Source organism: Hakea prostrata, chromosome 6, assembly GCF_041222555.1.
Source record: "Hakea prostrata isolate BN-2017 chromosome 6, UWA_Hpros_2, whole genome shotgun sequence".
Lineage (NCBI taxonomy): Eukaryota > Viridiplantae > Streptophyta > Magnoliopsida > Proteales > Proteaceae > Hakea > Hakea prostrata.
Window position 1 is genome coordinate 31,629,229 of NC_142605.1, and position 120,515 is coordinate 31,749,743.

The 120,515-nt window shown below is 37.4% G+C and overlaps 2 protein-coding genes across 3 annotated transcripts; one reads left to right on the forward strand and one right to left on the reverse strand.

Annotated features, from left to right (window-relative positions):
- The first annotated feature begins 4,601 nt into the window (after positions 1–4,601).
- On the forward strand, positions 4,602–41,163 carry LOC149013388 (putative cyclic nucleotide-gated ion channel 20, chloroplastic). Of its 2 annotated transcripts, XM_089159555.1 has the most exons (13): positions 4,602–5,092; positions 11,674–12,180; positions 12,799–12,984; positions 13,879–13,977; positions 20,933–21,070; positions 22,170–22,412; positions 25,880–26,161; positions 27,363–27,508; positions 31,959–32,036; positions 36,873–37,002; positions 39,134–39,380; positions 39,899–40,058; positions 40,820–41,163. In XM_089159555.1, the coding sequence occupies exons 2-13, from the start codon at positions 11,689–11,691 to the stop codon at positions 40,929–40,931; spliced, it is 2,313 nt and encodes a 770-aa protein (XP_089015681.1). In that variant the 5' UTR covers positions 4,602–5,092; positions 11,674–11,688; the 3' UTR covers positions 40,932–41,163. The 2 variants fall into 2 exon arrangements, with proteins under 2 accessions (XP_089015681.1, XP_089015682.1); XM_089159556.1 differs by lacking the exon at positions 13,879–13,977.
- A 16,093-nt stretch (positions 41,164–57,256) lies between these two features.
- Positions 57,257–64,223, reverse strand: LOC149013389 (UTP--glucose-1-phosphate uridylyltransferase-like). Its single transcript, XM_089158583.1, has 21 exons — positions 64,082–64,223; positions 63,906–63,953; positions 63,725–63,816; positions 63,509–63,599; positions 62,598–62,658; positions 62,413–62,490; positions 62,267–62,317; positions 62,097–62,170; positions 60,861–60,933; positions 60,669–60,726; positions 60,448–60,494; positions 60,307–60,372; positions 59,338–59,370; positions 59,066–59,118; positions 58,757–58,832; positions 58,625–58,681; positions 58,444–58,527; positions 58,261–58,359; positions 57,939–58,043; positions 57,750–57,821; positions 57,257–57,628 (listed from the first exon to the last, which is right to left on the reverse strand). Exons 1-21 carry the CDS (start codon positions 64,162–64,164, stop codon positions 57,602–57,604), a joined length of 1,428 nt encoding a protein of 475 aa, XP_089014709.1. The 5' UTR covers positions 64,165–64,223; the 3' UTR covers positions 57,257–57,601.
- Positions 64,224–120,515: the final 56,292 nt, after the last annotated feature.

Consider the following 120,515-nt stretch of genomic DNA (forward strand, 5'->3'; position numbering starts at 1 on the left):
CATTCAACTCTGTCATCTTCCTCTTGGTGACCAAGCTTTCATCCTCAGTTGCTACTCTAGTGGCTGCTATTTCATCTTCTCCTTATTCCAAACCCTGAATCCTAAACTTTACAATTCGAATGTTAAACTTTCCAAGTGACAATCTTAATCCTAAACTTTTCAAAGTACAAATCATAATCCTAAACTTCAAATGCTAAACCTTAACTTTGAGGGGGAGTGTCAAAAAAGTAAAAACTATCATCAAATGCTAAACCTAAGCTTTTTTTTTTTTTCTCTTCCTTTGGTAGAATGCTAAACTCTAATCCATGACTACTAAGTGCTGATCCAAATTTCTACCAAAGCCAAAATCCTAAATCTCAATTCCACCTTGAACTCAAAATCTAAATCCTAAATCCTTAACTCAAAACCCTAACACTAAATTCAAAATCCTAAATCTTGAACTCAAAATCCTAAAACCTATTATCTACTAGTCCGAACAATATTGCTTCGTTTGAGCAGCTTCCTGGTTTATTTTGCCTCATCCTATGGTCGTGAGTCGCCTCCATCATCTTCAATCCAAGTTGAACATTCACAATCTTCATGCTCCACCTCAAGGGGGAGTATTATGATATTATCTTGCATATCTTGATTCTTGCAGTTTTGGTAGTTTGTTTATTGTATTTTGTTTAATCTATGTGTATATTTTATTATAATTCTCTAATATAAATGGATCTTATTGTAATCTTCTATTATAGGTATTTCTTTTATTGAAATTTTCTGTTCTATGTAGAATGTTGTAATCTTCTATTATAGGTAGATTATTTTCCTTATGGAAAAAGTCTATCTCTCATTCTTGTATTTATACATACGAGTCTCTCATTAATAAACACATACCAATATTCAGCCAATTCTAAACTTAACAGTTGAGTCTCTCACTCTTCCGAACAACTAAGTCTTCCAAATTAGAGGGGTTGATTTAGGTGATTTAGGAAGAGTCAAGGCTTTATTTTGTAAAATTTTAAAAATGTTAAACCTTTAAATGTTAGGAAAAAAGAAAAAAGAAAATTGTATTTACATAAGGACCTGTGCATCTTCTATTACAACCGTTAGATTCATTATTGTACGCGTTGCGAAATCCTAATGACTTGTTGGCTGCAGCCGTTGCTCCAAATAAAAATTCAAGAAAACTCTTGCCTTGCAAATAGAAGGATTTGCAATAAAAGTTGGGGTTTGGGTCCAGACTCCAGACTTTCAAGAGACGAAGTCGGATGCACCACTAGCAAACAAGTCCGCAGCATAATTCCTAGATTTGTCAAGATGCATAAAACGAATAGACACAAAGAATCTTGAAAAAGAGAGATGACATTGATAGGATCTTGTGTCTCACCTAATCGATTGAAGAAATATCAACATTTAGGCAATAAATTAAAGGCAAGCAATCGGATAGAACTGTGATATGCTAAACATCAATTTCTTTTGTTTTGTTTTTTGTTTTTTTTTGTGTTCAATTGGGGCTTTATTAAGTCGGGGATGTGATATTAATATGTCTGAGTAAGAATCGAACTTACGACCACTTCACTAAGAGGTGTTGGTTTCAACCACTAGAACAGTTATGTGTTTGCAATTTCTTTTGCTTTTAATAAGACATCCTGACATGCTTTACTTCCATTGAAGAGGATAAGAATCCAAGGCTCCACAAGCACTCGGCTATGCAAAACCATTCTCCAAGTTCCCTAAATGACCAACTTGGGACCTACTTCATGAGAATCCCTATTCCAAGCCCCATCAATATTGATATAGAAATACTCAGGTAGGTTCAATTGAATGCAGTGGCGAGGCAACATTAGGGCGGGGGTGAGGCCAATCGCCAACACCCCCAACCACCAAATTTCTTAAAATTTCTCTTTTCCTTTACGACTTGAATTTCTCCTATACTCCTTCCACATGTGAAAATATCAGCACTTTCGCCCTTTCCTTTCTCTTTTTGAAATTTCTCTCATTTGCTTCTTGAAATTTTGAAATTTCTCCTTTGACCCTCTTTTCATGTTTGAAATATTAATACCAGCCTACCGGACCTCTTAATTGGAAAAAATTTTTAATTGCAAAGATAAAGGTAGAAAGTTCATTGTGTTATGTGTGAAATATTGATAATATGCCCCTCCTTATGTTAAATTATGGCTCCGCTCTTGATTGAATGGAGTTCAAATGAGAAAGGGGTGGTGGAAGTGAGGCACTGGACTGTAGTTTGAAGTAAATGCTCCCATCAATTGTCTAATGTGCAGCCATAAGTGTTGAGGACGGATTAGGGAAGAGATGCCTTCAAAACAAAGGCAATTGTGGGAGTCCCACACCTGCGACACTATTGCTGTTCCATATATAATCTAGGTCTTGGGGATGCTATTTACTTATTTCAAATGTAGAATAGAAAATGTTGTTTGATGTCGTATGTCAATTGTCAAATTTCATAGTATAATCGGTGAATTACATCTTAGGCGTCAAATATCATGAAAATATGGTGCTTAATCTTTGAAAATTAATATAGTTGTCTTTTTAATTATTTTTAACTTACATTATCACTTAAACCTCATCTTTTAACTCCACATTCCAAATTTGGGCCCTATGCCTAGATGTGGGTAGGGCATAGCACAAGGGGAAGGATAGGGTTGCGCTACTTTAGGGGGCGATGGTGATGGAATCCGGATCATCTCCCCGTCGGGGGAGCACTCTTCCTGACCACTTTAATTTTTTTTTTAATTTTTTTCAAAAAGTGTTTTTCACCGTGGGCCCCACTGATCTTTGTGGTCAAGAAGTGTCGGGGAGCACTGTCGGGGTCGATGATCCGGACTCATGGTGATGGGGGTAATACTAGAAGGAATCAAAGGTGATGGAATTAGTTCAAGCATGAGACTCGTTCAGGGAGATGGGGGTTCTGAGGGTGGTTGTCCCTCTCTGAGATTTGGGTTTTTCTCAAATCAGGGTCGATAATTCTGAAACTTAACAACACTTCTCTCTTTTACCCAAAAAAAAAAAAACAAAGGTGATGGTTATGAGGGATTATGTCATTTAAAATTATGACTGAGATTTTTTTTTTCTTTTCCAAAACCTGAAATTTAGATTAAACTCTCCAAGGTGATCACCCTTAAAACTTGAAAAATTGTCATCTACTGCCACTGCTTCATGTGCAACCTCCATAGAAAGTGTTTAATTATTGGGAGGGCACCTCCAGTACTCACTTTCCAGGAATGAAAACCTAAATGGCATCAACAATTCATTGAAAGAAGCACTATGCTTAAATATTTGACTGGTTGTTGATGACGTTAATATATTTTTCACTCATCTTAGGTGGTTTATTTTTTCTTTTCATGAAAATTTTGAGTTGTCTGCTTTTTCTTATATTTCTGAAAAGATGAACTTTGTTGATATTATAGCCCAAGAATTCCCAGTTCCTTCTTTTCCTTTGGTTATACCATTTGTGTTGCATTTCTTCTTTCGGTGAAAATATTAGATGTTGTGCTTTCCTTTCACATTTGTCAAAAATTGAACAAGTTGATTTGTAGCTCAAGAATACCAAGTTCTTCCCTTTTCTTTAATTGTGCCATTTCAGGAAATCTCTTCTCTATTTACCATAAAAATCTAGGATGATTTTTCCATTAAAAATTTATCATTCATTGGTATCTTTATTGGAGGAAAGTATTTGTTATTTCATTGGTATCTTTATTGGAGGAAAGTATTTGTTATTTAAAGGGATAAATTTTTCGCTTTTTTTTTGGTAAAATAAATTTGTTCTTTTGAAACAAGTAATTTTCATATAATGAGGATGACGGTAACACTTAATATACCATCAGGCAAAATCGAACTCACGACCTTTTCAATAAGAAATGTTGATCTTACTAACCGAGCAATCTTGTGATGATAAGAGGAATGAATTTATTACACTAACAATGTGTGAGAAATAATAAACAACAATCATGAGGGGTCGTTCAGTTGGTAAAAGATCAACGCTTTCTATGTGGGAGGTCAAAGTTCAAATCCCCTCGGTATGAGAGAAAAGTCTCACCTATATTAAATATATATAAGCTTTCCTGATGACCCCTTGAGGTTTGGTCTATGTCATTTTTAGTCAAAAAAACTAAGACTTTGCATCTGTCTCCTTTATAATATGGAAAAAATCAATTTAAAGACAGATTATCACTTTTATGATTAATTTGCCTTTATTATTTTTACTTTAAAATTTTTACATATATACCCCCACCTGCCATGAAATTCGTGACTCCTCAAATAGGGTTTAGACTAATGGGTACTTGGGTCATTTTAACATATAAGGGTATTTTGGTCATTTTGAAAAAGAAAGTAATTAATATTTCTATCCTCGCTTAATAAAGCGCCTCTTTGTAATAAAAAAAAATTATTAATTGGTTGTGGACCGATTACCGGGTACACGCAAAGTCAAATCCGGTTAAACTTGATCAGGCGGTCACAATTTCTTTGATTAGTAACAACTCCGATCCACCTACTCCACAAATGAACGGCCAAGATTTAGAATCAGTGGGGTTGTGATTGATTTGCCGTTTTAATACGAAACTGATGGAAACAAGGAGCAGCACAGGAACTTACAACGAAAGAGAAAGAGAAAGAGAAAGCGAAAGAGAAAGCGCAAGCGTAAGAGAAGACGACAGCTCTCGTGTAAAAGAAATCGCCTTTCTTTCTTTTTCTCTGAACGCAAAGCATTCCACACCTATCAATGAATGCACTAAGGAGAAGGACTTTTCTCCTTTCCTCTTGCGACTATACACATCAAGTCCTTTGCCTTAAGAGCAATGGCTCCACTGCGCAAAAGGACATTTATCTTTTCTGGGCTTTCAGTAAAATTCCAAGAAGCTCTCTTCGGTCTTTCTTCGGGGTCTTCGAGTCTTGGTCTTCTCCCTTCCTACAGTGTTTCAGAAAACATAGTGTCTCCCATCTCTTACGCTCAACAAATTACTTGAGAACCTCTCTGTTTCTAATTCTATCTATCCAGTCTTTTGAACTGATTTCAAAGCCTGCATTGCTCTGGGAAACTGGTTCTGCTGGTGGGAAACACCCAAGAGATTAAAGGGTTTTTAGCTGTTGTCAGGTTCGTTTTGCTGCTTAATTTTCATTATTTGTGGCTTTGGTTTTATTATTTGTGCTAGCTGTTGAGGTTCAAGCGTCAACTGTCAAGTAATGTACTTCACTGTGAATAAGTCTCTGTGAGAGTGAGAAATGGAACCTTCAACTTCTCAAAGGGAATATAGAAGCAGTTATTGCTCGAAAGAGGAACTAGGTTTTGATTTTGAACATTTCCATGCCTTCTATGTTCAGGGAGTTATATTTCTTTTAAGTTATGCTATAAAACCTAAATAAATAGTCAGTTGGGTCCTGATTTATAATTTTGTGGTGTTGATGTACTTCTGGTATAGTCCGGGAATTGGGTTCCTTGGTGTAACGGTGAACTTTTATTGTTCTGGATTGAATTTTCAACTACCCTGAACGTTAGTAGTGTGTACGAGTTCCAAATCAATTTGCTAGAACTGCTTATGCATACTTTGAAGAGAACTTCTACAACAGTGTGAGCTGTGCAGAGTTTAACAGGGAGAGGGATGTTTTTATTCTGTTACCAGGTTCTTATATTGACCAGTCGTATTATTGTTTCTCTACATTTCTTATCTGTATGTATAGTCTTCTATGATCTAGTTGAGCCATACTCTGTTCCCCCCCCCCCCTCTTGTGTCTTTGTGATGGGAAGATAACTATGAATCATTTTCTGAAATAGTAATTGCGATGATTTTACAGAATGAGTGATTCCTCCATGTTTATTTACTGCATATACGATACATTGTTTGGTCTTCTATGATCTAGTTGAGCCATACTCTGTTTTTCCCTCTCTTCTGTGACTTTGTGATGGGAAGATAACTATGAACCATTTGCTGAAATATTAATTGCGATTATTTTACAGAATGAGTGATTCCTCCATGTTTATTAACTGCATATACGATACATTGAGATTGGCTTAATCATCAATGCATGTTTGAGCAACTTACTCGGTACAAGAATTACCCAAATGAACGATTTGCATGACAGGGATTGCAACTGATGAACTAAACTTCAGCTTATTAACAAATGAACTTCTAAAATATCTGATACTCTAGGAGGACATTATTCTAACAGTCCATTTTGGCTATCACATCAAGTTCATTTTCCACCTTACAAAATGTTAGATGGCTTCACAATCTCCCAAATACCCAAAGATGTGGTCATGAGTAAACAGTAAAATCTGAATACATGGAAAAGGCTGCAAGTATCATAGCAAGGAGAGTACTTCTAGCACAAGAATCAACAAACAGAAACACAAGGATAGATAATTAATGAGTGAATCTAAAACATAATCTTTAATCTCCAAAGAAGACAGGCCCACACTTCATGTATACTAGGTTGCACAAATACTTGAGGCATACAAATTCTTGAGAAACAAAGGGGACATATTCCTAAACAATGCATAAGTGAGCTTGGAACTGGACAAATCAAATCACATTTTGACAGAATTTGTAGTTAGTCACTTGAATGTCAAAGACTTGCTGTATTAAACCTATGACAGAACTATTTGACTATAGTAGTTCTTGGATCATCTAACTGAATGTGCCACCATTTGCTTAAACTACATAGTAATCCAGCAAATCAGTACATAAATAGATCACTATAAGAGTAAGTTTTTAATTACAGAATTCATTGTTACATTATTATGCATTATTACATTTTTATTAGGTATGGATTTCATGGACAAGTCATCATCATCCTTTGTAATCCCCCAGTTTTCCTAGACCTAGTGGGACCCTTAACATTGTAGTCTAGGCTGTCTAGCTGGGCATGTACAGGTTGTCTTTAAACCTTCAGTTAAATATTAATTTAGATAACATGTGGAAGCTTGCACTAATGGGGTTAATGGGAGAACTTTTCATTTACTTGGATCAGAGATGTCTCACTAACAACAACAATCATTATTGTGGACAAAGACCCTTTATGTTTGTTATCATAAACCCCATTATGTATATTCCTAGTGACACTGTTGGCATTTACAAAATTGCTTTAGACCTTTATATTATATGACCTTTACTTAAGTTCGTAGAACTTCTTTTAAGAACTTATTTATAACAAAAAGAGTGAGGCACTAGAGGTCACTCAATCTTACTTGCAATAAGGACCCTTTAACCTTCACTTGAATGTCTGTATCTGAAACAGTCAAAGAAGTTTAATGACCCTTTCAGCTTAGTAAGTGAACTATTCCCTAATCTAAGGAAACAGTAGTAAGGAACATCTTAAAGAGATTCAGCTGAAATCAAGGTTCAACACATGGAAAGAATATACATATAATTATATCCGGAGGCATTCCTTTATATTTGTTTATAAATTCTTCCTTCCTTTTCTCACTTTCAGATCCTCATTGTAACTTTTTCTGTCCAAAACAAGTGTGTTTCATGAAGTTTCTATACCGTTTCATACTATTCTTTCATTCTCCATAATGAACATTGCCCTCCCATTGATCTCCTTTCTGCATGAGTTTTTTCTTTTTTCTTGGTTTATGCCAAAATGGATCCCATCACATAAATATTCCCTTCTTGTATCAGAATGAATGGCTGTCGTACTAAGAAGGGTTGAAACCCTTAAGTTCGTCTATCACCACTTTCTTTATGAATAGCCCTTCAGGGTTCCCATATGTCGACTCAAGCCATAATGTATACCATCTAAGAATATGCCCTCAACGTATCGAAATGTATCGCATAATACAAAAGACTGAGATTCTTTTGCCCTTTATTGGGGTTGGTTTTCCTTTCCATTACGCTTTACGTCCTACTTCGAGATGGTGCTACATCATCTAGACCAATATTTGGCTTTTAATCTCTCTAGTGCAATTTATGAGGTTATCATTAAGTCTCAAGTTGTCTTATTTCCTTTTACAATCTCCTATAATGCCTATCAGTCATACAAGTGATGCATCCATAGTTACTTTCATCTCATAAGTATACATATGTTATTTCTATTCCATAAACTTACCATGCCACTTCCATTTCATAGGTATACCCATGTCTTTTCCATCTCATACACATAACCATGACATTTCCATTTCATGTGTTCATACTTTGTCCAACTTTAACTAGTTCACTCCCTTACCTTTTTAGCTTATCGGGATAGTACATGAGACATTTATTAACTCTCAAGAATATTTAGCATTCTTTTACTTTCTTTACATTTTTTATAGGACATTTCATTCATCCTTATAAATATAACTATGTCATAAACATAATTATTTTCATTCATCTCTCGTAAATTTTGTCATAACATTTCCATATTTGAAGCATAACCATACCACTCCATTTCACACACATAAACATGTCATTCCTATTTCATAATAACATCCATGTCATTCCATTTCATATTTATATAAACATGCCATTCCTATTTCATAAGCACAGCCATGTCATTCCATTTCATATACGTAAACATGTCATTCTTATTTCAAAAGCACGGCCATGTCATTCCATTTCATATACAAACCTTGTCATTTCATTCATAAGCATGACAACATCACATCATTTTCATATAGTAAACATAATCATATTATTGCAATCTTATAGACTTGACCATTTCTTAACACTTCGATTTTATAAGTAGAATCATATCATCATTTCCTTTCATATATTCACACATGTTTACTTTGAATTAATCCTCATAATGCATAGTCAGGCATCATATTAAGCATTTTGAACATATAGAACACGGATAAGGTTTCACTTACCTTATGTAAGTATTCTTGTCTAATCCACTGAGTAATCTCCTCTAATCACCATGACTTTGACTCGTAGTACTAAATTTTGTGAAATTTGGAAAATTTTCAAGCTGGCCAAAACAAAATGCCAGTCAAAAAGAAGCTTGCAATAGTTTGCCAAAATTTCGGTCAAGAATTTTGTTGAGATCTCGTTGGTGAAATTTTGAAAATTCAAAGTGGTTGTACCGAATAGGATTTATGACTATAGATATGGATATGGATATGGTGGTTCATTGTTGATTCCAATAGCATGTTTGTATATGGGTATGGTGATGGATCATGTGCATCATTTGTGGACTCCATCTTTGGGTATCCATCATGCCCATCATAGCCAGTTAAGCTAGTCCCGCAATTGGGCTATAGTCCATGACCATACGACACATTACCTAGGGTACGATATCTACTTTATGTTGATGATGCTACCTACAGAAAGGGTAGTGACAGATTACATGGATAACTTTATCCATACCATGTTATGGGTTGCTCATGTCTAGTATTCAGAGTACTCCTCCATGCCTTAATGACGGATGTAGCCCAACATAGCAACTTTTATTAGATTAGACTAGGTCTCATTCATTGTCTATAAAATGTTATTGTGGTCTTCTGATATCCTATATGATGTGTCTTATTCATTCATTCATTTATTGTAACTTTTTTTTTTGGTAAGAATTGTAACTTTTAATTGAGTACTGAGTTTTACATTTCTAATTGTATATTATATTCTACTTGTTCTTGTATTTGTTGTTGCATTTTAATGAAAATTTTAGTGTTCTGTTGCATTCTATCTATATTTACATTTGCAAAAATGCATGTTCCGTACTTCTAGTTTCTCCTGCATATGGCAGTTCATGTTCCGTTAAAACACACTACTTTGGGTTAGGCTGTAGGAAAAAATAACACTCCCATAAAGGCTGTATGTTGAAAACTAGGCCAATAAAAAAACCTAAAACTCACCGAAATTGGGCATCAAAATATGGTACAAGTTTGTATCATATTTTGCTGCAATTTCGGTCATTTTGACCTGGTCAAAATGGCGAAACAAAACGAAATTTAGTTCTATGCTTTGACCTAACCGGCAATGTGCAATTTATTATTCTTGTTATTCAACTTTTTTAATCCATAACAAAACCTTTCTTCTATAACCTTTTTACACCTGTACATTGACCAAAAACAGGGTTTTTGGGGCCTTGTAACCAAAACCAGCAGGTTACCAAGCAGCTGGCCACTTACTTGGTCTACAACTCTAGTAGAGCATAAGCACGCAGCAACGTGCGCCAGGCTGCTCATCACCTTGCAACCTAAATCCAGCTCGGTTCTTAGGGATTTTTTGGGAAGAAATCCTTGAAATCTTATTCTCAAGTTCATATATAAATTGAACTTGGGTTCGAATTTGACCCCTAGGGTCCTTTAAAGTGGAATTCAAAAGCAAGTTTATGTACAAAACATTCAATCAAGAATTCTTTAGGTTCTCTTCTTAAAGAACATATTTGGCATGCATCAACATAGCTGTTTATCAATTCATGAAAGTAATCCTATCATGATGTCTTGAAAACATTCACAAGTTAACTCCTCTAACCATTTATTGAATTCAGTCCTTACCTTGAAGTTAAGCTCAAGACTTGTGAAGTATCCGTTCCAACACCTCAGTCCTTATATCCTTCAAGTCCAGCTTGTAGAGGAAGGTTACTCTTAGGGGTTGTATGGCAATGATTCTGTGCCAAATTTCCCAATTTGGCATATAATGCATTTATTATGCTTTTGTGCCGAATTGGGCAAATTTGGCACAAAATCTGTACTGAAATCTTGTATGGTTGGACACAGATATGCATGTTTCTCTAGCAAAATTGACACATAATCTTGTATGGTATGTACAAAATCAGGGTACAAATGGACACATTTTATTTATTTATTCAATTATTTTAATTTTTAATAAAATAATTAAAAAAGGTAAATACACATTAGTTGATGCAAAGTTGCTCACATAAAATCAGGTGAGATTATAATGTTTCAAGTGATTAGTGGCAGACTGGCATTCTCGTTGTTGTTGCCAATTGATTTGCAATTGCCTTCCTTTGCTCCTCCATTTGTCTTGTTTCATTTTGGGTGTTTTCAGGGGGAACATAAGGGTCCGATGTGACTTCTTCAGGTATCTAATGAGGGTCTTCGTACTTTTGAAACTTTTTGTCAGCAACTTGCTCATCTCGGATGTAGTTATGAATTGCACATCAAGCAATGACAATTTTGGCTTGAGTATGTAATGTAAACCCATGACGCATTTTAGCCAAAATTGGAAACCTACTCTTTAGGCGCCCAAAACACCTTTCTATGATATTCCTTACCGAAGAGTGCTTGTGGTTGAAAAGTTCAACTACAGTCCTTGGCGCTCAACCTCTCCCCCTGAAATCTTGCAATGTTACCTATTACCCTTGAATGGTGTCATGAATACAGTCATAGTCGGATATCCAGAGTCAACCATATAATACTTTCCTACAAAAGTTAAAAACCCAGATTTTGCATTACTTTAATTTGTGCATCATGCTAGCATGGATCTCATGTGACTGGAACGGAGAGAAGTATAAGTTGAAGCCACTCATGTGAGGCCTTACCAATTTGTGTGAGGCTTATATATGCATGGTATCTGTAAGTTACAGTCTTTTATAATCCAACGAGGTTCCTTGTGTGAGGTGTCTGGTAAGTGGTTGCTTTACTGTTAGTTACGCACTTGGATGCTGATTTTCTAATTATTTTTTTCATTAAAGTTCTGTATATGATGCCTTAAATACATTATTCTTAATTCTCGCTTATTGATGTCATGGTTTTTCAGAAATTTTAATCTTTTTTTTTTTTTTTGGTAGTTTGACGTGTCAGAAATGGATGGTAGCGAGAAAGATGATGTGCCTATTCTATCAGATACTCATTCTCAAAATACGGATCTTGAATTAAAGAGGTTTACAGCCAGAAGTCGAAGTGTGTCTATGTCTACACCAATGAGCTCCACAGATCGTTATGACTCTTATGGAAGTGGAAATATTTTTGGAAATCACACTGGTCCTTTGAGGAGTGAAAGAAGAACCCCTTTCGTACAGATGAGTGGTCCATTGTATATTGGTAGGGACAGTGAGAATCTCACCAAGTCTATGGATGCAAGATTGGGCAGTACTTCACTTATGGTAGAAACATTATCTTCTAGTAGGATGGATAGAAAAGATTGGCCAGGTGACAACTTTACCCCGAATGAGCATTTATTGAAGTCTGGGCCTTTGGGTGTATGCAATGATCCCTACTGCACAACTTGTCCAACATATTGTAATTACAGAACCAAACAGAAGGACTCAAGAGCTTCTGGCTTATTTGGCTACAAGGTGCTTTTCTTCTTACCTTGGCATGGCTTCAGTTTTGAATTTTCTGATCTCTATGAGATGAGATGAGACAGATATGTGTGTTGGTGTCCCCCACAACCCTAAAAACTCAGCAAATGGGTTTATCTCCATGGTGCACAATTGGGAGGCTTGATCCTTTACCTTTGTTAGGACCCTGTCACTCAGCAAGCATCCATGGGATGAGCAACTTATGCAGGGGTGGAATATCTTATTTTTCCTATTTAAAGTAATTGCATTTTGAGTTTTAAGTTTTAAATCACTTTGAAATTAGAAACTGCTGACTTCTTGGGTTATGTTTTGAAGTCTTAAATAAGATATTATGGTATTCCACTGTTGCTTTTTGAACTTTTGACTAGAATTTGTAGGATCAAGTGAGATACCTTTATTCATCCAATAAAAAGAGTGAACTTGGTGCCGAAGGCTTCTACACAGGCAGAGTCCCGGGGGGGGGGGATATTCCTGCACAGCCTTACCCCGGCAAATTTTGTTGGGGGGGGGGCTGTTCCAAACTTCCAATGACTTGACTTTTTTTCATCCAATAATTTAAGTTAATTCATACTGCCTAGATGATTCATCACAGCATTGAAATTCATGACGCAGAATGATCTTTATGGGGATGCTAAAGGTTGGGCATGGAGGTTCTTCTCCTCTATATATTCATACGTTCCTGTAGTGATGAATCCTCATGCGAAAGTCGTGCAGCGATGGAATAAATTTTTTCTCATTTCCTGCTTGCTTGCAATTTTTGTGGACCCTTTGTTTTTCTTCGTGCTGACAGTGCAGGAGGTATGGTCTTGTTTCTTTCTCTTACTTGTCCTCTCGTCTTCCTTTCTTCTTCTTGTCTTGTTTTCTTCTTTTTCTTCTACTTGTTGGTTACTTGACTCTGATTGTGTAACCCATAGCTCTGGCAGAAAACTGATTGTCAGTTGAGGGCCTGAGGCGGTTACCAAACAAGGTTGGTTTTTATAGGTTAGCATCCTTGTTTTGTTGCTGCTGAATGAGTTTGTAGGCGATGGTTTTTGGTCGGCTTTCTTTAGTGTGAGTGTGTGCGTGGCTTGCAGGTTTCTTTCCCTTCACTCCCTCAACTTAATCAGTTGCTGGTGGGAATTGCAGTGGTGGAAGCTGAAAATTATGAAAGCAACAAGGGTTGTATATTTGAAGATGCACTGATTGCTTATCTTTCCTGCATTTCCCTGTATGGCTGCATATGGAATATTGATAGAAAATGGGGTAGATTTGAAGCTAACAAGAAAAGGAAGGATTTTTTATATTTTCCAGTGATCTTTTTATGCTTGTTTAGCTGTATAGACAGTTACAGTTGGTGTGCATTCATCTTCTAGGATCTTTTTTTTGGGGGGGGGGGGGGGGGGGGGTTCTCCAAAATGAAACATTAACTTGAATGGTGGAATTGTTTCATTACGCTGTATACATGTATGTAGTAATACTAACACCAAAGAGTTGCAATCTTGCTTCTTGTTGGAGCTTTTTCCCCTCTTCTCCTTTTGTCTTGTGTGAATATATATATTGCATGTATTTGTTTTTGTTATCTGTCCATGCCTTAAGTTCAGTGTTCATTGAGTCGAAAAAAGTTTTATTCATTTTCAATTTTATTGCTGTGCATCTCTTAAATTTTATGGCATTATTTCTACAATACCTGCTCTCACATTTCCTTTGAAACAGGACTACAAATGCATAGTTCTTAACTTTTATTGGGCTACAACATTTGTTGTTCTCAGAAGCATGACAGATTTTGTTTACTTTTTAAACATGCTTCTTCAGGTAAGCTCAATTCTGAACTTAAGCAGTTTTTGGCTGCTTAGGTTTGTTTATTTTTCCAAGCAATGCCATTGCTAATACTTGAAGAGTTTTCGTTGATAAGATTTATTTGCAAATTCATCTACTTCCTGAGAACAATTCTTGTAGTCCATTGAAAGTGTTCAGTTTTCCTGGGTAAGGGTGAAACTTGAAAGTCCGGTTTGCTGTGCTAAATCCCCTACCCAGATTTGCTTTCCTTCCCTCTTAAAATGTAAGCTTTCTACGTCAAAGAAGAAAATATGTAGAGATTAGGCAACCTTAGAGAACCCTATCTAGCCACGTCTAGAAGGATGGGTTGAGGTCTCTGAAATAAGGATAGGCTCTGCAAACAGCAGCATAAACTAGAAACTAGACATTGTGGTGAAGCTCTGTAGTACACCTTCTTATCCATATCTGACTGCACCAAGGTTGTAAGGTCTGCATTAAATCATGTGGAAGCAGTCTGCAGTCTGTTGTCCAAGGCAGTTAGAGGCCAGTCAAATCATTTAGTCTGCAGGTTGATTTTGTACTTTTTTTTTTGGTTTTGGGAAGGGGGGGGGGTAGCTGAGTTTTTGTATGAAAGAGGAAAGTACAGAGGAGGCATCCTCCTAGTACCCCCAAGTGAAAGGGCTTAAGAGAATCCAGCCAAGAAGGGCATTCTCTCCTAACCAGTATCCTGAATTGGGAAAGCAAGCCCAATTACAGTCTCTATTAAACCTGTGCTTCTCATCCTTCTATATAGTCCATCCAGCTCTTTTGGGAAGTCCATAGGGTCCAACCACACTTGCTGCTTTGGCTGAACCCCTGTCATGTAATCTGCTGGTTGGTTTTGCTCTCTCTACACATTCCTAAACTCCTCTTTTGGCAAAGCTGCCCCTTGCAACACTTCCCTTTAGGCTGCGTTTGTTTGATGGAATAAAAGTTGGGTGGGAAAATTCTTGAAAAAAGTGTAGATTTCTTACTTTTTCCTTAAATCCCAAAATTGTAGATTGTTTGGTTGCTTGGGGGTGGGAAAGTGAGAGACAAGCTTCCTTGAATCAAGGAAACTTGTCTGGTGATGTGGCAGCCCAACTTTCCCACCCCAAGCCATTTTAAAACCCCACAAATTTGGTGGGATTTTGTGGAAAAGTAAAAAATGGGACCCACCACCACCACTTTTCCACAAAACCCTTTCATTTCCTTTTCTTTCCTTTCCTTCTCCCTCACCCCACTACACATGGGGCGCACATTTTTTTTTTCCACCCCACCTTTGCAAACAAACGCAGCCTTAGTGGTTTGAGACTTCAAAGGCCCCATGGTTCCAGATCTCGCGCTTGAGGGAGATCTCGCGTTTGAGAAAAAGTGAGATCTTGCTTGAGATCTAGTAATTTTTAGGGCCCAACTCGAGTGAACTGGAGGGCCCATCTTGGGGGGTTTTAAGGGTTAGGTTGGGCTCGAAGTTGGTATTTTGTCTATTTTAGGCATTCTAGACACATTGGTGGCCTTAGATTTTGGAAAAAATAACCCTATGTATCTAACTCAACCCTAAGTTTGAAACCTAAATGCTGCAGGAGTGAACATGCAATGTTGTAAATCATGAAATAGGGGAACCATTAGGACACATAAATGAAAAGAAGTGATAATATACATCAAATAACTTAAAATGTTTAGAATGCTGTCCATATGAGTACAATACAACATCATCATTCTTGACTCTTGAGAATAGAGTAGTACAACCATCATAAGTTCATAAAAGACCTACTCCACTTGAAGTTGAACAGATGTTTAATCCACACTCAAAGACCTACTCTAGAACATAGTTATTTAAAAAAAATAAAATTTGGGGGAAAATTTCACCTTAGTTGAAGAACTCCTTCAAGTAGCCTTGATTGATCTTGTTTTCTTGATGTGGATGTGCTAACCGAAGATCTGGCAAGAATCAGGGGAAAAATCCGGCCAAAATCTAACTTGGGTAGCTCATTGGCAAGATGGGAGGCGACAGGAGCGAGACAAGGTCGAGACGAGACTAAATCTCGACCTATCTTGCCAAACATGAATTTACTCCTTGCTATGTTGCCTTTTACAGAGGTTCAATATATTACTCTTATGGGTTTAAGCACTCAATGAACTAGCTATCTTACCATTGACCATGTCCATTGCCAATCGTGAACTGTACCTGTTAAAATGAATGCCAAGAAATCCTGAACAAGAATAGAAACAAATCAAAGGAACACGGAGATATAATGTGGCTCACACTTGGTGTGCTACGTCAACGGGTGAACAAGAAGAACTTTCACTATGTAGGAAAAAGATTATGATGGAGATCTCAAACCCAGTCGTCGTAACGGCGTTACAACAACTCTCACCCAAAACCTAGGAGGCTAGGACGGAACCCCCAAATCTCACAATGACCTAACAAGAGAAAATAGGATACATATTTATAGATTTTAATCAGGTAAAAGGGTAGACCCATTGGTTTAGGTCATACCGTATAGTGGGGGCTACGCCCCCACACCCCCATCATAAACCAAGATCAAAGATAGGCTTAGCCCAAGCCCTTTGTTTCCATCGTAGACCTCACAAATCGAGTCATTTGTGGGGTTGCCCACCAAAATATGTCAATGCAGGTCCATCTTCAAAGTTGGGTACAAGGACTCGGGTTTCACGTAACAGCACCTGATTGAAATTTCCATGACTTATACAATATACTTATACCTATCTCTTTGACACTTGGTGCTCGATATGAAGGTTTAACATATGGTAGGTTTAGGATTTATCGTGGTATAGTATATGTGCTTTTTCTTTATTGTACCTTTAGTTTCAGTTTTAAGTTGGTTGGCTATGTCTTTCATGTTTGGTCTTGGGTTTTTCTGCTGCATCTTTACCTTCTCTGGCTTTCCTTTTTTTCTTTTTTCTTCTTTTTGTTTTTTTGTGTGGGAAGCTGATTTTCAATCCAGAAATAAACATGAGGAGGATTATAAATAGCAATGAAAGAAATGGCTTTTTCAGAATGGCAGAATGTTGCCTACTCAGTTAATTGGTAGTATGAAATTGGTTTATGAGAAATTAATGCATGCAAAATCCAAAGTAAGTCTAAGGTTCTTCCCTCATTCTTAAAGATGGTATCAAGGCATCCTTTCAGCTTGATTCTTTTTTCTTTTTATTTTGGGGGGGTGGGGGGTGGGGTGGGGTTTGTGTGGTTTAAGGATTCTTTTCTTGTTCAATGTCATTCCTTCCAGTCATTGATTGCGTATGGGAAAATGGGTACTCAATGTTTCTACCAAAAGTATTAAAAAATTTTACTCAAATGTGATCATACCCATGGGAACAAAATCTTCCTTTCCCTGGTTACCAGGATGAAGCTGTGAGGGAGTTGAAAAAAACTATCATGTTTCAATGGCTTTGACAGCTTCTGACTAGTTTTGACAATATGCTGAAAATTTCAGTAGTTTCAATGAATAAATTATTGCAAGTTTTGACCAATCAACCAACCCAGTTTTGGTAGTTTCACAAGTCTCTAAGTTTTTTGACTAATTTTGGCCAGCCCATCACATCTCGAGTTTTACCTCAAAGAAATACCAAATTTCAGCTTCTGGCTTGTCGAAACCTGGTTAGGCAGTGAAATCCATATCCTTGATCCTACCTAAGCCTAATAATTTGCTTCATATGCTAATAAATGTCTTTATGTCAGATGCACATGATCTTCTCTTCCTCAAAACTGTATGCAAAATGGAATCACGCCTATTTCATTGTCATCGTCCACTTTATATGTCAGCTGTTCCTAGTCCTGAAAATTTGCTTTCCCTTCCTCTTGCTTATTATCTTGTTACTGATGCCCAAGCTTGTATCACTTGTCGCTGAGATGAATCCATTGTTAACAAAATTAAGGTAACAATATGTTGTTTTAGTCATGCAGCTTCTTAGCTTGAAAATAAGTAATTAATAATTTAGTTAATGATTTCACCAGTTATTTCCTTAAACTGTTCTTGAGTCGGGAAATCTACGTGATGCCCTCTCTCTCCTCAGTCTAGATCCCAAGAGAATGGATTTGAGTGGTGACTTGTCCCAGGGAAATGTGTCTATGATATCGCCAGCAGTTTTCCCTTGGCACCATGATCAACCATGTTAGGATGTCGTCCAACTTCTATGGATGTTCCTCTGACTCTCAATCCTTTTCATAATATTTGGGAGTCCATCTTTTTTTATGTTAGCTCTTAGCTATCCATGTCATCCCCCATAGTTTAATAGACTCCCCAGGCAACAGCGCAATGCTTGTATCCTGGGGTTTGCCCGTCTTCTTACTGCATCCCTCTGTCTGTTCCTCTTGACGGCTGGGTGCTGCTTTGTTTACTTTGGTTGTTGCTTAGTTTTTTCCCTGCCCCTTTTGGGGTTCCTTTGGTATTGAATTCTTTACACCCCTTTCAATAGAAATAAGTAAAAGCATTTTTAGGGTGTTAACCCTTCTAGACTATTTATTTATTTCCAATTGCTGTTCTTTCTAGTACTTGCTCCACATTTCCCTTTGTTAATTTTATATTCTACTAAAAATAGGGATAAATGGCTTAGATATGGATCAGATGGGTTCAGGATATTCTTTGCTTGATGCAGATATCCCTAAAAGCAATATTGATGCTAATTGAATTTGTTTTTTTTGTCTGTTTACATCTCTGATTTTGTAATCCAAACCTTTCCTTCCCTTCCCCTACCCCAAAAAAAAAAAAAAAAAAAAAAAAAAAAAAGAAAGAAAGAAAGAAAGAAAGAAAGAAAGAAAGAAAAAAGAAAAAAATGGAAGAAGGCATACACCCCTCAAAGACATGCCTACTATAACACATGGTACCACCATAGTTGTCACGGCGACGAGGCGATGCAAGGCAGTTTAGGCTAATTGAAGCGATGAGTCGACGAGGCGCCCTCTGAGGCGCTTTTAAGGCGGTTGAGGCTTTTTAAGTGAAATTTTTAGTGTACATCTCATTCACTCTAAATCTATCATATCTTATATAATAAAAAAACTAATATCAGACTACCTCAAGTCATCCAACATACTACAAACCACACATAATAGGTCCTAAATAAAAAGTCGCAAGAAGAAAGGAAGAGAAGAAGTTGCTTGTCACTGGCCACTGCTTGCCGGAGTGTCGCTGCGGGAATGGAAGAGAATAAGAGAGGAAGAGAGAAAGAGCTTAGGGATTAGAGTGAGAGTGAGAGTGTGAGACTTGAGTCAAGAACTTATTCTCTTTCAATTTTGTTTGTTTTATTTTTATTTTAACATTTGATCACATGTAGCGTCATTATACATATGCATATAGCTTCAAACAATAGATACTTTACAATCGGAATCTAATAAGTATTTCAATATATGCCTTCAATTAGGCATCTTTCTCGTGATTTAAAAAAGAAAGAAAAAAAACGGACGCCTTATTGCCTAAAAATAAGGCGACGCCAATTTGAGGCGCTCCGAAGGAGCCCAGACGCCGAGGCGACGATTAAGCGACACTGAGGCGACGCCTTGACAACTATGGGTACCACTGAAGGTCCTCAAAATTTCACGGTCGTAAAGTTTCAGTTAATGGTTATTGTGAAATGACCTTTATACTTTCGCTCATTATGGGTATAGTCAAAATTACGATCTTGTCCTTCAAAAAATTTATTTAAAAAGCCTGATTTTTGCAACTTCTCCTTTCTTCTCTTTTGGGCTCTGGCAGAAACAAAGGTGAGAGCTCAAGTTCATAAAAAAAGAGAAGTCTCAGTTTATGGAGATTCAGGGATTCTTTCCATCTGTTTGAGCTTTCTTTTTTAATCTTTCTTGTCACATTCATCCTCTTCCACAGCCTCATGGAATGCATTGTCAAATACTTCCCAACTTTCTATTCCTGAAATCCTTTCTGCATTTATACTGTTGAAACTTTACTCAATTAAATAATGAGAGAGAATGGTTTAGGTGATTTATAGCGGAGGATTTTGATCCACTTTGTACTTTTAAAAGGATTAGAAAGTATACGAAGTAAAAAATTTGCCAAATTACAACTTTGAATAGGAACATAAAGGCTTTCTCCCATGTTAGATGGATACCTATTTGGTTTATGGGGTTTTTGTTTCCTCCCAGAGAATAAATAAAAATTTGGACACCCTAAAATAGATATGGACCAGAATTTGGATTTTTGGATATTCATTTACATCCCAAAATGAAGATAAGAGATTGATGTGAAATGATGGGTGATTATTCTTCTTGACATACACTATGGAGGTATTACCATAGTATGACGTCTAACTTCAGAAGGCCATTTCATCCAGACCAAATTTCCAAGATACCACTGTATCATTATTTTTTTTTTCCTACGAGTTTTGCTTGGCCATTAGGGGTGTTCAATGCCAGAACTACCCACATGTTGATTAAATAGTGCTTTTTTTTTTTAACTGAAATCTTCGAAATTTCTAAATGAGATGGTGACCAATATTTCTAAAATAGTGCATTCCCTCCCCCCCCCCCCACCCCACAATTTTGATGTACCATCTAGTTTTGGCTCAACCAAAATGTTCCAAGAATTTCGAGATTCCAGTGAAATTTTGTTGAGATATGGAGCTTTTGGAATAATAAATTTACTTCCAATTATGTTTTTAGTTTGTTGTTGCATATATCATCATCAAAATTATTAGTGAATTGAACATTTGTGTTGGTTCATCCTTTCTTTTCTCTTTTGTATATATTTTTTTAATCCATGGTTTTGTTGAGATCTTTTACTGCTGTTTCCTTTGGACTGCCAATTTTTTAAATTAAATGGTATGGACTGATATTCGTTTGGAAGTTATATATTGTGCTTGAAGCCTTGAAGTGTTTGTGTGATGCTATGTTTTAAGTGATGTGTCAATATAATTCTATAGTAGAATATCTTGTTTCGCTAGCATTAGTTAAAGCTTTTCTGATTTACAAGCTTAACTGGCATCTACCATTTCTGTTTTGCAGTTTAGGCTAGCTTATGTTGCTCCGGAATCTAGAGTGGTGGGTTCTGGAGATTTAGTTGACCATCCAAAGAAAATTGCTAAACATTACCTTTGGACATACTTTCTAATTGATCTGTTTGTTGTGCTACCTCTTCCTCAGGTAATACTTCTCTCTTTTTCAATGTGATTCAGGATTTCCCTCCTGTAATCTGTAGGTGATCTCTTTATATACTGATGAAAGCTACTTGTGCAAAATTTAGAGCCACAATACTTTGCTAGAACTTGATGTGCAAATCCAAGTGAACCTTGTCAGCTGCACCATACACTAGATTTTTTTTTCTGCCTCTTTTTTGGTTTTTTTTTTTTTGTTTTTTGTTTTTTGTTTTTGCAAGAGGGTGTAAAGAACCATTTATTATTTTGAGAAGTTGTATATTGGTACCCATTGAGTGCGAGAGTAATATCAATATATCATAACACATCTTTTTATTTTTTCTTATTGCGACTAAGCTGGATCTAGGCAGTGTGTCCTATAGTGGGGAACTAACTGAATGAGGGTTGTGAAGTATTGTCTCTTGCTGACTGGCTGCTGTCATAACAACTGGTCTTTGCAAATGAATTGCATGGAGCAAAATGGTGGGGGTTGTTTTGTAAATAGAAGTGCCTGAAGTAGATAGTGTCAATGGTTATGAAGGGGAATTCAAGCCTGGTTTTAGAAGGAGTAGTTCTTCCATTCCCTGAAGCCTGTAGTAAAATCACGATTGCTGTTTCCTTCTTCCCTTTCTTGGGGTGGTAATGATATTTTTATTCACCCAAATAATAGAAAAGAAAATTATTGATTAATAATGGTGTTGTTGAATTTCTCTTTGATCCTTGGCAAAAGACATGAGGTGAAGATGCAACAACAGCAACAAGATGCAATAACTGCAGCAACATAGCCTTAACCTGATTAAATGGGGTTGGCCAGGCGAAGATGCTAAAAGCTTAAATATTATTAATGTGTGCTGTATTAATAATTTTATCTACAGGCATTTTGGAACATTTGTATGTGTAGTTCTTCCTGAGCATTCACATATTTTGTGCAAATGTTTTTCTGGGATGAATAATAAATATATGACAAACCCGAACATTGGGAAAAGAGAGGGGGTGAGCGAAGAGATCATGATTTTGTGCAAAACTGTTGTATATTCTCAGAATGCTACGTACAAATCCTTTTTTTAATATCTAATTGATACTTTATTTTCGTTAATGTCCTTGTGCAGATCATGATATTGTGGGTCTTGCCTAAATACCTGGGGTCAGCAAACTATGCAAAGAATCTCTTAAGAGCCTCAGTTCTTCTTCAGTACATACCCAGGTTTTTTAGGTTTTTGCCGCTGGCTTCTGGTCAGTCTTCAACTGGCTTCATATTTGAATCAGCATGGGCAAACTTTGTACTTAATCTTCTCATGTTTGTATTGGCTGGGCATGTTGTTGGGTCATGCTGGTACCTCTTGGGATTACAGGTGAATGAAAGTTCTTTTATATTGTCAGCTACTTGCTCTTTTTATTATTGTTGTTATTTTTACTATTATTATTGTTATAATATTTTATATCTTTTCTATGCAAGAGAAAGATTCAGCAAAATAATGACTTGTCTCAAGAGAGCACAACCATGTTCTATTTATTATTAGTACTCTTTTTATTATTGTAGCCACTGCTGCAGTTTAGAAGGTCAGATCAGCCAGGGTGATGAGGAGAAGAAGGAAGGAGGAGGAGAAGAGAATGAGGAGAACAGAGGAGAGAGTTTGCCTGAACCTTTCCTCCCCACACAGCTTCATTAGTAGTCAAGCAATCCATTCTCAGTAGGATTACTTTCCCAAACTGAGTTGAAAAAGAAAGTAAATATTACATTGAATCTACCCAAAAAGGGAACTATACCTAGCAATAGATTGCAATAAAGTTACTTGTGTACCAAGCAACAAGGGGGTAAAACACCAAAAAGCTCCCACATTACCGGACCATTATTAGAGTGTTCATGGCACAAGAGTACCCCTATGGTATCTTTGGTTGTGTACCTAGTACAATAGCAACAACAACAAACCTTGTCCCAACTAAATGGCTCAGCTGCATAGATCCTTGACTTTCAATCAGCTTTGCTTGAGCCATATTGGATACAAGGCCTAAATTGATCCAGTCAACTATACGTAATAGCTGGAGCATGCCGGCAGGTGCCCCCGAGGGCCAAGGATTCCCAACAGCTCTTCATTATGAGCTGTCCGCCTTTGCGACTTACTAACCTTCGTACATCACTTCTGTCCGGGAGCTATGCATTTCCTTTCTTTCTACACCTCCTAAGGTTATCTTAGGTCTACCCTTAGTTCTTCTAATTCCTGCGATTTGATTAAATCACTTTTTTGCACAGGGGCATTTAAAGCCCCCATGGAATGGGGCTGTGCCACCTCAGTTGACTTTCTCGAAGCTTATCATTTTCTAGAGCTACTCCCAGACCGCTTCTATCCATTTAGCTACCCCATTTAGTTGGAAAAGGCTTGTTTTTTTGTTGTTGCTGTTGTACTGCCAGATCAGCTCTAGTATGATCATTTCTTTCCTTGCCAAGTACAATCATTGTAATGTCTTCTCATGTTTTTCTTTCATAAAAGGGAGAGTCGGGAAACTAATGACTCATGTCTCAAAAGAGCAAATACATGTTCCATTAGAATAAGGGAAAGAAGATAATTTAAGCAGACCTAGAACTGTACAAAACTCTAAATAGCTTTAATTCTCACTTGACAACACTCCCCAAAGTTGGTGCATAGATGTCATACACGCCGAACTTGAACAAAATGAAATGGAAAACCTTATTTCCAAGCCCTTTGGTGAAATTATTAGCCAAGGATCATCAAACTGCACAAATAAAATATGACTACCCCTTGATCATCTTCTCCTTGACGAAAAGACTGCCTATTTCCACATGCTTTGACCTGTTATGCTGAATTAGGTTGTGGGCAAAGACTAGTATAGAAGTGATGTAGGACAACCCTAGCTTAGGGTATTCTACAAGACAAAGGATCCTAAATCGTGAAGAAAAGGGGTTTGCACAGCACACATTTGATTCCACACTTGGAGAACTGTACGAAATTAAATTCCAGCAAAGAAGAATATAACTAACATGCAAAATTAAACTTAAGGCTAGAGAAGAAAAAACCAGACTTACTGATTCAATCCACAAATTAGGCTAGGGGTTGGGGCATTACATTCAAAGAAAGAAAGAGACATTCCATTAAGCAATAATATGATATACTTTTATTCAATATAAGTGCGAATACATCCAATGTAGAGAGACAATGAAAGCTCATACTCCTAAACCCAAACCAACTAATTAACCCAGCACCAAAGAGGATTTAAAAGGCAGGAAATAAACAAACCAGCAGTCTAAGAGGCAATGGAGAAGATAAGGGAGAATTCTGGCAGAGAAGGTACTTCTGTAGGGTGGGAAAAAGAAGAGAAAAAAAGGACTGAACAGAAACTGACGACATAGCTGCCGTGAGGTTGTATAGAAGAAAGGGAACAAGAAAATTATTCAGCAAATAACAAAGGTTGCCGAAGAGTTTGAAAGGAGAAATAAATCATGAGTTAAAAAGGGGGGAAATATTCAGCAGAAAACAGAGCAGTCGTGGGGAAGGGGAAGAAGAAAAAAAATATCCATGACACAAAATATGGCTTCTTTGGAGAAAATAAGAGTAGATCTTTGTAGAGGAAAGAAAGAGAAATTTTTGTGATGTGAAATAGGGGTGAAAGGAGGGAAGAAGCTTACCTAGAGAGGAGGAGGAAGAAGGCTCCATGTGAGAGAGAACTAGAATTTCTGCCAGGAGAGAGAAAGGGCTGTAATCGTGCTTCTTTTTTTTTTTTTCTTTTTTCTTTCATTAATTGTCCTTATTTGTGGGTGGTTAAATATTTAAAAGAAAAGAAATAAAAGAAATTACCAAAAATACCCCAATGACACAAAGAAATAAAAATAAAATCTGATAATTCTAAATTGTGGAAAGAAAATTCGTAGACTACCATTACAAAATATCCCACTAGCACAAATACTAATATATGAAAAAAAGGTGGTATGCGGACCATAGTCCTAAGGGTCTAGATGATACTCTCTAGTAGCCGAACCACATGGAAAGGTTCCGCCGCCTCCGCCTTTGTAGTAACGAGTGGTGGGCGGTCGTGTTGTGCGTCCCCATCAAGAAGATTTGCTGTCATAATATAATATCATGGGTGAGAATTGAGTTGTGGCCAAAACTAAGGTCTTGTAGAAGACCCTTGAGCCATAACAACTCACTTGTACCTTCTCCCGTGGCATTGAACTTCGCTTTGGCAGTAGAATGAGCAAGCAAAACTTGCTTCTTGCTAACTAGGTCACAATGTTTCCTCCAAAAAAGGAACAATAGCCAGCTGTAGGCCTATGCCTGATTAGGATGTGTAAATTCCTCTATATGTGGGTGTTGAGAAGGAGAAATCTGTCCCTCTCAAGCTACTACTAGGCTGCTAGCATTATAGTTGAGTGGGACACAATCTGTCTCCTAGTCTTTGTAGGACTCCCTATTTGAATGTATTTTTGATTAGTTTAATTTCCTATTGTATTTTAGATTAGTTTCCTAATTAGTCTAGGTTAGTTTTTCTATTCCTACTTGTTCTTGTATTTCTTTTCCTACTTAGAGTAGGACATGCTCAGATTCTAACTGTAAATACCCCATTGGGGCCTATGAATAAACACAAATCTTTGACTAATTATCTCTCATACTTACAACATTGTATCAGAGCCTTAGGCTCAAATTTTCTTGCTTGGTTTTGCTATGTATACAATGTAATAGCTTTATGTTTTTCTTATATTTGATAAACTCTTTTATCCTTTTGTTGATGGATAAACAATTTTTTTTCCCACATGCACTTGGACTTCCTTTGTTCCTTTGTTTTATCATTTCAACTTTCTTCTCAGAGAGTTAATCAATGTCTACGAAATGCCTGCAACGACTCGGTTCTGGTGAATTGTACTAAATTTATAGATTGCGGGCACAAGGAGAATATTGATGAGTTTATCAGTGATGCAAATAAAAGCTTAAATGAGTCATGGATATCCTGGAAGCAAAATGTGAATGCTACTGATTGTTTTATCAAAGATGGTCACTTCAGTTATGGTATTTACATCCAAGCTGTTAATCTCACCACAGAGCCTGGCATTGTTACAAGATATGTATATTCCTTATTTTGGGGTTTCCAGGTATTGTTATTATACCTCACACACTTCATTTATGTTTATTTACATCTATTCAGTATCCTGGACTAGGTACCCATTTTCATTACTTGTTGGTAGACTTCAATTAGCTAAGGTCCTAATATATGCTGTGTCTGAAAGAATTAGGAATGACATTGTATGAAGACCAGACTTTCTTTGGTGTCTGGTTAGACTTTGTTCTGATTCATGAACAAGTCCAAAAACAGATATTTTTATTGGTTGTTACTTGTTTTTAAAAACAATAACTAGAAATGTTATCAAATTGAAATTGTTGTCTGCATCAGTATGAAATATCCCCAACTCCCCCCCCCCCCAACCAAAAAAATATAAAAAAGACTGAAAAAAAAAATCCAATTTGTAGTTCAATTTCTGAGAATAGGTTCTAATCATTTCGACGGAAAGAGCAAGGTGGTGCTGCATAGTGATAGTGAAATGATTTAAAGGGTAGTGTTTTATTTTAACATAAAATTACATCCTTACTCATCAAGTTAACCTGTGCTCATTAGGAAGCAACAGACAAGAGTGAAATCAGAACGGGTGAACCTGGTACTAAAGGCTTGCGCACAATCAGAGTCCCCAGGGGTGGGGGGGGGGGGGTTGCAGTTCTCCAACACAGTCTTACCCCAACAATTTTTGTTGGGAGGCTGTTCCTATGCCTTGACCACAGGGCTACAATTGTGCTTCACCAACCATTGCACAAGAGTTTAAACAAATGAAGTAGAAACTCTGAAACAGCTCCTTGGCTATTTCATAATTTCCATTGGTACAATAATCAAACCAAATAGTTTCCAAAATAGAAATCAACCAGTAAAATCGAATCACAGGTCATGCCAAATCAAGCCAAAGCGGTTCTATCTAAACCTGTAAGAGATTTTGGTAGTTATTTTCATTCATGATTCAACAATGAGACCATAGAAAGGGAGTGAACTTGGTGCCTTAGCCTTCCGCAAAGAGTCGGGGAGTCAATTCATACAGTTGTGTTGTTCTAACTGTAAGAATTGATTGTTAATCAGATCCATGCAAAAATTCTAAATTAGGTAAGTGGGAAACTTGTTTTTCTTTTTCTTTAGTTTATGCATATCTGATGCAGCATATATATATATATATATATATATATATATATATATATATATATATATATATATATTTGTTTCTTGTAGGCTTAAATGTGTCTGTTGTTGTGTAGCAAATCAGTACTTTGGCCGGAAATCAAGTTCCTAGTTATTTTGTTTGGGAAGTTCTTTTCGCCATGGGAATCATTGGCCTTGGCTTGCTGCTGTTTGCTTTACTGATTGGAAATATGCAAAACTTTCTCCAGGCTCTTGGACAGAGGTATATTGTTTTTAATACTGCTACTTAATACTGAATATTGTAACTCTCTATAAAGGAGTATTTTGAGTCACTACAAGATCTTGAAATATTCAGGACCTAATCATTGTAAACATATTGCAATGATTTGATGTAATCCTGCATGTTTAATTGAAGCACATTTCTTGATGCTAAAATGTTAGCTATTTTAGTTTTTCTCAGATTAGCGAAGACTTTAGGAAACAGTTGTAGCTTGAGGTCAAGGTATCAAAACAGCTGCTCAGCAAAAATTATTGGGGTAAGGTCGCAAGGTATCAAAACAGCCGCTCAGCAAAAATTATTGGGGTAAGGTCGCATAGGAAAAATGCTCCCCCACTGCTAATTAGCGAAGACTTAAGGAAACAGTTGTAGCTTGAGGTCAAGGTATCAAAACAGCCTCTAAGCAAAAATTATTAGGGTAAGGTCGCATAGGAAAAATGCTCCTCCAGACTGCTTGTGTGGAAGCTTTTGGCAACAGATTTGCCCTTTTCCCCCCCCAATTAGCCAAGACTTTAAGAAATTCCTCCCTAGACTCTGTTTGTGCACTGCTTGTGCAGAAGCCTTTGGCTCCAAGGTCACCCTGTTTTTTAATATTAGCGGAGACAAATTGTCTCCAGAGTATGGAAACAATTAGTTGTCAGTATAGCATATTGAAACAGAATCTTTTGGTTAAGGATATGATTGTTTCAAGTTATTTATTTTACAGGGCAGTTCTCTAAGAGTCGATTAACATTCACTCTTACAGCTTTCTTTAAATGGAACATTGTCCTTGCTAATATTATGACTTGACAAAACAACTCTAAAGGATTTTTGTATCAGCGGTCTTGTATCTCCGTCTCATATCTCCTTAGTCCTCCGCTTAATAGTTAGATTGATTATGAGATAGTATAAGTATATATACTATATGTGCAGATGCATGATAATAGGTCCAAAATTTAATGGTATGGGATACACAGAGGAATGAGGAAGGCTTGTTATACCCCTGGATTTTCTTTTCAGAAAACCAAACAAGAGCCAAGAGTTAGCAGCCCTAGAAGAAGAAAGGTCTCTTTCAAATACCCAACTTTTCAATATTAATAGGGTTTATTTGCCTCATAGATGAAAGAGAAAAACTGAAGGGAGTAGAGGAAAAATGTGGTGTTTATAGCCCTATAATATACTTACTGTCTTCCAATTAAAAATACTATTTCTTGGCTATATTTGGCCTACCGGCTCTTGCCTCATAGATGAAAGAGAAAAACTGAAGGGAGTATAGGAAAAATGTGGTGTTAATGGCCCTATAATATACTGTCTTCCAATTAAAATTACTATTTCTTGGCTATATTTGGCCTACCAGCACTAGAAAGATGGATAATAGACTGGGGGAAAGAATTGGAAGAGAGGGTGAACAGGAAAAAGCAATGGTGTCAGTGACGCTCTGACACCCCCTCCCTGCCCCCCAACGCACACATGCTTGGTTCTCCATATCTGGTAATTCTATGGTTCTCACTCCCCTAGCCCTGACCAGTTGATTCCTTCCGTCACAACCCAGATCCATTACAGAAGAGGGTCCAACAATCACAGGCGATGATCAAATGACCACTAAAGCCAGAGAAATATCCAAACTAAATCATGTAGCTCAAGTCTCAAATGTTAACTGTTCAAATAATAACCAGAGCTCCCATTGGTGGCAGTGTAATGTCTGTCCATACTAAAATCTCAAATTCCAATCTATTAGAGTTGCACCTCAAATTACTTCATATAACATTTATTACTCCATATAACATTTATCTAAGTAATAAAATAACAAATAATGAACAGAAAGCCAACTCTTCAAGTCTCCCTCGAACTCTACGCCAAACTTTCTCTCTACCTCAATCTTCCATGATGTAAGAAAATGGGTGAACTGGACGGACCACTACAGCAAAATTTAATAATCACAACACAGAAGCAACAACTAAACAATCACTACAGAATATAATAATTACAACACCAAAGTAACAACTAAACAATCACAATCAAACAAAACAAGACTTTAATTAGTTTTCAAATAACCCTATTAATTATAACCACTCGTTATCACTCTATCCAACATTGATGAGTTTAGGCTGCCACTGCCCATAACATGAGAAAAACATGGCTTACTACAATCACTCTCTATTCTCACCCACTCTCTGACTACATATACTCTTTGTTCCCCAAATTTCTAGTGAAATATATACATAATTGGCATTCACTCTACAAAAGTTGATGTTTCCTCAGCCCCATGGAATGTTCAATATCTGTGTCGGCTATGACTCCTCACTGACCAAAATCTATGACACTTTCTAACTCTTTAAACAATCACGTGTTAAATATATGTCAACCTTCATGCCAAAGCATCCAAACAATAACCACTACCCCATTATGAATCAGGAAAACAATGTTTAACATCACTAAATCACCATATACTAGCAACTTTCAACAAAAATAAGCTTAATGAACAGAAATTGAATCAGTCATATCTCTATTGTTTTCTTTTATTTCTTGGTCCAATGTTCCATACAACTTTGGACTTCAGGTTCCACTGTTCTCTATACAATTGGTTGCTTGTTATTCTCTTCATTTCCTCATATGATTGTTCCCAATTGCAGTAAATGATCCTTGTGTTGAGAAAGCTCAAACTGAAGTAAATCCTGGTTTGTTGGTCATATTCTGTTTCACTACATATTTCAAAATGTACCTGATTGTAGAACTCGAACCAGTGATTGTTTCCATCCAAACCTTGGGATATCAGATGCAAACCCAGAGAGGAATTCAGTTCTCATTTGGAGTCATTCTGGTCAAATCTGTAAAATTGTGATTTCAAAACTTTATTTCATATATAACTTTTATTCTGACCCAAAATTTTTCTTTTTCTCTCTTTTTTTTTTTGTCATATTTTGGTGGGATGTTAAAGCGCTACCCTAAGGGAAGTTCCCATCTGAATCCGCAAACATCTGGCCTATGGATTTAAAATCATTTTAGCTTCACTAGTTTCTGGAAGTTCTTTCCTGAATTTCAATTTACTTTTAGACTACTCAAACCTTCTACCTCATCTTTTGTTGGGCATTAGTGATGGTCTTGGACGATTGATTTCTAGAGTTTGACCTTCATTTGAAAGGGTTGACTTTTAGGTAAAATGATTGACTTTTGAGTACTTTAAAGGGGGAGAAAATACTTCAATTGTTTGGAGCAGATAATTGATAAGGGAAGTCTATGTTTGGGTCATGAAAATCTCCGTTCTTTAGAATCTGGCTATTCAAATGGCTTCATCGCCATGAAGGATCTTTTCAAAGCTAGAAAACTTAATTGTTGAATCATTTGGTAGATTTCTAGTGGTTAACAGGTAGGCCATAGGTGTGGTCAATTATGGAGTTGCTCAAGTGGTTTCCCTCTGGGTTTTTGGTTGCCTGTTTTTTTTTTTTTTTTGGGGGGGGGGGGTGTGCAGTGGGATAGGTCTGGTTGGGGAAGCCTAGGCGATACAATGCAGTAGTGTTTTCATGATTGGAGTGGCATGCCATAATTTTGGTGTAACAAGGGCTGGTTTCTCCACAAATATTCACATCAAACCTCAATGCGGAAGTCACATGAAATAGTTGTGTAGGTCTTGCATTCTTGAACTTAACCAAAATCTACAAAGATTTGAACATTATTTATGTGAAAAACAGAATTGAAAGTGAAAATAGAGAGCATACTTGATACCATCCTAGGTTTTAAGCCTGATTTGGAATGATTTATATGTCAAAAATTGTTTGGTTTGCTTTTTGCACCTTATTTCAGTGAAATAGAAAGTCTGATATAGGTGATGAGCTGTTTCAGAATTTCTGTTTCATTTGATTTTTAGTCTTGGTTTTCAGTGAGCAGATGGTTAATCTGATGGAAAAGTTGTAACTTTGTGTAAAGATAAAAACACCCTTTTCTCTTAATGGTTTCACAATCACCACCAAACCACCGCAATCACCTCCGACCACCACCTCCCCTTCCCTAGGAAATTTTTAGACATTGAATTATCGAATGGATTTTTTATTCTTAAAACATCTTTTGGATAGGATAGGAACAATTTCAAATTTGTTGACCAGAAAACTATTTGTTGAATATCTAATAAAATCAGTTTGCAATTGAAAATTGTAATCATACAAAATGTAGCCGTATATTTGTGCATAAATTGTCAATCTGTTGCCAAAATGGTATTTTTAGTTCAACAAATAAAAAGGGGGGGGGGAATGAAGCAGATCTTAGTATACATTTGTTTTCTCTTGTGCAGAATCAAACAGTAGGTTGCAGCGAAATTCCTTTTATCATCTTCTTCTTCTACTTTTATTTGTGTGTGTGTGTGTGTGTGTTGTGTCGTGTTGTGTCGTGTTGGGGGGGGGGATGTCTAATTTCTTGATGGTGGAAATTGATTGCTATCGTTATCACTCATTTGCTACTGTAGAAAATTAGAGATGCAACTAAGGCGTCGTGATGTTGAGCGGTGGATGAGTCATCGGCGCTTACCTGTGGAACTAAGAAGGTAAATTGCCTGTAAAACTTTTTTCTTTTCTTTATCTAATCATGCATGTATTTTGTCTGTTTCTTTTATTTATTGTTTCTAATGAGTCCTTTGTTTAGCTTTGAAATTCTATATCTTGTGTTGACCAAGTGATGCAGATCCAGCACCACATTAGCTTTTATTTTTCGTAGAAATAGGCCTAGGGTTGGGTCATCTAGGTATTAAGCCTTCATTGGATGGGTTTCCCTTGTAATCAGCCTACTTAATGGGTCTAAATAATGGCACATGAGTTGAATATGAAGTCCACATACTTTTTTAGTAGCTTTAGTTTTCGGTAGTGTTGGCAATTATGTAATTCTGCCAATATCAAGTCAAGGGTATTGATTTGTTGTTTTAAAGTGTGCAAGTCAATGCCCTCTGGGATCCCTAGGTGTTATAAGTTCTAGAGTTTTAATTCTTTCAGATGTTTTTTTCCTATTTCTATTATGAGTGTAAGATTGGTAGCTATCTATTTCTAAGACTCAAGTCAGATCCTACAATAGCTGAGGCTTTAGCCTTCAAATCTCTATTCAGCTTCTCCACAGGCTCCTCCCCTCCCCCTCTCTTCTCCAGAAAAAAAAACAAGGTAATCTTGATTCCTAACCTTTTTTCCCCCTTACTCTTTAGACTTCCTTGGAAACCCAAAATTAGCCATCAGATTTGAGTCATTTAACCCAAACTCTAATTTTCATCCCCATACACCACCCATACCTTCAAACCAAGTTACAATCCATTCCCATTATCCTAAGAACCCCCCTCCCCCCAAACCAAAAGAGAGTAAAAAAAAGAACAAAAGAACAAAAGAATTTTATTTTTTATTTTCGTACTCTTTATAGCAAAATATACTTCCAAGTTAACCATTCATGACCAATCAAACTTTTTTTTTTTGGATAAGTTAAATTCTATTAGTAATGAAAGATTCATTACAAAAATTGGCATTCCTAATAACCTTCCTCTTGGGAGATGGAAAGGAATCCAATCACAGAGGGCATACCCTCCTAACATTATCCCATAAGAAACCTGATACCCCTTACTAATAAATCTGCAATTCAGCATCATTCCAAATGGTACCCCTTGGTTCCAAAAGAAACTCCATAGAATTCCAATTCAAATCCGAGTCTGGCACTTGAACTCTAGTCATAAAATCAGCTGGCTGATTTTTCTCCCTCCATACGTGCATGATTTCTTTATGACTCGACAAGGTTAAAAGGTTTAATATTTTTCCTTTTATTCCTTGTATCTTCCATGGACCTTGGCAGCTCCATAGAATATCTAATCATTGATTACATGCCATTATTATTTATTAACCCTAACCCATTTGGCATTACCCCTTAAAACCCATCCCATCCACCAAGATTGAGCCTACCTAAACCTAACCTTTTTTGTCCCATAGTTGGCTCTTATCAAGATCTTGGAGGAACTAGCTCCTAGTTGATCATCTATCAATTTAGGACTGCATTGACTACATGGTCTGAGAACTCACAGGATCTCGTTGAGATCGAGATTCACACGTATCTTGTTTTTTCACAAACTCAAGACGAGGTCTAGCGAGAAACTTGAGAAATACAAAATCTTGACTGGGATCTTGGTTGAGTCAAGATCTCGGTTTGAATGCAATCTCAATCGAACCTACATTATATAATATACATAACTCGATTGAGATCAAGTCATCTCCATTTGACTCAATAAGATCTTGTCTCTGTCGCAATTATGGTCTCCTTCCTTGCTGGAAAAGTGATTTTTGCCTGAATTTCGCTGGATTCTTGGTCAGAACATCTCGTAATTTTCATCAACAACCCTCCTATGGTATCTACAACAAAGATTCAAGTGTTTTCAAGCAAATCTTAAAGAAAGTATGAGGTCATCCCAAATTTGATTACTTTGAAAAACTATGTTATATAGTACTTCCTTGGATGTGGATTAAATATACATTGAACAACTTAGCTCGATCTAGACTTTCATGGAAACAAAATCTTTTTCTATTATCAATTTTCTTTTGAATCTTCTGAATTTCAAAATATATTTATGAAAAACAAGTTAAAATACTTTCGACACTAATTTACTGTTTGAGTTTAAGCCTTAACGTATTAATTTATATCAAGTCATGTTTGTATATTTTATGTATTCTAATTCTGCATCTTCGTTTCTTCAATGCATCGTTTCAAACATAGGGTTGAGTTGGAACTCACATTTACACTTATTTTCTTATAAATCTATAAGAAAATTTCAGTTTGTACCAATATCGAAACCAAAGAGAGCCCTAAAACCCACAAGATGGGCCACTGAGTTGGCTTGAGTTGGTCTTGAAATTTTACACCATCTTGATGAGATCTCGATTGAAATCTCGGTTTTCTAACAACTGAGATGGCCATCAAGATTGAGTTCTCAAACCATGATCATGGTTCAAGTTTTAATTGAGATGGGTCGAAATTTTGGTTCCCTAGGAAACTGAGATGAGACCATGGATTATTATAAAAGTCCCCTTTTTGACAGGTTTCCACAATATCTCAAAAATCTCTGTAGTATTTACCAGTATTTTAAATATTTCTGTTGTTTCGAGCCTTCCGCACCAATAAATGCCAAATTATGATCAATTCCAATCAACCCAATTTCAGTTTTGACTAGTTTCAATTAGTTTCAATGGTTAAGACCAGTTTTGACCAGCCCATTATATGTCGAGTTTTAACCCAAAAATTCTCTAGTTTCGACCTGTATCAGGCATATCTCGGTTTTCGGCCAGCCGAAACCAGCCTCTAATTTCTTATTAGTGTGCATCCAACCAGGTAAGAGCCAAACACCTTCTGCTTTCTGTTCTTAATTGCTTATGCATGTATATGATTTTATCAGTCACTTTCAAAGTTAACTAATATTTTGGGTCATAGAATATTCTATTTTTTTTAAAGAATTACATAATTTAATTTTTCCTAGGCTAATGCAATTTATTCTTTGGATTTTCATTTAATCCATGTGAATCTAATTTGCTTTTTTTTTTTATTTTTCTATTTCACAAGGCACCGAAACAACCTCTTAGTAAAAATTGTTGGGGTAAGACTGCATAGGAAAATTGCTCCCTTGGTCTCTGCCAAGGAAAAAATTTCGATCGATATGGTAATTTTGACCGTGAAAAAGGTCAAAATTTCGACCGAAACTGGATACTTTTTATCTGACTCTTGAAAAGTCAATTTTGAGCCTCAAATGCACTCAAATTGATTTGAATTTTTGCATACTACCTATTTCAAGCATAATAAACACTATAGAACTACTAGTTTACTAAAAAACTACTGAAAATGTAACATCCAAGGATCCAACATTCCAAGTATGTAGTACATGAATCAGAGAATAAGCGGGAATGTTATTACTTACAAGTTAGTGAGTTACAAGTCTATTCTATTCAAGACACCATCATAGCAATATGGTGTCTCAACTCTCATATACATTCATTTGAAGCTTATACATGTACTATACAAATACATTTTTAGCAATATACATAATTTAGTAAATACTTTTTAATAACAGAAAAATAAAAAAATAGTAGGAAGAATCAAAAAATAATTTTGATACTACAAATTCATAGGTCAACACTCTAAAGTAAACATACATAATTTTGGAAGCAATCTAACATGATTTAAGACACAAATGAAATAAAAAAAAAAATGAGGAAGTTGGTTACTCACCTTGCAAGATTTGAGAAAATGCACAAATGGAGAAGCAAATCAAGTGTTTGAAGGAAATGGAATACTAGAAATTAGGTGTAGAAGGGGATGAAAGCAAGAAAAATCAGCAAAAATTTTCAAAGGAAGTCGAAATGCAAAGGGCGATATCGCTCGGTAGGTCGAAATAGCGTCGATAGGTCGAAAAGTGGCTCGGTTTGAATACTTTATGTTCCTACTACTACATTTCGTTTCGAATTCAAAAAATGCAAACATATCGATCGATATTTTGACCATATCGATCGATTTTTGTTCCATGGTCTCTGCTTGTGCGGAAGCCTTTGGCACCAGGTTCGCCTTTTAGGATATCTTATATCTGACCTGATATTTGGATAGTTACTCAAATACAGATACATATAATGTATCATGGATTTAATTGGATATCTGGACATATTTTTTGGATGAAGATATAGGGATAGTTAATCAAGTCATATATGGATATACCTGTATCTGAGTCATTTACAGCCCTGCTTCCATCTCCATTTAGCTTCCCTCATTAATTGCATTCGTACTTGTTCTAGCAAGTAATACTCTCCATTGCCACTTAATATTGTCAACATTCTCCATGGTAGTAACTTCAGACAGAAACCTCATTGGAAACAAGAAAATAAAGGAAAGTGAATCTTGTTGAGGTGTCAACACAATACATGACCTCATAACCCAAGGTCCCAAATGAATAAAGGCTCCCTCATGACCTTAAATGTCCACTCATGGGGTGGTTCTTTTGGGAATCAGATTTTGTGAACTTGTTTCAAATAATCACCTTGAAGGAGCCGCAAACAATTATATTTCATCTTGCAGACTGTTACTCGGAAGAGATAGCCTAGCTCCTGCTGCAGTCATACACATGTACAATGTATGATATGTATAGTTCTCAATTAATTTTTTCAAAATTGTGATGGTTCATCTTTGTCTGTCCATCTCTGTTGTTTTATCCATACTCTACTAGACATTTAAAATAAGAAAATCTACATCATTCTTGTTTTTCTGATTGAAATTCAATCCCCAAATGGTATAACAAATATCATCTTCCTGTGTACTTATATTGGGTTACATGAGATATAAATTTGTCGTTTATTCTAATGTGTGTACTTGTTATGGGATGTAGGCAAGTGAGACAATCAGAACGGTTTAATTGGGCTGCCACCCAGGGGGTAAATGAAGAAGCCTTATTGCAAAATCTGCCAGAGCACTTACAAAGAGAAATACGTCACCATCTTTTTAAATTTCTCAAAAAGGTGAGAATTGTTCTATTTTAAGTTACACATAGATCCTGGTTAGGTTAAACAAAAGTTTTCTTGGGGGTCTGGTTTGGTTGCAGGCCACCTAGGATTGGCATCCTGCACCACTTAGAAATCTGCCATATGGCAGCTCAATTAGGGCCCAGATCATGTAGACAAGTAGGCAAGATCTCCTGCTCACATATCAAATCACCGCCCTAGCATAGCTTTGAAAAATCATGACAATGGGGGAGTGCACAGGGTGCTAGTAACCTGTATGGACATATAAAGGTGCATGCCAGTTTATAGGGAATATTTAATTGCCTAGGCTTAAAGTTGGACCTTTGTGCAATGGTAAGGTAGCTCCATTGCTATAGGTCACAGGTTCAAGTTAGGAAATGCCTCTCCGTGAAGCAGGGTAAGGCTGCATACGTTATGATCCTCTGTAGACCTTCAGTGGCAGGAGTCCCATCCACTAGGCACATCCATTCTTCATTTGTTTGATTCACTTTGATCTAAAATTCGATATGTAGCTGGTTGCTTAATTTAGACCCTGTCCTCACTATCCAACATTGGGGTAGCCACATCATTATCCTTATGTCAACAATGGGATGTACCACAGAAATTCCTTTCAAACTGGGTCGCTCTAAGTTGTCATTGCCTTTCTGCTGGGGGCGGGGGTGCTGGAGAATTTAGATGGTTTTAAATGGAATTATCTCATGGTTGTCAAAGTGGATATTTAGGGTCATAGGCAACAATCACCTTTATTTATTGACCACTTTGCTTTTTTTATACCAAATATCATTTAGGTACTTAAGATATCGTGCATAAGTAAGCAAATACTCCTTATTTGGATCCAGGAACAATACTTAAAATATAAGATTCCAAAAAGATAATTAGTCAATACATTTTCAAGAACAAAAACTGGATTTTTAGCAGTAGTAAATGAAAATCACTATTTTCTAATGTTGGGGTTTTCCTCAAATCTAATTACTCCATAAATATTAGTATTATAAATCATTGTTAAAAATGAATACAGTATTTATTCTTATATATATATATATATATATATATATATATATAATTTCATTCAGGGCTATTGGGACAGCTTCCACACACATCAAATAAGGTTTGAGTTGTTTTGTTTTGAACATAACTCCTTCAATGTAATTAGATTTAAGTAAATCTTGGATTTGTCAGAAAGTTAATTTTATGTTATATGTAAAACAAAAAATTCTAATATAAAAAATAAAATTATTTAACTAGTTAACCTTCTCATAGTACAAAATCATCTTTCATAGTTGAGAGCACTTAAATTATTTATAGATAAGAATAACGTAAACCAAATGAAAGACTAGGTATGCCAGTACAATGATCAATCCAATAACAGAAAAAACCAAATGTGTTTGCCTCTTAAAAATTTCTGATAGTTTGCTTTTTCAGTTCTGTTGTCATCTAGTCCTATGTTGATTTTTTGATGACTTGATGTGGTTTGATATTGATTTTTTATGATATATGGTACATATTATATAGCATACTAAATACTGTTAGGAGAAAAGGAAATAAAAAACAACACTCAGGTGTCCTGATCTCCGGGACAATGCCTATGCAGGCACCTTGTAGCCTAAGCACTTAGGTGTCCAGGTGGCTTGTCACCTTGACAACTATCCTCATCAATCTTAGCCAAGATTCCAGGTAGCCAACCCAAAAATTAGTGATTATGAAGGTATCCAACGTCTCAGAGTTTTCTGATGTGGAATTATTCACTTACCTGACGTTTGCTCCTCTTCTGGGTACATGTGCCATGTGTGGCCCCTCTTTTGGGAGGTCTAAATATTTAGCATGGGGTCTCACACAATGTTGAAGTGGTTGGCTAAAAAGTTATGAGCAAATAGGAAGCAAAAGCTGAGAGGCTTGACTGATATATGAAGGCATCCGAGGTCCCAAGGTTTATTCTTAACTTCTTATTTGCCTGAGAACAGAACTGCTCCAAAGTGGCAAAAGGTCTAAAATCTGACAGCTGCATTTCTCTCTTTCTTTTATCATTTAATGCTGATACTAATATGTTCTGATTATCACCATAATTTACCATTTCCCTATCAATTTATGTCTGTTGGTGCTAAATGGCTTGAATAATACCGATTTGTAGGTCCGTATTTTTGCCTTGATGGATGACCATGTCTTAGATGCCATTCGCTTGAGACTACGGCAGAAGACATACATAGAAGGAAGCAAAATCTTAAATTGCGGAGATCCAATTGAGATGATGGTCTTCATTGTGCGAGGGAAAATGGATAGTGTAGGAGAAGATCAAAATAAAGTTGATTTGTCAGTTGGGGATGTTTGTGGTGAGGAGCTTCTCACATGGTGTCTTGAAAACTCTTCAGAGAACAAAGGTAAAAATCCTTACTAAAACTGGTAAGCAAAGAAGTGAAGATTTAAAAGAAGGGTCTTCAAACCAGTTAGTGGATGGAACTCTGTCATATTTACATTTTTCTGGCTGAAAATATTTGTATGGGGATGGACTTTGTCTCTCATATAGATGGCAAGAAATACTGCGATGGAGAACTCAATCATGTTGATCCATTTGCATCTGTAGACAGATGAGAGTGGTGCTATCTTTGAACCCCCATTATCTTGTATGATCAACAGTTCTTTTTTGGACTAGAAAAAGAACATGATGCAAGTAAAAGGTTTGGGTCGATCATGTAAAATTAGCGAGGGTCCCAAAATCTGACCATTTTAATGCCCTTGCACAAGCAGAAACTCGGTATTGTGCTGCTTCTTCCTAGGAATCTAGGATAGGTTGTTTTTTCCCATCCACTTCTGGTCTGTATTTGGTTATGCAACATCATCATTATTGAATTGATGTACTGTTTTGATATCAGATATGTTGAACTATATTCATTTACAGATGGACGGAAACTCAAAATGCCAGGACGACTACTTTCAAACAGGAGTGTGAGTTGCTTAACTAACGTGGAAGCATTTTCACTCCGAGCTTCTGATCTGGAAGAAGTCACCTTACTTTTTGCTAGATTCTTGCGAAATCCACGTGTTCAAGGAGCCATAAGGTCATTAATTCACTTAACTTTGTTCTCTTCACCAGAAGGACAAAAACTAGTCGTAGTTATGCACTGTATGTCGGATAGGCCTTTGCATGCTGATGGTTTTCCATTTAACACCATGCTACAGATTACTGGCAATCATATGAAAGCTAGTTCTTACATTCGAATTTTTATTATTTTTTAATGAAAAATCAAATCAAGTAATGGGCATGAGCCTGTTCTTCTTAAAACTCTATTCGCAAACATGGATCATCAGAACCTGGCAAGTTCATAGACTCATGGCATGTTAGCCAGCTTTAGCCAAAATAAAAATTCAACAGTAGATGCATTTTATTTCTTTCTTCACTGCATTGTTGCCTCATAAATGTTGTTTCTTTGTGGGCTTCGAATATGGCTAGCGTGTTCAATGATATTATTGTTTAGTAAACATGCGGTACTGTGGTACATGCTATTAAAAGAACTAAGATGGCACCATGTTGGATACTCAAGATAGGGAGTGTTCATTTTGTTGTTGTTTATTTGTCTTTATGAAATTTGTAATAACTTTGACTGCTACTTGTGTGGGACAAGTATTGTTTTTGAGAGATTATTTGACAATTAGATGCAAGAGAAGCCCACTATTTCTGGATGCCTATGGTTGTTTGAAATTTGTAAATTCCTGTTATTATTTGCACCTAATAACATTTTTGCTCGAGCAAAAAGGTAACAAACTAGTTTGGTGATATTAGTCTGCCTGACAATTTGATCTTATGTTCAATTCTTGACAGATATGAGTCACCCTATTGGAGGGCATTTGCAGCAACTGGAATCCAAGTAGCTTGGAGATACAGAAAGAGACGTTTAAATCGGCAACGTGCCTCCTGTGCTCGGCAAACATAGGCTTCAAGTATGACAGTAAAGTTTATTTTTCTTGGACATGTTCTTCTATGCATTGATGCAAATATAGCTTATTCATAACTACAGTGTGTTTTGGCGTAAATATGTTGGGCTTTTTTTCTCTGATCATCCGGGTGAAGAATGTCCAAATCAAATGGATGTATACTATATCAACATTGTGGGTTTGTAAAGAAAAAAACAGTATGTTAGCTTGTGCATTATTATTTTGATTTTTTTTTTGTAAAAATTGTATCTACCACCAGGGCTGAATGTATTAATTTGGGACTTGATCTTGACACCTTGGAATTAATCAAAACCGTTAAAAGGTTCAAATCAATAAGCCAGATTTGGACTGACACCTCTAACAAAGGCCCGTAGGAGTAAACACACAAACATCAAAGGGTCATGAGCAGTAGTAGCAACAATGCTGACTGCCGGTGGAAGCACCACTTCTGTTGTTGATCAGACATTCAGACCGACTGTTGATAGCTATGCAATTCGATTAATTACCATATATAAAAGGAAATAGATGGCATTTGCTGGCTCTGATGGAGATAAACATAAATGAGAAACTTATGTATAGAATATGGCTCAGTATTGTCAGTTTTTGTTCAATACTTTCTCCCTGTACTTCTTTTTCAAGAAAAATTAAGAAGACTAGTGAGTGGAGGGTTTGTGGCAAACTGTGGGTTGGTTTTGGAAAAATTTCTTGTCATTTCTAGGTTTGTCAATGAATGAATGATTCAACATCATGTCCTTGCACAAGCTAGGCCATCTAAGATATTCTGGAACCAATCATATAAAATTTCTCATGGGACTTATTCTACATTAGAGTCAAATAATTTGATTATTTTGAGGAGAGTTTTGGACATCTTGTACAAAGGATATGATCCAACTGTTGCCATATGATAGAATTAAGGATCCCAGTCCCCATGGAATGCCTCTTTGACGTTTCCTGAGCGTTGAACTTCCCTAGACATGATCACCCCATTTGTTAGTTTTTTATGGCAAAGAACAAAGTTACCACTTTCGTGGCTGCTGAAATGCAACCCATTCAGACCCTCTCAAATAATTTTCAGCATGTCTTTGAATCACGTAGGATAATCCTTACAAACTTCCATACTCTGGTTCTCTTCTCCATGGACAAGTTCACACGCACATAGAAGCCAGGGTTAGAGATGGAAGCCAAGCTATAACAAATCAATCCAACAGTTCAGTCATTCTCACACTCTAGAGCTGATCACCGATCTCCAATCTCCCTCCATGTGCAATGTGCAAGATCCAACCCTCCGGGTTGATCTACATCTGAAAATCTGCAGCTTCATTCTCCAACTCTTCATGTTCTCAGAAGCACCACCTCATCAATCACCCATCAGATCCCAACCACCCACTTGCTCTCCTTCCTTTCCCAGCCTACCCAGATGGAACCTTCACCTGCAACTGCTAAGGCCTCAAAGGTAATGTCTTCTGTTATCATTGCAGGGCTTGCAACATTGACGTACATCCTGCAGTTCACACCTTATTTTATGGATTTTTTTTTCTTTTTTCCGGCAAATTATTCTATCGGCTTTGACTTTTTATTCCTTGCAAACATCGACAATGAAATTGTTTATCCACATCATAGAAGTTTTATAAGAAACCGAAAAAAAAAAAATTTTAATCGAGGGAAGAATTTGGGAACCTTCCAACCCAATCAACATGAGAGAAGTATTTTTTTTATTTTTTATTTTTTTATAGTCGGCAAGTTTATATTAGGGGGAATATTAGTAATATAAGTGCCTCTGGATAAGTGCGAGCCTAGGACTTCCCCATGAAAGGTTGGGTTTTAACTGTTAAACTAATCCACCATTGGCAGAAAATACTAATAAGAAATATATGTTTGATTCACGATAACATAGTGTACGGTTTTTTTGACTTTTGGGGCCTCAGATTTCATATGATATAACGTTTAAAATTTCAGTAGGCTTTAATTTGGTGCCTCAGCCGGCAACGCCTTTATATTCCAACCTCCGGTGCAAACAAAGACAGAGACAGAAACACAGAGAGAGAGATGGCACCACCAAGGTGCTCCATTCAACACTTCAGTCATCCTCACCCTCTAGAGCTCATGAATCTCCAGCAGCAGCAACGACAACCCTACTCCATTAATCTGCCTCCATGTGCTATGTGCAAGCTTCAGCCCTCTGAATTGATCTACATCTGCAAAACCTGCAACTTCATCCTCCATTCTGCATGTTCTGAAAGACCTCAGATCATTAACCACCCATCAGATTCCAACCACCCACTCACTCTCCTTCCTTTCCCAGAATACCCAGATGGAACCTTCACCTGTGACGCCTGTGGCCTCCAAGATAATGGCTTCTGCTATCATTGCCGAGCTTGCACCCTTGACTTGCATATCGACTGTGCTTCCATGCCCATATCACTCAACCATAAAGCCGATTCCCACCCTCTTACACTCACTTATTTTCGCCAGCATCAATTTTGTACATGTGATGTGTGTTCCGGGAGAATCACGATGAACCAGTGGTCTTATAGTTGCCGTGCCTGCGATTTCGATGCCCATGTGAGTTGTGCTGCTAACCCAGATGCTCAGGCTAATTACCCAAACACTGGATTGCGGGCAGCAGGTAGAGTTGAAACAGAACTTTCTGCAACTGCTAATCGTATCAACCAAATGGTGAAGATGGATACTCTTAAACGTATTCAAGAAATGTCTATTAGAGCTTCCGAGGGAGCTAAATATTTAACAGGTGATGAGAAATGGGTTTGGAAACACTATAGATGAGATATATTTGTTGGAATTGTAGCAGTACTGATTAGCTGTGTTCTTGAATTTTCTATGGTATGTGTGTGTGTTTTTCTTTGGCTGGAGAAAATTTCCATGCTATGTACATCTTCAAATTAAAATAAACAACCATCTGTATCAAAATTTGTTTAAAAAAAAAATGAAAATCTAACTAGCTTAGCTCAGTTGGTAAAAGGTCAATGCTTTCATGCAGGAGGTTAGAGTTTGAATTCTCTCAGGACTAGGTGACGCCTTCCCTATATTAAACTGGTCCGAATGAACTTTAGATTCCCCTCCCCTCCCCTCCCCTCCCCCTAAAAAATAAAACAGGAAACTCTAATTGAGGCATCTCTGACCAAATGATCAGATAAACATAAGGGGGTTTGGTTGGCGGTTTAAAAAAATACTGTTGCTTTCTTGATGATAGGTGTCAGAAGAATAGTCTGGAACTCTGGATCAACTTGCTCAGATGAACCTCAACCTGAAAAACTTCATATAAACTTGAGCAGTTGAGCCAATTTATATTTTGTTATAAAGGAAAGCATATTTGCAAAAACAAAAGGGACATGTGATTGCCTCCTTTAAGTATGGTTTCTTATTGCTACACGGAAATGATTCAAATTCAAATGAGGATGGGATAACAAACTCAAAATAGGTGAATGAATACTCAAGCCAGGGTGAGAGACTTGACAGTGGTAATGGTGTTAATGTGATATCTGAAGGCTTTGTAAAAGAGGCTTTTACTTCAAAATCAAGAAGCATACTCTACCTTATATAGTCTGAACAAATGCAATTTCATCCTTTGAGGTCAAAAGATTGTCCTCTTGCCTCTAAACCTGCTAGAAGAAATTAAGAAGAAACAAGCCCTCAGAGCCCTCAGAATGACTAGTATGATACAGCAGCTCTTGGTTGTTCCACCCAAATTAAGAATTTGAAGGTTTCCAACAGGAAAAAAAAATCTGATATTATTAATCCTGGTCTCCAAGGCTGAGATTCCCCAACTAGAACTTGAACTATCGCCACCATTGAGAGATATCCAGCATGCATGCTATTGATCTAGTTCCAGGATTATTGCTCCCTAATATTAGATGAGCATGAAGAATTATAGAGCCAGGTATATGTCCCTACTAGAGAAGGGGTTTAACTCTAAGCCTCCTATTGTCCTCCAATTGATTTCTCCTTCCAATGACTGCCTTAATTTCAATAGCAACTACAATTTTAGCAATGAACTTGTTGATAAGGTCATAAGGTTGCACAAGGCTATAATTAAGCCTAAAGTTTGACATCATAGAAACACCTTTTTTCTTAGGAATGAGTCAGAAAAAAGTGTGATTGACCCCTTAGATCTGGCTCCGGTTGAAGAAGAAACTTCAAACTACCTTGAATACAATCATAACTAATGATATTCCAAATATTCCAAGTGGCAAACTAATGATAAATTTATTTTTAAAAAAAAAAAAAAAAAAAAAAATTTGCTTTATTCGTTGTTCAGTGATACAAAGAATAAATCAAGGTGTGCAATGCCTTTTCTCCCGGGACGATTCACATCCTCTGTAATTCATTTCCTTGCAATTCTTTGTAATTTCCTATTAAGATTGTGCCATGTGGCATTAGCTAATCCAACGGCCACCCAATTCTAAATCCATCCGTACATTCCTCTCTCCTCTCTCTTCCCAAATTAAAATAACCCTAAATCCTCTGCAATTTTTCTGTCTCTCAGTGTCTCATTCATGGGAAATTTTGGAACAGTTGCTCTTCACCGTCTCTCTCACTATCGGCTGTCGATCTCTCCTCTTCTTCACGAAATTTAGAATAACCTCGAATTACAGTGATTATCATCCTCTGCAAGGCTCATGGCTCTCTCCACTCTCTACACAAAATTCAGAGAAATCTCTGCAAGTGAATTTGATAATATGTTTTGAACATTGGTAGTGGTTTAAAATTGAGAAGTAATTATTGTTTGATAATATGTCGTTGATGATTTGTTATTTGATAATACGTGGATGAAAAGGAATTGCGAAGAGGTTATGAGGTTCTTGATGTTTCTTTGGGTCGCCTTAGATGACTGGTGGGAAATTGAGAAAAAGAATCGCAAAGGGTGATGATGGCGATGATGGTATAGAGGGAGAGAAGATTGTGTTGGTTGTAAACAAGGGGAAGAGGAGATGGCGTCGGTGGCAAGTGGTGGTGGTTCAATCTCTACCATGGTAATTCCAAACTTGAAAATTATCCCATAATTACTTTGCTGAAACAGGAGAAACAGCAGACAAGAAATACATTCAAGTTGCAAGTTTCCAAGACAGAAGATGATAACTTAGGTTTTGCCCTGAGGTCGTGAATTAAAATCTCAAATCAATCATCGGAAACCGCGAGTTCTAACACACTCTTCCTAACACTTCAATGTTGTATTTAACAATGAGGGAAAGCAGAATTCAACACAAAGGTGGAAATATGGGATAGAAGGTGAGAGAGACGATGAAGAAGAGTTGTTCCAGAATTTCGCACGGAGGAGACACTAATTGACGAAAAAATCGCAGAGGATTCATGGCTTTTTTAATTTGGGGAAGAGAGAGGAGAGAGAAATATATGGATGGATTTAGAATTGAGTGGCCGTTGGATTAGCTAATGCCACACGGATTCACATCCTCTGTAATTCCTTTCCCTACAATTCCCTGTAATACTCTCATAGGATAGTGCCATGTGGCATTTAAGTAATCCAATGGTTACCCAACAAATTAGAGTTTAAATAAAATTCAAATTTATTGGGTAACCATTGGATTACTTAAATGCCACATGGCACAATCCTATGAGAGAATTCAAGGGAATTGTAGGGAAAGGAATTACAGAGGATGTGAATCCAATGTGACACGGCACAATTTTAATAGAAAATTACAGGGAATTGCAGGGAAAGGAATTACTGAGAAAGTGATCATGTGAATCCTTCCACTCAAGAGATTGATCATGTAGTTGCTATTTTCTTTTTTCCTAGTTCACACCTTTTTTTTTTATAAATTATTTTATGAGAGTTTACTTTTCATTCCAAGAATCATTGAACGCAGTAATCGTTTTTCTACATTATAGGCATTTTATAAGAAACAGAAAAAAAAAATGTTTTTTCAATTGTGAGAAGAATTTGTAACCTTCCAACCTAATTTTGTAACCTTCCAACCGAATGAAAACGTCAGACAAATATTTTTTTAATCTTCCAACCGAATCAAAATGTCAGACAAATATTTTTGTGGGAAGTTCACAGTGTCACCACAGAATTAATTAAGGTGAACTCCATAAGTTATTCATTTAATCAGGTCCTTAATAGAGTGAAAACATATTAAAGACATTCTTACTGTTAAGAAATTACAATCAAGTACTAATGTAAACAAGATACATATTTCTAAAGAAAAAGAATAATCTTGACAAAAAATTTCATACGACTTGTGTCTCTTTCTATGGTTTATGACTTCTTGCTCTTCGAATAGTAAAACATCACGAAGTTAGGATAATTTTTTTGAGTGTAAGTATAGGATATTTTTTTTGAGTGTATCAATAAAGACATGAGAAACACAACGTAGAGAATTCTTTTTTTTTGTTGGTAGTACCTCATTCATTAAAGAAAGAAAAGTACAGACACACAGCTGCATTAAAAGCACAAGGTTCACACCGAACCAAGGAGTGGAAAGCGACAAAACTGTCATACATGCAATAGACAGGGTCATCCTGAGTAAGGGATGGGTCAAGCCCAATATACCCTTAAAAATAATGCTGCAACAAATACAGCACCAAAATAATGCTGCAACGTAGAGAATTCGAGTTATAAAAAAGGTGTTGGCCAAGAAACGGAAACAGGTTAAACTGTCAAACACGGCACTGACAAGGCTATCTCACCCTGGTTCCATATGATCGACATGTTATGGTGAGAAACATGCTAGAAATTTTTTACACATTTATGACGCAGCAGTGAAGCAATATTATTTACAATTTTAATACATTTCCAGGTAATTGCAATTGACGTAGGCTATTTTGGTGCCTTTATATTTCCAACCTGCGCGCGGTTCTCTTCTCCATAACCCACTTCCATCCCAATACGAGAGAGACAGAGAGAGATAGCACAACCAAGGTGCAACCAATCCATTCAACATTTCAGTCATTCTCATCCTCTAGAGCTCATGAATCTCCAACAGCAGCAACAACAAAATCTGCCTCCATGTGCTATGTGCAAGCTTCAGCCCTCCCAACTGATCTATATCTGCAAAATGTGCAACTTCATCCTCCACTCTGCATGCTTTAAAATACCTCAGGTCATTAACCACCCATCAGATTCCAACCACCCATTCACTCTCCTTCCTTTCCCAGCATACCCAGGTGGAGCCTTCTTGTGTGATGCCTGTGGGCTCAAAGACAATGGCTTCAGCTATCATTGCAGAGCGTGCACCCTTGACTTGCATATCGACTGTGCTTCCATGCCTATATCACTCAACCATAGAGCCCATTCCCACCCTCTTACACTCACTTATTTAATTCCGAATGGATTTGTTGGCACATGTAATATGTGTTCCGAGAGAATCATGATGAAACGGTGGTTTTATAGTTGCCGTCCTTGCAATTTCGATGCCCATGTGAGTTGTGCTGCTGACCCAAATGCTCTGGATAAATACCTGAATACTGGATTGCGGGCAGCAGATACAGTTGCAACACAAATTGGTGTTGCTAACCCAGATGCTCGGGTTAATCGCCGTGCAAGACATTTAAGCACAGCTGCTAATATTCTCAGCATATTCTCGAGCCTTTCCCAGGTGCAATGGAATAACTTTACATGAGATATATTTGTTGGAATTGTATCAGTACCGCTTGGTTGTGTTCTTGAAATTTCTATCATGTGGCTTTTCGTTTCGGAGAAAATCTTTCTTCTTGCGTTCTTCTTCAAATTAAAATATTTAACCATGAGAAAAGCGAAAATGTAATTCTATATATTTTAGGTTTTGGAATTATATCAGTATTGTTTGGCTGTGTCCTTGAAATTTCTATGGTGTGGTTTTTTGTTTTGGGGAAAATTTATTTGTTGTGTTTATCTTCAAATTAAAATAAAGGATAAATTACACATAGACTCCGTTTGTAATCAATTACATCTACTATTCTTGGATAAAAATTAATTACAAATATCCCTTTAATGCTTCAGCAAAACTGTCCATTTACAACTTTCAATTCTTAACAGTAAAGGGCATCTGTAGTTGATTAGAAATACATGGGATCCACTTATAATTTGCCCTAAAATAAATATTCATTTGCATCAAAATTCGTGTAAGAAAAAAGCAAAATTGTAATTTTATATTTTTGAGGTTTTGTATGAGAGTTGGATTTTCCATCCACAATGGTAAAAGGTTGTTTCATCTTCACATTCTTCTATCGCACGTTAAGAAGTGATCCCACCTTTGGCTAAATGATCAAATAAACATAATAGTTTGATTGGCTGTTTTAAAAAATATTTTTGCTTTTTAAAAGGTAAGTTGGTCTAGATCAACTTAATGTACAAATGTCCAAATGAACTTCAGATCCAAAAAAAACTTCATGTACACTTGAGCGAATTAATAGGAAAACGCACATGCAAAAACAAATGGGACATGCTACATGTAAAGTATTCAACTTCATTGAGAATAAGATGCAAAATTAATTGGATTATTGAAAAAGCATTCATGTGATGTTAGGCACCAAGGTAAATTTATTGGCAAGATGGTAACTGAATGGTTGTGAGATTAGTTTGGCTGAGTGTTCATGGAAATCTTACTATTAATTTTGGTAGGATTAAATCTAGATCGTCCATCATAAGCGGTTCAGATTTAATTCAATAAATTTAATAATATAATTTATCTCGCGGCCGTTCACTAACATTTATGCAAAAATTAATCCAACTTTAATTTATCTCACCGCCTCAAATCCATATTTTGTAAATTCTTATGGAAGGATACTTCTAGTGTGGGATCCTACCGAATTTCCTAGCAAGAGGTATGTAAGCCTATTAAAGAAGGCGGGTTGGGATTATGTAGGCTTGAACTTTGGAACAGAACTGCCCTTCTTCGCCATACTTGGTGTTTGGCTTCTAAAGCTCCAACAAATTGGTGTGTGTATGTTAGCAAGAGGTGGTTTAGTTTTCGTTGCTTTCTATATCGTCTTTGGATAGAGAGGAATAATCGCATTTTTCAGGGGAAGTCGGAGACTCACACTGATGTTTTAAACCGTATTATTTATGATATGAGGTTGAGATTCCTTGGGACAGAAATTACAGTCATAGATAATGAGTGCAATCAGTCTCTGTTTCATCGTTGGAAGATCAAGGTGTAATATAGGATTTCAAGACCACATGCTCTAACTCGGAATAACCCACCTGCAGAATGGGTTTTTCTCAATTGTGACGGCTCTGTCATGGGGAATCAAGGAGGATATGGGATTCTTGCGAGAAATGAGATGGGTGAAGTTATCTTCGCTGCTGCTGGTAGATGTTTGGAAACAAATGTTCTTTGCATGGAGCTCACGGCCATTCGTCGAGGACTAGTACTAGCTTTGGAACATTCTATCCAGAGAGTCAAATTCGTTCTGATTCATCGAGTGCTATTGCGATGATTTTGGGTTATCATACCATGGTATGCAACAGAGGATGTCTGTGACATCCGAGACTCATTGAGACGAGTTATGCCAATATGGGCTTCATCATGTTGTCCGTGAGCTTAATGCTGGAGTAGATTTTTTGGCTGATCTTTACCCATCTGTACATGAAATTTCTTTCTCTCCTCATTCTTTACTTGAAGCGTTGTCTCGTATTATAAAAGATGACATTGAAGGGAAGACTTATTTCATACTGTAACTTTTTCTTTTCTTTCTAATACATAGCTACCTTTTACCCAAAAAAAAAAAATCACTTTAAACTAAATCAAAGTTCTAGCCATAAGTATGTTCTCGTGTGATCTAGAAGGTTTAATTCGGTCCTGAAATCAAGTTGATCTAGTTTTAGCTAGGAAGTTTTCAAGCCATATTATTGATGACTGATGAGCATCTTTATAGTTTCTCTCTTGGCTGTCAAATCTATGAACCTTGCTTTAACTGTTCGGTGAGATTTACAACCGTCAGATCATACGTCTTTGTCGAAATTTTGATTTCGACTGCATGTTTTACAACGGTCAAAATCCAAATTTCGACTGAAATTTCGATCCAACGGTCAATTTCTTCTCACTAAACTAAAGCAATTACTTAAATCCACATATCATTTACTTGGGAAAGTTTTTTTTTTTTTTTTTTTGGGTTAAAAAACGAAAGTTGACTCTTGCAACCACGGAAAACTATGATTGGCATGTGGTAACCTTCATGGATGATTCAATCAAAATAATCCACAGGCCACCATTATCGAGATGAGGAGGTCAAAGTTGACCCTCTAATTGAGTAAGTGTTGGAATAGATGAAGAGAAAAAGAAATGCCACTAATCATTGTTTGGGATCTAAAACAAATCAAAATTAAGCCATTGGGTTGGTATGAAAAACTATTTTAATTACATCTACTACAACAAGAATTAAAACTAAGCAAGACATTTGGCATAACTAATTCGATTAAATATTGTGCTCTCTTGATTTCAATGTATTAGGACTTTTGCTGGTTGATGATGTATATCTACATGTTGCAATCAAATTTGATCCTCCGAGGGGACTGTGGTTGAACCCTAATTGGTCGGGTGAGGATTTATTACAGAGAAAGAAGGGGAGAGTAAGTCGTAAGTGGGGTCAGATAGTTGCCTCCAACAATTAAGTTGGATTCAATTACAACACCATTCCAATGGTAGGATTTTATAGCTTCAAGTTGCATAACGGTTGATATTTCCAATTGGAATTTGGCAGCCTTGGCGAAGCAAATTTGGCTCATATGCATGAATTCGCTATCTCTGTGGCAAACCTTTGTTCGACATAGATGGTTGAAGAAGAACACTATTTGGTCCCTTCATCTACCGAGTCGATGTTCTTTCTCTCTTCAGGTCATATTGAAGGTTAGATCTCTGATTATTCATAAGATTCGATACTTAGTGCATGAGGGATCCACCATATCAACTTGGTTTGATCCATGGTTGGAATCGGTTCCACTTTATAGCCCTGAGTTGTTGGTGTCTACTGCGGTTGGCAGGGAGCTTCATTCTCGCGTTTCAAACTTGATAGGTGATCATGAAATGTGGAATGGAGAGGTAAATGATCCTGTGATTCGTGACAAGTGACCTGAAATTTCTAAGACGCCCATATTTCGTCGTTTGGAGGGGGATAAGCCAGTGTGGACAGCGAGTTCTTCAAGCGATTTCACTATTAGTTCAGCTTATAGTATGCTTCGTCAAGCAAGTGAAGAAGTGGGTTGGTATAATGTGATTTGGTCTTCTAAAAATCCAAAACGGTTCGCTTTTGTTGCTTGGCTAGCTTGCCTTGAGCGCCTTCCTACCAAGGACCGATTAATCTCATGGGGTAAGAATATTGACCCAACTTGCTCATTATGCCAATCGGTAGGAGAATCGCATGCTCATATCTTCTTCTCCTGTCCTTTCTCGTTTGGTGTTTGGAGCCGTCTCATGATCCTTCATGGGCTCAAGGATCCTAGTCCTCTCTCGTGGGCAGACGCCTTGCAATGGTGCATTGAGCATTTCAGGGGATCCGATAGCTTGAATGATGTGAGACAATTCAGCTTTGTTACCATGATTTACTTTTTGTGGCAGGAAAGGAATAATCGTACCTTTCAGAAGGGCTCTCGGAGTGACCTTGACATCTTTTACTTAGTGGCCAAGATGACCCAATTACGGTTTCATTTTGCAAAGCTAGTGGTGGAGGATTGCCCGAGACAGAGACAATTCTTCTCTAGTTGGGGTATTTCGATTTCTTTTGCCCAGGTTAAGAGTTTTGTTCATTATTGGTTACCACCGCCATGGGGTTGGATCCTGATCAACTGTGACGGTTCTCTCCGGGGACATATTGGAGGGTATGGTGCTATGGCTCGAAATTGCAGAGGTGATGTTATTTTTGCTTGTTCTGGTGGCTGTGCTAATGTGAGTGTTTTTCATGCTAAGATGCTTGCAATTCGGTGTGGCTTGCAATTTGCGCAGCAATACGGCTGTAATAAGGTTTTGGTGCATTCAGACTCTGAAGTAGCAATTAGGACTTTACTGGGTACTTACCGTCCACATTGGGGGATACTACACATTGTTGAGGATATTCTTCACTTGAGATCTTTGTTTCAGGAGTATATCTTGGTGCATGGTGTTAGGGAGACTAATAGGTGCGCAATTTTTTTAGCCGGATTGGCAACGTCGGACCAATAAATTTTGTTGGATCCTCTCTCTTTGCCTGCTCAGCTCTCTCAATATGTTGTAGAAGAGCGACAGGGTCGTAGGTTCTGTAGAACCTAATCCTGTATTATTGTTTGTATTCTATTTATTTCTATTAATATAAAGTCTCATTTTCTCCAAAAAAAGAAAGCAATGGAAGAGTGAATTAGCGTTTGGCTTCGTTCGACAATCAATCGGGACTGAGCTTAGTACTTTGACATGAATTGGTAGGAGACTCTGTATGACAAAGCTTTTTACGGTCCTAATATTGAGCTAAATTATGTTTTGGAACCATTTTAAGGGACTGAAACTAGATCACTTAACAGTTATTCATTCTCACCCTCTAGAGCTGATCACCAATCTCCAACAGCAACGACAACCTAATTCCAATCTCCCTCCATGTGCAATGTGCAAGACCCAACCCTCTAGATCTATCTACATCTGCAAAACCTGTAGCTTCATTCTCCACCTTTCATGGTTCTCAGAAACCTCAACTCATTAATCACCCATCAGATCCCAACCACCCACTCGGTCTCCTTCCTTTCCCAGCTCACCCAGATGGAACCTTCACCTGCAACTGCTGCGGCCTCAAAGACAATGGCTTCTGTTATCACTGCAGAGCTTGCAACCTTGACCTACACATCAACTGTGCTTCCTTGCCCCTCACACTTGGTCACCAAGCCCACCCCCACACTCTTAGCCTCTCCGTTCACCGTCAAGTATCTTTCAGATGTGATATGTGTCATGGTGCCGAGGCATTAAACCAGTGGTCATATGAGTGTCGTGCCGGCGATTTTGATGACCACTTGAAATGTGCTTCCATGCCAATGTCTCTCAACCACCATACCCACCCTCACATCCTCTACCTTTCAGTTCACCGTGAAGCAACTCTCTCTCATATGTGCATATGTGATATGGATAGGCAACACCACTTTATGGCCGGCCACTTAATAGATATTATTTTTAAATTGAATATATGAGAGTAATATTAAAAATATATAAATAAAAACTAATTAAACTACCGATGTCAGAAATAGAGAGCTTGGCTGATAAATTAGGTTACTCAAGGATCGAAGTCATCGAACTAAATAATAATACTAATTATTATTATTTCTTTATTGAACTAAATTATTACCATAACATAGTTTACAAGTTTTTTGACTTTTGGTGGCCCGGTTTCCATATATATGATAATGTTTACAATTTTAATACATTTCCGGGTAGCTGCAATGCAATTAGGCTTTTGGTGCCTTTATATTTCCAACCTGCGGTTCTCTTCTCTTCTCCATAACCCACTTCCGTCCCCATACAAGAGAGAAAGAGAGATGGCACCACCAAGGTGCAACCAATCCATTCAACACTTCAGTCATCCTCACCCTCTAGAGCTCATGAATCTCCAACAGCAGCAACAACAACCCTACTCCATTAATCTTCCTCCATGTGCTATGTGCAAGCTTCAGCCCTCCCAATTGATCTATATCTGCAAAACCTGCAACTTCATCCTCCACTCTTCATGCTCTGAGAGACCTCAGCTCATTAACCACCCATCACATCCCAACCACCCACTCACTCTCCTTCCTTTCCCAGCATACCCAGGTGGAGCCTTCTGGTGTGATGCCTGTGGGCTAAAAGACAATGGCTTCTGCTATCATTGCAGAGCGTGCACCGTTGACTTGCATATCAACTGTGCTTCCATGCCTATATTACTCTACCATAAAGCCCATTCCCACCCTCTTACACTCACTTATTTTTCCAAGCATCAATTTTTCACATGTGATGTGTGTTCCGGGAGAATCATGATGAACCAGTGGTCTTATAGTTGCCGTGCCTGCGATTTCGATGCCCATGTGAGTTGTGCTGCTAACCCAGATGCTCAGGCTAATTGCCCGAATACTGGATTGTGGGCACCAGGTAGAGTTGCAACACAAATTCGTGATGCTAACCCAGCTGCTCAGGTTAATCGCCCAAACACTGGACTGGCGGCAGCAGTTACACTTGCAAAACAAATGTCTGCAACTGCTAATTTTGTCAACCAATTGGCGAGCCCTTCCGACGGGCAATGGGTGTGGAAAGATTATATATGAGATATATTTGTTGGAATTGTATCAGTTGGTTGTCTTCTTGAAATATCTATCATGTGGCTTTTCGTTTCGGAGAAATTCTTTCTTCTTGTGTTCTTCTTCAAATTAAAATAAATAACCATGGAAAACCGAAAATGTAATTCTCTAAATTTTAGGTTTTGGAATTATATCAGTATTGTTTGGCTGTGTTCTTGAAATTTTTATGGTGAGGCTTTTTGTTTTGGGGAAAATTTATTTGTTAGGTTTATCTTCAAATTAAAATAAAGGGTAAATTACATATAGACTTAGTTTGTAATCAATTACATCTACTATTTTTGGGTAAAAATCAATTACAAATATCCCCTTAATGCTTCAGCAGAACTGTCCATTTATAGCTTTAAATTATTAACAGTAAAGGGCATCTGTAATTGATTACAAATACACGGGGTCCATTTGTAATTTGCCCTAAAATAAATAATCATTTGTATCAAATTCGTGTAAGAACAAAGCAAAAATGTAATTTTATATTTTTGAGGTTTTGTATGAGAGTTGGATTTTCTATCCACAATGGTAGAAGATTGTACTATCTTCACATTCTTCTATCGCACATTAAGAAGGGGACCACCGCTCACCAAATGATTAGATAAGCATAAGGGTTTGGTTGGTGGTTTTAAAAAATCTTATTATTTTTTTAATGATAAGTTGGTCTGGGTCAGCTTAATGTACATGTACAGATGAACTTCAGATCCAAAAAACTTCATGTACAGCTGAGTGAATTAATATTTTGTCACATTCGAAAACATATATGCAAAGTTGACCCTCTAAATGAGGGAGTGTTGGAATAAAAGAAGAGAAAAATAAATGCCACTAATCATTGGTTGGGATCTAAAACAAATCAGTGGCTTGCTGATCCGAAATTAAGCCATTGGGTTAGGTTGAAAAACTATTTTAATCACATCTATTACAACAGGAACTAAAACTAAGCAAAACATTTGGTAGAACTAATTCAATTAAATGGTGTGCTCTCTTGATTTCAATGTATGAGGACTTTTGGTAGATGATATATCTAAATGTTGGGATCAAATTTGATCCTCCAAGGGGACTGTGATTGAACCCTAATTTGTTGGGTGGGGATCTATTACTGAGACAAAAGGGAGAGCAAGTCACAAGTGGGGTTAGATAGTTGCCTCCAACAATTAAGTCAGATTCAATTACAACACCATCCCAATGGTAGGATTTTGTAGGTTCAAATTGCGTAACTAGAAAGGAATGGAAGAGTGAATTGGCGATATCTTTTCATGAGTTAGGTGAGGGGCATTTATAATGTAACTTGACTAATAAGGTCGTCGGCTTGTTCAGCTGACTCAAATCTCTTTTATGGTCGACATGTAGATTGCGAGAGTTGACCTCCTTGACACATTGACTTCTACTAGCAGTTGTGTTAACTTGATAGTATAGGGCCATAGGCTCTGCCACCGACAGTGGACAACTCGACTGGAGCCTATGGAGTGATTCCTGCCTTCTATGTGAACAAACCCAATGAAGGTTTGTCTATGTAAAGCCCTGGTCTTCGGGGGTGATGTTTAAGAGGTCTGATCATGCATACCCAAACACCATACCCATCTTCACACACTCCACCTTTCAGTTCACCGTGAAGCAACTCTCATATGTGATATGTGTAGAGGCGATATAGCAGGAAACCAGTGGTCTTATGAGTGTCATACCTGTGATTACTTTGCTCATCTGAATTGTGCTTCCATGGCCATGTCCCTCAACCACCAGGTCCACCCCCCATGCACAGTCTTACTCTCTCCATCAGCCGTCAGAAACCCTTCACTTGTGACGTCTGCCATGGAGAAATCGCAGTGAACCAGTGGTCCTACGAGTGTCGGGCATGTGACTTCGATGTTCATCTGAGTTGTGCTAGCAATCCACATGCTCAGGTTGGTGCTGATACTTCTTTGTTTATTCAGAGCCTTAACGCTCAACTGACAGCTCAAATAATTATAAATGCTGGAGAAGCGTTGAGGAATGCTACAAGATTCAGGTATAAGTGAGACAATGTTATAAAGGATCTCATAAATAGAGGCCTTCTAATCGACTTTGATAGAATTTCCAGTTTCCTAGTTACTATTTCCACCTCTTGGAATGTATACATTGTGGGTTGAATGAATAACAACCAGTGATGTGATCAGTTGGATCTCAGTATGGTATTCTGCACAATAAGACCAATTGTATTTGAATCCTTCTTACTCATTCTCATTGAACTTGCAAATTCTTCTTTTATAGGAACAATAATACAGCAATGAGGAACTGATACAGTATGCTCACCTATTCCTATAGCCAAGGTCCGTTACAACAAAATCAACCTCTCTTTATTAGTTATTTCTTTATCCTACACAACTCGTTCAATGAAGCTTGAAAAAATGGTGCTTATAGCCTTCATGAATAAAGACACGTATGCGCAACAAAATTAAGATGCCATCCGCCTCAGATGTCCTTGGGGTCGTTGATTGCCTGAACATCACAATAGAAACATTAGAATAGTATTAATGCCCTCTCTGCAATACAATTGACCATAGATTTAGGTCAAAAGGGGTTTCAGGGAAAAAGAAAACGAGATCTGTAGTGATTCTACCTTGTTCTCTAGTACAGCTCCATCTGGAATTTCCATTTTCTCTCCAGGTTTTGCTGTGATGGTCACATTTCCCTTGGGAAAAGTAAAACAGTTAATTAATCATAGGTAGGAAATGTTTTTCATTAATGAGCCTAAAGCAGATTCTGGAAAAATTGTCATTCATGAGCCAGGATCTTTTGTAATGCATACCTTAAGTTTTATGCCAGAACCGAACCAGACATCACCACTCACTTTCAAGCTATCAAGCTCAATGATGCTTGGGATAGCCTTGAAGTGGCTAAGGAAGTTGCTAACCTGAAGAATGTAAAATCGAGGAGTCACATAACTGAAAAGCATACATTCCATCTCTTGGTAACTGGTAGAAAAAAGCTGAACCAGAGGATTAGCTTGAAACAAGCTAGGTAGACACCAATGGATGATTAACTTCTCTTTTGACACAAATAGTCCTCTATTTTTTTTAAAAAAAAATTACAAAACTATATGTGAAGGCAGAGTCCTTCAGATAGATTACCTTCTTGTACTCTGGTCCCAATTCAATAGAGGGATTTGAAGGATTGCTTCTGTCTTTGTTTCGGGTTACAAAGCCATCAGCTAAGGTGTAGAGATCAGACTGCAAGTACAAACAAATGCTCTAAACAAGGGTAAATAATATACAAAGATGGACATTAATGTTAAGAGGGGGCTTTAGGGAAACCTGGACAAGAAGCAAATCGGATGTTGCTTTCACTGGAAGGAAACGTGATCGGGGAACATTGATTCCAATAGCATTATCAAAGAACTAGTTGGTGGAAAGGACACAAAAAGCAAAATAAGAAACTAAAGTTTCATCAATGAATATATATCAGGATGAATAGTATGGTATATCTGATAAATACCCTAATTGCTGCACCAGCTGCAGTCTCCAGCTGAAGAACTTTGACCCCATCCACTTCCTGGATACACCATTAGTTCCAATAGTAAAACCAACATATTATTGATCTACCACTTAAAAGGAAGAAGAAACCCACCTTAGGGTTTGGAATGATCTCCATTTTTAGTGCATCAGCTTCTACAAGCCTTTTAATGGCCTTCAAATTGGCCCACCTGTACAAAACAAGTATTGACAAAATCATAATTGCAGTTTTTTTCTGGACAACACTATCACAATTTTGACCTTTCCCCTAGAAGAATCACAATCTTGAGAGTAGTGTTTTATTAAGATCGAGGACCATGTAGTGGATAAGAACTCATTAAGGTATCAGTAGCTTTTCTTATTTTCAGTATCATAAGGTGTCTGTAACTAGTCTGATAAATTACAAACCATTAGTAACACTCACAAGTTGTTTGTGTTGAAAATCTTGAACTTCTCAATAGACTTGAATTCACTGACCTGTATGCATGTCACATTCAAGATTCAACAAGATTACTTTTGGAAGGGGAAAAAAAGGCTCAGCCATATAATTGGAGAGTATTTAGAAATCATGTAAATTCATTCACCAATTTAAAGATCCTTCAAGTATTCAACAGTTAAATAAGCATTGAAACTAAATTACCAGATGATGTACAAGGGAAAGTTAAAACAAAAAGTTCTTTTTTTTTTTCCACTCACATGCTCATCAGCAACCTGTGCAATTTCCAAGAGCTGCATGTGTAATGGGAGAAAGTAATAAAAAGTTAGTGTTAAACAGATAAAGCAAAAAATGATTTACAGAGATAGGACAACAAAGGAGCTTACCAAGTATAGGTTATGAACAGATCAGCATGGGAAAACAAAGTGTATCGTTTTGTGTTTTAAACAATGATATGAGAGAACAAGTAAAATATGTAAATTGAGAACTAAATACACTCCAGACTAAAGAAAAAAATTTGCAGTTTAACTTGTTAGATTTTGTCCAACCAACAACTGAAACTGGAACTTAAATCTAGAAGACTAAAATCTAAAAAGACTTTGTGGTTCTGATCCTTTTCATTTAAAGGCAAGGAAGGTTTGGGGTTAGAATGAGGCACATGTAACGTAATTAACAAGGAAATATCCAATCATGAACCTACTTGGCTCATTTGATTCAAAAATACAAAATTCATTTTAATTCAGAATACGTCTATTATGTTATTCAGAATTTTCTCAAAGCATGAAACTCTTAATATTTGATAGGACACATTGCCATTGTGAATATAATTACAGAAGAAACTCATATAAAGAGTTTTTATGCACCTGGGATTAAAGACTGCATGGATATATGTCACAATTGAGATTCATGACCACATTCTGATCGAATAGCGGTATTACAATTTTTTCCATCAACCAGACCACAAAGAACATCTGTAGACTAGAGCTACAATCATTTGCACATAAAGGTAGGTGTATCATTGTCCAGTTTACCATCCAGAATCTGTGATGGCCAATTATAATATTTTAAGAATAATTTCATTGGAGGAATATAATCAATCAATTAAAGAATCAATTTTTTCCAATATGGTGAGTATTGGAGCTTTTTATGGAGATAACACAAAGTCCTTGCTGGACATATAAATTTGGATGCCAATATGTGTAACTTTGTATACTGTTGGATCAGCATACCTGAACTCTCCCTTCATAAGAAATAAGGGTACCACCCTTGACATCTGCCAAGGTTTTAGGAGTCACCTGCACAAATATTAAGTTTTAGAAGATTTCCCGGATTCCAAAGCCAAAGGACATGAAGATGTCATCCCCAATTACCTCCATACAGTATTCATTCTTGTTTTGGACCAAATGATTTAGGATTTCTAAAGTAACCAGTCAAGGAGAGCATGTCTTCCAAATGGTAAGTTTCTTATGGTAGACACTGTGCTATGCTGAACTGAAGGAATATGGAAGGGAGAGGGAGAGGGGAAGGGGGGAACACATGCAGAAAACCATAATACGGAAATCTTCAGCAGTATAGGCTATAAAAAGGATACTCAGGTCAACAACCGCACCCAAGTTATCTGAGTTGGCAACAAAGACATACTCTTTGCCCTGAATCACAGAAGTTTCAACAATTTAAGAAGACAATAATTAGAAGAAAAATGTAAGAAAACAATAAACAAAATTTAGAACAGGTTATACATGTTGGCATCAGAAAATGAAACCATGACACATCCAAGTTCTACCTTTTCTATTAAAGCATCCAGTTTGCCGCTATTCATCAAGGCGGAGAACACATCTCCATGACCAGGAGGATACCTTCACATTTGTAAAACAAGTGTGAGGCAGATGTGATAACATTAAAAGAAAGTACAAGATCCATCCTTCACTTATAAAAGCTGGAGCCCAAACACATGCTGGTTATCAGACTTCATATTGGAAAGTGATCTCCAAAGCTTGGCAGCTAAAAATATAAATGCATCAGAATTGAATATGCTATAAGTTGCTGACAAGTGATGCCACTGTCAGAAAGTAGTAGAACACCATAACAGACATGGAAGTCTAACGCTACCTCCAACTTTAATAAGGCTACTTTTTCTCATTATAGAAAGGCAACAATAGATCTATTTACATAAAGGAATAAAACCATAAATAAGAAATGTTGAAGCTTTATAAAGTAGTATACATAATTAAAGGCTAAAGAATTCAACATTTATTGAAATGGCACAAATAAATTATCCCCTATTTATGCCATGAATATCTCCAGAATGAGAAACTGAAAGCCTTAGAAAGAACACATGATTTTATATAATATGCATAGTGAATTGTTTTCCCATCCAAACTTTTCCTTCCACCTACCAATAAAAGAAACTTAATTTCTATCCAAAAGCCCAAAGAACATCAGAAAATTGAGTTGAGTTTGAGTCAGGTTTCCATATTTAAGAGAAGAAAAACCATAAGGTAAATTCTTTAAGAAAAAAAAAACATTTAAGCATGCATTATTATGTGCCAAGTAAGCATGGTGATTAAACAGTTTGAAATAGAATAAAACTCAACAAATAGATAAACAAAAGGGATCATCATTAGCATACATGACATGGAATAGGCACTGTTCTGGCCTGGAAGTGCACCTAGCTACTGTCAATTCATTAAAGAAGATAACAGTGGTCATATATGCAAACAAAAAGAGTACAAGTTGATGAGAACCATGGTCCGACCAAGTATCCTCTAGTATGAGTTAGTTGCTAAATCGTCAAATAATAATAAGAAAAGAAGACCTGGTAAAATAAATAGTAAAGGAGAAAGAAAAGCATAAGAAAGAGTTCATTTGCCCACTGAAATAGCCAAACAAAGTAAACAAAAGGATGAATCCGGTGCTGAAGGCTTTGGCACAAACAGACTGCAGCTCTACCCCAAAAATTTTGCTGAGAGGCTAAGAAAATAGCACTAAGAAGAAATTAGTACTAAACTAACATGCATACCATCCATCCTTGCCAGTTTGCCCCTTGCACGGAAGTGGCGAGAAATCTTCAACAACCAATCGAGGATATTGACTCTGGAGAAATCATACTAACAGTATTACAAGCTATGGCTCTTACCAGGACAAGAAGTAAATTTGAGGTACAGAAACGAAACATAACAGATATCAGACCTGATTAAAAGTATGAATTTCAACATTTGACTTAGAGTATTTCTCAACAATCTGCATTGAATATTTTCAACTGATGAGTTTTCTGATAGAAATGAATATAAAAAGTTAAGAAAACAATAAGAAAAGTATACATGAAATTCTTTTACCTTCTGTGTATCATCATGAGTGTTGAAAGAATTCATCAGAAGCAGGGGAACATTGCACTGATACTTGTTATTAAGTGACTGCAAGCAATTGAAAAGGGAGGTCAAGCAAAAGCAATCACATAAGACCCAAATGTAGTGAATGGAGATAGTCTGAGAGGGAGGGATTGAATTTGTCATAAACTGACCTCAATTTGGATGACAATCAAGTCAAGAAATGTCATCCCATTACGAACTTCAATGACAGACCTGCAATGAAACAAGAGATTGAAAATCGTACAGAATTTAAATGTAAAAATGAAATGAGAAATAGCCAACATGGATTCTCACTCCAACAGAGTTAAATGATTTGCCTTTTCTAGAAGGGCAAACTTGACCTTTATCTACCAGACAGAAGTCATACCACACGAAATTCAATTCATTCAGTAAATACAAGTTATAAGAAATATAATCCATCTCCCTAATTTAAGATCATGATTTTTGTCACTGATACCACTACCACCTGCTCTATGAAGGTTATAAAACTAAACAATGTAGATCTGTTAAAATTCCATAATAGAATACATGATTTCTTTCCCACTCATCAACTAATGAACACAGTTATGTCAAGGAAAAATATTAATTAGATCAGGAGTTTTGTGCTAATATTATTTTTAACCTGTAATACCATGCAATTGAACAGAGATGACAGAGAAAACTGGGAGAAGCTATTGACAAAATGCAAGACAATCAGATCAAACCTTATTAACATACATAAAGAAAGCAAGCAGGTGAAGGTTGGCTTCAACAAACTTACACTAGCATAAGAAAACTCAATCATAAATAAATAAGCACAGAACTCCAAAAATGACAAAATAAAATTAATATGAAAATTATAGCATGCAACTTCTTTTGCTGCCTCATGGTCTCAACTGGGGGGGGGGGGGTGGAATACTGGAATATAACAAAATTGCGATAGTCAAGAAAATTAGAAACAAAGGAACTGACGTGCTAAGCATCCTCTTCAATAGTAACAGTAATAATCAGTGTTCCCCTACACAGATAACAGAATCATCAAACTTATCATCATCAATAGGAAAAATATGGCCAGGAGCATTACTTAGGACCAGTACAACCCATCGTCGTCCCCAAACCACCATTAAGCTTCAAGACAACGAGCTTGTCCAAAAGATTTTTGGTTTGCGCGACATCTGAATTGATTCAGAAAGTGAGAATCTCAATAAAAGAAAAGAAATGCTGTTGAATTAATGAATAGAAATAACCAAGGAACAAGAAATATTTTATAACTGATCATAAGATCTACGTAGAAAATTACCCTCAGGTGAAGAAGCCAATGTATCGTAGGGGACAACTACTTTATCAGTAGGCGTCTGTATCTTGCTCCAGTCAACGAATTGAGCTTCGCCACTTTAAAAGCACAATCCAATCACAAATTAATCAGAAACAAGAAAGAAATCATAAAGAAACATTCAAGAAATCCAAATACAATGCTCTACCTTAGATAACGAGCCACAAGATTGATGAATCCAGCCTTCTCCTTGTCACTGTAAAAAGCAAGAAACTCAGATCTAAGATCCTACATAATAGAAATCCAGACACAAAGTATTTGAACTTCAAAACAAGCTGCATTCATCACAAACGAAGTAAATCGATTCCGGAAAGGATAAAACACCTGATCTGACTGAGACCATTGGTAGCAGATTGAAGCTTGGAGAGCTTCTCTGCTTCGGGAGGGTTAAGAGCTACAGAAGCCATTAGAGACGAGTTTCAAGTTCGAGCAGAGAAAGAAAAAATGTGATTTATAAGAAAGGGAAGAAGCAATGCAGGAATGAAGAGAAAACAAGCAGCAGGTATTTATAGCTAATGGGGTTTGAGTTTCACCCATGAAACCGTTACGAAAGAAAGAATATACCGGCGGACATGAAGCATTTTACCCGGAACGATCAAGTGCGAAAACGACGCTACGTTTCTCAGCAAATGTTCGAGTTTCCACGTGGCGGATGACGAGAAGACTGGTAATAATCGACGTCGTTCTATCTGGAGATGGCGTTGACGGTTGACCCCAGCAAGTTCCGTATCTTGGTTGATTTTGTTAATTGATAGACTGAGTGTCTAACTTTGAAATTCTAGAGCTATTAATATATAATCTTGTAATTTTTCCAAAATTATTACGTTCTTTGATCTGGTGAAGATTAAGTACGTGGCTCAATCATAGCCGTTCTTCTTTGATGAACGTGGTTGCAACTCGCAGGCAACATCTCGAGTTTAATTTTCTTTACATGGAAAAGAAAATAAAAGAAAAGAAAAAAATGGTAAATTTCTAAATTGAGATCTGAAATTTTCCCGTTTGGTGCTGTGGACCAAATTTTTTATTTCAGAGAATATGTATGGACAAACGTCTGTATCAAAACACGGTCGGTTCACCAAAAAAAAAAAAAGGTCCTCTTGTACCAAATAGATTTTTTTTTCCTTTTTTTTGGTAGATACGAACTAGATGGTTAGGAGGGTGAGATTTCCGTTCAAGTTTCAAGATAATGCGAAGAATCTTGAAAAGTTAACTAGCCCCGAAGGGATTTATAGAGTTTTTGATCTCATATCATGACTAACTAGGGTGTTTGAGTCGACTCCTTGAGCCTAAGTCCTATTGTCAGGATCGTCTTTTCAGACGGATCTAGACAGCTATTGGTCACAAATTATGGAAAGCCTCAGACGTAGTATGATGAAATTTTTTTTATATTTTTTTACTTTTTTACTTGTAGACCCTACATAATTTGTAATTGTAATGCTGTCGGGGGAGCACAGAGTTAGGAGAGATGATCAACACTCCAGTCTTATATAGTTTTTTGGGAGAAATTTAGAGACACTCCTAAATAATTGACAAAAAGTAAACGCATTTTAAAACTCTGTTAAATTTGTTTAGTTAAAATCTTTAGTTGGTTAGACAAATGATAAATATACATTTAGTTGTATTGTTCTATATAAGGGTATCAATCGGTACAGTTTTGGTACGGTACCAAGTTTGAATACCGAAAACTAGAACCGTACCGTACCAAATTTACACAGTACGATACGGTTTCTATATTCATAAAAACGGTTTAGTACAATTTCGGTATTAAATCAGTGCAGGAAAACAGTTTAAATACGATATCTAGTGCGGTACAATTTTAGTACGAATGAACCCATGCCACTTTTGTTATTAATTCATTAAGATCCTAATGAAATTGAGATCAAACAATTGATAGAATAGGATATTAACAGGGACAAAGCAAGTAAATCTAAGAAAATGAGTGAATTACGAAATGAAAAACTAAAACAAGGAATTAGGGATAGGGTAAGGGTAAAGTGTTTTAATTTTAAAATTACATTTATATTCCTTAATTTGGTACGGTACCAATTCGGTACGGTTTCGATAGATACCGATGGTATGAATACTTAAAATTGGAACCGTACTGAAGAAATTTGGTTTCGATACGTAACATACCAAATTTTGAAATGTATGGTACGGTGCGGTTTTAGTAGGCATGTAAACGGACCGGATTCGGCTCGGATACACCAAGTATCCGAATCGAATCCGGCAAAAATTTAGAGAAGGCATCCAAATCCGAATCCGAATCCGAAACTTTATCGGATATCCGATTATAATCCGATCCGATAAAATATCCGATTATTGATTGATAATTGTCACTTTTTTATTATAGAGTTCTAATTTTCGATTACCGAATGCCGCTATCCGAATCCGATTATCATCTATTTTTAAAGAAAAAATATTAAATACTTTATTTTATCCAGATATTATCCGATTCGATAAGCAATTATCCGAATCCGAATCCGGTTGTTTAGCGGACGGATATGAATATTTTCCGGTAAGAAAATTTTCGGATACGGATACCCTTAAACGAATATGAATGCGAATTCGGAGGCGGAGGCGGATTTCGGCTATCCATTTACAGGTCTAGGTTTTAGACGACACAGTTCGGTATGGTTAAACGGTTTCGATACGTAATTGACACCCTTAGTTCTATATCTTATATTATAATATAAAATGACGAAAAAGAAATAAGGAACTCATACAGAAAGAAAAAATATGAGATTTAGGAGCCTGTTTAATAAGGGCTAACACGAGATTAAGAGTAATTTAAAAATTATAAAAGTTATCCAACCATGATTTAATCGAACTAGCTAATGAGGTCTACTATTGTGCAAATCTAAGAAAAATTTTGAGGAGATCATGGACAATTTAATTTAGTTTTGGTGTCTGTGTTTTTCACCAACTATCTCTTTGCGATATCCTTGAAATTTTCTCCAATTCTTTTATATGTATAGAGATATTAACATTAATAAATAAAATAATAAATTTATTTTTAAACGGGAACATATATAATGGATCAAATACATCATTCTCCAAATCCAATCCACATCCTATTACCATTCTAATGTCAATCTATACAATAATTTGTATGTGATATTCACTTCCTCATACAAAATATCTGAATAAATAGACACCAACCCAAGTTAGAATTTGGATTTTTGGATCATTAATTTTTATATTTTACCCTAAATTGAGAATAGGATTTTTATATTTTACCCTAAACATTTTTCATAATATATTCAAAGCTGGATGGGATTGGACCACACAACGAATTATGATATTGAGGCCCACATCGAGATTTTTTTTTCTTTGTAAATTTGAAAAATTAAAGTTTTGTAAAACTATTAAAAAATAAAAATCCTTATATTTCACTTTACCCATGGACAAAATGGTCATTTTAATCTAAAAGTTAATGGAAAAGTAAGAGTGGGTAACTAGTACTATTCCAAGTTCACCATATTGGACAACATGTAACATTGCCACTTAAGTGGCCAAGCTAGAATTTGGCTCATTTTTGTTATTGGAAGTGGAGTCCTGTCTAAGGAACGAAATCTCGTTCCATATCACTAGTTCACCACCTGTCGAATCGGCTAAAATGGCGAAATCTCGCTGATATTTTGGCGAGATTTTGTAAAAGTATCAGGAGATTTCGACCACCCATTTCGGGGGGTAATTTTGGCCATTTTGGGCTTAAATGTGGTAACAACCCTAATTTTCAGGGGGTAATTTTGGCCATTTTGGGCTTAAATGTGGTAACAACCCTAATTTTGGCCATTTATATGGAAGAATTTATAAGAAATAATTCAAATTTACTATCATTCCTAGTCACATTTAACATATTACCTTCTTAGACCTAAATCATTCGGATATAAATGGAAAGATGACCTGCTGACCTTGAAAATTATCTATTCATAATTTAAATTGTTTTCATAAATTTTTTCATGTATATGTTTTTCCCTAACCACATTTGGCACGCTGCCTTTTGAGACCTGAATCACTATGACATAATTGATAAATTTGCTCATTAACCTTGAAGATTTTGCTACAAAATGTTTGTTTAATTTGAATTATTTCCAGAAATTATTTAATATAGATTCTCCTACCTAACCACATATGGCGCATTACCTTTTAAGTCTAGAATCATTGGGACACAATTGGTAAGATTGTCCATTGACCTTGAAAATTCTACTATCGAATTGTGAAAGAAAACGCCAAAAAACTCAAGAAATCGCCAAAACATCACAAAAACTTGAGATTTTGCCGATATATCGGTCAATTCGGAGATACAACGCGAAATATCGGCAATATTTTGCAACCTCGAATATCCCCCTTGTTTCGGTTCGGTGTTCACCAAAATGGCCAAAATTCGGCAAAAAGTTGTCCCTTGGTCTTGTTTCACATAATTTAAAAAGGGTCATTCGCCATCACATTATCCAAATAAAAAGAATTATACATAAGATGGCATGTCATTGAACATTGCTACGGACCCACTAGCAAAGTGGCACGTCATTGATATAAAGGAAAAAACATTTAACAAACTTTTATGCTAGAAGGCATTCGTCCTTTATTTTCTTTTCCTTTGGGAGTGGGAGGTGGCATTTTGGTGAGTAACAGTAAGAAATAATTTTTGTATACAAATGATTTTGATCAGATAAGAAGATAATAAACTTTTAACCCGGGGGAGAGGGGGGGGGTTAAGTTTAACCCAAGGTTGGGGGAGGGTTAAGTCCGACCAATTTTTGGCTTGCAATGCTACTTTTTGTAGATCTTTCATATCTCATATAGATATAAAATTAATTAATAAGCAGCCTAAGAGTTTCCACAAACAATAACTACAATTTTGAACACAGATGAACACTCCACTTGAGGATGACAGTTAGTAACCTAACCCTCCACATCCCAATACACTCCACTTGGGGATAACAGATAGTAATCTAACCCTCCACATCCCCATATCTGAATGAAAGCTTGCGTCACATGAAATTACCACTTCAAAATCAATTGGAGCTGAACTATTTGGTAGGTCACTTAATAGACAAAATGCATTAGGCAGATGAGACGGTGCATTTTGTTCTCTTTGCAGCCAAAAACATCCAAAGCATCTTTATGTGCCTTCTGCATAACCCAACTTGGATGAGATTCTTTATGTTGCAAAATCAAATGACACCGTGCAAGCCATATGTGCCACAAAAGAAAGGTAATATGATCAGCTTCAATTGGATGAGGACGGTTGCTGTCATGGTCGTTTCTATGTTAAGTAACTACAATCTAATTGTTCTTAATTATAATGCTTTATCTGGCAATCTAATTGAAACAGACACTTGTGCAAAATTATAACCATTCATTGTATCCTATCTCATCTATAAGTAGAGGAAGGATTCATTTGTCCAAAACATCAACCAAGTAAGCAATACAAGTTCTCTCAAGGTTCTTTTTGAAGCTCTAAGCTTTCTTCTACCCTCTCTAGCTGGGTTTTAGACTTACTTAGTGCAAGTAAGTGCTAAGTGCCAGCACGGTTGGCTTAGTCAATAACTAAGGCCATGACAAGCTACTGCAAATAAAAATCATCCTAGAATAATGTACGATTGATTGATTGCTTAACCTTCTCTTCTTTTTTCTTTTCTTTTTTTTTTTAAAAATTAAATTCCTGAACCTACATCGGTGGGAAAGTTGTCACCTTTTTGTTCCATGCTTATGTAACTTCAAAAAGTTCAACCACATCCCCTCGGGAGAGAGGGTACTCCTACTAATGCTTTTTCACCTACAATAGTGATCCTCTTAAGTGCTGATAAAATAAATCAGATTGGGATGTAATAAATTTGAAATGTTAGGAACACGTACCCGTCCCTTGATGGGTAGGGGATATGATTTTGCCACCGTTTGTGCTTGGATTGACAACCAAAGTCATTTTCTACCCCAGTAGAAGATGAATGTGCTTTTATTCTCAGAACAAATTTACCTCTCTCGTGAAAACACAAAACCAAAAAGTGAATGTTCTTTTATTCTCAGAACAATTTTACTTCTTATCGTGAGAACATAAAACCAAACAGTTCAACCATTTCTTCTCACCCAGCAAAAGCACACTGTTGCCATCGAATGGGGCTACCCACATCAACTTAATACTCGAGAAATACTAATATGACGTCAACATAGCCAAGAAAGTCTAACCATACCCTATCATTAAATTTTTTTTTTCCATTTTGACATTTTCTTTGTAGATAGATTAGCTTTTCTTCTCTTTCACCTCCCGCGACGTTTGATCAACTAATTATTATATCGGAAGCCCATGTCAAATTCATGATCGTAATTCTATTCCCTGAAGCAGCAAAGGGATGCAACAACAGTCATGAGTTCGATCTCAGTTCCATATTAATCAGCTGTTCCAATGCTTATCTTTCCACCACCACCACCAGCACCAGCTAAAACATGCCAAAATAAAGTATCAGTAATGTCAGAAAAACAAATTTAAAATAAAACTGATGCTCACCCTGGTCAAGAAAGAAAAAAAATCAAGTGGTAAACTGAGTTAACACAATTCCAAACTGGAGCATCATGGCGGGCACAATGTCGACGATGATGACAGCAACACTTAACTGGGTGTACCAATATATAAGGATCCCATCAGAACATTAATTACTTCAGTGGCCTGAATTCCAACTCATAACTAGGTAGGGAGCCCTGATGTCTACGACAAGAAAATAATATATGATAAGCAAGCAGTAAACCTAAAAAGAACAGGTTTGCTTTACCTGGCATCGGAATCCCACGGTCGTTATAGTTTGGTTGTCGAAAATTCACAGGAAAGCCTTGCATCACATGGTGGGAGACTGTTTGGCATTTGCATTCGCTATAACATTGAATGATGAGGATCAAGCCTAGTTGGCGCAGCAGATACATGCTGAAACTGAGGGTAACATAACATATTTGCAGGGAAGTGGTGTGGTGCTGGATCCTGATGAATCTTTTCTGGGCCCATGAATTTGATCTCAGAATTCATACGAGGGCGATGAGCTTCTGATGAATGGAACACATGTCTTCCATGATTCATTGGAGAGTGATGAAACTGTGGAGAAGATGGCTGACCTAGCAGATTATGGTACGGAACCTCAGGTTCCACTGGATCATAAGGACCATGAAGAAATGGTGGAGATTCAAAACTTCACATGGCAGATCTTTCAAAGTTAGGGGTAGCATTCAGAGCCGCCAGTTATTCACTAATGTCTACTGGTGTATTTGAGGAAGAAAATGGCCCATCTTTAGTTGCTTTCAATTCAGGCATGAACGTTGAATTTTGGAGGTTCACTGAATCAGCTACCATGATCAAGCTGTCCTCTTCAGGCAGTTTAATCTCTATTGTCTCATCAGCTCTCTCTTCAAAGCCAATGGCACCACTGGACAGCAACCCTAAATCAGCTCTCTCTTCAACCCTGTCATTTGTTTTTGATGCAAATGATTACCGTCAGTACTGCTGTTGTTGGATGCAGATTCACCAACCATACAAGAAAACAAACCACCATCAGAAACTGAAAAGCCTGTCCCACAAGGCTCTGCAACATTGGTTCTTCTAGCCCCACTGGTTGATCCTTGATTTGTCGATACCGGTGCTTCCACTGAGTGTAGTTCTAATCAACAGCATTCTGTTCAACCCTGGAGTGTGACAGACAGAAAAGCTGAACATACAAAAGTTGATATTGACAATCTCAAAATCTCCTTTGTCTGTTACAGAAGGGAACAAGCAATAAAGATCCGCCGCTGCTGTCTAATGTAGATTTGGCAGCACCAGACAAGCCTAATCACTAATGTCTATGGGATAGGAAATCTTAGCCCTGTGGTTGGAAAACCGACTAAGAGAAATACTTGAAATTTTCAGGACTCTGAAAAGAGTCTTACTCTTGAAACTTTATTTGGGACAGCCTTCATGAGCGGAAGGGACCCTCTTAGGTTTCCAGAATAGAATGGGGTGGCTGTACACCACAAACCTAAAAAAAACCCTGGAAATAACTTTCATGCTAGAAAGACTCTCAAATCAAATATCATCAAGGAGAATGCAAGTATTGGTCCACAGGACGATGATTGAGCAAATATTGGGTGAAATCTCTAGTTTGTCCTCAATTGTGAACTGTTCACTTTTATTTGACATTCAGTTAACAGCTATAATGCACCAGTAAGAACTCAACAACAACTCAGTAACAAACTAAACAAAAGAATGAAACAGAAGTATGTTGGGATAACAAACCAGTGATAGCAGAACATAACAATAGAGATTTGGATGCAAATCTTTCTTCTTCTTCTTTTTCCTGACAAGAAGGGCAATTTCTCACTGACGACTGGTCTTAATTTCTTTCTAATAACTTCTGAGAGTATCCCCCACCCCTTTTCAAAAACCCCAACCCCCAACCTCACCTGTGTAATACCCCACTCAGAGGGAGCCCCAAAACTTAAGTACGTTGCTACATTAACTCCCTTCCCCTCTCAATCTCTGATCAGGAACAAGTATGAGAACAATACAAAGGCCTGTCATATGCACCCTTTTGTACAACAGCTCCATGACCTCTACTGCTTTCGAAGTAAAGAAAACCGATAACCTGGACAGAAGTTGACAGGTGAACAAGTCCACACGGATTTTGACCACCCGGCAGTGTCAACAGTGAATTGTTGGTGCCACTGCCTTTATCACCACTGACAACCGGCAAATTTCCTACTTCAATTGTAGAAATGCCGGTCATGACCATGTTCAGTTTTGCAGGTTTTGTCAGAGCCTAGTATTGAGATGTATTTGCCAACATGGTTTTACAGGTGATACAGTTTGTACATTTATTCCCTGTTTCATCTAGCATCTGTTCATATCTGATGCAGCTCCCCCAACTAATCACAAAAATAAGAAGCAAGGACTATTGAGCAGCTCCGAGTGGACCAGATCCAGCCAGCCAGCTGGCCTTCCAGGAAGATCCTCCTTGCTGCCCACAAATAATTGAAACAAAACACAAGCCCCTCTCTCTATCAAAATTTATATGTTACAAACACACTTTACAAACAAGAGACAAAGAACTTAACCTGGTGCCCAGGGATCCTGGGTTCTCAAGAATTCCACACCATTCCTCTTGCATTAGATGCACCTCTCTATCCCATCTTCATCCAATTGCTTCACCAGCATACACTACTCTGACTCTGGGACACCACCACAGCTGATACTCTGACCATCTTAATTGCAGCCTAAGTTCGGTATCATCAGGCCAGCACTTGATCTCACTTTGAAGCCCTGCTGATTTCAATTTTGGTCTGTAGGACATAAATCTCACAGTGCAGCAAGTGCTTCCCCTACATACAAGCATTTCTTGACCAAAGTTTGATCAGAGTTCTTGTGAATGGTTTAACTTACAAGGTAAGCTTCCAATTTCAGTCCTTGCTCTTCCTAATTTTGCTTTCTGGGGCATCATGCTCTTATGAATTTTAGCCAAACAATATTCACTTTATCTCCGAATGACATATTTGTTGGATAGGTCACTCAGAAGTCAAATCAACAAATTGACACAGCAAATAATAGTTCAGTCTACCTATACCAACCTCATAAGAGTCAGCCAAACTCGGCAATAGGTGTTCATTTGAAACAAGGTTTTCATCCCAGGAGCCAAGGACCAGATTTCGTTAATACCATGACAAGTGCAATGGACTCATAGATGAAGAAAAACATCTGCACAGATGACAGCTAATCAATCAATAAACTTCATGCCAGCCAGAAAGAAGAGAAAAAAAGATCCACCGGTCTACCCAAAGAATGAAAAGATTCAAACAGTGTATTAGACAGAAAAATTGAAAGTAAGACAGCCAGGAATTGTTGAGACACAAACCTTATCAGAGCACTCACACCCAGTCTCAATGAATTCCATATCCTACACCAAGCCAATAGAAAAATCAGAAAGCAAATAGACAACATACCAAGGTGCATTAATGTTAGTTGGTGGGTGTTATCTGTGAAGCACAATGCAGGAAGGAGCTTTATTTATACATAAGATTTATCAAATACATAAGTTTTTGAATTTTTAACATGAGTCCCTCCATTTTCATTGAAGACAGGCATAACTCCTCCAAAATCAAAAGCTTACAAGACCCCCCCCCAAACCAAACTTGAAACCATCAGAAGAATATTAAAGATAAAAGCATAATTACTATTTTAACCAGAAGATTAGAAAATTAAGTTATATAAAGGATAAAAAGTAATTATAAAATTACAAACTTGACCTCCCTCTATTTTCGACTATCCCACCCTCAAATCATTGTAGACGAATGGTTCATCTTGCATCTTAAGCAACCATCCTAAGAAAAGTTGCCAGCTCATTCGGTATCAATACAGAGATCTATTCGACTAATAATACAAGAAATCAACAAACATACTTCAAGCTCCAAACCTTATCTAGGGTACCTAACCTCACAAATTTTAATAGTTGTTGATGTGAGAAAATCATTTAGGATCACTAGTCTATGCTCTATTTATCTCCATGATCTTTCTTGATGTATCCATTTAGATCACAGCCTATGATAATCATACCCCCTTCATGAATTACCACCACCAGTCCTTCCATCTGTACCAAAAAACGTAACTTAGTGATTTAATCCTGTCCAACTTAAGATCCATGTGTACTAATTGTGCTCATCACCTCCTTCTCTTACACAATCCTTGATGGATATAATCCTACCGACAAATATTTTAACATCCACCAAATCTTTCTTTAATCTCTGTCCTTTGTTATTGAAAACCCCACTTCTATTTACGTTTGATCCGAATAGGGTGGAAATAAACCCTACTGCCTCCTTTATACTTTGAAGTCATCAGCAAATGACCCATAAATGTCCTTATATCTCAATAATGTGATGTCAAGTTTGCACACATTTGACCACCTCATGGAAAAATTGTCATTCCTATGTCCTACCTATAGCTACCGCTCCCAAGACTTCTTTGTAATCTTTTTCCTATTCAGCAGGGCTGCCCTTACCATCACATTTGCATCTCTAAATCCAGCAGTGTATATAGAAAATTTTAGCCACTTTACCAATTCTAAGTCCCTCAAGAGGTTCCCTCTCGAATCACGTTGTACATCCTTACCAACCTTCCCAATACATCTAGCCATGTCATTTGGAATCAAAGAAGTGTCACCCTCAAAGGCCCTTATTCCTTGTTCGAAAATTCCATTGGTAAAAGAACCCAAATAATCTCCATTTAAGCTCCACCATCTTAACCAATCTATTAAACATCTCTTAATCCTATCACCAAATCCGTATACACTGTAATTGCCCATAGATATTGTCCTACCACCTCCTCCTTTATACCTTGGGGTCTATAATAGATTACCCTTGTGTCATTAATCTCCAAGATGTGATTACAATGATTCCTACAGCTGACCACAATATGTGAGAACTACCATTCCCATCTCCAACCTGTAACTACTGCTCCCAAGAATTATTCTTTAAGATTTTTTCCTCTTTTACGTAGTGCTTCTACATCTTCAGCTATGTTTCTCCCAATTTAGTATAGAATCAAACAAGGGGCAGACAACTAAGTTGTTACATACTCCCCACCTCCTATTAGGTTTTCCTCTCTATTAGACAAACATTGCCAAAGCATTATTTGCAGCATGATTTTATCTCATAATCCAAATCTTTAGCCTCTCTAGAGGAATGGTGTTTTCATTTCGATTCACCATGTCTGTCCCTAAAACAGTGTCACCCTCAAACTCCATCATTCTTTGCTCGACTACTTCCTTAGTAAATGATTCCAAGCAATCTCCTTTTACCCTCCACCTCTTTATCTTTGGGTACTTAACTTCGCAGTTTATATGAGCCTGTGGGATGAGGCATATAAGAATCAATAGTCTATGTTATGTCTATAGGAACACCCCAAACATCACCTTGTAGTTCCAATATGAAATTCTATTGGACATTCTCGTTAAAAAAATAGACAAACAAATTTCGATACTAAGAAGCCCACCCTAGAAGAAATAAAATAAACATCTTTCCAAAGCTAGTTTTTCTGAAAAATAAATCAAAAACAAAATCAGCGTCTACAACCAAGATCCCTAACTCGTTCCTCTTACCAAAACACTATCCTTTATGCACGCCTGCATACTCCATTTAATCTAGCCCACCTCCTATATAACTTCCTAAGCCTCTAGATAAACATTGCCAAGCCTTATCTATTCCAAGAGTTTACCTAATCATCCCACCATCAAACCATTGTAGAGGAGTGGTGTTTTTTATTCAAGTCATCGTATGTATCTTTACCAGCAATCCTAACATAAGTAGCCATCCCATTAGCTATCATTTCAGAGGTCCAATAAACTTCGTTAGCAAAAGAAATCAAGCAACCACCTTCCAAGCTCCGCCCCTTTATACAAGGGTACATAACCTCACATATTTTAAGAGTTTGTGGAATTAGAAAATCATCTAGGATCTTACCAGTCCATGCTTTGTGGTTAGGCTCTTCCCTAGAATCACCATGTATGTCTACATATCAATATATCAAACCACCTAGTCAGGATGGAATCCATTTCACTACTACGATATCCACCACTGATGGTAATTAAATGATCTTTTCCATGGAGAGCATTTATTTATGACAATTAAATTAAAAGCAACAGCAACGCAAGATTCCTTACAGCTTCATCATCTCTTTGATATTCCCTAACATGTCCATTTCAAACACCCTCCATGATATCTTTTCTCCTAAAAGAAATTCCACCACCACTTCATCGTGTCTTGGAACTTTCATCCTGTCCAACTTGAGGTCCATGTGAGCTAATTATAGTTATTTTCTCGAAGAAAAGCTTGATGAATAAATTGCTACAGCTAAATCCATTAACATCCACCAAATCATTCTTTGAAGTCTTAATTCACTTTAATTTCCCACTTAACATGCACTTCCATACCTTGGTCTTCAACAAATCACCGTTCAAAGCCTTAAATCACCAAGAGGTGAAGTAGATTTTGCGAACAACTGCCCAACTTACAGATGAATGTTATTCCTGTCTCTTAGTTGTAGGTACTGCTCCCAAGACTTCTCATTTAGGATCCCCCCTCCCCCCTTCAGTGGCACCCAAGGGTCAAGTGCTAAGTAGTTGTTGAATACTCCTCTCCTATGTTCAGCTTCCTTCCCAGCAAGATAAACATGGCCAAAGCCTTATCTGTTCAAAGATTTTAGCTCATCATCCCACACCTAAGTCACTCAAGAGACATGGTGTTTTCCTTTATAATTTACTCCAATCCTATTTGACTTTGACCCGGACAAGGTAGAAAAAGCTCTATACCTCCTCCTTCATACATTGGAATGTACATCATTTGACCACCTTCATACATTGGAAGGTAACAGTTCACTGCCCAAAAATCCCTAAGATATGATAGTGATTTTGCCTACATCATTTGACCACCTTTTGGAAGAGTTGTTATTCCCATCTCCTATTTGAACCTAATGCTTCCAAAAATTTTCCTTCAGGATTTTTTTCCACTTCAGTAGTGCAGCCCACACCCTCACCTCTACCACAATAAATCCAGTACTATATCATCCACTTGTCAGCTTCCATCACTGCAAGATAAAGATAACTGAAGCCTTATTTCATCCACTATTTTAGCTCGTCATCCCAATCCAAAGTCACTCAAGTAAAATGGCCCTATTACCTCCTTTTTTATTTACTGCAGTCCAATTTGAGTTCAACCTAAATAAGGTAGAAAAGGCCCTATTACCTCCTCTGGAATTTACAATAGGTAACACTTCAATGCCCTTAAATCTCTAATATATGAATTCAAGTTTCCCTACAGCAGATCACCTTATGCAAGAAACGTTATTCCCATCTCCTATATGTACCTCCAGTGCCCAACATTTCTCCTTTAGGATTTTTTTCCACTTCAGCAGTGCAGCCACACTTTCACTTTTATATCTATAAATCCACTACTGAATCATCCAACAGAGAACTACTTAGTAGCTGTTGAATACTCCACTCGCCTTGTTCAATTTCCTTTGCAGCAAGATAAACAAAACAGAAGCCTTATTTTTTCCCATGATTTTAGCCCATTGTCCCACCTGGAAGTCCCTCAAGAAGAATTGTTCCATGATTTTAGCTCAACCATCCATCACATCTGGCTCTAAATCAATGTCCCCCTCAAAGCTCCACTATTCCAAGTTCAAGTACTTAATTAGTAAAAGATCCCAAACAGTCACATTTTAAGCTCCGCCACCCTATCCTAGGCTACTAAAACCTCAAACTTCCTATGAGTTTGTGGAATGAGACAAAAATCTAGAACCCCTAGTCAACGCCATGTAATTAGGCTCTCCCCTTGATCACCTTAAAATCCTTACACAACAATCTAATAAACATTTTATTTAGAAAGAAATCTATTTGACAACTATGATGTCCGTATTTGAACATAACTAAATGAGCTTCCTTTCAAAGCCTTAATGACAACTACATTAAAAGCAAAAGAAATATAAAAATAGATTCCTTACACTTTCCTCTCCCCAAAAACCATATCCTACACGTCATAGTTGTAGGTGACCCCAAGGCGTCCTGCCATTCTTTCAGTCAGGTAGTTCGTGTTGCCTTATTGCCTTAGCAACGCCTTGTCCTCTTACTTGGTGAGGCCTTCGTTTTTGTTATTCTCCATCATCTCGCCTCGGCCATGTCACCTTGACAACTACGCTAAGCATACACTTTTATATGCTCCATATAGGTACTCCTCCCAATAATTCTCCTCTAGGAATTGTTTTCTTCTTCAGTAGGGCCACACAGACCTTCTCCATTACATCTCTCAATCCAGCAGTGCAGCAACAAAGGATGAACTACAAAGTATTTGTTCATTATTCCCCAACTCCTGTTTAACTTCTGCCCAAAAACAATATTCTCCATGTACGCATTCTTATCACTTTAATATTGCATCACATGACCATTTCGATCACCCCCGATGATAACTTCTACCACCAAGTCATCCAAATGCTCCCAAGAACGTAATTACCACTTTACTTTTGTCCAACTTGAGGACCACGTGCAACAATTATATTGCATTCTCTTTCTCCAACATAAGTACAACAAGAAGCCTTTTTCCCAACAAAATGGCGTCAACTTAGGGGTGTCAACGGTGCCATTTGGGGCGGTTTCGGGCTGGGCTTAACGGTTCAGGCTGAAAAACACCTAGCCCAAACACAGACCATTAGAAAAATAACGGTTTCGGTTTGGTGCGGTTTTGGTTCGGGCTAACTAACGGCCCATTATATCACAGCTAAGGCCTCAGTTTAACGAGGTTGTGCCACCGCAAATTCTCATAGCTTATCACATATGGGAGACACCCAGACCAACTCTAATATGATCATTCACAATCTTAACCATCCTACTTTTGCCACTCATCTATCTTAGCATCCTCATTTCTGCTACACCGAGTTTATCTACATGATTCTTTTTAACAGCCCAATACTCTGCACCTACATCAAAGTTGATCGAATGACGGTCCTACATAATTTTCCATTAAACTTTAAAAGAATACATCAGTCACACGAGACCCCAGAAGAACCTGTCCACTTCATTGACCCTATTCTATTTCTTTGAGAAATATCATCCTTTATATCACCTCTATTATTTCTAATTGAACCAAAGCACGTAAAACAATCCCTTTGAGGAATCTCCTTATTGTCAAGTTTCACCATGTTATTGTCTGCCCAATCATCACCAAAGTTACTAACTAGATACTCTATTTTTGTTCTACTTAGTTTAAAGCCTTTCCATTCCGAAACTACTCTCAATGATTCCATAATTCTAACTTGGTATTAATTCCCACTAGAGTCTCATTTGTCAACAAAATATCATCAGCAAAAAACATAAACCAAGGAACCTCATCTTGAATGTCTTTGGTTAAGTCATCCATTACAAGTGCAAATAGATAATGGCTTAAAGTTGATCTTTGATGTAGTCTAGTTGTAATTGGGAATTTATTACTTTGTCAATCCACTGCTCTTACACTTGTGACAGAAACCATTATACATATCCATATCTAAGTCCACATATGTCCCAAATCCTGCTCCCTCAAATTGATATCTGATACAAAATGTCCCAAATCCTGGTCCCTCAAATTGTCTACCAATATCTGTTACTAGCACCCTTCGGATTCCGAACCGGTAGATGACCTTGCCTTTATAAAATTCACCCATATGCTTTTCAGTAATTGCCGTTACAGGCTGGGCCTCGACCCACATGGCAAAGGAGGGCGGGGTTAAGATGGGAATCAACGTTATGTTGGAACCCTTGGGATTGGCGCATGATTTTGACATTGCTTGCATTTTCGCACATAATCGAGTGCATCCAACCGCATGGTTGCCAATAGAGTCCCAACCACAAAATCATTTCATGCCAACATTCCCCCGCTTATATGAGCTCCACATATCCTCTCACGAACCTCAGCAAGTGCATACTAGGCATTGCGAGGGTCTCGCACATTTTAACAGTGGCACTTAACCGATCGCCTATAAAATTGGTCATCTAAATTGGTAATCCTTACCGACTGATTCTAGGATCAGATCCATCCAGCTTCCCTCCCGCTCAATTTTCCTAAACTCAATTTTTTCTACGCTTGGGCAAAACACCTCTTCTATATACACTGCAAAGTCGAGTGTTTTAAAGTTCACAGAGGCCAATGGATATAGCTTCTCTGCTTCCTCATTTTCTTTCTGAGGGATTTGTTTCACAACTACATGATCAAAATTGGTTCGGTATTGTTCTACCTTTGATAGATACTTGGCCATCTGACTCCCCTTAGCCTCATATTCTCCTTTGATTTGATTTACCACTAGTTGTAAAACACTTTTCACCTCCACCTCCTTAACTCTTAATGCTCGGTAACCTCAAGGACCTCCCAATATTCTTCCTGAACGATACAACGAATGCACATTTTTTTTGGATTTAACCTCATTTGGTAAGTTTATAGCACATCAAACACTTCCTCAAAGTCTGTCACATGTTCTGACCGAGTGAGGCTTTTTCATGAGCATATCATCCACACATACTTCCATGCTTCACCCAATCTACTCTTTAAAAATTTTGTTCATGACCCTTAAGTAAGTTGCTCTACATACTTTAACCCAAACGGCATTACTCGATAGTAGTGGCTTTTTGGCCAGTCATGAATGAAGTGTGCTTCTCGTCATCTGGGTTTATCAATATTAGATTGTACCTTGAGTAACCATAAAGCAGAGCACTTAATTAGCTGTAGTTGCATCAATGTGGAGGTCGTTCCTAGACAATGGGAAGTAAACTTTCGGGCACACCTTATTGAGGCCCATATAGTGTGTGCACATCCTCCACTTCCAGGTGGGGCATTCGATCGGCACAATTAAACCCAATTGTTCTAGCTTCTCAACCTCCCCTCGAATTTCATCATGTTTTTTCAGCAAAAAGCATCGCTTGTTTTGAATGACGGGGATCGCATCTTTCTATATCAAAAGTTTATGTTCTAGTACCCTCCTATCTATATCAGGTATATCCTTAGCCGACCAAGCTAAAATGTCCAAATTACTTAATAAGAATTCAATCAACTCTTTATGGAATAGTTTGGGCCGCTTAGACCCTATCATTGTCCCTCACACTGGAATGTCAAGGCATTGGTGAATCCGCTCCAACTTCTCAAGAGGTTCGGCCCTCTGCTAGCTCACTTCATCCCAATCAATTGAGAGCCTCAATGGTCAAAGATAAAAAGTGCCCAATTTTTTCTGGCTTTGGTAAGATAAATGTTTTAATTCCTTGGTTAGATACAAAATGAGAGTTTAAGTGTTTTAGAAATCCCATCTGATGTAATGAACACCCTCTTGAGAGAATAGTAATGGGTTTTACATTTTGAGACCGAGGTTGAATCGGAAAATAGGAATTCCAGGTAGTCCAAAAGGTTTGACCATCTAGTTATCTTGTATTGCCTTGTGCTTATGGTGACACGTTGAGACCGATTTTAGACTATTAAATGTGAAGTAAATTGAAGTATAATGTGAAAAAAGAAAAAAAATGCTGAAGTTTAAAGGTTAGACCTCCTTCTTAGTAACCGAGTCTCGGTGTCACCAACATCGTGCTTCGCGTCAAACAGTTGGGGTGTCTTTGGTCCAATCTTGGCCTGTAGCCTAGTTGGCTTGAGTAAGTAAGTTCGAGGGGTATTCTACACCTAGTCCATTAAAGCCATCTGGCTTGAGAGCGGCTGACCCAACACTCGTTACATAGGCCATCTAGAAAGCTTAAGAGGCAAGACATTGCACAGACTAGAACTGTGACCATTAAAGAAAGAAGTGAATTAATGTGCTTATAAAGGTGAAATGTCCAAGAAGGTCAATATTGCTTATATCTTGAGTTCTTGGTATTATTTGGTACATAGTTTAGTCTTATCTGAGGGTGAACTGGTAGACTGAAGATAAGAAGAGACTTCTCGATTGAATTGTTTGCCTAGAGCTAGACTCAAGAGAGGGCGTAAGAGCTTAAGTGTGGGGGTGCCTATATTCCCTTTAATCTTTAGTGGAGTGTCTTTGTCTTGGAATCTATCTTTCTACTCTTACTACTGCTAGAATAATTAGAAGAGCACTTAATAATTTTGTGTGTATATTCTCTGCAAACACTCACGAGACACAACTCGTCCACTAGGGTAACCTAGGGGTTTAAAGGCTTGTTGCACATGCTAAGTGCAACCGTGATTCCTACGAAAGTGAGTTAGGTTTTTCTTTCTTTATTTTCTGTATTAATTTTATTTTTTTTTGTTTTGCTCGAGGACTAGCAAACACTCAAGTGTGGGGGTATTTGATAAGCATGCATTTACCGTTATTTATTTGACTTAATTACCCATACTTATTTAATTAAAGAGAGCTAGTTGAGTATTTTTGTGTATTTTTCAGGAATAAGGAGATTTTGGATATTAGAGATAATATGGAGTAAAGTTGGCAAATATATTAAATATTGGTGGATTTTAAATCATGGCATTCAATCTTGTTGCTCAAGAAATCATGAAAAGTGAGATCTTAGCCAAATTGGAAATAGGTGGAGATCTAAGGAACAAAATTGGTAATAAATCTGAGAATCGGGTAAACAGACCTACCTTCAGTATTTAGGGCATATCTCTCTTGTATGAGCTTGGATTTCGATGATTCAAGATGCTATGGAATGATATTGAAAATATCTACAACTTTCCAGTTTTGAGTTTTTCCAAATTCCGTGCGGGAGACATAAAAGAGAAGCCAGCCACAGAGAAGAAAAAAAGGACGGCGAATGTGGCTCTCATCTCTCTCATTGCTGAATAAGAAGACCACATCTCTTTCTCTCTCCCTATGTTTCATCTTTATTTTTCTTATGAATTTTGTAATAATGAGTAGCTAGTTCCTTTGCTTTGGGATGTAGATGAACCATGCTTATTTCATTAAGTTGATTGTTCTATATCTTCTAGTTGATTGTGTTTGAGTTTGGCCAAAGATGTTCTATAACTCAGCGAACTAAGCGTGCCAAGCTTCCGCGAAGGACGATAGTCTTGCGAAGATAGGGCATATCTAGGAAGACCATCCCTAATTTACTTTGAAGTGTAGAGTTATATCGGTTAGGGAAAAGCATTGGGGATTCGAAATCCCAAAGATCTTCACATATTCACAGTTAACGTTTTACATTAGTTAATAGATTTAGTTTAAATTTAGTTTTGTTAAATTCAATCTTAGTAACTTAGCCTTTTAGTTCCCCATAGTTCGACCCCGTACTTTCTGCTTGCTAGATTAGTATAGGATTTTATTTTTGATTGGTTAGCGACACGATCAGTGGTGACCATAATCTTTTTGTAACTGCCAATATTGGTTCATATCTTGGCCGTCAGGCTGAGACTAAAGTTTGTCGAGCCACCATGAGACCATATTCTGGATTTGCATCAAAATTTCGAACGGCTTAGTATTGAGTGTGCATAGCCATCTATTTTTGTTTTTACTCCACATGCTTTTCCATTCTTCACCAGGGCAGAAATTTCAACATCAAGATTTCGGACTACTTACCATTGAGTAGGCATGGAACTTCATTGAAGCGCTTCAAGTACACCCATGTTGATTCTCTTTGGCCTTGCCGATAGTGAAAAGCCTTTTAGACGCCATTTTACTCCCGATTCCACTTTCGAACCGAGTGATGAAAATGCTAGCCGATACTCTAAAATTGTGGATGGAGTAAAAGTTCAAACTACTGAACCAAACTAAATACAATTGTTAGGGGACTGAAGACCTTAATTTTGACCTAGTTCAAGTCAATTGTGTGTTACCAGTACGCCTTCTCGAATGACTTCCCCCTTTTGATCCTCTCGTCCCACAGGTGGCCTCCAAGGTAAGTCTCGTGCCCGTCTAGTGGCTCGAGAGTCGATTGAAGCCATTTGTAGCAGTCTTTTAGTTTTGGAGTTGTGATGGAGCCCCAAGGAACCTCAACTGGGTGGACAAGTCCCCTCAGCACTCCTTGTAGGAACGACATCTGGCGCTGCATTTTCCTTTCCTTCACATATTCTTTAGATATGCAACGATAGTGGCTATTTGTAGCAGTCCTGACATTTGTTCCTCTAACAGGTTCAAGAGAGCTTGAGAGGGCTCCTGAGAGATCCGTTGTACCTCATGTGAATTACCAGAGGGGTTTTGTTCTCCCTCGTGGTCATTTTTCCCAAGGACTTCTATCCTAGGATTTTGTTGGATGACGTGACTTGTGTTGTTTGGTCCCTGGCTGGTTACTCATCTTGCCATTACTTGTCGTTTCCCACAGACAGCGCCAAACTGTTGAGTTCCAATGTCCCAACTGTCCAAAAGGCTAATCCAACAGTTGAATAGTCAGCAGAGAGCAGGCTAAAATGTCAATAAGCTACCTCGGAAGATTAAGTCAGTTGAGTATCAGACGAAGGCACCGAGAGAAGCTTGGTCTCCTTACCTTGTGGGTGTGACACCATATTTATACCGTGTGAGTCACCTATTTTGTTATCAACGAGATGTTGCGCATGTGCCTAATGTCTATGGGAGTTGGCTGCTTTACATCAAGATTCGTTCCCTTATTCGCACTATTAGAGGTATCTTCCCAATAGTGCTTTCGTTAAATAGGGTAACTTCCTTCGCTGCTCGAAAAGCATTGTCAAGCCTTATTTGTTCTCAGACTTTAGCTCACCATCCCTCCCTCAAATCATTATAAGCGAATGATGTTCCCCTTTTGATTCATCTTGCATTTTTAACGACCTTCCTAACAAAAGTTGCCGGCTCATTCGGTATCATTACAGAGATCTATTAGACTAATAATACAAGATATCAACCAACATGCTTTAAGCTCCAAACCTTATCTAGGGTGCTTAACCTCACAAATTGTAATAGTTGTTGGGGTGAGAAAATCATCGAGGATCACTAGTCTGTGCTTTATTTATCTCATTGATCTTTTTTTATGTATCCATTTAGATCACCACCTATGAAAATCTTACCCTCTTCATGAATGGCAGTGCTTCCATCTGTACCAAAAAACGTAACTTAGTGATTTAATCCTGTCCAACTTAAGGTCCATGTGCACCAATTGTGCTCATCACCTCTTTCTCCAACACAATCCTTGACGGACATAATCCTACGGCCAAATAATTTTACATCCAACAAAACTTTCTTTAGCTCAACAACCCATCTCATCTGACCTCAAATCAATGTCCCCCTCAAAGCTCAAATATTCCAGGTTCGAGTACTTCATTGGTAAAAGATCCCAAAAAGTCGCATTTTAAGTTCTGCCAACTTATCCTAGGCTACTAAAACCTCAAACTTCCTATAATTTTGTGGAATGAGACAAAAATCTAGAACTCCTAGTCAATGCCATGTAATTAGGCTCTCCGCTTGATCACTTTAAAATAATTACACAACGGTTTAATAAACATTTTATTTAGAAAAAAAATCTATTTGACGACTATGATCTCCACATTTGAACATAACTAAATGATCTTCCTTTTAAAGCCTTTATGACAACTACATTAAAAGCAAAAGAAATATAAAAAGAGATTCGTTACACTTTCCCTCTTCCCAAAAACCATATCCTACACGTCATAGTTGTAGGGGACGCCAAGGCGTCCTGCCATTCTTTCAATCAGGTAGTCCTGGTGTTGCCTTGTCGCCCTAGTCCCCAGCTGCACTCCTTAAGTTTGATCTCCATAAAGCCTTTGACTCCAATCACTGGGATTTCATTAGTGATGTCTTCCTTTCCATGGGCTTCCCTCACCCTTTCATCTGCTGAATAGAAGACTGCATCTCCATTCCCCAATTCTCCGTTATTGCCAACAAATCCCCAACAGGATTCCTTCCCTATGGTATATCTTAGCTTCCCACTCATCCACGGTAGGCTCACCGGCCACAACTGCCTTCTAATGGTTGACAATATTCATAAGAAATTGCATTTTTGGAAGGGCAAGCCTTGTATCCTTTGCTGGTCGAATGGTTCTCATTCGTTCTGTGCTCCAGTCCACTTATCTCCATTGGTGCGGAATCTTCTCCTTTCCCAAGTCCGCCATCCATGCAATGGAATCCTTATTCTATGCCTTCCTTTGGAAAGGATAAGAAGCCTCTCGCTTCATCCACCCGGTTAGTTAGGTGGGTTTATTCTTATTTTCTCTAGTCGGATTCCTTCTGGACTATTCTTATGCCCTCCAATCCTTCATGGGTTTGGAGGAAAATCCTTCTTCTTTGCCCCCGTGCTAACTCAGCTATCTCTATCTCCATCTATACTAGCTCTTCCACTTCCTTTTGGCTTGACTCCTGGCATCCAATGGGCATTCTCTATAACCACTTCGATCCCCGTACAGTCTATGACACCCGTATCCCCAAAACCACCCCTTGTCGGCCTTCATCTCAAATGGATCCTGGATCCCCTCCCCCCTTCCCATTCTCACACAGGTTTTGGCTTCTCTTCCCTCTATCTCCAACTCCTTTGGCGACCTCATCGGCCTGGACCCTCCTCATACTCTATAACCCTAAACATCCTTGGCCCCCTTTGGTTTGGTTCAAAGGCTTCATTCCCCACCACTCCCTTACACTTTGGAGAGCCCTTAACCAAGCCCTTCCCACCCAAGCATTCCTCTTTGAAAGCCACATCCCTATTAACCCCAACTGCATCCTTTGTTGGTCCGGTTTGGAAAACCTTGAGCACATCTTCTTTTTTTGCACTTTTTCCAAATCTATAAAGGAAAAAGCCCTCTCCTCCATATGACCCCATTCGAGGCGTTCCTTCAGATTAAGCTAGCAGGGACAAGCAATCCTCTGCCTAGGTGCTTTAGTTACTGCAGTCGTATGCCCAGCCTGAGAACCAATTGGGATCTTCCTCTACACCAGTTCTCCCAGACAATCCGACCTTTCTAATACTTATGTCCCTCCACAATCTTGCAAGGGAAAACTTCTTCTCCTTGCCCCCTGTTCCAACTCCTGAAAGGCTTTTGCATTCCTTTGCCTCCTAAGCCTAATGAGAATAAATTGAAGGCCACCTTTGATAGATACTTGGCCATCTGACTCCCCTTAGCCGACCAAGCTAAAATGTCCAAATTACTGAGTAAGAATTCAATCAACTCTTTATGGAATAGTTTGGGCCGCTCAGACCCTATCATCGTCCCTCACACTGGAATGTCAAGGCATTGCTGAATCCACTCCAACTTCTCAAGAGGTTTGGCCCTCTGCCAACTCACTTCATCCCAATCAATCGAGAGCCTCAATAGTCAATGTTTTTCAGAATCTTTTAAACCTACGCTTCAATAGTTAACGTAGCAGTTTGGAAATGGCGAGGTTAGACAAGCGTTCGCCAACTCCAACCTCAGTTCAGAACTTCAATTTCATATGTTTGGGCGACACTATCGCTCCTAACATATTCAGCATTGTTCTCCGAGATTCACATTGTATGTTGTCAAATCTTATATGACCATAACCGTTGATTTACCCATGGCACCCGCAAGCATGATGGGAGATCTTGCGAGATCTCGCGAGATATCTTGCCTTTTAAGAGAGGTGAGACGAGATCTCTAGCGAGATCTTGCTAACGGGGGACTATTTTTGCTGCTTTAGGGGCTTTTTATCCCGCTCGAGAGAGGCATATCTCGCCTCTCTCTCCTCTCTCCTCTATCTCGCTGGATCCCCAAAATTGGCCGGAAAACTCCATTTTTTGCCGGAATTTGTTGAGGATTCAACATAGCAACAACAACTCATCTACAACAACAAATTCAAGCATATTTGTAGTGATTCAAGCCTATTTCAAGGGATCTTCAAGAAATGTAAGATTTTCCCCCAAATTCAAGCATATTTGTAGTGATTCTACAATGATTGTATGAGTGTGATATAAATATATGTTGATGGTCAAGCTTTAATCTACACTTTCATGGAAAAAAAATTTAATTTTCCGTTATTCTTTTTTTTTTTTGAATTTTCGTATTTAAAAAATATATTATCTACAAAATTAAAATTAAAGATTATAAATAAATACTTATGATATCAATGAGATTGTTATTTATGTTAAACTACATTTAGAGGCCTACAATCTCATGTATTAATATTTTGATTATCATGCTTGCTGTATTTATCTTTTTATTTTTAAATGATGCTTATATTATGTAGTTTATTTTAAAAATACAAACATGTCTTATTAAGCATTGTATATATGTTATCTTAGAAAAAAGTGTGTATTTTGTTGTTCTATATGTTATTTTTTCATAAAATAATTATAAAAAACAATATATTATTAAAAATTTATCTTTTTTTTTTTTTTTTTAAATGATGCTCATATTATGTAGTTTATTTTAAAAATACTAACAAGTTTGTTTGAGCAGTGTATATATGTTATTTTAGAACAAAGTGTGTGTTTTGTTGTTTTATAAATTGTTTTTACATGTTTTTATGTATCTAAAAATTATTCTAATGATTATTTGGGAATATTCATGATTCATGTATGTATTTTAGACTTTCAGTGTTGTACATTTGAATCTTAAATGGCAACTAGTGGGAGTGGCGGCACCGGTAGTATGACTCAGGACATTGCTTGGCAACATGGGGATCCACTGAGTGCTGACAAGAAGAAATCCTAATGCAAGTATTGCCTCAAGATTTTGAATTCTGATGGTTCAACCGGATTAAAGCAACATTTGGCTGGTGGTTATAAAGATGTTGCCAAGTGTCCCAGGGTTCCTTTTGAAGTGCAAAAATCAATTGCAGCAACTTTAATGGGAGGGAACAAAAAAAGGAAGAGATGGCACAAAAACAAAGGGAATTTGAGGATACAATGCTATCTAGACCTACTCTTGATGTTGAAGAGGAGTCAAGCGATGATGAAGAGAGGAGGGTTATGGGTGTTGAGTCACGAGCCGAATGGAGACAGATGAAGGCTGCAATGGAAGCTAGCAAACAGTCCTTACATGCTGAGAGTGTGAGGCAATATGAACAAACAAGGGGAGCAGGTGGTTCAGGGTCAGGAGCATCCATGCCACCTAGACATAGTTTTCAGGGAACTGAGACTGAGAGGACCGAAAGGAGGAGGAGGAAGATTAGACATTATGATTCCACATTTGACCAAGACCCCTCCCTCTTCAACCAACAAGACATCTATCAAAGAAGCATTCCCTATATGTTTGCTGGAGGTAGAGAAGGCAGTAGGGAGGAGGAAGCTAGGTTATCAATCAAAAAATTTATGCTCTATAAAAACATTGCACCCAATGTAGCCAAAACACCATACTATCAGGGGATGATCAATGCAGTTGCTAGGGCAGGTGTAGGGGTTAAAGGCCCAATAGCTTGAGATGTAATGAATAAATATTTATCCAAGGTAAAGCAGGAGGTGGATGAATACATTGGTTCATTAAAAGAAAAATGGAGTACATATGGTGTTCTGTGATGGCTAATGGATGCCGCACCCATCTAAACGGTGAGCGCTGGAAAGACATCCTTCCTCAGTCGTGGTGCCTCGATAAGATCAAAGATGCTGACTACCTTTACAAGATTTTTAGGGAGGTGGTCCTCATTAAAAGAAAAATGGAGTACATATGGTGTTACTGTGATGGCTAATGGATGCACTGGTCCTACTAGACAGTCCATCATAAATTCATGGTGAGCTGCAATGGAAAGACATCCTTCCTCAAGTCAGTGGATGCCTCAGATAAGATCAAAGATGCTGACTACCTTTACAAGATTTTTAGGGAGGTGGTCCTCGAGGTAGGGCCAAAGAATGTTGTCCAAATTGTCACAGATAATGGTGCTAACTGCAAAAATAGCTGGTGAAATGTTGATGAGGAAGAAGAGCAGCAGGATCCACCTCTTTTGGACACCATGTGCTGCTCATTCGATTGATCTTATGTTGAAGGACTTGGGGAAAAGAAAGTCAATCAATATTGTGGTTGAGAGGGCTAGAAGGGTAAGTAATTTTATTTATAACCACGGTTATATGCTGAAGATGATGAGGAAACACTGTAAGGGTGATCTAGTAAGACCTGGATTGACTAGATTCGCCACCATGTAGCTCTGAAAAGCTTCCAGAAGAAAGTGGTGGGTCTTCGGCACATGTTTGCAAGTGAGGAGTGGTTTGGTTGGCGTGGATCTAGCCATCCTGATGCAGTACTAGCCCAACAAAACATTGCTGATGATTCCTTTTGGAGGCAGCTGAATAAGACACTGGGCATTATAAAGCCTATTGTGTTTGTTTTAAAAATGGTGGATTCGGAGAAGAAGCCCACAATGCCCCACATATATGTTGCCCTCAAGCAAATGAAAGAGTTGGTTAGAGCTGCTGCCCCTAGCACCTTCAAATCCTACGAGAGGATCATCGATAATAGATGGGAGATGCACTTGATGCATCCTTTGCATTTGGCTGGTGAGTCACTTTTAAGTCTTTAAGTTTTTGTTGTATACTTTAATTTACATTCTTTATTTGTTATAACTTATAACTTAAAATTTATAAACAAGTAAACAACCAAATCACTAAGTCACTAACCAAATTTTTTATTTCCACAATGCAAGCTTACTACCTCAACCCAAAGTACCATTACAAGAATGATCAGGGGCTTGATGAAAAGTTGATGACTGCGGTGCAAGCGGTGGTGGAGAAGCTTGTGTCAAATCCCGTCATGCAAGGGACAATTAATGGAGAGGTGAGAACTTATTCAATTGTTTCTTCAACTTCTTGGATTAGTGCATTAAGCATATACATAATACAATAATTGAAGAATTGGTGTACAGATCAGGGAGTTCAGGGATGCCTCTGGGAGTTTTGGAAAGCCTTCTGCAGTTGAAACTAGGAAAAAAACTGATCCTGGTAAATAGTTCACTACTTTATAAGTCATTAAGTCTATAGACTATAACTCTATAAATGATAACTGATAAGTTATATAAATATAAAGATTTACTTGCCTAATGCATTCTTATTTTTGGTTATGCAGCTGACTGGTGGTTTCTATATGGAACTAGTGCGCCAAATCTCAGGGACATAGCAATTAAAGTACTCTCACAGACTTGCTCATCCTCTGGTTGCTAGAGGAACTGGAGTACCTTCTCGCTCATCCATAATAAGGTACGAATCAGATTGGGCAAGTAAAGGCTCGAGGACTTAGTGTATGTGCATTACAACATGAGATTAAGAGTAGGGCACATACAAGATAATATAGATGATGACAATCGTGAACTGATTGAGTTGACTGATATATTCCACGAGCCCCCCGCAGAAGATGAGGAAGATGATGTCATACATCAGTGGGTTAAGGATCGAGGTGGCCCAGTGCTAGATGGGCCAGAAGGGCAGCCTGATCCTACCATTGCTGCTGCTATGGGCCCAGATGCTGTGGCTGAGCACCTATCTTCTAATGAGGGTCAGGCTGCTGTAGCGACATCAGAAGGATCAGCTGTACCATTTGTGGAGCCACAGGGTCGACTTGAAACAATAGAGGTGACAACTAGTAGTGGGGATTCAGATGATGCCGATGATACCAGACGGCCAAGTGGCCCAAGTCAGACATCGAGTTCGAGTCATGGAGGCAGTCAGGCTGGTCGTGTTTCTAGTGGAAGTTAGCGTCAAAAAAGGGAGTCAGTCACCTGACTCACCTCCACCAGGTCCGAGTCATCCGACACATGTGAGCCACAGTTCCCCTATCTCTCGGACTTATAGTAGGAGTAGGAAGAGCAGATCAAAGCAAGGGCAAGGGCAATCGAATGATGATGCGAGCATGCATGATCTTGAAATGAACATGGGAAGCATAAGCCTAGATCAGAGTGATTCACAATAGCAAAGCCTGTCATCGGGGTACCAATACGGGGATCACAGCACTGAATCAGATTACAGTGGGTATTCTTCTTATGGAGGTCACACTATTCCTCAAGACCCTTGACCTGAAGATGTACGCATATGGGAGTGAAGGTGGGTTGTTAAATGAGTGGTTTAAAAACCCGTACCCAAATACTCAACAACTATATGAACAACAACAACAACAACAACAACAACATTGACTCTTTCACCCACCCACAATTGATGGTTATCCCAGACTGCTATTCCTCCAGTATTCTGACATGCAAACATATAATGATCATATAAACCGATACGTGACATACTTCAGTGATCAATTACCTTGGGAGTCATATGTGGCCACCGTTCAGAATCAATTGATGCGGAATGTTGAGTGATACTCTTAGTCTTGTAAGTTGTAAGTTGTAAGTTGTAATCTTCTTAATTCTTATGGTTGTAAAATTTTGAAGACATTTAACAATTTATTACTTTGAATCTTTGAGAGTTTGAAGTTTGAACTTTGATCACTTGTTGACTTGAATACTTGATGTGTAATGTTATTGTATTTGTATATTTGTATTTGACACTTGATGGTGGATAAATGATAACTCATTAACTTGAAGTCTTGAATTACTTAATATCTTTACATAATTACATTACATGTTGTCTCTGATTCTCTAAGACTCTAACTCTATATCTATAATCTCTATTCTCTAAGACTCTAACCCTGCATTTCACAGAATTTCGGTTTTACACATAGGGTCGACTTAGGAGAGATAGTTAGGGTTATTTTCTCACTTATCCAAGGCCGCCAATGTGTTCAAAAGGCCTTAAATAGGCTAAATACCAAGTTGTAGCCCAATCAGAGCCCTAAAACCCATCGAGATGGGCCACCGAGACTACCGCCAATTATTTGGCATATCTCCCACCATGCCCGTAGGCATGGTCCTGATCCTTAGATCAAGCTGGATTGTCGTTTTCACTACTGCAAAAGACCTTGCAAACTTGTATAAGTAAGTTCCGTAAGCAGCATCATGTCATCCTCAAGTTTCAGCCTTTGAAATCCTTCATACAACAGTAGGTCAACTGACGACCTAGTATCCACAAGAACCCAATGAACCACCAAGTTGGCCAACTTGATTTTTATAACGATCGCATCATCGTGGGGGGCCGAGAGACCTTTTAAATCTTCATCCATAAATGTTATTTGTTTGAGACAAGATTCATTTCTTCTTTTCCAGGGCAAACTCATTGCCCCTACAAATCGAGCCAAATATAACATAGACGGGCGTTCTCTCCCAATCTGCTTCTTTCTCTGTATTTTGTAAGGCTTAAAGATATAGGCCTTTCTGTTCCTTGAGAGGTGATTTTCCCGGTATAGTTCCGAGCATTTGACTATTAGGACCCTTGGGACTAGAAAATGATTCTGACATTGCTTCCATTTCCGCACATACTCGAGCGAATTCTGCAGCATGGTCAAGACTCTGACGCAAGGAGATGTTGTTGCTGGATGTCACGGTTCTGGGGCGCCATTATCCATCTCTCTGGAACAATCAAGGGCACTAACTGACTGGACCAATCATCACTCACTGAGCTATTTATTGCAGCCAATAGCACTTCGCTTGCATGCAGTGCGGCACACAAGTGCCAGGTAGAGCTATCGCGCTAGGTGTAGGAGATGAATTTCTAGTACTAGTGGTACTGGACAAGCTACTAAATCCTGCTCCCTTAAATTGCGTACCAATATCTATTACTAGCACCTTTGGGATTCCAAAGCGGTAGATGACCTTGCCTTCATAAAATTCATCCATATGCTTTTCAGTAATTGTTGTCACAGGCTCGGCGTTGACCCACTTATATCCATTCGCAACATGGCGAATGTGGTCTCGTTTAAGATGGGAGTCAACGTTACTATTGGGACCCTTGGGATTAGAACATGTTTTTGACATTGCTTGCATTTCCGCACATACTCGAGCGCATCTTGCAACATGCTCAGCCAATAGAGTCACCTCAAAATCATTTGTCGCAACATTCTCCCGCTTATATGAGCTCCATATATCCCCTCACAGACCTCAACGAAGCATACTAGGCATGCGAGGGTCCCACACATTTTAGCAATGGCTTTCAAAACAATCGCCTATAAAATTGGCAATTGAGTATGGTAATCCTAGCCGATTGATTCTAGGATCAGGTCCATTCAGCTACACTCCCACTGAATTTCCATCGACTCGGTTTCCTCTACGCTGGGGCAAGACACCTCTGTTATATATACTGCTGAGTCAAGCATTTTATATTTCGCGAAGGCTAACGAAGATAGCATCTCGGCTTATTCCCTTTGATAACAAAGAAAATGTAGGTCCCACACATTTTCTTTTCGTGGGATTTGTTTTACGATCAAAATTGGCTCAGTATTGTTCCACCTTTGATAGATACTTGGCCATATGATTCCCTTTAGCCTCATATTCTCCATTGATTTGATTACCACTAGTTGTGAATCGCTTCTCAACTCCACCTCCTTAACTCTTAATGCTTGCTAACCTCAAGGACCTACCAAAATTCTCCTTTGATTTAATTTACCACTAACAGTGAATCCCTTCTCACCTCCAACTCTTTGACTCTTAATGCTTAGTAACCTCAAGGACTTGCCAATATCACTTCATATTCGGCTTCAATAGTTGAAGCCTTGAAGTCGAATCTTAAGCCATAGCTGACTTATTAAACTTAATCATGCCCTAAATCTCATGTAATAACTAGACGTGTCATATAAAGTATCCAGACATAAATTGGAGTCAATTAATTTGCAAGTAGAGGGACACTACTTTCAGCAACAAAGTCAAGAAGTACTTGGCCTTTATAGCCGGTCAAAGCCTAAAATCAATAAAATACTCGCCCAGCTTGAACGACTAGGTGCCTAATCGCCTAGCCACATATGGTTGGTGGAAAATTTTCTTCAAAGAGAAATCGGACATTACAACTATCGGGTGCGCTTAGAAGTAAGGTCTCCACTTCCGAGAGGCCATTAATAGGGCCAACGCTTGCTTGTCAACCTAAAGATATCTTGTCTATGTATAAATAAGTGTGTGGCTTACGTAGTAGATCGGCTTCTGAGGCACCCCGTCCTTCACCAAAACTTTGCTCACGGCAACTTGGGAAACTACAAGGTATATGAGTAACTCCTCCTTCGACAATTGCCTTGCCAAAACCGAGGGAGTCATAAGTGCCTTTCTAAGCTTTTTAAAGGCCCATTGGCATTCGTCCATCCCTAGATTCACACCGTGCTTCCCAATTGTTTAAAGAGCATTAAAGAATGAATTGCATTTGTCATCTGCTCAGGCAAAGAAACAATTAAATGCAGCTACACTTCCAGTAAGGCATTGGATGTCTCGTATAGTTTTAGGGGGCCGCAATTCTACCAAGGCTTTAATTTTTTTCGAAAGGATACCCCCTTACGAAACCAAAAAACCAAGAAACTTCCTGAACGATACCCCAAACAAAAATTTTTCTGAATTTAACCTCATTTGGTAAGTTCGTAGTACATCAAACACTTCCTTAAAGTTTGCCACATGTTCTGACCGAGTGAGTCTTTTTCACGAGCATATCGTCCACACACACTTCCATGTTCTGCCCGATCTGCTCCTTGAAAATTTTGTTCACACCCCTCAGGTAAGTTACTTTTGTACACTTTAATCCAAATGGAATGACTCGATAGTAGTGGCTTTCTATGCCAGTCATGGATGAAGTGTTCTTCTCGTCATTTGGGTTCATCAATATCATATTGTACCTTGAGTAAGCGACCATAAAGCAAAGCACTTCATTAATTGTAGTTGCATCAATGTAGAGGCCAATCCTTACATTGAGTAGCAATCTTTCGGGCACACTTTATTGAGGCCCATATAGTGTGCACATTCTCCACTTCCAGGTGGGGCATTACAATAAAGGCCAATTGTTCTGGCTCTCAGCCTCCCCTTGAATTTCATTATGCTTTTTTAGTGAAAATTTTTGCCTTTTTTGAATGATGGGGATAGCATCTTTCTGTATCCAAAGTTTATGTTCTTGTACCCTCCTATCTATCTCGGGGATATCCTTAGATGACCAAGCTAAAATTTCCAAATTACCTTGCAAGAATCCAATCAATTCTTTCGGGAAAAGTTCGGGCTGCTCGAACCCTATCATCGTCCCTTGCACCAAAATGTTAAGGTGTCGCAGAATCCGCTCCAACTTCTCAAATGGTTCGCCCTTTGCCAATTCTCTTCATCTCGATGTTCGAGAGCCTCAATGGTCAATGTTTTTTTTAATCTTTCAGACCTACGCTTCTATGTTAGGTAGTTAACATAGCAGTTTTGAAATGGCCAGGTCAGACGTGCGTTCACCAACTTCGGCCACAGTCGAGAACCCATATAAGTACGTCCCGTAAGTGGTCATCATTTCATCCTCAAGTTTCAGCAATTCAAATCCCTCATACGACACAAGGTCGAGTGACGACCTAGTATCCACAAGAACCCGATGAACCTTCAAGTCGGCCAACTTAATTCTTTTAATGATTGCATCATCGTGTGAGGCCGAGAGACCTTTTAGATCTTCATTCATAAATATTATTGGTTTTGGACAAGATTCCTTTTCTTCCCCTCCTGGGCAAACACACTGCCCCTACAAATCGAGGCAAATATAACATAAACAGGCATTTTCTCCCGATCTGCTTCTTTCTCCGGATTCTACAGGGTTTGAAGATCTAAGCCTTTTACTTTCCTTGGCAGGAAAATTTCCCAAGACAGTCATGGGCGTTTGACATATTAGTGCACCCATGATGATTCTCTTTGGCCTTGCCGATAGTGAAAAGCCTTTTAGACGCCATTTTACTCCCGATTTCACTTTTGAACTGAGTGATCAAACTGCTAGCCGGTTCTCAAAAATTGTGGATGGAGTCCAACTTCAGACTACTGAACCACTTCATTATGGGCCCCTTCGAAGTTGTTGAGAAAGTTTGGCATTGGAGTTCATTTACAAATATTAGTAGCTTATATGTTCTTCAGGATTGGTCTTCCCTTCAAACGAGGTGAATGTTGGCTCCCGAAAAAGGCTAATGATCTACTACATTGAAGTCCTCATCACAATTTGGATCTTCAAGTTTCTATTGGACTTCCGCTACCCGTTGGTTAATCGATCATTCCTTCGTCAATCTTGTCCCGAGGACCTGGTACTTTAACAAACTGAATACAATTGTTAGGGGACAGAAGACCTTAATTCTGACCTAGTTCAAATCAATTGTGTGTTACTAATGCACCTTCTCGAATGTCTTCCCCGGCTTGATCATCTCGTCCCACCGGCCGCCTCCAAGGTAAGTCTCGTGTCCGTCTGGTGCTCGAGAGTCGATTGAAGCTATTTGTAGTAGTCTTTCAGTTTTGGTGTTGCGAGGGGTCAACAAAGGAACCTCAACTGGGTGGACAAGTCCCCTGAGCACTCTTGTAGCAGCAGCATCTGGTGCTGCATTTTCCTTCGCATATTCTCTAGATATGCAACGATAGTGGCTATTTGCAGCAGTCCTGAAATCCCTTCCTCTAACAAGTTCCAAAGAGCTTTAGAGGGGCTCCCGAGAGATCTATTTTACCTTGTGTGAATTGCCCGGGGGATTTTGTTCTGCTATACGGTCAGTTTGCCCATGGACTTTTGTCCTGGGATTCTGTTGGATGACATGACTTGCGTCATTTGGTCCCCGGCTGGTTGCTCGTCTTGCCATTACTTGTTGTTTCCCACACACAGTGCCAAAATGTTGAGTTTGACCATTGTCCCAATTGTCAAAAAGGCTAATCCAACAATTGAATAGTCAGCCGAGGGCCTGCTAAAATGTCAGTAAGCTGCCTCGAAAGATTAAGTCAGTTGACGATCAGACGAAGGCACTGTGGGTGTCTCCACATTTATACCGTGTGAGTCACCTATTTTGTTATCAACAAGATCTTGCGCATGTGCTTAATGTCTACGGCATTGGGCTCCTTACTGGAAGGTTCCTTTTCGTCTAGATTCGTTCCCTTATTCGCACTATTAGAGTCAACTTCCCAGAAGTGCTTTCGTTAAATAGGGTAACTCCCTGACCAAGCTGTCAATGTTTCGTCTATGTATTAGGCCACTACCCGGATAATTAAGCCTGGTCGATTTCATTCGTATCACATAACCAAAGCCATGTTTGATCCAAGATTTTAGCTCATCGTCTCACCTTGAAATCCCTTAAAAGGAAAGGGGTTTTCCTTTTAAATCCCTCTGTACATCCTTAAAAAGCTTAAAAATACAAGTAATCATCTCATTTGGCATCGAACCGATGTCCAACTCACCGTATAGATTTCGCTCCCAAGGCGTCTCTCACTCCGGCAATGCAACATTGAAGGGTAAACCACAAATGTATCTCCTAAGTACTTCCCATACCTAACTTCTTTCGCAACACGATAAACATTGTCAAGCCTTATTTCTCCCAAGACTTTAGCTTACCATCCCACCCTCAAATCATTGTAGACAAATTGTGTTTCCCTTTTGATTCATCTTGCATCTTTAGCGACCATCCTAACAAAAGTTCCCAGCTCATTCGGTATCATTATAAAGATCTATTCGACTAATAATACAAGATATCAACCAACATACTTTAAGCTCCAAACCTTATCTAGGGTACCTAACCTCACAAATCATCTAGGATCAGTAGTCTATGCTTTATTAATCTCAATGATCTTTCTTGATGTATCCTTTAGATCACCACCTATGATAGTCTTACCCCCTTCATGAATTACCACCACCAGTCCTTCCATCTGTACACAAAAACGTAACCTAGTGATTTAATCTTGTCCAACTTAAGGTCCATGTGCACTAATTGTGCTCATCACCTCTTTCTCCAACACAATCCTTGATGGTTATAATCCTACTGAAAAATATTTTAACATCCACCAAATCTTTCTTTAATTTCTGTTCATTGTTATTGGAAACCATACTTCTATTTGCGTTTGATCCGAATACGGTGGAAATAAACCCAACTGCATCCTTTATACTTTGATGTCTTTAGCAAATGACCCACCAATGTCCTTATAACTCAATAATGTGCTTTCAGATTTGCAAAAATTTGACCACCTTATTGAAAAATGGTTATTCCTATGTCCTACCTATAGCTACCGCTCCCAAGACTTCTTTGTAATCTTTTTTCTACTCAGCAGGGCTGCCCTACCGTCACATTTGCATCTCTAAATCCAGCAGTATATATAAAAATTTTTAGCCATTTTACCAATTCTAAGTCCCTCGAGGTTCCCTCTCGAATCACGTTGTACATCCTTACCAACCTTCCCAATACATCTAGCCATCTCATTTGGAATCAAAGAAGTGACACCTTCAAATGCCCTTAATCCTTGTTCGACAATTTCATTGGTAAAAAAACCCAAATAATCTCCATTTAAGCTCCACCACCTTATCCAATCTATTAAACATCTCTTAATCCTACCAGCAAATCATTCTTTAAATCCGTATACATTGCAATTGAGAAGGCCGAACATCGATTTATAAGATAAGGAAAATTAGATGGACGGGAAGAGAATAATCATTCGAAATTAAAGTGAAAATTCAAATGTAAAACTTAAGGTGGACCGTGTAGGAAGTATAATCATCAGAAGAAGAATATATATATATATATATTCACAAGCAAATTCCCACATTTATGTCTGAAATAAAGAGGCAAAATCGAGGGGGGGGGGGGAAGCTCAAGTTGGAGACGCACCACCAACCCAATAGGATAAGAAGAATCCAAAAGACAACGATTGAATAATCATTGAAATCATTTGTTAAATTTGGCATGGCGAAGCTCAAGGTGGAGATGTACCATCGACCACATAACAATAATAATCATAAGGAACAGGGTAGTTCTATAGGAGAAATTAAGTGTCAACTTTGATCTCGACGAATATCGATTTATAGGATAAGTAAAATCAGAAGGATGAGATTAGATTAATGAATCGAAATTAAGTGTCAAAATCCAAGGTGAAACTCCAAGTGGACCCTGCAGGAAAGTATAATTCTAAGGACAAGAATACATTTATGACTAAAATCATATGCCAAAATATAAAAGCTTCAATCTTAAGGTGGAAAAGCACCCTTAACTTTAAGAATAACTATAATCACAAGAATAGAAATAGCCATATGATAAAAATAAAGTATATGAAATAGCCATTACCTCTAAGAAGAATATAATCACAAGCACATTCCCACATTTATGGTTGAAATAAAGAGTTAAAATCGGGGGGGGGGGGGGAAACTTAAGTTGGATACGCACCACCAACCCAATAGGATAAGAAGAATCCAAAGCACAACGATTGAATAATCATTGAAATCATTTGTCGAATTTGGCATGGCGAATCTCAAGGTGGAGATGTACCATCGACGACATAAGAATAATAATCATAAGGAACAGTTTAGTTCAATAAGAGAAATTAAGTGTCAACTTTGATCACGACAAATATCGATTTATAGGATAAATACAATCAGAAGAATGAGAATCGATTAACGAATCGAAATTAAGTGTCAAAATCAAAGGTGAAACTATAGGTGGACCCTGTAGGAAAGTATAACCCTAAGGAGAAGAATATATTTGTGACTAAAATCATGTGCCAAAATCAACAAGGGAGAACCTCAAGGTGGAAAAGCACCCCTAACTTTAAGAATAACTATAATCAAAAGAAAAGAAATAGCCATATGATAAAAATCTAGTATATCAAATAGCCATTACCTATAAGAAAGATATAATCACAGGCACATTCCCACATTTATGGCTGAAAAAACGAGTCGAAATGGGGGGGGGGGAATCTCAAGTTGGAGACCCACCACCAGCCCAATAGGATAAGTAGAATCAAAAGGACAGCGATTGAATAATCAATGTAATAATGGGTCGAATTTGGCAACGCGAATATCAAGGTGGAGATGTACCATCGACCACATAAGAGATTAATAATCATAAGGAACAGTGTATCTCAATAAGAGAAACTAAGTGCAAACTTTGATCGCGACGAATATCGATTTATAGGATAAATACAATAAAAAGAATGAGAATAGATTAATGAATCGAAATTAAGTGTCAAAATCAAAGGTGAAACTATAGGTGGACCCTGTAGGAAAATATAACCCTAAGGAGAAGAATATATTTGTGACTAAAATAATGTGCAGAATTCAACTAGGGTGAACCTCAAGGTGGAAAAGCACCCTCAAGGTGGAAAAGCACCTTTAACTTTAAGATTAACTATAATCACAAGAATAGAAATAGCCATATGATAAAAATCAAGTATATCAAATAGCCATTACCTCTAAGAAAAATATAATCACAGGCACATTCCCACATTTATTCTGAAATAAAGAGTCAAAATCGTGGGGAGGGGGGGGGGAAACTCAAGTTGGAGACGCACCACCAACCCAATAGGATAAGAAGAATCCAAAGCACAACGATTGAATAATCATTGAAATCATTTGTTGAATTTGGCATGGCGAATCTCAAGGTGGAGATGTACCATCGACCACATAAGAATAATAATCATAAGGAACAATGTAGTTCAATAAGAGAAATTAAGTGTCAACTTAGATCACGACAAATATCGATTTATAGGATAAGTACAATCAGAAGGATGAGAATAGATTAACGAATCGAAATTAAGTGTCAAAATCAAAGGTGAAGCTCCACGTGGACCCTGCAAAGAAAGTATAATCCAAAGGAAAAGAATACACTTATGACAAAAATCATGTGCCAAAATCAACAAGAGTGAACCTCAACATGGAAAAGAACCCTTAACATTAAGAATAACTATAATCAAAAGAAAAGAAATAGCCATATGATAAAAATCAAGTATATCAAATAGCCATTCCCTCTAAGAATGATATAATTTACAGGTACATTCCCACATTTATGGCTGAAAAACCGAGTCAAAATCGAGGGGGGGGGGAAGCTCAAGTTGGAGACGCACAACCAACCCAATAGGATAAGAAGAATCCAAAGGAAAACGACCGAATAATCATTGAAATCATTTGTCGAATTTGGCACGGCGAATCCCACGGTGGAGATGTACCATCGACCACATAAGATTAATAATCATAAGGAACAGTGTAGATCAAATTATAGGATAAGTAAAATCAGAAGGATGAGAATAAATTAATGAATCGAAATTAAGTGTCAAAATCAAAGGTGAAACTCCAGGTGGACCTTGCAAGAACCTATAATCCTAAGGACAAGAATACATTTATGACTAAAATCATGAGCCAAAATCAACAAGAGTGAACCTCAAATGGAAAAGAACCCTTAACTTTAAGAATAACTATAATCACAAGAATAGAAATAGCCATATGATAAAAATAAAGTATATCAAATAGCCATTAGATTTAAGAAAGATATAATCACAGGCACATTCCCACATTTATGTCTTAAATAAAGAGTCAAAATCGAGGGGGGGGAATCTCAAGTTGGAGACGCACCACCAACCCAATAGGATAAGAAGAATCAAAAGGACAACGATTGAATAATCATTAAAATCATTTGTCGAATTTTGCATGGCGAATCTCAAGGTGGAGATGTACCATCGACCACATAACAATAATAATCATAAGGAACAGGGTAGTTCAATAAGAGAAATTAAGTGTCAACTTTGATCTCGACGAATATCGATTTATAGGATAAGTACAATCAGAAGGATGAGAATAGATTAATGAATCGAAATTAAGTGTCAAAATCGAAGGTGAAACTCCAAGTGGACCCCGCAGAAAGTATAATCCTAAGGACAAGAATACATTTATGACAAAAATCATGTGCCAAAAATCAACAAGGGTGAACCTCAAGGTGGAAAAGCACCCTTAACTTAAAGAATAACTATAACCACGAGAATAGAAATAGCCATATGATAAAAATTAAGTATATCAAATAGCAATTAGCTTTAAGAAAGATATAATCACAAGCAAATTCCCAAATTTATGTCTGAAATAAAGAGGCAAAATCGAGGGGGGGGGGGAAGCTCAAGTTGGAGACGCACCACCAACCCAATAGGATAAGAAGAATCCAAAGGACAACGATTGAATAATCATTGAAATCATTTGTCGAATTTGGCATGGCGAATCTCAAGGTGGAGATGTACCATCGACCACATAAGAGTAATAATCATAAGGAAATGTGTAGTTCAATAAGAGAAATTAAGTGTCAACTTTGATCTCGACGAATATCGATTTATAGGATAAGTACAATCAGAAGGATGAGAATAGATTAATGAATCGAAATTAAGTGTCAAAATCAAAGGTGAAACTCCAAGTGGACCCTGCAGCAAAGTATAATCCTAAGGACAAGAATACACTTATGACAAAAATCATGTGCCAAAATCAACAAGAGTGAACCTCAAGGTGGAAAAGAACCCTTAACTTTAAGAATAACTATAATCACAAGAATAGAAATAGCCATATGATAAAAATCAAGTATATCAAAAACGAGTCAAAATCGAGGGGGGGGGAACCTCAAGTTGGAGACGCACCACCAACCCAATAGGATAAGTTGAATCAAAAGGACAACGATTGAATAATCATTGAAATCATTTGTCGAATTTCGCATGGCGAATCTCAAGGTGGAGATGTACCATCGACCACATAACAGTAAAAATCATAAGGAACAGGGTAGGTCAATAAGAGAAATTAAGTGTCAACTTTGATCACGACAAATATCGATTTATAGGATAAGTACAATCAGAAGGATGAGAATAAATTAATGAATCGAAATTAAGTGTCAAAATCAAAGGTGAAACTCCAAGTGGACCCTGCAGGAAAGTATAATCCTAAGGACAAGAATACACTTATGACAAAAATCATGTGCCAAAATCAACAAGAGTGAACCTCAATGTGGAAAAGAACCCTTAACTTTAAGAATAACTATAATCACAAGAATAGAAATAGCCATATGATAAAAATTAAGTATATCAAATAGCCATTAGCTTTAAGAAAGATATAATCAAAGGCACATTACCACATTTATGTCTGAAATAAAGAGTCAAAATCGAGGGTGGGGGGGGGGGAACCTCAAGTTGGAGACGCACCCCCAACCCAATAGGATAAGATGAATCAAAAGGACAACGATTGAATAATCATTGAAATCATTTGTCGAATTTGGCATGGCGAATCTCAAGGTGGAGATGTACCATCGACCACATAAGAATAATAATCATAAGGAAACAGTGTAGTTCAATAAGAGAAATTAAGTGTCAACTTTGATCACGACGAATATCGATTTATAGGATAAGTACAATCAGAAGGATGAGAATAGATTAATGAATCGAAATTAAGTGTCAAAATCAAAGGTGAAACTCCAAGTGGACCCGCCAGGAAAGTATAATCCTAAGGACAAGAATACACTTATGACAAAAATCATGTGCAAAAATCAACAAGAGTGAACCTCAAGGTGGATAGGCACCCTTAACCTTAAGAATAACTATAATCAAAAGAAAAGAAATAGCCATATGATAAAAATAAAGTATATCAAATAGCCATTACCTTTAAGAAAGATATAATCACAGGCACATTCCCACATTTATGGCTGAAAAAACGAGTCGAAATCGAGGGGGGGAATCTCAAGTTGGAGACGCACCACCAACCCAATAGGATAAGAAGAATCCAAAGGACAGCGATAGAATAATAATTGAAATCATGTGTCGAATTTGGCATGGCGAATCTCAAGGTGGAGATGTACCATCGACCACATAAGAGTAATAATCATAAGGAACAGTGTAGTTCAATAAGAGAAATTAAGTGTCAACTTTGATCCCGACAAATATCGATTTATAGGATAAGTACAATCAGAAGGATGAGAATAGATTAATGAATCGAAATTAAGTGTCAAAATCAAAGGTGAAACTCCAGTGGACCCTGCAGGAAAGTATAATCCTAAGGACAAGAATACATTTATGACTAAAATCATGTGCCAAAATCAACAAAGGTGAACCTCAAGGTGGAAAAGCACCCTTAACTTTAAGAATAACTATAATCACAAGAATAAAAATAGCCATATGATAAAAATCAAGTATATCAAATAGCCATTACCTTTAAGAAAGATATAATCACAGACACATTCCCACATTTATGGCTGAAATAAAGAGTTAAAATCGGGGGGGGGGGGGGGGAATCTCAAGTTGGAGACGCACCACCAACCCAATAGGATAAGAAGAATCCAAAGGACAACGATTGAATAATCATTGAAATCATTTGTCGAATTTGGCATGGCGAATCTCAAGGTGGAGATGTACCATCGACCACATAAGAGTAATAATCATAAGGAACAGTGTAGTTCAATAAGAGAAATTAAGTGTCAACTTTGATCTCGACGAATATCGATTTATAGGATAAGTACAATCAGAAGGATGAGAATAGATTAATGAATCGAAATTAAGTGTCAAAATCAAAGGTGAAACTCCAAGTGGACCCTGCAGGAAAGTATAATCCTAAGGACAAGAATACACTTATGACAAAAATCATGTGCCAAAATCCACAAGAGTGAATATCAACGTGGAAAAGAACCCTTAACTTTTAGAATAACTATAATCACAAGAATAGAAATAACCATATGATAAAAATTAAGTATATCAAATAGCCATTAGCTTTAAGAAAGATATAATCAAAGGCACATTCCCACATTTATGTCTGAAATAAAGAGTCAAAATCGGGGGGGGGAACCTCAAGTTGGAGACGCATCCCCAACCCAATAGGATAAGATGAATCAAAACGAGAACGATTGAATAATCATTGAAAATTGTTGAATTTCGCATGGCGAATCTCAGATGTACCATCGACCACATAAGAGAAATCGAATTGGTCAATTTGATCCGACAATCGATTTATAGGATAAGTACAATCGAAGGATGAGATTAGATGAATGAATCGAAATTAAGTGTCAAAATCAAGGTGAAACTCCAAGTGGACCCCCAGAGAAAGTATAATCCTAAGGACAAGAATACACTTATAACAAAAATCATGTGCAAAAATCAACAAGAGTGAACCTCAAGGTGGATAGGCACCCTTAACCTTAGGAATAACTATAATCAAAAGAAAAGAAATAACCATATGATAAAAATAAAGTATATCAAATAGCCATTACCTTTAAGAAATATATAATCACAGACGCATTCCCACATTTATGGCTGAAAAAACGAGTCGAAATCGAGGTGGGGGGAATCTCAGTTGAGACGCACCACCACCGAATAGATAAGAAGAATCCAAAGGACGCGAATAATAATTGAAATCATGTGTCGAATTTGGCATGGCGAATCTCAAGGTGGAGATGTACCATCGACCACACAAGAGTAATAATCATAAGGAACAGTGTAGTTCAATAAGAGAAATTAAGTGTCAACTTTGATCCCGACAAATATCGATTTATAGGATAAGTACAATCAGAAGGATGAGAATAGATTAGTGAATCGAAATTAAGTGTCAAAATCAAAGGTTATACTCCAGATGTACCCTGCAGGAAACTATAATCCTAAGGACAAGAATACATTTATGACTAAAATCATGTGCCAAAATCAACAAGGGTGAACCTCAAGGTGGAAATGCACCCTTAACTTTAAGAATAACTATAATCACAAGAATAGAAATAGCCATATGATAAAAATCAAGTATATCAAATAGCCATTACCTCTAAGAAAGATATAATCACAGGCACATTCCCACATTTATGGCTGAAATAAAGAGTTAAAATCGTGGGGGGGGGGGGGAATCTCAAGTTGGAGACGCACCACCAACCCAATAGGATAAGAAGAATCCAAAGGACAACGATTTAATAATCATTGAAATCATTTTTCGAATTTGGCATGGCGAATCTCAAGGTGGAGATGTACCATCGATCACATAAGAGTAATAATCATAAGGAACAGTGTAGTTCAATAAGAGAAATTAAGTGTCAACTTTGATCACGACAAATATCGATTTATAAGATAAGTAAAATCAGAAGGATGAGAATAAATTAATGAATCGAAATTAAGTGTTAAAGTCAAAGGTGAAACTCCAAGTGGACCTTCGCAGAAAGTATAATCCTAAGGACAAGAATACACTTATGACAAAAATCATTTGTCAAAATCAACCAGAGTGAACCTCAAATGGAAAAGAACCCTTAACTTTAAGAATAACTATAATCACAAGAATAGAAATAGCCATATGATAAAAATCAAGTATATCAAATAGCCATTAAATTTAAGAAAGATATAATCACAGGCACATTCCCACATTTATGTCTTAAATAAAGAGTCAAAATCGAGGGGGGGAATCTCAAGTTGGAGACGCACCACCACCCCAATAGGATAAGAAGAATCCAAAGGAAAGCGATAGAATAATAATTGAAATCATGTGTCGAATTTGGCATGGCGAATCTCAAGGTGGAGATGTACCAGCGAGCACATAAGAGTAATAATCATAAGGAACAGTGTATTTCAATAAGAGGAATTAAGCGTCAACTTTGATCTCTACGAATATCGATTTATAGGATAAGTACAATCAGAAGGATGAGAATAGATTAATGAATCGAAATTAAGTGTCAAAATCAAAGGTGAAACTCCAAGTGGACCCTGCAGGAAAGTATAATCCTAAGGACAAGAATACACTTATGACAAAAATCATGTGCCAAAATCCACAAGAGTGAATATCAACGTGGAAAAGAACCCTTAACTTTTAGAATAACTATAATCACAAGAATAGAAATAGCCATATGATAAAAATTAGGTATATCAAATAGCCATTAGCTTTAAGAAAGATATAATCACAGGCACATTCCCACATTTATGTCTGAAAATAAATAATCAAAATCGAGGGGGGAACCTCAAGTTGGAGACGCACCCCCAACCCAATAAGAGAAGTTGAATCAAAACGAGAACGATTGAATAATCATTGAAATCATTTGTCGAATTTCGCATGGCGAATCTCAAGGTGGAGATGTACCATCGACCACATAACAGTAAAAATCATAAGGAACAGGGTAGGTCAATAAGAGAAATTAAGTGTCAACTTTGATCACGACAAATATCGATTTATAGGATAAGTAAAATCAGAAGGATGAGAATAAATTAATGAATCGAAATTAAGTGTTAAAGTCAAAGGTGAAACTCCAGGTGGACCTTGCAGGAAAGTATAATCCTAAGGACAAGAATACACTTATGACAAAAATCATTTGTCAAAATCAACCAGAGTGAACCTCAAATGGAAAAGAACCCTTAACTTTAAGAATAACTATAATCACAAGAATAGAAATAGCCATATGATAAAAATCAAGTATATCAAATAGCCATTAGCTTTAAGAAAGATATAATCACAGGCACATTCCCACATTTATGGCTGAAATAAAGAGTCAAAATCGAGGGGGGGGGGGAATCTCAAGTTGGAGACGCACCACCAACCCAATAGGATAAGAAGAATCCAAAGGACAACGATTGAATAATCATTGAAATCATTTTTCGAATTTGGCATGGCGAATCTCAAGGTGGAGATGTACCATCGACCACATAAGAGTAATAATCATAAGGAACAGTGTAGTTCAATAAGAGAAATTAAGTGTCAACTTTGATCACGACAAATATCGATTTATAGGATAAGTAAAATCAGAAGGATGAGAATAAATTAATGAATCGAAATTAAGTGTTAAAGTCAAAGGTGAAACTCCAGGTGGACCTTGCAGGAAAGTATAATCCTAAGGACAAGAATACACTTATGACAAAAATCATTTGTCAAAATCAACCAGAGTGAACCTCAAATGGAAAAGAACCCTTAACTTTAAGAATAACTATAATCACAAGAATAGAAATAGCCATATGATAAAAATCAAGTATATCAAATAGCCATTAAATTTAAGAAAGATATAATCACAGGCACATTCCCACATTTATGTCTTAAATAAAGAGTCAAAATCGGGGGGGGGGAATCTCAAGTTGGAGACGCACCACCACCCCAATAGGATAAGAAGAATCCAAAGGAAAGCGATAGAATAATAATTGAAATCATGTGTCGAATTTGGCATGGCGAATCTCAAGGTGGAGATGTACCAGCGAGCACATAAGAGTAATAATCATAAGGAACAGTGTAGTTCAATAAGAGAAATTAAGTGTCAACTTTGATCTCTACGAATATCGATTTATAGGATAAGTACAATCAGAAGGATGAGAATAGATTAATGAATCGAAATTAAGTGTCAAAATCAAAGGTGAAACTCCAGGTGGACCCTGCAGAAAGTATAATCCTAAGGACAAGAATACACTTATGACAAAAATCATGTGCCAAAATCAACAAGAGTGAATATCAACGTGGAAAAGAACCCTTAACTTTTAGAATAACTATAATCACAAGAATAGAAATAGCCATATGATAAAAATTAAGTATATCAAATAGCCATTTGCTTTAAGAAAGATATAATCAAAGGCACATTCCCACATTTATGTCTGAAATAAAGAGTCAAAATCGGGGGGGGGAACCTCAAGTTGGAGACGCACCCCCAACCCAATAAGAGAAGTTGAATCAAAACGAGAACGATTGAATAATCATTGAAATCATTTGTCGAATTTCGCATGGCGAATCTCAAGGTGGAGATGTACCATCGACCACATAACAGTAAAAATCATAAGGAACAGGGTAGGTCAATAAGAGAAATTAAGTGTCAACTTTGATCTCGACAATATCGATTTATAGGATAAGTACAATAGAAGGATGAGAATAGATTAATGAATCGAAATTAAGTGTCAAAGTCAAAGGTGAGACTCAAGTGCGCAGAAAGTATAATCCTAAGGACAAGAATACACTTATGTCAAAATCATGTCAAAATCAACCAGAGTGAACCTCAAATGGAAAAGAACCCTTAACTTTAAGAATAACTATAATCACAAGAATAGAAATAGCCATATGATAAAAATCAAGTATATCAAATAGCCATTAGCTTTAAGAAAGATATAATCACAGGCACATTCCCACATTTATGGCTGAAAAACGAGTCGAAATCGGGGGGGGAATCTCAAGTTGGAGACGCACCACCAACCCAATAGGATAAGAAGAATCCAAAGGACAGCGATAGAATAATCATTGAAATCAAGTGTCGAATTTGGCATGGCGAATCTCAAGGTGGAGATGTACCATCGAGCACATAAGAGTAATAATCATAAGGAACAGTGTAGTTTAATAAGAAAAATAAAGTGTCAACTTTGATACCGACGAATATCGATTTATAGGATAAGTACAATCAGAAGGATGAGAATAGATTAATGAATCGAAATTAAGTGTCAAAATCAATGGTGAAACTCCAAGTGGACCCTGCAAGAAAGTATAATCCTAAGGACAAGAATACATTTATGACTAAAATCATGTGCCAAAATCAACAAGAGTGAACCTCAAGGTGGAGAACCACCCTTAACCTTAGAATAACTATAATCAATAGAATAGAAATAGCCATATGATAAAAATCAAGTATATCATAAAGCCATTTTTTCTAAGAAAGATATAATCACAGCACATTCCCACACTTTTGGCTGAAAATAAAGAGTCGAAATCGAGGGAGGGGAATCTCAAGTTGGAGACGCACCACCAACCTAATAGGATAAGTAGAATCAAAAGGACAGCGATAGAATAATCATTGAAATCATGTGTTGAATTTGGCAATGCGAATCTCAAGGTGGAGATGTACCATCGAGCACTGAATAAGTAATAATCATAAGGAAGAGTGTAGTTCAATAAGAGAAAATAAGCGTCAACTTTGATCACGACAAATATCGATTTATAGGATAAGTACAATCAGAAGGATGAGAATAGATTAATGAATCGAAATTAAGTGTAAAAATCAAAGGTGAAACTCGAGGTGGACCCTGCAAAAAAGTATAATCCTAAGGACAAGAGTACATTTATGACAAAAATCATGTGCCAAAATCAACAAGGGTGAACCTCAAGGTGGAAAGGCACCCTTAACTTTAAGAATAACTATAATCAAAAGAAAAGAAATAGCCATATGATAAAAATCAAGTATATCAAATAGCCATTACCTCTAAGAAAGATATAATCACAGGCACATTCCCACATTTATGGCTGAAATAAAGAGTCAAAATCGAGGGGGGGGAATCTCAAGTTGGAGACGCACCACCAACCCAATAGGATAAGAAGAATCCAAAGGACAACGATTGAATAATCATTGAAATCATTTGTCGAATTTGGCATGGCGAATCTCAAGGTGGAGATGTACCATCGACCACATAAGAGTAATAATCATAAGGACAGTGTAGTTCAATAAGAGAAATTAAGTGTCAACTTTGATCACGACAAATATCGATTTATAGGATAAGTACAATCAGAAGGATGAGAATAGATTAATGAATCGAAATTAAGTGTCAAAATCAAAGGTGAAACTCCAGGTGGACCCTAAGGACAAGAATATATTTGTGACTAAAATCATGTGCCAAAACCAACAAGAGTGAACCTCAAGGTGGAAAAGCACCCTTAACTTTAAGAATAACTATAATCACAAGAATAGAAATAGCAATATGATAAAAATCAGGACTATCAAATAGCCATTACCTCAAAGAAAGAAATAATCACAGGCACATTCCCACATTTATGGCAGAAATAAAGAGTCAAAATCGAGGGGGGGGGGGATCTCAAGTTTGAGACGCACCACCAACCAAATAGGATAAGAAGAATCCAAAGAACAGCGATAGAATAATAATTGAAATCATGTGTCGAATTTGGCATGGCGAATCTCAAGGTGGAGATGTACCATCGAGCACATAAGAGTAATAATCATAAGGAACAGTGTAGTTCAATAAGAGAAATTAAGTGTCAACTTTGATCCCTACGAATATCGATTTATAGGATAAGTACAATAAGAAGAATGAGAATAAATTAATGAATCGAAATTAAGTGTCAAAATCAAAGGTGAAACTCTAGGTGGACCCTGCAAAACACTATAATCCTAAGCACAAGAATATATTTATGACTAAAATCATATGCCAAAATCAACAAGGGTGAACCTCAAGGTGGAAAAGCACCCTTAACTTTAAGAATAACTATAATCACAAGAATAGAAATAGCCATATGATAAAAATCAAGTATATCAAATAGCCATTAGCTTTAAGAAAGATATAATCACGACATTCCCACATTTATGGCTGAAGTCAAAATCGTGGGGGGAACCTCAAGTTGGAGAAAAACCACAAACCCAATAGGATAAGTTGAATCAAAAGGACAGCGATTGAATAATCATTGAAATCAATTGTCGAATTTGGCATGGCAAATCTCAAGGTGTAGATGTACCATCGACCACATAAGAGTAATAATCATAAGGAACAGTGTAGTTCAATAAGAGAAATTAAGTGTCAACTTTGATCACGACAAATATCGATTTATAGGATAAGTAAAATCAGAAGGATGAGAATAAATTAATGAATCGAAATTAAGTGTCAAAATCAAAGGTGAAACTCCAAGTGGACCTGCAGGAAAGTATAATCCTAAGGACAAGAATACACTTATGACAAAAATCATGTGCCAAAATCAACAAGAGTGAACCTCAAGGTGGAAAGAACCCTTAACTTTTAGAATAACTATAATCACAAGAATAGAAATAGCCATATGATAAAAATCAAGTATATCAAATAGCCATTAGCTTTAAGAAAGATATAATCACAGGCACATTCCCACATTTATGGCTGAAATAAAGAGTCAAAATCGAGGGGGGGGGAACCTCAAGTTGGAGACGCACCACCAACCCAATAGGATAAGAAGAATCAAAGGACAACGATTGAATAATCATTGAAATCATTTGTCGAATTTGGCATGGCGAATCTCAAGGTGGAGATGTACCATCGACCACATAAGAGTAATAATCATAAGAACAGTGTAGTTCAATAAGAGAAATTAAGTGTCAACTTTGATCTCGACGAATATCGATTTATAGGATAAGTACAATCAGAAGGATGAGAATAGATTAATGAATCGAAATTAAGTGTCAAAATCAAAGGTGAAACTCAAGGTGGACTTGCGAAAGTATAATCCTAAGGACAAGAAACATAGAAAATAGGAATCAACAGTGAAAGGTGGAACGAAAGAGGAAAGTTCGCTCCGGTAACGCCTTCCCCGGGGGCCGTGCCAAAAAACAGACAAATACAAGAAAAATCAGCAAAATAAAAAGGGTGAACCTCAAGTGGAAAAGCACCCTTAACTTTAAGAATAACTATAATCACAAGAAAGAAATAGCCAATGATAAAAATCAAGTATATCAAATAGCCATTACATTAAGAAAGATATAATCAGCACATTCCCACATTAAAAAAAGAGTCAAAATCGAGGGGGGGGAACCTCAAGTTGGAGACGCACCACCAACCCAATAGGATAAGAAGAATCCAAAGGACAACGATTGAATAATCATTGAAATCATTTTCGAATTTGGCATGGCGAATCTCAAGGTGGAGATGTACCATCGACCACATAAGAGTAATAATCATAAGGAACAGTGTAGTTCAATAAGAGAAATTAAGTGTCAACTTTGATCCCGACGAATATCGATTTATAGGATAAGTACAATCAGAAGGATGAGAATAAATTAATGAATCGAAATTAAGTGTCAAAATCAAAGGTGAAACTCAAAGTGGACCCTTCATCAAACTATAATCCTAAGGACAAGAATACACTTATGACAAAAATCATGTGCCAAAATCAACAAGAGTGAACCTCAAATGGAAAAGAACCCTTAACTTTAAGAATAACTATAATCACAAGAATAGAAATAGCCATATGATAAAAATCAAGTATATCAAATAGCCATTACCTTTAAGAAAGATATAATCACAGGCACATTCCCACATTTATGTCTGAAATAAAGAGTCAAAATCGAGGGGGGGGAATCTCAAGTTGAATAATCATTGAAATCATTTTTCGAATTTGGCATGGCGAATCTCAAGGTGGAGATGTACCATCGACCACATAAGAGTAATAATCATAAGGAACAGTGTAGTTCAATAAGAGAAATTAAGTGTCAACTTTGATCCCGACAAATATCGATTTATAGGATAAGTACAATCAGAAGGATGAGAATAGATTAATGAATCGAAATTAAGTGTCAAAATCAAAGGTGAAACTCCAGGTGGACCTTGCAGGAAAGTATAATCCTAAGGACAAGAATACACTTATGACAAAAATCATGTGCCAAAATCAACAAGAGTGAACCTCAAGGTGGAAAAGCACCCTTAACTTTAAGAATAACTATAATCAAAAGAATAGAAATAGCCATATGATAAAAATCAAGTATATCAAATAGCCATTAGCTTTAAGAAAGATATAATCACAGGCACATTCCCACATTTATGTCTGAAATAAAGAGTCAAAATCGAGGGGGGGGGAACCTCAAGTTGGAGACGCACCCCCAACCCAATAGGATAAGATGAATCAAAAGGAGAACGATTGAATAATCATTGAAATCATTTTCGAATTTCGCATGGCGAATCTCAAGGTGGAGATGTACCATCGACCACATAAGAGTAATAATCATAAGGAACAGTGTAGTTCAATAAGAGAAATTAAGTGTCAACTTTGATCACGACAAATATCGATTTATAGGATAAGTACAATCAGAAGGATGAGAATAGATTAATGAATCGAAATTAAGTGTCAAAATCAAAGGTGAAACTCCAGGTGGACCTTGCAGGAAAGTATAATCCTAAGGACAAGAATACACTTATGACAAAAATCATGTGCCAAAATCAACAAGAGTGAATATCAACGTGGAAAAGAACCCTTAACTTTTAGAATAACTATAATCACAAGAATAGAAATAGCCATATGATAAAAATCAAGTATATCAAATAGCCATTACCTTTAAGAAAGATATAATCACAGGCACATTCCCACATTTATGGCTGAAATAAAGAGTCGAAATCGAGGGGGGGGAACCTCAAGTTGGAGACGCACCACCAACCCAATAGGATAAGAAGAATCAAAAGGACAACGATTGAATAATCATTGAAATCATGTGTCGAATTTGGCATGGCGAATCTCAAGGTGGAGATGTACCATCGACCACATAAGAGTAATAATCATAAGGAACAGTGTAGTTCAATAAGAGAAATTAAGTGTCAACTTTGATCCCGACGAATATCGATTTATAGGATAAGTACAATCAGAAGGATGAGAATAGATTAATGAATCGAAATTAAGTGTCAAAATCAAAGGTGAAACTCCAGGTGGACCCTGCAGAAAGTATAATCCTAAGGACAAGAATACACTTATGACAAAAATCATGTGCCAAAATCAACAAGAGTGAACCTCAAGGTGGAAAAGCACCCTTAACTTTAAGAATAACTATAATCACAAGAATAGAAATAGCCATATGATAAAAATCAAGTATATCAAATAGCCATTAGCTTTAAGAAAGATATAATCACAGCACATTCCCACATTTATGGCTGAAAATAAAGAGTCAAAATCGAGGGGGGGGGGAACCTCAAGTTGGAGACGCACCACCAACCCAATAGGATAAGAAGAATCCAAAGGACAACGATTGAATAATCATTGAAATCATTTTTCGAATTTGGCATGGCGAATCTCAAGGTGGAGATGTACCATCGACCACATAAGAGTAATAATCATAAGGAACAGTGTAGTTCAATAAGAGAAATTAAGTGTCAACTTTGATCGCGACGAATATCGATTTATAGGATAAGTACAATCAGAAGGATGAGAATAGATTAATGAATCGAAATTAAGTGTCAAAATCAAAGGTGAAACTCCAGGTGGACGCTGCAGGAAACTATAATCCTAAGGACAAGAATACACTTATGTCAAAAATCATTTGTCAAAATCAACAAGAGTGAACCTCAAGGTGGAAAAGAACCCTTAACTTTAAGAATAACTATAATCACAAGAATAGAAATAGCCATATGATAAAAATCAAGTATATCAAATAGCCATTACCTCTAAGAAAGATATAATCACAGGCACATTCCCACATTTATGTCTGAAATAAAGAGTCAAAATCGAGGGGGGGGGAATCTCAAGTTGGAGACGCACCACCACCCCAATAGGATAAGAAGAATCCAAAGGACAACGATTGAATAATCATTGAAATCATTTTTCGAATTTCGCATGGCGAATCTCAAGGTGGAGACGTACCATCGACCACATAAGAGTAATAATCATAAGGAACAGTGTAGTTCAATAAGAGAAATTAAGTGTCAACTTTGATCCGACAAATATCGATTTATAGGATAAGTACAATCAGAAGGATGAGAATAGATTAATGAATCGAAATTAAGTGTCAAAATCAAAGGTGAAACTCCAGGTGGACCCTGCAGGAAAGTATAATCCTAAGGACAAGAATACACTTATGACAAAAATCATGTGCCAAAATCAACAAGAGTGAACATCAACGTGGAAAAGAACCCTTAACTTTAAGAATAACTATAATCACAAGAATAGAAATAGCCATATGATAAAAATCAAGTATATCAAATAGCCATTAGCTTTAAGAAAGATATAATCACAGGCACATTCCCACATTTATGGCTGAAATAAAGAGTCAAAATCGAGGGGGGGGAATCTCAAGTTGGAGACGCACCACCAACCCAATAGGATAAGAAGAATCCAAAGGACAACGATTGAATAATCATTGAAATTGTCGAATTTCGCATGGCGAATCTCAAGGTGGAGATGTACCATCGACCACATAAGAGTAATAATCATAAGGAACAGTGTAGTTCAATAAGAGAAATTAAGTGTCAACTTTGATCACGACAAATATCGATTTATAGGATAAGTACAATCAGAAGGATGAGAATAAATTAATGAATCGAAATTAAGTGTCAAAATCAAAGGTGAAACTCAGGTGGACCTGAGGAAAGTATAATCCTAAGGACAAGAATACATTTATGACAAAAATCATGTGCCAAAATCAACAAGAGTGAACCTCAAGGTGGAAAAGAACCCTTAACTTTAAGAATAACTATAATCACAAGAATAGAAATAGCCATATGATAAAAATTAAGTATATCAAATAGCCATTACCTTTAAGAAAGATATAATCACAGGCACATTCCCACATTTATGGCTGAAAAAAAGAGTCAAAATCGGGGGGGGGGGAACCTCAAGTTGGAGACGCACCCCCAACCCAATAAGAGAAGTTGAATCAAAACGACAACGATTGAATAATCATTGAAATCATTTTTCGAATTTGGCATGGCGAATCTCAAGGTGGAGATGTACCATCGATCACATAAGAGTAATAATCATAAGGAACAGTGTAGTTCAATAAGAGAAATTAAGTGTCAACTTTGATCACGACAAATATCGATTTATAGGATAAGTAAAATCAGAAGGATGAGAATAAATTAATGAATCGAAATTAAGTGTTAAAGTCAAAGGTGAAACCCCGGTGGACCTGCGCAGAAAGTATAATCCTAAGGACAAGAATACACTTATGACAAAAATCATTTGTCAAAATCAACCAGAGTGAACCTCAAATGGAAAAGAACCCTTAACTTTAAGAATAACTATAATCACAAGAATAGAAATAGCCATATGATAAAAATCAAGTATATCAAATAGCCATTAGATTTAAGAAAGATATAATCACAGGCACATTCCCACATTTATGTCTTAAATAAAGAGTCAAAATCGAGGGGGGGGGAATCTCAAGTTGGAGACGCACCACCACCCCAATAGGATAAGAAGAATCCAAAGGACAACGATTGAATAATCATTGAAATCATTTTTCGAATTTCGCATGGCGAATCTCAAGGTGGAGATGTACCATCGACCACATAAGAGTAATAATCATAAGGAACAGTGTAGTTCAATAAGAGAAATTAAGTGTCAACTTTGATCACGACAAATATCGATTTATAGGATAAGTAAAATCAGAAGGATGAGAATAGATTAATGAATCGAAATTAAGTGTCAAAATCAAAGGTGAAACTCCAGGTGGACCCTGCAGGAAAGTATAATCCTAAGGACAAGAATACACTTATGACAAAAATCATGTGCCAAAATCAACAAGAGTGAACCTCAAGGTGGAAAAGAACCCTTAACTTTAAGAATAACTATAATCACAAGAATAGAAATAGCCATATGATAAAAATCAAGTATATCAAATAGCCATTAGCTTTAAGAAAGATATAATCACAGGCACATTCCCACATTTATGTCTGTAAATAAAGAGTCAAAATCGAGGGGGGGAATCTCAAGTTGGAGACGCACCACCAACCCAATAGGATAAGAAGAATCCAAAGGACAACGATTGAATAATCATTGAAATCATTTTTCGAATTTGGCATGGCGAATCTCAAGGTGGAGATGTACCATCGACCACATAACAGTAATAATCATAAGGAACAGTGTAGTTCAATAAGAGAAATTAAGTGTCAACTTTGATCTCTACGAATATCGATTTATAGGATAAGTACAATCAGAAGGATGAGAATAGATTAATGAATCGAAATTAAGTGTCAAAATCAAAGGTGAAACTCCAGGTGGACCTTGCAGAAAGTATAATCCTAAGGACAAGAATACACTTATGACAAAAATCATGTGCCAAAATCAACAAGAGTGAACCTCAAGGTGGAAAAGAACCCTTAACTTTAAGAATAACTATAATCACAAGAATAGAAATAGCCATATGATAAAAATTAAGTATATCAAATAGCCATTAGCTTTAAGAAAGATATAATCACAAGGCACATTCCCACATTTATGTCTGAAATAAAGAGTCAAAATCGAGGGGGGGAATCTCAAGTTGGAGACGCACCACCAACCCAATAGGATAAGAAGAATCCAAAGGACAACGATTGAATAATCATTGAAATCATTTTTCGAATTTGGCATGGCGAATCTCAAGGTGGAGATGTACCATCGACCACATAAGAGTAATAATCATAAGGAGCAAGTGTAGTTCAATAAGAGAAATTAAGTGTCAACTTTGATCTCGACAAATATCGATTTATAGGATAAGTACAATCGGAAGGATGAGAATAGATTAATGAATCGAAATTAAGTGTTAAAATCAAAGGTGAAACTCCAGGTGGACCCTGACAGAAAGTATAATCCTAAGGACAAGAATACACTTATGACAAAAATCATTTGCCAAAATCAACAAGAGTGAACCTCAAGGTGGAAAAGAACCCTTAACTTTAAGAATAACTATAATCACAAGAATAGAAATAGCCATATGATAAAAATTAAGTATATCAAATAGCCATTAGCTTTAAGAAAGATATAATCACAGGCACATTCCCACATTTATGTCTGAAATAAAGAGTCAAAATCGAGGGGGGGGGAACCTCAAGTTGGAGACGCACCACCAACCCAATAGGATAAGAAGAATCCAAAGGACAACGATTGAATAATCATTGAAATCATTTGTCGAATTTGGCATGGCGAATCTCAAGGTGGAGATGTACCATCGACCACATAAGAGTAATAATCATAAGGAACAGGGTAGTTCAATAAGAGAAATTAAGTGTCAACTTTGATCTCGACGAATATCGATTTATAGGATAAGTACAATCAGAAGGATGAGAATAGATGAATGAATCGAAATTAAGTGTCAAAATCGAAGGTGAAACTCCAAGTGGACCCCGCAGAAAGTATAATCCTAAGGACAAGAATACACTTATGACAAAAATCATGTGCCAAAATCAACAAGAGTGAACCTCAAGGTGGAAAAGAACCCTTAACTTTAAGAATAACTATAATCACAAGAATAGAAATAGCCATATGATAAAAATCAAGTATATCAAATAGCCATTACCTATAAGAAAGATATAATCACAGGCACATTCCCACATTTATGGCTGAAATAAAGAGTCAAAATCGAGGGGGGGGGAAGCTCAAGTTGGAGACGCACCACCAACCCAATAGGATAAGAAGAATCCAAAGGACAACGATTGAATAATCATTGAAATCATTTGTCGAATTTGGCATGGCGAATCTCAAGGTGGAGATGTACCATCGACCACATAAGAGTAATAATCATAAGGAACAGTGTAGTTCAATAAGAGAAATTAAGTGTCAACTTTGATCACGACAAATATCGATTTATAGGATAAGTACAATCGGAAGGATGAGAATAGATTAATGAATCGAAATTAAGTGTACAAATCAAAGGTGAAACTATAGGTGGACCCTAAGGACAAGAATACATTTATGACTAAAATCATGTGCCAAAATCAACAAGAGTGAACCTCAAGGTGGAAAAGCACCCTTAACTTTAAGAATAACTATAATCACAAGAATAGAAATAGCCATATGATAAAAATCAAGTATATCAAATAGCCATTACCTCTAAGAAAGATATAATCACAGGCACATTCCCACATTTATGGCTGAAATAAAAAAAAGGGGGGGGGGAGGGGGCGCAACCCCCACTAAAAAAAAAAAAAGCCACAACGATTGAATAATCATTGAAATCATTTTTCGAATTTGGCATGGCGAATCTCAAGGTGGAGATGTACCATCGACCA

Bases quoted from the DNA above. Each gene is read 5' to 3' on its own strand.
- LOC149013388 (XM_089159555.1), top strand. From the start codon at position 11,689: ATGGATGGTAGCGAGAAAGATGATGTGCCTATTCTATCAGATACTCAT. The intron at 12,181-12,798 runs GTGCTTTTCTTC...TTCATGACGCAG, and splicing joins CTGGCTTATTTGGCTACAAG to AATGATCTTTATGGGGATGC. The intron at 40,059-40,819 runs GTCATTAATTCA...AATTCTTGACAG, and splicing joins CGTGTTCAAGGAGCCATAAG to ATATGAGTCACCCTATTGGA.
- LOC149013389 (XM_089158583.1), bottom strand. From the start codon at position 64,164: ATGGCTTCTGTAGCTCTTAACCCTCCCGAAGCAGAGAAGCTCTCCAAG. The intron at 63,600-63,724 runs GTAATTTTCTAC...GAATCAATTCAG, and splicing joins ATTGGCTTCTTCACCTGAGG to ATGTCGCGCAAACCAAAAAT. The intron at 60,495-60,668 runs GTATCCTTTTTA...TGGTTACTTTAG, and splicing joins GGGTGCGGTTGTTGACCTGA to AAATCCTAAATCATTTGGTC.